The 117,193-nt window shown below is 44.7% G+C and overlaps 1 protein-coding gene across 1 annotated transcript; it reads right to left on the bottom strand.

Annotated features, from left to right (window-relative positions):
• Window positions 1–12,673: 12,673 nt before the first annotated feature.
• On the bottom strand, window positions 12,674–114,981 carry HTR4 (5-hydroxytryptamine receptor 4). The gene is made up of 6 exons (XM_009989204.2): window positions 114,812–114,981; window positions 82,049–82,174; window positions 81,138–81,338; window positions 68,094–68,247; window positions 65,650–66,218; window positions 12,674–12,761 (listed from the first exon to the last, which is right to left on the bottom strand). Exons 1-6 carry the CDS (start codon window positions 114,979–114,981, stop codon window positions 12,674–12,676), a joined length of 1,308 nt encoding a protein of 435 aa, XP_009987506.2.
• Between the last annotated feature and the right edge of the window lie 2,212 nt (window positions 114,982–117,193).

Here is a 117,193-nt window from a genome sequence, read left to right as displayed (position 1 = left end):
GTATTAAACTGGCTGGCTTGCGTGCTGCCAGTAACGCGCCCGGCGGGGTGGGGGTCTCTGACGGGCCGGTTTGCGGGGCTGTGCAGCAGTGTCTGCGTGCAAGCACAGCTGTGACTGCACAAGGGCACCTTTGTCGTGCCATACGAGCAGCTATGGCCTGATGCATCGTTCATGCAGAGTTACAGCCTAGCAAGTGACAGTTTACTGACTTACTGTGGCAAAAGCTGTAGAACAGATCAGTTTATACCGTTACACAATTTTACACATCTAATTCTTTGAACTTTGGTGTAAATGTGACTGATGGGGATTTCTATGACGTTAAGTGCTGTAGAATTGAAGAGGCAAAACTGTTCAACACAGCAAAGCCAGTGTTAGTTTTCTCTGCGTCTATCCCTCTGTGGAAATTCTTGAGGAAATGTGGAACTGGAAATACATTAGGTAAGAGGAAGAGATGGTGCCTACTGGAAGCAGCAAGAGATTTGGTACAGTAGCATTTTCTCACATGTGCTCTCTCTACCCTAACTGGAGGTGGAGTCCTAAATACCCGATAACGAGGTGAATGCTCTTAAATGTGCTTTCCTGCAGCATCAGAGTTAATGGTTTAGTCGTAACAAATATATTTAACCATAGATAATATATTGAGTGATATTCAGACAAAACGTTAATTGTGACCCTTCCTAGAAGTGTTTCAAGTAATCTGAGTCATCGATTCAGTCATGTTTACCGTTTTAAAACAGCACGTACAGGAAAATGGTACTGTGTTTCTAGAGTGGTGCACCAGATTTCCATCTGGTATCTCTAACTTGAGCCTTTTGAAGAAGTATTTATACAAATAATGTACTTATTTATATTCAATATTTCTTTCTGTAAGCAGTTGAACTTTGCAGTGGTTTTAACCTCTTAAACATTACACCCATTTTACACATAGTGGTAATGCAGTGACTAAATTAATTGTGTCCATTTCATGAGAGTTTTGGGTGATTGAGATTGTTTTGGCCACGGAACCTGCTCTCTTCACTAAGTTCAGTATGGGAAACTGAGGAAAGGAGCAAAGCAGATGAAAATAATTCTTTTCCTGCTCAACCTTCATTAGTTAAAAGAATAAATAAATAGAAAATCATTACTAATACGTGAATGGGTGTAGTTTATGTCAGCAGGAGCTGCTGTACCAACAATACTTGGCTCTCCAGTCTCTGGCTTCAGTGACGTTCTGCTAGTGGTGGGCATACGCACTCAGTACCCCGTCAGCTCCCAGGTGAAAAGCTGTCCCAGTTGTAAGGGCTGAAAATGTCTTGATTTGGTTTCCACCATGAAGAGAAAAAAGTTCCAGTTGTCATTTGGGTTCCTGATTTCTTCTTTTGTGGATTCTTGAGTCACTGCGCTAGAGGGGGGATGTGTGTTTACAGTGAAGATTGCTCTGCCAGCAGCCCAAATTTGCTGGCGAGGTGTGCAGTAGGCACGCCTGTGTTCTTCTGCAGGTTGTCTTTCGTTTTGTCAGCTGAAGAGGGTTGACTACATCAAACTATCTGCAAGAGCAAGGGACCTGACGCCTGGTAACGAGCACGAGCTTGATTCACAGACCCTCCGTTCACGTGCTAAGCCGTCTCTGAGGTTTTTGCGTTACACCGAATCTTTTCCCACGAGGTTACTTCTCCTCTGCAGGACTTGGAACGCGGCTGGTGTTTGTGTTTGAGCTCTAACGTGATTTCGTTAAGATCGTTTGCCCGTCTCATCCCATCCGACTGAAACGGTCCGCTTGGTTTCACGCTCCTCTGCGGCAGGGGCGCGCAGCCCCTCGCTTGGCTCGCTCCTTGGGTCGGGCCGTGCCCCGGGGCTCACGGCCGCCGGCGCGGGGGCGCGCGCCGGTCCGGGGCGGGCTGCGCGGGTCGCTGCGGGCGCCAGGGGGCGCTGCCCGCCGCGGCTGTGGGCGCCGGGCTCCGCGGGGCGGGCGGGTCCGTGCCGCGGCTCTGAGCCCGGCGTTATGTCGGCGGCGCGGGCCGTGCTGCGCGGTGCCGGAGCTGCCCACGGCACACGGACTTGTCTCTGCGTGACGAGCCCGGCTTCAGCCCCGTTTCTGGGAAAGCGGGTTCACGCGCCAAGGCCGTGTCGGCAGCACTGCCTCTTGCAAAGTTTCAGATACTTTATTTTTATGAAATTCTGGCATAAATTTGTTGACCACTTAGGGGAAGCGAAGGCTGAGAATGAAGTCATTTACAGTCAAGAACAATTCTTTTTTTTTTTTTTTTACTTTAAATGGAATTTGACTTTTTTCTTTCTTTCGGAAAGACTTTTCACTTCCTTGTGTGAGACGCAAGCCCTTTTCATGACATGGGTTCATAACCTCTTCTTGAGCTAAGATCAGCAAAGAGCAGCTGATATAAATAAGTAAATACCCTCCCATCAGACCTCTAGGTAAATTAAGTAGAAATCAATTGCTTCCTTTCCTTTTTTTGATGCTTACACAACCTGGTTTCAGGAGGTCAGAAAAGGTACAATAGAGTGTATTTAGACATTTTAAAATATTACGTATTGTACCATGTCCAACCTCCTGCACACCAAAAGTGTTTTAACAATATCTTTTAAGAGTTTGCTGTAGTATCTAGAAAAGGTGATACTTTATGTCCATTGCATTTTCTTAAGTCCTGTGTATATCTCCAAAAGACCCTATATACCATTTGGAAAACTGTCACCGCATTTGTAGAAGCAGATGTAGAGATAATAGGCTTGAGAAATTCTGGTTTGCAGCTTCCAGGTTGTAAAGGGATATGATCATTCACGTCCGAGCTGCCCTCTGTCTCTCCGTTTTGTTTCCTTTTTGGGCAGTCTGTTACTCAATTGCTGTGTGAAAGGCAAGAAAAGGTTTCCTTTCGTCTGCCGAGTTGTTAAACTTTCCTCAGGAAGCAGCCTAGGTGCCTTCTGTCTGTATGTGACAGGTCTCCCTCTTCACACTGAAGTCCGGTCTGACACCTCTCTTTTGGTCTCTGGCAGGAGGAGCAGGCTGCTGTCACTGCACATAACATGTCTGAGTGATCCTGCTCTGTTCATCTTTCTACAACAGAGAAAACTCCAGCTGGGGCTTTTAGCTTTGCTGTGCTCATGTGTGGCAGCTTTGGAATGAACTATGAAATCCATTTACAGCCCACTTAACAAACAGGGATATTTGCATCTGGATATCAAAGCAAGCTGTTTGCTGGAGTTCAAAGGCAGCTTTGCAAACATTAAATCTGATAGGTAAGGAAAACGACAAAGGAAATTCTGATATGATTGCATAATTTCTGTCCCCTGCTTCCTTCGTGTACTTTGCCTGCATGTGGCTTCGGGGCAAGAATTAAACAGGAAGGATTATCTTCCCCAGGTTAGCTCTGACTTAACGGTCCTTGCTGAACGAGACACTTCCTGGGTGGGTTGTACCTTTATTAGATGTATATGCCTGTAGTGCAGATGCACTAGTCAGAGGGGTCTCCTCTTGCAGTCAGTGAAGAGGAGTAAGCACTTCTAGGGGCTAATTCAGCTGGCCAAAAGCAGGTTATTTACTAGCTCTCCACTAGTTGGAAAGTGAGTCTGAGATGACTTGTGCCACTGCAGGCAAGTGCTTGAACTGCTTTGTGCCTCTTTTTCCCCAAAGCAAGTAGGGGTAACAGCTCTTTCTGAAAGAGGATGTGGTGATCGTGGTTGTGAGTTGCTCAAGTGCCTGAGAAATGTTGTCTAAATAGAGAATACATAAGGTAAATAGATAAAGCTGGAAGCATGCTTGGGATATGTGCACTGTAGAGAGAGGAGCACAAAACATGATGTCTCAGAGATGGGCAGTTTGCCAGTTCTTGCTTCTTTTCTGTGATTTAGGAGAAATACAAAATCAGTGTTTGGTTTTTGAAAAGAAAAGGATTTTGAAGGTATGTTTTTATTTGAGGAAAAGCTATAAAGAGTTGGTGGAGGTAGGAATTTTGCCTCTACCCTTGCTCTACTGTCTAAGCTCTTCAGTGTGTTAGAAGCAGCTGCAGACTCCTGCCCTTGCCCATGATTTCTGCTCCGAGTTACTAGTTCAAGCAAGTCAAGCCTAATCCCTTGTCAGGGGGAAGACAGGGCGTTTGTATGTACACGTCTACACTGCATATGATGATGGGGCACTAGTTCTGGCTGTGCTATTAACTGGAGAATTTCCATTTGCTCATTAACAGTCATTTGGTGTTGAAATGAGATAAGCTTTCTCCATTGCAGAATTTTTACAGAGCAAACCCACCGGCTTTGTGTTTGCCAGGAAGAACTTCTGCTTCCTATGGTATGATGTCTCCAAAGGAGTTATCTAAGCTGGAAACACACCATTCAGCGTGAGAGTGTAAGGATACAGATGAATGCATAGGTTTACATTGTTTGTGACAAGGTGTAAGGAGACATTTCAGTGTTGGGAACTATCCAGCTATGTCACACACTTTCAAAGAAAGGTGAGACAGGAAGATGAAACACGTTAGCAAAGCAGCACAAGAAGGGCTTAACTTTTCTGGAGGTATCACTCCAAAACCTGACTTCGTCCCAGAAGAAAATCTTCATCTGGGAGCTTTCAGTAGAATGATTCATTGTTTTGAAGTGCTTCATTTATGAAAACCCCCAGCTTTCAGGGACAGACCATTCTGAGGAAGAGCTACCTGGGAAATTGAAGTATTTCTGATAAGGAAGATGCTTGCAGGACAGTCATTGGCAAGAAAATATTCAGGATTGTGACAGGATGGGCTGTTAAAAAAATGTCCTTGCTTCCACAGGACAGATGGATCAAAAGTAGAAGCAGAGGATAGGCCAGCTTTCTCCTTCAGCAAATATTTCCCATGATGGTCCACAGTTTAAATGTGAGCCTTTACAAACAGAGCTATAAAGGACGTATGAAAAGCTGTACATTAGAGCTCTGGTACAGAAGAGGCAGGTGGCAGGGTTTATCTGCTGCATATAGTTATGCTCTGTGGACAAGCTACCAAATCTGTGGCTGAACTGAAGGTCTGCAGGTGAGAGTCTGAGGGTAACAGTGAGAGACCATAACGACAGTCCCGCTTTGGCTGCTGCTGTTTGTTTGTGGAGGCAGGACAGGGGTCCTCTTTTAGGGTTTATTAGATGAGCGCCATGCTTCCACCATAAAAACGAGCAGCAGCGTTTTCACTGTTTTCAAAACATGAGATCATGTTTCTCGGTGATCTATGCTGGCCAGATCTGTAACTGATGTGGATTTTTGCTTGAGAATATTTCCCAATATAGTTCAATCCTCTTATCTGTCTCTCAATCTCCTCTTCCTCTAGGAGTGGAGAGACAAAAATCACAGACTTTACATTAAAGTTGGACTCTGGCTTTGCAGCACTCCTCTTTTCAACTAGTTAGTTGGGCAAGGAAGGGAGCAGGCAAGCAGAGGTTGTTGGTTTAAGCATGCCTGGTCTAGCAAAGGACAGAAAATCTGGCAGTTTGAAATGGGAAATGAGTCGTGCTCTCGGGTGAGACTGTCCAGAGGGAGCCAGCGCTGGCGACGCAGAACTCGGTGTACGCTCTCAGGGGTAGAGAACTCCTCTCCTGTCTGCTCTAAGCTTATGCAAGAGGAACACAGATGTTCACAGTTTGAATTTATGTGTAAAGATGATTACCAGTAATGATCTTGGGACTGCCATTGTGGGCTGTAAGGGTGGTAGCAAATGGATTGACTCTTTCAAAGAGAGTAATGATCAAGCGTAATAGTGGGGCACAGTCATGGAAGCCAGTATGGAGTAAATGTATCTGTGTTAATCTATGTAGTCCTTAAAGTAACCCCTGAATTAATTGTTGTTCAGTCACTGGCAGTAGTTACTGCAATAATGCTCTAGACTCTCCTAGATGTTTACTGGTCTTTACAGACAGAGAGATGCCCTTGAATAGGGTTGGATTTAGAGATTGGTGATATGAAGATGACGGTTGATAGGGTTTGACAGCCCTTTCAGATGCTCATGATGTCAAGAGTCCTGTTTGGTGGGTGGGATTCAGCTGTCAGGAATATAAAAACAGATTCATTACTGAGGCTGCTAATCAGTTCTAAATCAGTGCTAATATCAGAACTAAAAGGACTTAGTTCTGATATTCTGTCTGGATCATTGCCTGACTGAAACACAGTCCATGGCAGCTGGAGGTCCTCATTCGGGACCTCCCTAATCTTCGCTTGGAAGAAAGTTTCAAGAAGGTCAAGAGTGCTACTACCTCAGCAAGGAAATAAATTTTCCTTTTGGCCCAGAGGACTAAGAAGTCCCCTCTCTTAGAGAGTAGAGACCTTGGCACTACAGCTGTTGTGCAAGGAACATCAGCTTCCATTGCATTCCTGTTCTGTTGTGGTCCAGGAAAGATATTTAGGGTTTCTCTGGGTTTTTTGATGATTGATTTCAAGAACTTCAGAAGATCAATGAAAATAATTTAAAAATGACATAATTCTGTAAACTGTCAAGTAATGTATGCTAAAATAATGTTAGGCTTTTCTGCCAAATCTTCGAAATCTTTTAAGTAATAAGCATCTATTTGACAGGAAATCTACTAGGTTTCTTAATAGCATAGGCAATTTCAGTCTAACAGGAAGTAGTAGAACTCAGATCCATTAAAATATTAATTGGGTAAATTCTAGTTAAATTATATCTGTTTTTTTTTTTAATTAAGTGAGAAAATTCCTATGATAAGGTAAGTCTTTATAAGATGTTGAGTGAATATGTGATTACTGTGGATTCAGAAAGATCTAAGCTATACAAAAATTGAAAGAACTAAAAGTTTCTGTATATTTTTATTGAGTTCATATTAGTAGAAAAAAAACGACAGACTTACTGCCTTTTGGCATAACAGTACTCAGAGATGGCTCAGGAAATCTAATGCAGAGAAAAAGATTGGATCCTAAACTACTGAAGGATTTACAGTTGACAGTTGCAGAATGAAAATGCTCTCCTTGGCTGTAGCATTTATGAAGATGGGCGAGGAAAACTCTTCAGAATGACTCAGAGTCTGCCGTATGTGGGCTGCCTGCTCCAAGAAACCATCGTTTTACTGGCATTGTTATGTATTTTTTATCTGCACTAGGAATTAAATGGACACGATTTGGACCCAATTGGTTAGTTCTGTTGCACACTATTAAGTCAGACTGATGCCAATAAATACCTTCAATAGCTTTTGATTCTTCATCTTTGCTGAGCAGAGCTGGTTTTGAGTGTATACCATTCTAAAAGCCACAATCCATCAGATGATCTTTGGGTTGAAGGTATTTGTTAGTAATACCTAAATTGAGAGGTATTTTGAGATATACAAAAGCATTTAAGTACAACTGATACACTATTACTGATTATTCACAGACCTCTTGATCCCATGTAGGGGACAGTAGGAGAAGGCAGGCTAAAATAAGATCCATTTTGAAGTGTGCTGAAGTCAAAGGCAAGGTGAGTATCATTTAACCCTTTCAGCTTTGACTCATATTCAAGTTTTCAGTGGTTGCCTAACATTTCCAATGTACTTTCTTCGTGAAGTGTCCTTTGTTTTAACGGAGACTCATGGAGGACCAGAGTTTCCAAAAAGAGACACTCTGGAGCTAGGGATTCACACTGCTTGAAATCAAGGTGACCCTAATAATAGTTTTCATTGCTCATGTGAGTCCATTTTGATTGCACTCATCCTGCAAGCTAGGCCAGCATCACAGTCACCCTCGAACCTGGGACTCCGTCAGGTAGATGCGTTAGGCCAAGGTGTGGGCTCCTGTGATTGCAAGTAAATCATAACCAGTGATGAATTAAGCTTGTTAATACGACAGTATCTCTGGAAGCAAACGGTGGCTGTATGTGCCTCGCTGTCTGCTTGTGACCAGAAATGTGCAGAAAACAGAGCATTGAGAAAGAGGTTTTCAGTGTGCCGAGTTTGTTTTTTCCACTCAAGTCCTCTGCACGTGCACACCACGAACACAGCCTCTCTTCGAGCATACGCTTCTATATTGAGATCGGGGCGGGGGTTCAGCCTTCGAACGAGCTGCATGTGGAAAATGCAGATTGGAGCCAGGCACTACGTGGGTGAGAGTGAGCAAGGGCTTCCCACGCATCTCTGCAAACACCCCTCAGCTCCAGCACTGTCAGTCCCTCCGTTTCCACTGTGAGCCCCTCTCGGCTCTGCTGATACGTGGCACTGGAGGGCAGGCACAAAGGCGACGTACTGCGGTGTAATGCAAATGGAAGCTATTGCCTTAATTTTTAAGCCACTGTGATAAAAGTTTTCATTTCTTATTGTGCTTAGACAGGCATTGGATCCTGCAACAGGAGCCAGTCGTATCAGATTTCTGAACTACACGTACACGCTTTTGAGAATTTATTGAAAGCATTTTTCTAATTGTTCTGCTGAGATACTCTTTCTCCTTTTTATTTTATTGCCCTCTTCAAGCCTAAAAACTGAAATTATATTCAGTGTTGAAAGAACTGTGAAGGATAAATGTGGAAGGGACATTTCCCCATAAGGATTCATCTGTCTGCATGGTGTTTGTGAGCATGACCTGCTAGTCCACTTGGGCTGCAGCCATATCTCCATACATCTCACTAAGCAACACAGCCGCTGACTGCTTCCAAGCACTGACATTTACAGAGTGTGTATCATCCGGTTGTTGCTTCACATCCCTCCAGACAGCCTTGATCATCCGCTAATTAAAGCGTACGGCCTCTTCGGCACTCTTCCTTGGAGCTTCTGTTTTGCGAACGCAGCTTCCCATTGGTGACGTGTTTGTTATGTCCCAATTTTACTTTGCAGCATGACTGTGACTTAGTTTCTGAGTAAACTGAGTACCAGAAACATGGAAAGCTGCTCAGGAGGAAGGATGGCTCACCTCATGTTGTGCACCCTGACACTGTCTAGGGCCCGCTTGAAGATGGTCCACAGTTTTACTGTTAAACTAGGTTTTCCATCTGCCTCTGGAAGCAGTCAGCCTGTTGCTCTGCTTCCCACTTTCAGCGCAAGCAACCTCAATGCATCTTTGGAGTGTCTTGTCTGGGCACATTCCTTGCTAACAAATGTCACGCAAGATCTTCAGAAATGCTTCTGGAACCTAGAAAAATATGGAAATACGGAAATACAACTGTGGTGACAGATCAGCCTCCTGAAGACAGTTGAGCAAAGGCCCAGCCGGCCAATTTCTTACTAGCTAGCTGTTCTGCTAGCACGTTATCTCTGACGAGGAAAAGCGTAAGCAGTTGTAATCCAAGAAAACAGCTACATCAGGCTTCATGCTTAACACTTCTGAGGCTTACGGCATTCAAAACAATGTAAAATGTTCCCAGACCATAAATGTGGTGGTGTGATGATTTGCTGATGAGTACTAGTATGTTTATGTGAAGAAATAAATACATGGTTATTAAAGTGAATCCATGAGAGATGGTGGGAAAAAGACGGAAAGGAAGAAAGGAACGTCCTTTTTCAATCAAATTCACTGGGAAACTCGGAGAAACGAAGCTGCACAAAATTGTATCTGACTACCCATTTGCAAGTGACTGTCTTGATAGCGATGCCCATAGCAGTGACATCTCTCAGCACAGGTAGTGAGAGGGGAGGTGGACAGAGCACAGGTAAGGCAGAAAGAGAGCTCAGTAACAATCTAAGCAAAAGTGTGGGGAGAAAAGAGAGCTGGTGCACAAGAACTTGGTGCAGGAGGCAGGATTGTTCTGATAACAGAACATTAGGAGCTTGTATTATAACCCAAGAGCTCATCAGTACTTTCAAAGCAATGGGACTACATTCTCCCTTGCTGTTATAGTTTGAGTATGTTGTGAGGCAGGTGGAAAGTATTACTTGGTAGCATCTTACATTTTGAGTGAAAACAGTACAAGAAATGAGCGTGAGGTGGAGTTTACTGCAATGTACATAGAGGATTTTTTATTTTTAGAAACAGCCCATGCATTACACCTTATTCAGCATAGGCAGAGACTCTGACACCACTAGCCAAAATGGTCAATGGGAAGATGAACTCAGAGGCTACAGGAGCAGCTACCTTTAGCAAAGGAAATCAAGTACGAGTTCTTTCCATGGGACAGCTTCTTTTCCATAGAAATTCTAACATTATTGATGATGGACAATGTGATTTGCTGGGTTCACAGAAGCATTGCTGAGATTATTGACTTATTGAGCAGGAGCTGCCAGGTGGTTCATGACAGGTCTACTGAGTCCAGTGAGCAAATAGCCAGAGATGACATAGAACATGGACATTTCATGTTTGGTATTTCATTCAAATACAGTGTTTGGAATTGGAGCCTTTTTTCCAGTCATTGGAGCTGTTGACCATTTTGGCTAGTGTGCTACTGATCCCACTGATAGAGCCTTCCGAACATTGTCCATGAGTAAAATTCAGGGTGGAGAAGTTAATTTTAAATTAAGAAAAGATATATTACTAAAGCACATAAAAATATAGGAGAAAACAACACTTCACGGACAACAGCAGAAACAAAGAACACCATCACTATTGCATCCCCATGCTGCTGGTTCCGTATCACTCCAACAATTTCACACCAATATTTTGATGCCTTTTAATGAAGACAGAGAAAAGCTTTTATAGGATTTCTTTAAGAAATTTGGTACTTGAGGTGAAACCACGACAACCTGTTCTGCAGTCTTGCATACCTAAATCCAGACAAAACCCCACACGAGCAGTTCCGCAGAGGTGTGGCCCACAGGACTGCAGTGGCCCTGGATGCATTTATTACAAAACTTTCAATAATGGCCTTTTTTTTTCACCCACTGCTCTGTTTTGGTATTAACAACAGAGTTGAACTGATAACGAGTTCTTCTGGAAATACAACCCTGTAAAAACAGGTCATTGCTGCCCTGTTCTTAATGATGAACCAGGAATTGGCTCAGACTGTCTCACCTTCTCTTTTCAAATAGCCCATTTTCTTCTCATCAGCACCTGTTGCCACAAACACCAGTAGTTTGTCTCTTTCTAACTGCTAGCAATTTTCTACATTGGTAAGTGTCTGGCTTCTTCTAATTCGGGGTGTTTCTGTACTGTGTCCTTTTGAATGCTAAAGGAAAATGATATGAAGCTTTATCAGTGACTGTTTTATGTGGAAGAAGTATTTAAAGAAGTCAGACCCCATGGCAAGGAAGCCAGTTGTTCTTATCATGCACTAATTTTTTTTCCTACTGAGCAACACTTTTGTTTGTTCAAAGCAGGATTTGTTTGTTTGTTTACAGTAAATACCTGTCACATAGCAACAGAAACATTACTAAATAATAATACATATAATGTTAAGCTCCTGGGTCTAGAAGCTTTTAATGAAAAAAACCCCACATGTTCCTGATAAAAAATAATAAATAATGTCACCATTTCTTTTTACATTAAAAATATCTGTACATGATTACACAATATAATGAAGTACGATTGTATTTTCTAGGCTCAGGGTGGCATCTCTGGGTTAGATCTTCATCTAGAAAGGCAGAGGCTCGTAGTCTTGATCCTGCATATTTCCCACTGCATGAAAATCACTTTTGCAAAGCTGTGAAGTCTACAGCCTTGCCTACCCTTTCCATGCAAAGGTGGAAGCAGCTCATAAGGAACAGAGCAACATCTACATGCAGGAAGCAGCTAAGGACTGAGATCTTTGCAAACAGAGATGTGCATATGGTGATATTTGAAAGTCTTGAAACTTCTTGCCTCAACTGGAAGAGAACAGAAACAAATAGAAAAATAAAGCTGGAAAACGTAAGTAGAAGTCTGTCTTCCTACTGTGGCTAGAAAAGTTTTTTAGATGGTATATTTTTCAAGATGGCACTTAGTGATCTATTACAGACTGACTCTGTCTCGTGATCAAACTTTCTTCTTGGTAAGGATGCCCAAAACCTGCTCAGATGAGGACAGTACTGGCAGCTGCCTGGGGTTTGAGGGCCACATCCCACCCATTGGCCTCTGGATGGCAGAGGATGGCCACTGTCTCTTAGCAATGGGGCTGGATTGAAGCAGCTGTGAACTGTCTCTGTAGGTCCCACTCCAGCTTGTCAGGCACTATATACACCCGATGGGTCTTCTACCAATGAACTTGGCCAGGAAACACAATAAAAGCATTTACAAAGACAGCTCTGCAGGGTACAGTGAATCAGCAGCTCATGCTGACCTTTCACCAGTGACTATAATCAAAAGGCAAATACTTCCTCTTATTTGGCTGAAGAAAATGCAGGGCTGTTTCTCTCCTGACAGCACCCGCTCACTGGCGGGCAGGATTTCGCACAGATAAAGCAGACGTTCACTCTCACACCATGTTAGGGCTGTAGCCAGAACTTGTGATCTTTAAGATCATGGTATCACAGGAGAGAGAGGTGGCTTGTACACAGATGACAGCTGGAAAGGAGTAACAGGAGTCCCTGGGTGGTTTGTACCTGTGTTGTTTCCTTGCATTGTCAGAAATCAGCCCACTCCTGCAGTAAGGCTCTGACACAGTCATATAGTCCAGCTGTCCTTGCAGATATAGGAAAATCTCCTCAGCCATTCTGCTCGTGTACCTTCCATGCCCCCATTGATCTGCACACGTGTGCAGCCAGACATTCATACGAAGTCAGCGCAGGAGGCACCATGACAATGCAGATGAATGAGTTTTCATGAACTCCTGCTGTCTGTCAGTCCTTTGGGTATCTTAAAAGGATCTGTTCCTTCAGCTGGGCCATTCTTCTTCTAGGACCATGACTAGAAACAGGACTCTTGGGATTCAGGGTCATTGTGGATGGGAAGCTTCTCATGTTCCTGATGATGCGCGTTATGTAAAACAGTGTACCTGGGAGTGGAAAAACATAAAGAAAGATTCGTTAGTGCTAGTTAAAAGGAGAGGCTTACATAAAATGAGTTCTTGAAAACACAGAAGTACATCTTAAGACAGTACATGTTCCAAATATCCAGATCTCACATTCAGCAAATGTGAATCCCTACTTTGCTCCATGTCAGGAAACCAGATCTTCAGTTTGATGCAGTCAAGGCAGCCCCTGGAAACTAAGAACCTGTGGGTTTTCACTTATCTAAGGTGCAGCTGGTAATGAGAGGAAACCAAACCAAAGAACTAAGAAACACTGATCATCCCTGGGTGGACTAAGCTGACAGCATTTCAGTTAATGTCCCAATGCAAGCATTTAAAGAACCATTTGAGACTAACTTGGGAAGTGAATGTTGTTTCAGATGAAACCAAGACCAGCATTTTGGGGCATTTCCACTTACAAAAGAAAGTAGTCTCTGTCTATTGCAAAGCTGGGTTTAGTGCTCATTCTAGTGTGTCTTATCAAACCAGCGTTGTTCAGGTTTTATGTCCTTGCAAGGTATTGTGTCCTGTATATACCCTTCTGATATTCTTCCAGACTTTGGGCTAGAAAAGCAGAATTCAGTTGTAAAGTATTCCACAGTATCTCTTACCTTATGCCTCATCTACCAGCCCATTTCCTGCTGCCCATCTCAACAGGGCTTTCTGAACAGGCTGTTGATTTAATTTGCAAATGACATGCAGCTCTTTACCCTGTGCTAAGTGGTGTGCAATGCTTAGTATGAATAAACAGATCTGGGGTAGTAGCAAAAATGCTGGCTGACTGGAGTAAAACTCCCTTAGCACATCTTTCTAGAATTTCACATCTGATCAATCTTCTTTACAAACCCCATGAAGGGTACAGAGCAAGCCAGGTATCTTCCCTTTGCAAGTCCATTTCATTTAAACTAAAACCGAACCAAACCATCCTTTGAGTAGGTCCAGAAGTAAGAAGTTGCAAAAGTGATGGTAAAAACATATTTCTCCCCAATCCAAATGCATATTGGAGAAATCAAGTCTCTGTTAAGACTTTCCTCTCCTGTGTGTTTAGAGATGTAGATATATTATTTCCCTTCATAACAAACTTCCAAGACATACCTGAAATACCTGCATCCCAATAAAGATTTAAAAAAAAGCCTAAGAAAATAGAAGGATATATCAGTTATCCTGCTGTTGGCAGAGGGAAAAGAAGTACTATCAGCCTTAGGATTTGTTTGAATAATCATTAGAAAAAAGGTCAGGAACTTCTCATTGTCTACATATTCAAAACCTGATTCTATGACATCAATTTACTTGGCATTATTAATCTGGATGCGTCTCTCTCCATTGAGTATACCTGGGACACAGGCTCCTAATTAAGGTGCTTACAATGCCACTGAAATGTCTGAAGTAGATGATCTGAATCTCCTGCAAATGATGTATCCGTTCATTCTAGTAGATCAGCCGTGGGCTCAAAATGAAAGCCAGGGCATAAACTGTACTGCCTGTCTGAACTTGCCCTGGTGAATACTCCTGGAGGAATTTACCCTCTAATGTACTAGATGCTGGTTTTTGACATGGTCAGGCTTGGTTGCCTTAATACAGGTCAGTGTATGTGCAGATATATCCATCGAACATACTCCGTTAGCACTCCATCACTTTAAATAATGATCGTAAATTTCAAAAAATGCGCTAGATCTACCAACAAGTTACAGACTTGATTAAGAAACAAAAAAAGACATTTTGCATCTAACACTGAACAGACACTTCAATTAGATGACCATGAAGCATACAAGTCATAATGTAATTTTAATTTTATATACCAAGTCAGACATGGCACATTGTGTGGGGCGATTCACCACAGACACCTCTAGCACGGCAAAGTCTCTGCTACAAATGGTGATACAGAGGATGAGAGCCAGGAGACCCCCCGGCTCCGTGAACAAGGCAGACATAGTTCAGAGCAACTCAGGACTTGCTCAGAAGCATAACAGACAGGCACTGAAAGCTGACTTCATACAGGATATCCAAAGAGCCAAACCTTTCTCCATCTTCTGCGGTAGTCAGAAAACAGTTGTGCAAGATCAGCAATTTAGCAGGTGATGCTGTTTGTAACAAAGATGCATTAAGTTAAAGAGAAGTCATTAAGGTGTCCCAGGATCTCTTGTGGCATAAAGTGTCTGTCTGAAGCCTCTGGCAGTGAGCTCAACACTTCCAGCTGTTTACCCTGTGGGGAAAGAGGACGAGTAGGAGAGGAGGAAAGAGCATTGGGGAGCAGGGTGTGAAAGCTGTGCTGCAGGGGTGATGCCTCGCTCCAGTACTGGCACATTGTTCCCAACAATCTTACCAACATCTCCAGGAAACCATTAAGGGAGTCCTCAGCTGGTGGGCTTTTGTGTTACCAGGATTGTTTTCACATACCATAGTTTTTTTCTCCAAACGAAAGTTCAAGGCTACCAAGTGGTTACAGGGCACCAATTCAGTGTTGGGTAGAAGACAGGATTATAACAGCCCTGCTGTTTTTCACACCACTATGTCTTAAATGATCTGCCCTCTGAAAATGCAATTAATTTTTCAGGCATCAGTGTCTTTGGGAAGCAAGTTTCAGAGAGAAAGCACAGCTACACCTGGCACTCATTTTTGCCTCACCTGGAGCTAACGTGCCTCAGCTCCTGCCCGGCTGAGACGCCAAGCGCCGCGGGACTTATCTTACTGACCGCAAGCAGAAAACAACACTTGAACCCTGTATGCGTGGGCTGAACGTTTCAAGACAAATTTATCAAGTAGGTTTGAGTAATGAATATATCTGAGGAAGCCATAATATGTGAGCAGGCAAAAAATTAAAAAGGTTTAAATGCATTAAATAAATTATCTGCAGCAAATTGGTTGCTCAGCTTTCCTGCCTATAATGAGTTCCTTCGATGGGATTTGTACATGCTGGCGCATTGGGCTACCAAACTCAATTACAAATAGCATCCCCGGCTGCCTCTGCATCCGACTCCTCCCAGAACTGGGAGCGAGTGTTACTGTTATTTCACCTGACAGCTTTACTCAGATCATAAATACCACCACCCAGCAATAAAGGCCAATAATGAAAAGGCATTACCACCTATAAAGGGACCCTGCTGCAGGCTATTCACGTACTCACCAAATGGTACTTTAATTGTGATGATGACCAATTTGGAGATAATTGCTTCTGCATCTCCTGCTGTTTCTGACAGTCCAATGGACTCTTTAATTAACTGGTTGGATTAGCTCTCAGCACAGCTGAGGGGAGGTGTGTGGTTTTACCCTCTGTAGACCCACCACCAGAACATGGAGCTCCAGCATTATTCTGGGAACTCAGCAAGACCCAGGGAAAAAACACCAAGGGGATGATGCAGTGGCTGTTTGTAATCTTCCCACTTTCATTCCTTGCAGAGCTATCCCCAACACCAACTTGTACAATTTATTAAGGAAGCAAAGCCAAAAACTTGCTGGTCTTTGGCTTCCCCAGCCATAATGACAGTCACCGTTTTCATGGAGTCTGAGGTCCCTGCTTAGTCCTTTCCTGATGAGCAAACCCCTGGCATCCAGATCTGTCCCCTGGGATCATTCCTGTCTTGCTGAAAAGCAGAAATCAGTGCAATTTTGGGGCCGGGCTCCTGGCTCTGAACACAAAAGCTAACTGCATCCATTTCTGCAGCAGAGCATGGCCCAGGAGGAGGGGAAGCAATGCCCGAATGGTGTGTGTCAGAGCTCACAGCCACAGGTCTGGTTTCCAGAAGGGTGCCTCTGTCCAGAGATGATGCCTGGGATCCTTTGGACAGCGGGGAATGGACGGGAATGAGAAGGTACCTGCTCTTTCCCAAAAACACCTCCTACCAACCCTTCATGCTTGCAGTACGTGTGTAAAGCTGCCTACACTGCTTACACACACACCCCCACAGCTCCTCTGCACCAGCAGAGGTGCCTGGGAAGCACGGCTTGCAGTTCTGCAGCTGTTTTACCTGTGAATTACTCCCCTGGTTTTTAACCGTAATCCTTGCGCTGCACACTCGTATCCATCCTTCTGCCCTGAGCTCCCAGCAAGCTCGAGCCGCTCAGCCTGCGGGCAGCTGATCCCGGTGGCTGCTGCGTGGGTACAGAAACCCTGCAGTTAGTAGGTACTGCTCATTAACAACAAACTGACAGAGAGCAAAGACAGCCTTTCCCAGCTACAGCTGAACTGGGCTACAGGACCTGTCTGGCAGCATCTCCTGCACTTTCTAAGGCGTCTGAACAAACACTGGGCTTAGTGTTGCCTCAGCAGCCTCTGTCCCCTTAACCCTGGCAGAAGAAATAATTTTACCCAGAGGGTCATAATGATAGCAGAGGAAATAAATGCATAAAAGAAATGCCCACAACTGTGCAAGCACGGCAACGCTTTGAGCTGGGCTGAAGGCAGATTAACTGGAGGAAGGCACAGCCATCCTAAACCTGCCGCAGGTGCGCAGCTGGCTTTGTTCTCCTTTTAGTAATCCTTTCCCAATACACCTGTTTACAGTATTAATTGCTTCCATTTTTGAACGGGCAGAAGGTGGTTCCTGTTGTCCCAATGTTCACTGGAGACTGAGGTGAGGTTTTGCAGCTGCCCCTGGACTGGGTTGGGAAGGGTTTGATTTTGTGCAGGGGGTACCGGGAGCTGTTAACTCTCTGCTCCCCAGGGCCTTTGCTACCTAAATCCACTCCCTCCTGCCTGGAAAATGAAGGACACATTGTCACTCTGTAGAGAAGAGATTTTGCACACACAGTCAGAGAGTGAGAGGTCAATGTTGCTGCAGAAGTAGGTAGATGGGTGCATTTATGGTAAATAATGTCTGTTACTGGTACTGCCAGGATAGCTTGAGTCTCAGCTGGATACACAAATGGTGGCGAAGTCTGGGGAAGTTTAGACAGGAGCTGTACAAAAAGTGGATGAGCACCAAGTTTCATTGTATTTGCAAATCTTTTTGACATCTTTATAAGTGCAGAATAGTTACTGCTGGAGTTTCTAAATACCCCCTGGTAATGCAAGAAAGGAAGATAAAAACCTCCTACCAAATTCTTTGAAATAAGGGCTGTTCTTAGCTGCTCATATGAAATTGTTTGAAGTCTGTAATACACTCTACCACTGGCTGCAGCAGTGACCGTACAGATGTGCCAGCCCATGAGAGTCTCCTACTGACAGCATGTTCACAGTCACACAACTCAAGAAAATTACCCCTAAATCAAACACAACTGCGGTCCCTGGACACCCCTATACTGGGATTTGGGGTTCGTTGGTGGTGCTTCTTTAGTGACTGGACTGATGGAGGGAGCTCTGGCATGGCAGGGTCAGGCAAGGAGCAAGTTTTAACTGTGACATTCTTGAAAAATTGAAATAGTAAGAAAAAGTCCTTTTAAAGACAATGCATGCCCTGCAATGATGTACAAGCTAATCTAGTTTACAACTAGGAGATTTGATAGGTTGGAGTGGATGTTTAAGAGAGGTCAGTGTATCTGAGAAATTTGCAGTTATAAAGACTTACTCGCTAGGTCAAAAATGAGTTTCAAGCTAAAATCAGAGTAGTGCAGAAAATGCTTTTCCTGTTGTCCAAAAGTTTTCTGTTTCAAATATTTTCCCTATTTCTCATCTGAAGCAAGTCTGCAACTTCTCATGATACAGAAAAAAAAGAGCAGACTCCAATTCATGTTCAAGGCCTTTTTCTGCCTTTTTTCAAGGTGACTGATCTGACCACCGTGTTACTGGGAATTTTGTCATTGTGACGAGTGAGCACTCGTCTGCCTGGCTCTTTCATTTTCTCCTTTTTCCTGCTATTGATTGTCAGTACTCCAAATGTAACATTCAAAATATGTTTCTTCCTTCATGTGCAACTCGAAACTCCCTCCAGGACCCCAGAAAACTTCTCAGTAACAGCTTTCGTATAGCCAATTTGCATCTTTGAAGGTTGTGACAATGGTTGCAGGGGCAACGCAGAAAACACAGATATTTCTGGTTATTCTTACTGAACACAATCAACTTTTCCACTGCTTTCCCATTGCTCCCACCCCTGGTTCTGCTCCCAGTGGGCTCAGACAGGCAGACAGGAATCCTGTGCTGTTGCATCTCATTCTCTACTATTTCCTCTTTGAGTTTTGCCTGCAAAATTCTGATGACCTCACAGTTGTGCCACAGCTGTGGGGTACAAGTGATGCCAATTGCTTTGGTGCAGAAAAGCAAAGCTTTCATCTATGGGAGAGCTATAAACTATGTTTCTGAACAGCTCACTATCAGCACAGCCCTCAGACTACCCATTAAGTGGAGAAGATCTGCAACTAGTGGCATCTTGGGGTAGCGTAGGTAAGACATACGCATAAGGAAATGTGAAGGCCAGGAATTAGAACCTGGATAATGGCCAGAACTGGAGGAATAGAGACTCCTTCAATCTCAACAAAGAAACCTTGACATTGCATCTCTGCTTTCATCTGTGTTCAGACCAGATCCTGAAGTCCTGATGTGAAAATAGTGGGGCAGATCTCAGAAACAAAATACTGCAAAGGAGTTGATGTGCAAAGAACTGTCTTCAGATCCATCACACACCTTGCAAGATGGTGAAACTGGTAAAGTGAAGCTAGTAAAATAAGATTTCCAAGAAGGAAGGCAAATAGGTGATCACTCCCAGTTACATCATGAAACCTCTTATTTGCAGAAGCAAAAGCAGAAGTAAACATTTGTTGGGACCAGGGGAACGCAAAATGTTATTGTGGAAGGTGTGCAGATTTACATTTCGCCTGAGCAGAGACTCCCATTTTTAATAATGGAAATTACCATCATTAAACCCAACTACCTAAGGCAATAGACTGTAGGAAGAGTCTGCACGTAAGTCGAAGCTGGCTGGAGCCACATTTTAAGTGGAATTGAGCTTCCAAATTGAATAAAGAACTGAAACTTGTCTTAGATTTGAAAATTGTATTGGTCCACAATTTATCTTTCCCTGCATTTTTCTTTCTGTCACAGCTGCACAACTCTTCAGTGTTTCCCCATCTGGAATATATGCAGCACCACTATTGTAGCTTCACACTCAATATAGTGTCCATTTCTCAAAGCTCCGTTTCTTTCAGATGGACTTACAGAGAAAGAATAAATATCTCTTTTCAATATCAAATTGGAATTACAGTTAACAATCACTTGGCAGATCAGAGTAGGCTATTTTAATGAATGCATCATTCTGAAATAAGCCTTCCACCATCTGTTCAGTCCCATAATTATAAATGCAAACAACATAATTCATAAATGCACTATAAAAGAGAGGGAAAGAGAGAACAGCCTAAGATGACTGTTTGTTAGTTATTCCAGGCAGTGATGCATCTGCTTACTTTATTCCTGTTTCACGAGTAGGTAGAAAACAGTCTTTTAATTCTGTATTTTATGGAGTCACTAACCCACAGTAAATGATTGCCTGTAGATGACAAAGACGTCAGTAAATGCAGTATGGTTTCTGGTTGGCATCATTATTTAGCCATGTCTATGATGGAAGCACCCAAGAATGATCACACAGACCATCCTGAATCCCAACGGACCAGGAATAAACTTTGAGCATGTTTTTCTGAGCAGCAGGGAAAAGCCTGTGGTGTTAGAGTGCCTTCCAGGGTTACAGGAGCGAAGGGTAAGGATGACAATGCTATTGTCTCCCTGAAAAGATGCTTTCAACATTTTTGAAAACTTGGGAAATCTTAGGAAACAGTCAGAAAGTTGAGAAGAGTGTAAACAAAAAATCCAAGAATCTCTGGAATTTGCTATTTTAATCTGTGACATTTTTCATTTTGAAAGAGGTAAAAATATTTTTTTAATCTGAAATACACAAAATGTCAAAATGAAATGTGAACAAAATATGTTGTTTCACTCCCATTTTCTCTTGAAAAAAATGAATACACATAATCTAAATTAAATGTATTTTCATGAAACATTTGATTTTAATACAGCTGCATATTTAATTTTCAAAAGGTCAGTGCAGAATTGTCCCTCTCTCACAATTACCAGGTTCACAGACTCCATAAAATTAAAAGCCTTCTAGTAACTCTTGCAATCTCTGGGCTGCATGACTCATACTTCCAGCCACTAAAGTGAACTTCCACATTTGGCCATCAGTAGAAAATCATTATAGCAGGATAAGAGGAATACCCTCTACCTACTCAACACGATTCCTGGGGCAAAACGGAGCCAGAAATTACAAGCTCGTTCTATCTTTTTGTCAATATGTATCAACATTGCAGAACAACGTAAATCGATTTCATATTCAATGCTGCAAAACTAGCAATGTATCATCTCATACTTCTAGGATTAATAGCTCTTGTTTCTCGGTGAGTTTCTAATTTCTTCCTGTTTCTGAGATGAACAAGATACCTGTTAGATTTCCTAGCAAGATGGTTTAAGCTTACTGTGTATCATCCTTTTGCTGCACCTGATTGCCCTGCAACCCAGAGCAGACGGGCGCGTTATCAAAGGTGAGCGTACTGAAGGTAGGTCTTTCTCTGCACCTGCACGTGGCTACCTGTGATCTGCTTTGGCCAACAGAAGCCAATTCAGAGAGTATTACTCCTTTAAATGTATGGAAAATCAAAGAATATAAAAAGAGTGCATGAACTCAGAAAACACAAGGAGAACTGCTCCAAGAGAACTCCCTCAAATATCAGATCAAATATCCTTTAACTCTGTAGAGTTAGACTTAGTGTTTGTTTCTCGTGCGCTTGCAAGTGCAGGGCTCCCACCCAAGTGGGCTGGAGGGAGCTGGATTTCAAACCAGCCAGGCGTGGGGCGGGTGAAGCCTTCATTACGGCTGGCTGCTGCTTCTGCCTGGGAGCTGCCTTGGGCTGGGCAGCAGACGGACGTCTCCATCCCCTCCTCCTATGACCATTTCTCTTCATTGCAAGCTGACAGCCTGCAGAGCCCACAGCGATTTGGTGTGATTATCTGAGTTAAGTGGCTGGGGCAGATGATTTGCTTTAGCAAATCGCCTGTTGGAGTTCTGGTGGAGAAACAGCTGACCAGGCATGGTTGGTATCTGTCTGTCCCTTTGCTGCCAGGAAAGCACAGTAACATGGCAAAGAAAATGAAATCCATCCTCTGCAACGAGCCTTACAACAGAGGCCTTCCTTTGCCTTCAGTGTCTCCTACTCCAGTCTTGGGAAGGGATCAGCATTTATCTGTGTGTAAAACTCATCCAGTCAGCGGACTTGGTGTTTCAAGCAGCATCAGCACCAAAGAGGAAATATTCCTAAATTCTTAAAATGTCCTAGCCAAATTTAAGTCTGTCCTAGTCTTACTATTTTTTCTTTTTTTTTTTTTTTTTTTAGTAAAGAGGAGCAAATGTAAGTCCTTTGAGAGAACAGGGGTAAAATCCACAGAAATAGTATCAAAAGTTTAATTTTCCCATTGCAGCTGAATGGTGAAAATCCAGATCTCAGGAAAACATTTGGATTGCTAAATTATTTATATGGATATGACAACAATGTTCATTTTAAAGTCTTTTGTAGTCAAATGTAAATACAAATATGCCTTTATCTCATGATGAGTGTTTATTTTTTTCCACTCTTGAGCAGTAATGCTGAATATCTTAATTATCTTTAAATGAAATAATGCTGTTCGGACCTTGTGAGCTGGAATTAAGCCCTCATCATTCTTTACTAAATTTCAGTTAGAGGTTTTAAAAACAGCTGTCTCCAGCCCACATAATCCAGCCTTCAGTACATTTTGTAAGACTTCTTTATGCCTCCTCAAATTTAAAATTAGCAGACAGTTCTCCAAGTAAGCAGAGCCCTCAAGTGAGAGAAACATATCGCTGGAAAAAAAATTTACTTTCTTTGTATTTGACAATTCACAGAAAACCAAGAAAGCATCTATCAATGCATTCATTTCTCTCTTTCTTTCTCCTTTGTTCCATCACTCCTGAAGGATGTTTTCCTCAGCTGAAGCTCACCTGTTCTCTCACTCTTACAAGCCAGCTCTGCCTGCCCCTGGCTCTAATGACCTGCAGCTCCAGGACATATTCCCAGACCATCTCAGCCAAATGTGGGCCAAGGCATTCCTGTACAGTACCAGGAAAGTCATTGTAGCTTTGCAGATGTCCACATCTCCAAAAGCAGAGGTGTGCAGACAATGGTGAGGGAATGTGTGACTGCACTGACACACAGGCGCTGCTGCTTTAGGCTAATGTACAATGGAAACGTTTCATGTTTTTCTCTGGCAAAATAAGACCAAAATCCCCACCAGTTCATTTATTTTTATTTTTACAGTAGAAGCATATCTTTTTTTAAGGAAGACTTTTTAACTCCTTTTAAAAGCGCAAACAATAAACTGAAATATTATTTTGAATTAAATGTCAAAACACTTCAGTATCTTGTTTCCTTTTCCTTTCTCTTGCTGAAAACATTTGCTGAATTTGACCTGATCAGTTTGTTTTCCTGGAACTGCAAGTGTTCATTACATCTTCCCTTTTTAATTCTTTTTCTTGCCAGGGTATATTAATGAATTTGGTCTAAGAAAATTATAGTCTGATGCTTTGCTCAGAAGACTCTCATTCCATGAATGGAGGAAAATCATACTGGTCTCTCTGGCAGAGCGCTGAACACAACCCTTCACTTGGCACAGGAAATAGATTGGATAGAGATTGATTAATGAAGGTAACTAATTAGGAGCCTGGCTTGAGTCAGCCAAGGCATTTCACATAGATCAGCAAAGAAGCAAAGAGTTGAATTCCATGAAAAATAGGGCTGAAGGAAAACTTTTTTGTATGTCATTATCTCTGGGTACTGGCTAAAACCTTTTGCATGATATTACAAAGTCTCATTGTTGCATTGCATAATAAATAACCTCTTAAGATGATAATTACATTTTTGATAGACATCAAAAGTTAAAAACAGGAACATGACTACAGATACTTTAATGCTAAGCAAATAGACAAATGCTAAACGTGCCAATAACAACAAAGCTCAGCCAAGTTCTTCAGTGAGCTATTTTAAGAAATTGTTGACAGAAGATTACCAGGGACTCCAGACACCTCAAGACTGCAGAGGTGACTTTTCCAACAATTCCTGTTTGATTGTGGGCAAACCATGCCATTTCTCTGAGCCTTCTTTCATTGTGGATAAAATAGAGGCAATAATACTTCCTTTGTATGCCTTGTCTTTAGAGTTTAGCCTCTTCGGAGCAAACACTGTGTCATTTCAGATACAAATAATGTCTTGTACAACTAAATTATAGTTTGGCTCAGGGCTGTGATGCTCCAGCAGCAGCAATTAATCACATAAAAATAGTTTGTTTCAATTTTAAAATGTCAGAAATGCTTTCCAGGACAGAACAACCTACAGCTGTAGGAAAGGTGTTTTATTTACTGAAGAACTGCTTTCCTCCACTAAATCCTTCACACCCCTAGGGGCTGGGAACATCCTGCCTCGGGGTCGCTGGCGGTAATGATGCTCTCAGACTGGTGAAATAGAGACAGGGAGATAGGACTAAGTTTGGTTTGGACCTCCTATTTCTCATTGCACAGTCACAATAATTAGATTCCACCTTTCCTCTGGCTCTTTTAGCCATGCTTACAGCAAGGCTGAAGCCTCTCGTTTGAAACTTCGGCATCTTGGTTTTACCCGACATAATTTCAGACAAGGGGAATGGCTGAGACTGGCCAAGCACTGGTCTTGCTGGCCCTGACCCACACCGAACAGGTTTATTTTCTGTTGCCTTCCGTGGAGATGGCTCTAAACGTCCATCTGAGGTTTGTCGCTGTTGGCCAGTTATTAATTGTAACATGGGTGTTGCTAAGATATGCTTGAGGTTTTTTATGACTTTTAAAGTAAAAAGAGCAAACAATCTCTGAGTGAGGCCTGGAAAAGGAGAGAAATACAGGACGTGATCCCTTGAGCGTGTAAGATCGTGACTGTGCTGGTATGGCTTGTGTATCTTCCTGCCTGCGTGTTTCCTAGCTCTTGTCTTATGAAAACAAACCTGCAGTGGAGCAAGCAGCTGAACAGGTTCACTTTTTCAGCATAAAGTGGTGTCACCATGGAGAAAGTTAATACTTTGAGAGATAGTTACCAGATCTCCTCCATGAGCTGAATCACTGAGCTGCTGATGGCTCAGTGGCTTTTCTGACACGAGCCAACAGGGCTCAACTGGACCTTATATAAACCAAATAGCTCCATAACCAAAGTGTGCTATCGCTGTTGCCAAAGTTGTTCTCTGCTGTCAGCTTGACCGCAGGAACAACACTCCACTGAGAATGAGGTCTGTGTTTCCCGGGGAGCTGATAAACCCTCATTGCTGTTGCCGCTGTGCTCCCATGGCCTCACTGCGTTTTCCCTCTCATGCACACGCCTGTGCCTTCCAGAGCTGTCAAACGTGGCAGCTTTCAAACCGTAAAACTAACTTTAAAAATAATCAGCCTCATTATACCATTAGCAGTTTTGATCCTGTCAGAACAATAGCTGCCGCCTTCCTCCGGCACATCCCAAGTGCAGCTCATGCTCCCCTTGCTAGGAAGACGAGCGGTTTGTATCTCACCTCTTCCTGGGTGTAAGGATGAGAACTGCAGGCACCCCTACGTGGAAGAACACCCGACTCGGGATGTGTGAGGGATGTCGCCTCTCTGCCCCCTCCCCCCTGTGCATGGTGACCTGCTGGGGTGCTGGCACTGGGGTGCTGGCACTGCCAGCTCCCCCTCCACAGCTCCCAGTGCTGAGAGTGCTGTGGACCTTAAACAGAAAGATGATGGTAGCTAACGCCCCTCCTGACCCTGCTGAGGGGGCTGAAGACCCCCCTCACCTTGACTGCTGAACTTGACTTGCAAAATCTGGTGCCGTAGTTTAAAAATAAGCCTGCTTGGCGTTTTGTTTAGAGCTGGTGAGAGAATGTCTAGAGAAGCAGCCTTGGATCTCATGTCAGAGTGAACCAGGGGATGATGAAGACATCACCAGGGAGGTCCCCAGGCACCTGGGCTGAAAGGCACTTTTTCCTTGTTCTAACAGGTCCGATGGAGGCATTAGAGATATGACAGAAATTATCAGCTACCCCATGCCACCTCTCTGCTGATACAGGGTGGTACCACTTGCCATTACTTTATCCAGCCTAATTTTGGTCATCCAAAGGGTGTTTCTACAGTGGTTCCCTCAAGAGATTACTTCATGTGCTAATAGATGTTATCACTGACCGGCTCTGCTGACAATCATTTTAATTATGCTTGTCCTGTCCCACAGCTTGGAGTTTTCTCTTTTCCCAGCCTCCTTATGTTTCTATCTGTCATCTGCTTGACGTGAATGATGTTTAGCAGTTTCCCTATTTTCCACTGCTGGACGTTCTGCTCAACTTTAGTAACAGGCTTTGGACTTTGGATATTATGAACATAAATCATGATGTTATGATGAATAAACCACCAATGACTGGTGATGAAAAACATGGGATCCACACAGCAACAAAGATGATGGAGTCAGTCAAGAGATGTTGAATTCTTGCATCACAGATTTGCAGCTTGTTAATGTTATAATAGTTGATGTTTCAATGAGAGAAACAGAAACTTGGGCACTGAAGGACAGAAGCTAAGCTAACTTTAAAATCAACACAGGAGCTATTTGTTTTCAGTGATCTAAATCTGTTTGCTAATTATAAACACCAGGGTAAACAAGGAAGCAAATGAGTGAGGCCATTCAATGGCATGCTGCAGAAGATGAGCACCTTCCCCTTTTTCTTACATTAACTCTGTATTTCCATTTCTTTCTCATTAATGTTAAGTTTGGCACTATATTGTATGCTCTAATTACTTGTAGATTTTGGCCTACAGTTCATTTTTGCACCATAATTAATGCAACATTCATAAAAGGCCCAAATCTGATAATTATGAGAGTACTTGGAAGCGCTCGCTTATGTCAGAAATGCACAGCATCACGTTAAGAGCGGTTTGTAACAACCCACAGAGGGACAGCTCATAATAGGCTTCTGCTTTTTAGGTAAGGTGTTTCAATTACTGAAGTACAAGCAGCATCAATTAAGAATATTCAAATGGAAGATAATTAATGCTTTTTTATAAATGAAGATCTCACAACTGGCATAATTAGATCTTTCATCTGCTAGGAAAAAACCACGAGCCATTTGTCAAAGCTGTGCAATGAAATAGTGGCAAAAACACTTGGAGCTGTTTCCTTGTGCAATGGAGACACCACAATTTCCAAACGTATTGCAGACCAGCAGCCATGAGCCCCAGGACTAACTCAGGGCTGGATTTGTTCCCTCAAACTTTAGGCAATGGAGCCTTTCTGCATGGCTGATGGAGAGATGAGCACCTTTGGGGCTAAGGAGTCAGTTGTTTTTCAGGCTTCAAAGATGTACCAGTGTTAGAACTGCAGCTGTCTGGGAAATGGGTGGCTTTTCTGTGGTGAAATATCCAGTAGAAAATGACAATTGCAGTGTCTTGAAATCTTCTGGCAAATAATTCTTCACCATTTCATGCATCTACTTTGTGTGTGCAATAGCAGAACTTTTTTGTGTCAAAACAAGACCTTCTGTAAAAACTGCGTGTTTTATAACAAAAGTCTAGCATATGTGCATTGATAATGTCAGTCCCGGGTTTAAGTTCCTTTCTGAATAGCAAACTATCACAAACTCCCGCATAGCATCTGGGGCTCATACATGTTCCCTCCTACTCTAAGCCTGCCTGTAACTCTTCTGGTCCCCAGGCGACCTGTCAGCCTTTCATACTGTTTGTAGGGCCAGTTCACACACGTGCCCATGCAACACCTACGGGTTTGTATCCTGGTAATTTCTGGATATCCTGAAAGTGGTGTTGTGAAGCTGGCCATATCTTAAGGCACCTGATGGTAAGATTCAAAAATTATATTTTCTGGTAATGGAACAAGGACACAAAAATTAAATAACAAAAACCAGTATTAAGACCAAAATTTCAAAGGTACAGTTTCTTTGGGGGCAGTAGCTGCTGCCTTTTCTCAGCTATCCATCCTGCTCAGAAGGAAGGACAGGTCAGACAGCAAACACCATGTTTCATCATGTTGTGTTGGATGGGAAGTCGCCACTCCTCTTGCTTTCTTCCTCAAGGTTTTTCAGTTAGTATTTCTGTGATATGCATTAACTAGCACATTCCTGACTTCGGACCACTTCTCTCTTACAGCCCACTGGGTACGAATTTGTAAAACTTTGTATGCCATATTATCAAAAACATTAACATGGCAAACTTTTGAGCTGTGCCCATAACTAGTCTTATTTTGTAAGCATTTTATTAGGATTAAATGTTATACCACAGATGGTGACATTGGAAGCGGGTACTTAATTTGAGTAAAATCTCCATATTCTCCTCCATGCAGCCTTGGTTTGATAAATGCACACTGTATTTTCCCCCTGTGCCCTAAGGGCAGCAGCAGACTCTCCGTGCTTGCCATGCTACTCTGTCCCTCCTGTGTACACCCCACTTACAAACATCAATTCCCTGCATCACTTTCATAGACAGCTGCTCCTCATTTTTAGCTTGGTTAAAACCGATACCAAAATAAGCCAAGAAGTACATATTGCTTGGTGGCTGTTTTCATTCCCCTGTTGTTCTTCAGGAAGGATGATGCTTCGTTTGCTCATCCACCTTCCCTGCCAAGAGCTATTTCACAGCTAGGTTAGATCGTCTTCAGGAGTGTGCTGGGGAGGACAGGAGATGCCTTTGATGGCTTCTTCATTTCAATATGATTCAGAGGTTGCTAAGTTCCCATTTTCTGTTAGCTGTATCCCCAAACATCCTGTGATGATAGCCTGTTATTTGACTTCAGCCTTTCCAGTCTCAAGAGGAGTAGTTCCTGGACATCTGCTAGTGAAGATCTCATATTGAGTGATGCCAGCTACTGCTCCCCTTCAGGCTCAGGGACCCTCTGAACTTCTGTGTGCAAGAAGAACCTAAGGAATTTTTTTTTCTCATCTGAGCACCATAGCAAGCAGAACCTAATGTCTTCTGAAAATGTCCAAAAGAAAAATGTCAAGCTCAGTCTGAACATTTGAATACACCATGTCCAAGTGTCAGGAGAGGTAAAAAGCTGAAGAGGAAAGAGTACAGCTGCAAACAATTTGTAAATTTTGGGAGGGTGGAGGGAATCCAAGAAAGTAAGGAAAATAATCAGAGAGAGAGATTTATTCTCCGGTGGGTTTCATAAAGTTAAAAAGAGCCCTAGGCAATCCCTTTTGAGATCCTCTGTTGCACAAATGCCTTGTGGACTGCAGCACAACACTTATGAGCTGTATTGATCAATGTATTGATATTGATCATGGGAGGAGGTAACTAGTGCAATCAGAATATCTGGCAATCAGCTGGTAGAAACATACAATAATTGCTGATAAAGTCATATTCCTTCCCCTGCTGACACAATTAAGTTTTCAGTTTCTTTGCAGAAATACAAGGTGGGGAAATTAAAATTCAGGTGAAACTAGTCATTTATTCTACTTGACGTAAAGTAAAATGCTGGCAGAAAACAATCCAAAAATATTTTATGAATATTGAGTCTTTGGATTGACTCAGCCAAGTTTGAGTCCTTTAAGCAGCATATGTGAAGCTCTGGAGTTTGCTGGAATGGGTCTGTGGAATATATATTTTCACTGGCATTCAAGTCAGATACATAGTTACACCTGCAAATGACAGAGAACAACCTATGGACCTGATGTCCAGAGCACTACAGTCCTATGCTGTACAGTAATTCAGGTGTATCATTGAACCCACCGTACTGCAGCTTCTCTGAGCCTTGGCATAAGCTGGTGGCACATCACCCTCTGTCTGTGTCTCTTCATATATGTACATATGCGTGTGTAAGTACCTGATTTGCATATACCTGCTGCTAACACTAGGCTACCTGATTTCTTTTAGTCTTTGTGCAGATGTGAGCATTCCTTCAGGGCTCACAAAACCAGCAGCCCCTACCTGTCCATTGCTTTATATATTGCCTTCAAATTTAAGGTGCAGAAGCAAACAAGTAAGTTCAAACTTGTGAAGGTTATGATATCCGCTTCCTTGGTTGCTTCTGGGCCTCTGTATTTTCTGCTTCAGAGGAGATGACATAGTCTATAAATCTCTGCCTTAGCCTCTGCTTTGGTAAATAAATGTTGCTCAGATTTATGTTTGTTCCCGCTCTTGAGGAAAAGCAAAGCAATGATACATGTAGCAAATGGAACAGGAAATTGCACCATAGCCAGCAGGTTTCAAATGCAACTGACTTAAGTTTTGGCTCAACTACAATAATCACCGGTCTGTCCTCTTAAGAAATAACTCCAATTTTGTACCTACAATTCTTTGTGTTGCACTGAGGCAATCTAAGATACGCTTTGCTCAATAATTTAGCAAAAGATCCACCCCTGCACACTTAGCTTGATACTTGCTACATGTATGAAACACAACAAGGTGCTGCCCCCTTCTTATGTGAACTCATCTCTGTTTCTGTAAAAATACAGAAGTGTATTAGCCCTTACAAGAGAAATATTAAGAGGTGTGCTGGACTTTGCAGACATTTGTTCTTTGTTATTTTATCAATGCTCATCCTAAGTCCTTTGCTGGCACTTGTGTTGCTTCTTAGAACGGCCTGACAGTACTAATTAGTTTTAAAAGAGAAATGGTTTATTCTAGAGCAGAGATCTCTGATTTGACCAAAATATGTGGTTTTCACACACTGCGCCTCTAAGCCTTTGCTTGTGCTTGTAATCACTTGTTATTTATAAGTGAGCAAACCCAAATATTTACCTTCCAGAACTGTGCTATCTTAAAACTAATACCTGAGAATAGTATTATCTGGGGAGGACGTTGTCACACCCCTGGCTAACGAGTGCATTTGAGAAACGTGATTTCAACTATACATAGCCACAAAATTAAAAGTTTCTAAACATCCTCTGTGATATTGAGAATATCAACACTGAGATCCTGGTTAAATGATTCTGTTTCAAAGCTAGATGTGACCCTGAGAGCTCTGAGTTTCCACTACCACTGCTCACACTAAAAGAATAGCACAGCATAGCATAGCATAGCATAGCATAGCATAGCATAGCATAGCATAGCATACTTTTGGTGGGAAGGGAAAATATTCTATTGTATTCTATTCTATTCTTTTAGTGTGAAAGGTGAAAGAGAGGCATGAGACTACAAGTGATGGGAGTGTGAGAGAGGGGGAAGGAAATATTTAGGTCAGATATGAACACAGGGAAAATAAAAACTAAGTATTACTCTGCAGAGCAAACAAATAATTGTTTTGGAGGCACTAACAAAATACAGAGCAGAGCATTATGCATGTTAATGCTGATCTGAAGGAGGAGATGCACCTAGCCTATCCCTCTCTATGTTTTAGTATTCTCTAAAAAAGTAAATAAATGCAATTAAACTGACAAGAGGGAAGGGACCTTGGGGCTTGGAAGGTGCTGAAATACACATGACAAGAGCTGAATATACCTGTCACAGAGTTCAGGACACCTTTTTTCATGGCATCCATCTCGTTGACTCAAGCTCACAGACAGGTGAGATGACTTAAAGCCTCTGGGCTGAGCACACCACGACAAAGTAAGGGTGAAACAACAAGTCGAAAAGCCTCAGGAGCTCAGCGCTGTCTCCCCTTAGAATTCACCAACACGGAAAGACACAAGAATGTGAAGGACTTGGGATGCTGAAGACACTGACCCAAGGTGGCAGATTCCCCTGCCAAAGCAGCCAACCTTGATTTTCTCATTTTCTTTGGAAGTCACGAAGCAACTAGCCTGCAGGACACCTCCGTAATTACCTGCATGGGCATGGGAAGGATTAGGAGGAGCCAGACGATCACAAAGCTCACAGTTTTCAGTGCACAATCAACCCAGTTATGTCAGGGAAACACAAGATTTTTAGGATCAGACACCCTAAAATGACAAGCAATTTTTTGGATGACAAAGGTCTTTCATTTAACAACCAGCTCACCTCCTTGCTTCACCCCCCAGGCCATCTGCTATTGCAGACCCACCGAATGGGTTTACACACCATGATCGCCACACGGAGCTGCCTGGCTACTTGCAGCCAAATCTCTCCGTGTTTTTCCTTTCAGTGTAGCAGAGGAGTCTAGGATGGTTTAAGAGAAGGCGATTATACTCTCCCTGCGTTCCTAATGCAGTTAGGAAATTACTTTCAAACAGGAACAAGATCTAGTAGCTCCAGATAGACTCAGCACCTCATGTACCATCCAAAATGCAACTCAGTTACCGACATGGAAGTAATTTCAGCTGACTATATTTGTGCAAAGGATGTTTTGTTTTTCTTGCTGAGCTTTACAGCTTTTGAGTGATTGAAAAGCACTAAGTAAGATCTCACAGTGATTAACAACAGTCTGAAAAACATGGTTTCGGCTACAGAACTTGGTACCATACTGCCACTTGACTTCTGTGGGAATTCCCAAAGTGGCTGTGAACATGCCATGAGGACACAACACCAGGACATTGTGGTACTGACATCTCAGCCCATTTAGGAGGATGCACGGCTTAAAGAAACGGCTATTTTTAAAAAATGAGGCCGTCATGGCTGAAAAATAAAATATGGAGAGAGGCTATCTATTGAGATCATCTGTTACATAGGCATTAGGTTTGCAAACCAGAAGCTAAGAAAAAAAAAATGTATTGGGAGACCCAAGAATAGCTGCAGATTTCTGCCTGGGATATGGGCATGGCCTAAACCCATGTACAGCAAGAGAACATCACAGCTGAGGTACAAAAGGTGTGACACTGTAACAGGCCAAATGGGGATTTCTGGGCAGGGATTCCCCAGTTCTTACCAAAAAAAGAGATATTCCCTAGCTTACTTTTACTTTTTTTTTTTTTCCCCTAGTTTGACCCAGAACAACTAAGCTTCTTGCTTTCTTTCTATGGGAGAGACAACTTAGGATTTCTCTCCTGAAGTAAGAACTGATGACACTGATTACTGGAATTATCCTTTCATTCCGAATAGGGTAAGACATGCTAATTTCTTCCAACTATTTCATACAGCTGGTGTGCCTGGAGTGTGATAATTCTGTTACACAGATAAACTATGTTACTATCAGAGCAAAAGATCAGAGAAATTAAGAACGCATCAATCTAGCTGCTGTCTCAGGGAGGGCTTGTAAAGGAAATCTTGTGTATATTTTGGCAGTGCTTTATCTGTGCCACCAAGCCTCCAGCTGCCAAGGTCTTAACTCCTAGCTGGTTAACAGGCGTGCCTGTGTTTGGCCAAAAAAACGGGTGTGTGCCAGGGGCTAAACACAACCTCATTAAAGAAACATGGTCAGTGAGGCTGCCAGAGCAGTGTCACTGAACTAAGCGCTCCCAGTATGTGCCTTCATGAGTTCAGCATGTCACAGCTGCTTCATCTAGCCAGTTTCGAATTGCACAGTTTCATCTTCTCCAGCTGTAAATCATGTTGCTTAATTAATCTTAATTAAGTGTTGTGGGCATCTCTTGAGCTCAGTTATCTCTTTATTTAATTACAGTAACATACCATATTATGTTCTCTGTTTGATGGGAGGGTTTGCACAACAGTTCAATCTAGAAATGGAAAGAATTAATTAGTTCTTAAAATATGTTTCTAAATGAGTGGCCAAGTAAACTGTATGTTGTCACAAATATGTGGACTCGTTAGTCATCATAATGTATTGCTGATATTATATATACAGAATCAGCAACGCATTGCCCAGTTCCATGGCTCTCCGACATCTGTGGGCTCTTCTGAAGTAGGAATCGGACTAATATTAAACATCTCTGGCATTTGTCAGCTGAAAGGCTTGGCCACAGCCCAGGGGAGTTCACAGCTTCACTCTTGTTCCATAAACATGTACTCCCCGAGAACGGTCCCCTCTGTGCGTCCCCAGCTGCGGTCTGTGGTCTGAGCCATCTCCCAAGGGACTGACTGCCCGGGAAAACGCGGCACATGGGGACGAACGCGTGCCAGAGCGGAACTAGCGCAGCGCAGGACCATCGCTCCTGGAGAAACACCTCAGCATTCATGATGGCTTCATGGCAAACAGGACATTTCCTTCCCTCCCACCTACCTGCATATCTTTACAGGGCCATACTAGTTTCTTTTCTCAACAAAGCCCAGAGCTGCTGGCCTCTCCCTTCTCTTTGCCAAAAAGAAGCTGGGTCAGCAAAAAATTGAACGTGACAGCAAAACTCGTGCAGCAAGGACAAAGCTGAGCGAAAGAGGGGGACCCCTCGAGCAGATAGCAGCCCCGGAGCTCCTGGGGCAGCGCAGCCCCGAGGCTCCGCACCACTGGGCTCTGCCCTGCTCCACACCCTGACTGGTGGCACCCTTCGCCATCACGCTCCTCCCACTGCGCTGCACATGGCAGTTATTCCTCCAGCAATACAAATGGAGGGGAGCACAACGTGAGCTGTGCTGGCAACCAGGTGTGGTATGCAACCCCTGAAGACTGACTGTTTAAGATGAGCACTTTCTCTCCACCCACCCACTCACACATATACACTCAGTCAAATACACTTCACTGTAAAAGTACAATACTTGCTAAAGAAAAAAAATGCAGAGCCTGACTGGTTTGCTATCAAATTTCCATGAACTTTCTGCTTCTTCTTGAACTGAGCAGAGAGGTTAAGATGCATCAGCAATCTCTCCATGTGCAGGACACTTGTTTTTTGCAGGTTAGGAGACTGATGAGAGCGTATGATCCTTAGAGATTCAAAGATAAGTTCTAGGGGGGAATTACTCCAAAGCAGCATGCAGCTTTCATTCATACTTCAGGAACCGGCTTCATCCAAATGGGGAGAAAATGCAGCTGGCCCAAAGCCCTTACAAGCTTAGATGCTGGTTTTCCAGTACATATGGCAGTACCATTCAAAGAGCTATGACAATGATACTGTTTATAGCTCTGAAAATGGCGCTGCCATCTGCACCATGGTGCAGTGGCTCTCATCCCCAGGACGTGGCTCTGCGGCAGGACCCATCCTGCGCCCTGCTCTTCTACGTGCTCACGTGTCCTGCTAAAACACAGCGCAATTCCCAGGTCGTGAGTCAAAATAAATGAGAACGGAGGCACAATTTCGGCTGAGAAATCCCTGCCACCTTAAAGAAAAGCACCCTTGAAGTTCCCGTTGTGGTTGTCTGGAGGAAAAGACAAGGAGGTGCTGGCTGCAGTGTCTTCTGCTGTTGTTGTCACAGCTGGCAGCTGGAAGTACCAGCCCCCTGCACGCTATTCCCTGTAGATGCTAAGGAGGCAGTTGCCGTCTGCAAGTGGAATATGGTAACACAAGCACATGTGCGCACACACACACACACGGGCCACTTTCCTCTTCTACCCTCCGGTTTAACTGGAAAAAAAGGGAAAGCCTTCCTCTCTTTCTAGATTCCCCCCATAAACTGGCACATTTTCTTTCTTCGCTTTTGATTAAAGTCAGGATGCCGCAGTGGAAGTGCACTGCACTCCCCTCCCGCACTAGTTAGGAAACGCTGTACAACATTGGACGTTTGTCTCTCCTGGCGAACAAGCACGTGGCATTCACAGGGCATGATTCACATGCTGCCCCTACCGAGCAAATTGCCAGATACCCACTTTCCAATTAATCCCAGCGTGCTGCTCCCAATGAAGTATTGACCGTTATTATTGCCCTTTCCAGCTGGAAGCCAGTTCTAGACTGGTTATTTCCAGTTGCTCTTTGAGAGCAGCCTTCAAAATTGAAAGATTTATGCTTTGGAAAATTGTACAGCCCCTCATTTGTGTTGCTAAAACATCTTTCCAAGACAACTGTTGTATGACTACAGCCACGACTCCCACCAGAGATTATCCGTATCACACTAATGCATTGTTAAAGTAGGAAGAAAGACAAAAAGGACCTTCTCCTTCTCCGTGGCAGTGGCGTCCTACCTGCAGTCTCCAAGGATGATTGTGGGAAAAGGTTTGTATTTCAAGTTGAAAATACTTTTTCTGATGTCTGAAGCATTTGAATCAGCTGTGTTCCTACGACAGGCAGTGACAGCTTTCCTTTCAATGCTTTTAAGCCTCAAAAAACCCACAGCAGGTTCTCAAATAACTTTTCTGCAGCCTCACTGAGTATCTCATGAATAACAACTGTGACAAAATCAACTGGGGGACATAAACAAGGACAAATAGAAGCAGGAGAACAAGAAGTAGTTTTATCATCTCAGTTCCATCTCTAACCCATTTTAAATTGGCTCAGATCTGATAACCTGGGGGGGTCACAGTGGCTCATGGAGTGACCAGAAGACTACTGCCACGGTCCAGCAGAGCTGCCTGTGCCATGGCCATGAGAAGGAAAGCAAAGGTGCTTGCTGGTTGGGACAGCCTTCCGGGTATTGACTGTGGCTTTCAGGCCAGCTTGGATGGACACATCTCCAGCACAGCTCTGAGGCACGTCCTACATCAGCCATGGGAGTTGCCTGGAGGACCCCACTGTCTCTCTGCAGTTCATTAGCAGTGGCTGCTTCCCCTCCCTAAGCTCTGCATCCCTCCTACACAGAGCATCCCTACCATGTACGTTTTTACCTTCAGTTTAACAATTCAGGATGATATCACCAGTAACTCAGGTTTTTTGAGTGAGGTTAATGCAAGGGCTAAAAGAGTATTTAGAGAGTCCATTTATCTTACAGAAATATAAACAACTTCATTTTCTATTTGCAGTATAATATAAAGGGCTCTAAAGGACAACACTATCTCAGAGAAAACATCTGCATAGGTTTGAGCACAGATTTTCTAAGTGGCAATTTGATTTTAAAGGCTTGGCAATACTTTGAATTTAACTGGCCCGGGAAGGGAATATAGTTAAACAATGTGCTGCATTATTTTATGAAATCATTGTTCAGAAGCATAGTCAATCCTTCTTTTTGATTATATTTTTTGGGGGACTATGGATCTGCTTTGTTTAGTATTTCAGGCAATGTATGCTGTCAAACCTTTGTAAAGAATTGTTTAAGGGACCAGGAGTGTAGGAGTGTTTTGTGTTGCTCTGGCTCTGTAGATGATCATCAAAGCTCAGCAACAGCTTAATCAATCTTTGGGAAAACTTTTCCCTTTGACCATCCCTGGCACCCCAGAAAGTGTAGCTTCCTGGCCAAAGGAGGTAGCAAGTTTTTTTAACAGCAATTACTTGTACCAAAATATTGTAGTGCAGGTTCATTCTGCCCTGATGCTCCAGCTCTCTGCTCTGATTCACAATGTGAACCTCTCATCTTTCACCAGTGACAACAAGGGCAGAGTCACCCACCTCCTTAACAAAAGCAATGGAGCAACCCACATTAAACAGGGAGGCAGCCCCAAACTGAAGTACTGTTCTTAGCTAGCTCCATCATTGCATCCTGACAGGGCTTCTCTTTTCATCACAATTCCACCTCTTGGAAGAGATAAATTCACTTCTGAATGAGCTGGGCAGTTCAGAGGCTGCCTCTGCAGCCTGCATGAGTTTTTTTTTTTGCAGACCCTTGTCAAAGCAGCGGTGACTTTGAAGACTGGGATAAATGAGGACTGGTTTTATTGACGTCAAATTGTGAAACACAGCTCTGCACATCTCACAACCAGGACAGCAGGAGTCCATCCTCTGAAGGAGCCTGCCAAGCCGAGGGGTCGGATCCCCAACTGGTGCTAGTTATAGAGCGGTGTAAGAGGCAACGGACTGTGCTCCTTCACAGGAGCATGAACTGGCTTGTGCCAGTGGCGTTTTGCTTTCTCTGTCCCTGCTCCTCGTTGCTTTCTGAAACTGAGCTACTTTCGCTGCTGTCCTGATATCAAGGGAGGTATTCTTCACTTTGACCAGGAAAGTGTAAAATCCCACCAGACCAGATCGGTAAGGTTTTGTGACTATTTAACACAGTACTGACTGTACAATGGAAAAATCAAAATTTCCCCTCTGTGACTAGCAGAGCGATTGGAGAGGTTTTATGTCCCAGTGTTAGTGGGTCACAGGATTTGGCAGCACCTCAGTTAGCCTGGACTGTTCCAGGCAGAGGTAATTATTTCACCGTAAAGTAGAGATAGCAGCACACAGAGCTGGAGCTTGTAGATCACCTTTTGCTTGCTTTCTTCAGTCAAGCTTTTTGGAAGAACTGCAACCAAAAAAGATTACATTTACATGATGGACAGGCCGAGCGATGTTTGTTAAGGGATGAGGGCATGTGGCCAAATGATGGGAAATGACAGTGGAGAAATTGCCAGGGGGAGGAAAGCAGACACAAAAACTCACATAAGGACATTTCACAAACACCTGACAAAAGAATGGAAGGAATAAGAGACACGTTAAACATCGATGTCCAAAATTTAGACCTTTAAACTCTGTGCTCACCCCAATAAAGTCCCTTAGGCACCTAACTGTGAAGAAGCCAGAGGAGCTCTGAACTTGCCTCATGCAAAAATTGCATGAGCCTCCTAACCTCGGCCTGAGTGAGGCTCAGCTTTCCAGCCCCATCCTGTCGGCTCAGACAGGCTGGAATTTGTGACAGCAGCTTAGTGAGCAGAAAGGGGTTTGGAGATCAGCCTTCAGGTCTCCTTTTTGCCAGAGAAAGTTGCACTTGTTTCTCCCCCATCCTAAAGTGATCCATCACCTCCAGACTACGAACTGCTTTCAGGTACAGATTCCTGGTCATGATTTTCCATTCTGCACAAGTATTTAAATACACACACAGTGCAGGATGACTTTTTAAATTCTGTAGCTAATGTTCCTCCTTAAGAAAAGGAAGATGAGGTGAGTGCCATCTCCCAAGCCAATGACTGCTTAAATACGGCAATATCAATTAGCACATCAGACACAGAGAAGAACTAGGACGACACTCCCTCTGCATCTCATTCCAAAAAAAAATCTCAAAGGAGTCCGACCAGCAGAACAAGGTGCTGCTTTTGCCCCACCGCACTCCTGTTGCTCTGTGGGCCAGCACAGCTCATGTCCCACCCATGAAGGAGCCCAGGGGCCTTCCAGAAGGTGACAGGACACAGTGAAAGGGTCTGATGGCCTGAGCCTGTACTTGCACTCTGCGCATGCTTATCGACAGACATGTGAAAATGAGTTGAAGACGACAGCCGGCCGGCCCTAGGCTGCGGCTCAGGTAAAGGAGTAAATTGCAAAATTACAATCCTCAGTGAGAGCTTATAGGCAATGGGGCTCTCCCTGAACTAAGATACCGTCTGTTTACAGTGTCCTTCAAAGCTGTAGAATAGGGTCTCTGTCACAGCTGAAACGTGGCTGCAGGGTGCTCGTGTATGGCACCTGGCCAGGAAAGAGTTACCGGGGGCAGCTGCCCCTGCAGAGCTGGGAGGTGGGCAAGGCAGCAGGGAGCCTAACGAGCCTCATCAGCACCCAGTGCCTGGGTGGGGAGGAGGAAATAAAAGAGCAAGAGTGGGAGAGCAGCACTTCTGGGAGCTGGAGTGAGTGTGGTGATTAAAGGAGCTCTGTTAGTGCTGGTTTATCCTGGAGAGCATTGAAAAGGTGAGGGAAAGGTATTATGGAAGATAGCTATGAGAGGGAGTGATAGCTGTGCTAATCCTGTTCTCACTGACAATTATTTCAGCTGAGGAAATCTTTGTGGGTTTGGAGTTATGCGGTTTGCACCTGGGCTCTTCCAAGTGCTTCCCTTTGTCTTTCCTCTCTCCCAAGTGAGATGTGCAGCTCCTTCTCCCCTCTGCCTGTCCAGATATAAATGGCTGTGGTGGCTGCAGGGAAAGGACTTGAGCATTGCTGAAAACCAGAGCTGCTTGTCATAGCCTCTGGGGTGCAGGAACCCAGTCCATTGGGGATGAAATGGTGCGGGACAAGGCTGGCAGTCATTGTTGGGAGACTGCTCTCCCTGCCTTGGACACAGTGAAGGGCAGGGAGATCTCTCCTTTGAGGAGCTCTGCTTCATGCGTGCTTTTGTACCTGTGAGTGTATCCAGGGCATAGTCCAACCAGCTCTGAAACACCTCAGAGTCTCCTCCTAATCATTCAAGTTTCGGTGATGGCCAGGAACTGGGGGATGCTGGAAGTTACTGAGGTTTTTCTTCTCGTTTAGTAATGTGCTGAGAAGTGCTCAGTGTGCCCTTCCTGTGCATCCAGCAATGTGCTCTCTGTGCCTGAGGTTCCTCCTTCGTGTTACTCTACTTTAAATTAGCAGTGTAGACAGCTTCCACTGGCTGCTTTGAAAAAGGCATTTTGGCAACCCCTTGTTGCTGAGGAATGCCTTTTATTTCTTACAGCCTTTGCAGGGATGGTGCCAGTTCTCCGTCAGCGATTGGGAGTTCTGCAGTACAAAACTTCAAAAGCAGGTTGAGCGCCGGTACAGGTTGCAGATTGCAGCTTGATCACAGCTCTGACGCCGCGTATGCTGCGTCCTATCCAGGGAACCTGGCTACAGAAAGTTACAGATGGCAGAAACAGAAACTGTGTTCTCCACGTTGAACTCTGCTGTCTTAAAGCAACTGTGGAAATCTGCTGCCTCCCTTCAATATGTGAGTGTCCTAACAAGGAATAAACAAAAGTATCGAAGCGAAAAAGGAGAGAAATCCCCTGCCTGCCACAAATCTGTTGGGATAACTGGAGGTTTTGTGGGTTCTGAGAGGTACAATCTCCCCAGGGTCTGCGGTTTCATCAGCTGGATGCAGAGGGCATGGTCCGGAGAGCAGGTGGAGGGGTCAGTAACACTGAGATGCTGGAGCAGTTGTGGGTGTGTGACACTGAAGGGCCAGATGTGCTCTGTGTGTCTCTTGATGGAAGATGCAAAAGTCTGGTCAAGTATCAGTTCTTGTGACTTGCCATCCCAGTTTCAAGGTAGGAAGACTGTCATCGTGACCACCAGGGTTTTCTTTGTCCTGAAATGAGCTCTGTTCCTTTTCTCTACCCTCTTTCCAGCAACATCTTGAGCAGGATACCAATTTCATACTTCCCTTTTTCTTTCTAATGTCAAGCTAATTGGAGCTGCATGTGTGGATGTGCCTGGCCCCTGGAGCACTCCCAGCAGTCTGTCTCACTGTGGCAGGAACCCAGCTGGAACTCTACGCACCTTCTGAGGGAAGAGAAAGCCTCAGAGCTGTCAGAAGGTTTAACTGACTTAAGACAGGTACTGGAGTTACTGGAGTTTCCTACATCCCTATGAGAACCTCTTATGGCTGTATCTAAACTCTAGGAAGTATTATAAGTCCCATATGCTTTATGGATGGTCAAGCTTGGTCCAGCCAAGGGCCACAGAGCTCTTCTGTCCTGGCCATGGTCTGTGATATGCAGTGTTGTGCAGCTCTGATGTTAAACTAATCCCAGCTTGTTGCTGTCCTCTGTATCTTGTCCTACCCCTTTGTGTGGTACCTACTGGTGAGACACTGCACTACAGTGACACAGTACTTTTGGTGAGAACAAATGTCACCAAAAGGCAGTGTTCCTGCTGTGTGCTGACCCAGCATCCTGCAGCCAGGAGCCCACCCTCAACATCCTGGGGTGAAACATCCCCATTCAGCTGGGGTTTCTGCCTCTACCCCATGCATCTTAAGCTATACATCAAATGCGGCTCTAAATTGTGTGACAATAAACACCGAACAGACACACGCATGGAGCTGCAGTAATAAAAGAAAGGACTTACAGAGCGTGTTCATGGTTAGACAGGAGCAGATCTACTGCAGAAGAGCAGGAGGAGCTTGGAGACAGAGGAACAGCCACTTTTAGTGCAGAAGGGAGGAAAGACAGACACAGTAAGGCAGTAAGGGGACAAAGGAAACACAGAGATAGTTAATAGGAAAATGCTTTCCAGCTAGCCTCGCATTAAACACCAAGAAGTTATATTTCAATAGTGCCAAAGTTAGAGCTACATCCCCGAACCTCCCACTAAATGGGAAACCTGACTTTTACACTAGTGGTGGTAACTCATTTAAAGCTCTGAGCCATCAGCTGGGGTCTTTTTTTTTTCACAAACCATTTTTTGAATCCTTCAGCTTTTCAAGAATGTCCTTTTCCTGTCTCACTGAGATGATTTTAGGCAGGAATGCTTTGCTGAGCCCGTTTTCCAAAAGCTCTTTAGTATTGCTCTAGGAGAGGATATGGTAGCTACACATTGTCTTCCTCCTGCTGACTTCATCAGTACCACCAGCTCATTTGGTCTGAGCGAGGATCCTCTTTTGAGGAAGCCATCTATATCTCTTAAAAGTCTAGGGAGTAGTAACTAGGTCACTTAATTTCTACCCATGATAACTGACATGGTCACTGCTAAGACATTTGATTTACGGAGGCGATGCAGACCTACCATTGATCCTCGGCTGGTGATTCCTGAGTCTTGTGACAGCTCTGCTATGCTGGAAATGTCAGTCTGCTCTTTTAAGCACAGACGGGGGAGTAATAGTTGAGCTCTGTGATTTTTGTCACACTGCAGTGCAGGAATACAGCAGTTACTATTTAATTTTTAGTAAAGTTATAACTATACCTGGCTGCTAGCCAGCCCCCAGTACTAACTTCAAAAATATACTGCTGCTGGCTGTGAACAAGGTAATACTGGTCTCTCAGCAATCCTCTGAAGTGTAACAGAGAATTACCAGTGACTCTTAACGCTGTAACTCCATGACTAATCTTGCATTTTCCTCCTGACCAGATGACAAGAGCCTGATAAAGTGCAAATGGAGAAGAAAAACTTCCTATATAAACTGCAGCAGCTCTGATGTGGAGAAGTTGAGAGCAGCTTAGACCTTTTCATAAATGGGGATTTCATTGGATTTGATGGACTTGTTTGTTTTTTTCCTCACTGGCAAGGTGCCTGGAGATTTACAGGCAGACCTTGGTCCTTGTTGAAGATTTTGATGTCACTGTTCTCTTCACTTGGGCTGCCCTGGGGACAGAAAACACCCTATTGCCTGTGTATAGCACAGAACTTTGCTAAATGTTTCAACCTGTTCTATCCTTGGGGAGAATCTTTAATTTCTTAAGATATAAGTAAAAGAAAAGCCATGCTTGCAGTCGATAGTTTTCCCTACTGAGTAACTACCCTCACTGTTAGAATTTTGTGCCTTATTTTCAGCACAAATGTTCTAGCTTCAGCTTTCAGTGACAGGATCCTCTTCTCACTGCCTTTTGTACTAAAGATTGTCTTTGATTGTCTTCTGGAAGCTTTGATTAAAGACCAGCTTCCTCTTTAGGCACCAAATAGATAATCTGTGAATTTCTCACTGTAAGGCAGGCTTTCAAATATTTCAGTTACTTTGTGCTTCATTCTCTCTGAATTTTCTGATTTTTTTTTTTTTTTCCGCATTCTTGATATGGGCACACCAGAACAGGCTACAGCATAGCCTGTGACCACACCATGTCAAAGAGGTCACTTATTTTTTTTTCTACTTGATATTCCTTTTATTTCTTCATTCGTGGACAGGAGAGAACCTTTTGCCCTCCCAACCCACAGGTGTGCTGAGCTGCCAGATTTGTGTTCAGCTGCCTGACCTCTGTTACTCACAAGCCTCATCCTCTGCAGACCTGTCCCTTCCTCTTATAGACCCCCACTTACAAACAACTCATGGGGACCAGAAAAGAAGACTCTGATCCTCCAACATCTGCCCAAAAAGGGGGTTTTGGGGAATTAAAGAGAAGCAGGTAGCTGAAATCTAGCTGTAATGAAATGAAGACTACTTAGGTTTGCCTTTCCAGCTTTGAGGGGATTATCTCCACCCATATATTCAGGTCGTTATTGATGCACTTCCAAGAACCTGAGCAGAAAGTCATGAGATGAGATGTTTGGGTTTTTTTTAATCCCATACTTATTGAAAAATGTGAGCATCAGCTGTAGCCCATATTTCTCTGAGGTGTGGAAGATCTAGACTTTATTCTGCCACAATTATCAAAAATAGAAATGTAACAGACTTGGCTTATTTTCTGCATGTCCTTGCTTTTTATTGACATCTCTAGTTTAATAACACCCTTTTCCTTTCAGCCTAACAATACCCTTGTACTTCTGCACCTGTCTGTCAAGTATTTTGAGAGCATCATACTGGGAGCATTGGATGATGTTTAGATCAGGGTTTTAGTTTCTTTCTGCTGATTTAAAATGGGGGTTGGACGGAAGAGTTTGCACTACATCTGTGTGATATGCTTGATTGCAGAGGTGGAGTATCCACAGAGCCCAGCTTTGGGCATTTCGCTACCCTGAATTGCCTTCTAGAGGAGCTTGTCTTCAGTGATGTCTCTGGAGCAAGAGGGATGTCCCAGCTCTGGTGCCTCACCAGGGCATTGGGACTACGTGCCCCAGGCAATGCAGGCTCACGGCTATCTCAGACCTCTGCCTGGCTCTACAGAAGTGACATGTTTCTGACAGCCAAACACTTGGATATTGCTTGAGCTGCCTGTTTTTCCTTCCCTAAAGCCACTGAATCGGCTCAAGAGGCTGCGATCGTGGTGTAAGCAGCATCAGTGGCAGCAACAACATAATTAACAGCTGAAAGTTATCCCGTTTGGGCATGAAAGCTTTGTGAGGCTAATTTATCCACAAAGGGTGCCTCTCTGAGCTTGTGTTATCTGTGTCACAGTTTGACAAAACCTGTGGCAACAACAGCTGAGAATTTGAATTGATGAAGAAACCAAATTTCAGGTGTCTAAAAATTTATCTGAACTAGACAAGTCTCTTTATGTCAAGTCAGTATAATTTAGAGTTGTCCCTTAACGTATGTCTGATGTTTCTGAGCAATATTCCAAAGACCTGTCTCTGTCCAACTGCCTCTCTGCTGCTTCCCAATGTACGTATTTTTTTACTTAAAGGCATGTATGGACTGCGCAGATCACTGAGGATCTGATTGCCTGCAAAACACTCAGCACCCAGGAAGCCAAGGGGAGAAGTACTGCTGAAAATCAAAGCCTTTTGGTTTCGTCTGGGTTGCTCTGAAACATTTGCTTGTAAAACTCTGTGTGTGTCCCTCCTGACTTCAAACGAGATGCACAGGCGAGGCAGGACAGCTTGAGGAGCATGACAGCCCGTACTGCTCAACCATTAAGCTGACAGTAAGAAGCCCAAGGTAGGCATACACAATTTTACAGCCAAATCTTCCCAGGCAAACCCATGTGAACCTGTGCACAGGGAAAAGAAATTTTTAAGGAAATTAGCCTACAGCTTATTTTAAAGGATTTTTATGGACTTGTTTTAAAATTAATTAAGAACAAAGATTCTTTCAAAAACGGAAAAATACATTAGTGGGTAACTGAAGTGCATCATTCCCCTAAGTTCTCTGAGCTGTTTTTTTTTTAATGGGGTCCTCTCTCCCATCCTGTTTTCTTCACTCCTGTATGGTCACAGATGCTGAACAGGGCTGTGCCTAACGAGGGAGCTCCAGGGTTGCCGAGGTGTTGCAGAAAGTGCGTCTCCTTGCTGGGGAGGTGGATGTGACACTCCTGGCGGAGTGGAGCTGAACAAATGTTCCCATCTTCTCCGCTGACAGCACTGTGCCATTGCTGGGTGCTGTGCTGTCGATGGTATGAAACTGAGCTCTTTGAAGACCTCTTGGTAGCACTTCTTGAAGTGTCATTTGTAACTGCTTTCCTGCCTATGAAGTAGTTGCTTTGTGCGGTTCTTGTCTCAAATATTGCATCAAAGTGTTAGAAAGTGCTTTCATTGCTAATAAATACTAACTACAGTGCTATAAAAACTTGTCAAGAAAGCACCATAGGGCATGAATCTCACTGAATAAATTATATGCACCTTTAATACATTCATGTAAACTGTCACTGTTTCTGTGCACTACTAAGCAGCTTACAGATCAATCAACGATAAAATTATTCATACATAACATTAAGATAAGATACTACCGCTGTCTTGATTTTTCTTTTCTTTGGTACTTGAGTTTGACCGTTTGGCTATGCTCCATTTCATGTAGCAATGCTGCATTCTTCTGTTTCTTCCATATTGTGTTTCCTTCACTTCTTAAAAAAAATTGCATATTACTGTGTTTTTTGCTTAAACAGCTGTTACGTGTCTTTCCAGAAGTGGCTTCGCTTCAGTGGTGGGACAAGCACTGCCAAGACTCAGACCTTTGGAGACTCTGAGGTTAAAGGAATTTCTATACTTCATTTTGAGAGAGGTAAGGATTTCATAGCAGTATAATGCTCCTATGAGGATGTCACATTATATGATGTATGACATCATACCAAGGCAAAACACAAAAATGGAGAAAAAAATATGATGGGGACATAAGAGGATGTGAACTACCTGTTTTTTTTTCCCTTCATACAAGTGGATGTGCATGAAGATAAGCTAATTCAGTCTAATATTCACATATTTGTACTAGATTGTTTGGAAAGTGGTCCAGAAAGGGTGGTTGTTTACAGTGGCGTTTCCCAAGCTATTTTGGCCTGCCACCTTCTTCCAGGAGGGTGCAAAATGCAGGCTGATGCCACAGGCCATGTAAGTACCCGCCTGTCTTCAGGTATCAGCAAGCTAATGACCATGTTAGTGACCAACCAGTCAGTGGTCCTCTGCAACGCTGAATCTTCCTGGGATGGAATGAACTCACTGGCAAAACTCTTATTAGCTTCAAGAGAATCAACAACTCACCTGGCAGAGCATCTTTCTGAACTAGAACAAAGTTAATGAACTTGAAAGCAAAGTTAATGATCTTGAAAGCAAATGCATCCGTCTGCACTTGGATCCATAGTAGAGGTAGCATCATCTGCAGGTGGTCCAACTGTCTGTGTGAGTCTCGGAGTGTATTCCCACTGCGTGGATGCATTCAATGTTGTTATTTAAGGAGGCTGCTGCAGGCAGCGATGGCTGCAGCAACAACATCTAACAAATACTGGCTTATACTTGGCATTCCTCCTAGGTAAGAAATGGCACTTTATAGAAGGAGCTAAATGCTCTTTAGTACCATGTGCCTCTTTAGTTACTGAAGTGCTGTGCTGTGTTTGATGGGCCTATGGAATAACACAGATCAAGAGCCTAATTAACATCCTTTCTGTTAAGTCTGCAAGAACATCTCGTCAAAGACTGTTAGTGACAGTGACACTTAGCGAGTGTCAGACAGAATCAAGACGCTTCCTTGGGAGACATGATTGACTTTGAAACTGCCGGCTTAGTCGCTGCCAAGAAAGGTTTAACAAACTGAGATGGTTATTTTGACTTCTGTGAGGGAAAGCAGCATCAGAGAAAAGGAAGAATGCAGGATGGACCACAGCAATGTTCCTCCTTTCCAGCAAAGTATTGTTCAAACAGGAAAAGTAACAGTTTAACTGTATGCTAAGGATTGCTCTGTTGTGCCAAACTCATTTCAAAACCTGTGCCTGTAACGTGTCTGTGTTTTCTGGAATTAAATTTAAAGACAGTCCAGCTGAAGGCTTTGCAGTAGGAGTCCCTGACTGCCGTATGTGAAAGCACGCGAAGCTGAACTGAGCTTCTGCTAGAGCTAACATGTCTTCCTTCCCTGATGAAAGAAAAAGGAAAAGTATCAGTGAGTCTATCTGCTAGTTAGCTCCTCGCTTTATTAATAGGATAAACTTTAATTCCCCAGGAAAAAGAGAAAACTGTTGGAGCTGTCCTCTCAGAAGGCCCCACTTTTGAAAGTATGAGACTGAGGCAATTTCAGCCAGCTCTGCGTCTGACAGTGCCTACGCCATTTCTCCTCCAGGGTCAGAATGCCTCTGTGCTTGAGAGTTAATTTATAAACATTTTACATAGAAAATACTGAAGCTCACTTCGATCCAAGTAGATGACATCCATGGCGGAAGGAGCTTGCCTCTTCATCACCAGATGTTTACATGTTATCAATCCTTCAGAATGATCTTTCAGAAAAAAAAACCCAAACATGCTGAGTCCCACCGTGGATTTATCAGCTACCATTGACATCAGCGATACCAGCAGAGACCCTTTAAGCTTCCAGAAGATGTTATTTCTCCTAACACAAACAAATCGGTCCACCCTCAAACTTCTTTGCTGGTGGTCTGGAGCCCTGCAGCAGCCTCCTGCCTGGGCACAGTCACAGCCTCCCAGCACTGCTCAGGAAAGCTCCGAGCTTTTAATGAAGATCAGCACCTCATAACACCCATCAAATACCCTTCATGTGTGGATCTGTTATGCTGTTCCTGCTCACCTGTTGCCTCTGATCCATAAGAAGTTAAATTCACATAAAATAGCAGATATTACCAGAAAAGTCCACTCTAGCTGTACAGAGATTACAGCCAATCTTTCCTCCTTTTGGCACCTCACAGTACAATTAATTATACTTGATGTGGAGTGGGCTAGTAACATTTTTCTATGCTTCAGTGACTTCTTAGGAACTTCATAGGTTATGGATCTGAAGTAGAGTTTATAGGTTAAAGTCAAATATAAATTTGTAAAATAGAAGGTGGTTAACTTGCTTTGTACTACCTATGTAGACTTTGGGTATAAGATGTCATGGATACGAACACCAAGACAGGAACTTTCAGTAAATTTAGTAAACTGGATGTAATGGGGGAAATTAAAGACAGACATATCTTTAAAGAAGAAACAGAACTTGAAAAACACCTAATAGCAAAAGCTATTAGAAATCATGGAAATGTTCCCTACAGAGGGTGAGGAATCTCCTTTGTCTCTGGAAATTTGAGACTCTGACCTGTGTCAGTCACAGGTTCCCCCAGCCAGGAGTTACTAAAATTGCATGTTAAGATACGACTACTCTTCTGATTACAACACCTGCAAAATACAAAGGCTCATAGTGAAGCCAGTCTTCAGATTATAGAATTGCGGATGCTTTGACATCAGTAGTACAAGAATACATCCAGGTTTATCCCTGCAATGTAAGAAAAAGACTTCAGATATTAAGGAGCTTGTACATCTCAAAGAGGAGGACTGTACTTTGTCATTAGTAAGAGAAAGGCAATGTGTGGGTCCATGAGCTCTTTAAGCAAGAAAAATCACATAATATAATCAGGATTAAATGAAGATGTAAGGTCAAAGGGAGAATCCAGAAAAATTCCCCATTGATGAGGTTGTGATCAATGAAGGCATCATATGCCAGATGTGAATCTCATTGATAAAGATGCAACCATAAAGCACAACATAGCAACAAGAACAAAGATGAATTCCAAAACTGCCTCCTACATGTGGCTACCTGAATTTTAAGAATGCTGTCTTCCATGATGGATAACAGTAATGCTGAAGTAGCCTGTAACAGCCAAAGAATAGAAAGAGTAATGCAGAAGCAAGGACTGGAAATAATCAGCTAATGCAGGAATAGCTTTACTCAGCTGTATGTAATGGTTGATGTGGTATTTGCAAGACATTATGTACTCCCACATCTATGTCAAACCATGACAGCGTACATAAAGAAATATTGTATCTTTACTGGTGGCAAAACCAAAACAAACCCACATCTGTATCAATTCACAGGGCAGGTCATCTATTCAAGATGCAAATGCACACTGAGCAGCAGATGTTAGCAACTGTAATCTTTGCTATGCCAAATACACAAACACCTCAAAATGGCCAATTTACTGCTTTGAAATGTGCAGTTTCAGATGGAAAGATGCTTACAGCTGACTAAGAACTGAAATCACAGGTGGATGAGCACTGCAGCCAGGCTCACAGCAGCCTCAGCAGGTACCTGAAGCACGTAAACCAGGCAGGCTGGCACTAGCAGCCCCCCACCAATGGGAAATACAGGCAACAGTTAAGGATCCAAAAAGTGGCAAAATGGTGAAAGGCAATCAAATCGCAGCAGATATACTGAAAGTCCTTGACACCTTCCTGGAGATACCAAAGAGGTGGCCAAAACGTCTGGAGAATAACAGGGCTCTTCTCTCCCACAGACACGCCAAAAGCCGTAGAAGCAATTTTAACTACAGCACCGGAGAAGCTTTTCCACAGTGCGAGTTTACAGAGAAAGAAGCGGTGCATGTACTGCTTAAATTCTTCTACAGCAATTGGAAAGGAAGAGGGTTATTGAAAAATGAAAAAGAAAAAAGAAGTTAACCTAAAATTAAAATGCACTTAAACAATTAGCCCTGAGTTTGAGAGATGTCTGCTGCCACAGGGAATAACAGAATATAACAATAATTGCTTAGATTTATGTAGCCTTTCTAGCCCTAAGCCATGTGGAGCTCTTCACAAATGCTGATATACATTGCCTAAAAACACTTTGACTGATAAAACATATTAATCTCTGGAGAGGAGGGAAACAGCCCAACACATTCATCATAGCTGTGCAAAGGTCTTGGTTGGGAGCTACGCAGTTGAAACAGAAGGGAAGTAGGTGGATAGTGAACTGCTATCCATAATAGAATTTATTCAGGTACCAAAATTAGTTTTAAATCCTGTTTGGGTCCTCTGGAATGAATGGATAAGAGTCCCAAAGGACTTGGAATCAGATTCAGTATGGCGGTATGTATTATGAGGGATGCATGTATTCACCTAAATGTAATCATTTAGGTTGCATTCAATTATTTAAGTGATAGATTTTCCATAGGTCTGGGCTTTGCCATGTGACAGGAGGCGATGTCCAGCAGCCCAGCCGTGGGGAGCACAGTGCCATGGCCAGCAGTGCTCCTCGCTGGTCAACAAGTCCCAGCTCCCAATACAATAGGCCATGGACTCCTAATTACGGCTGGAAGGCAAATAATTTACGCACATCATTGTCCATCTCATCGCACCATTCCCAGCACCAGCTATTCTGCCCATTCATTCCCAACACAGGACACATTGCTGTTGAAAAGCTCAGCTAAATATCATTACATGGGAGAGAATTCGTTTTTCAGCAGAAGCTTTCCGCTTTAGGTGTATAAACCTGAATGAATATCTAGCATCATATCATTGATTCCGGAAGCAGAGCTGGGATTAAATTAGGCAGTCCAATAATAGTTCTTTGTATCGGTAAGGACTCAAGTGAAATCAGATTAGAGCTTTACCCAACAGATAATGTCCTGCTTTTTTATCAAGGCCTCCAAACCAATTAAAATTACCATTCAAATCACTTTGTGCAGAACAGGACCTGCTTGCTTTTACTGTCAGGAGACCAAGAAGGATGAAAAAGTAAATGTGTGGAAATCTAGCCCGTCTTTACTGAGTGAGTCCCATCACGCAGATGACTTTCCTATTTTTGTTGTGCATTCCCTTGCTGTTTCCTTGTGCTATCTTTTGCAGGAGAGAGGAAAGAAAACTTTGAGAAAAGCTGCAGATGCTGGACAGGAGGGAAGCAGACGGGCGAACGGCTGGGGGTGCCGAGGCTTTGCAGCGAGGGAGGCGTTTCTGGAGCCCTTGGGGAGCCGTCAGAGCTCGCCAGGGCTCCCTGCGGAAATCGTGTTCCTGTTCCAGGCCAGCAAAGGCAAAATGCTGGGGACACGCTGTTCATCATGCAAACTGGCTGCGCAAAGCAGAGAGAAATAAGAAACAGTCATGCATGTCACAGACCAGAGAGGTTTAATTGGAAAAGACAACAATTAACGTAAGTTACTTAAAGTTTTCATTTGAATAAGAGAGACAGTGAAGTGAAACCCAACAATAACTGCACTGAGAAGAAATGTTGACCTGTGACAGGACTAGCCATCCCTGTGACTTCTTCCCCTCTTCTGCTTTTCCTACTGGCACCCACCCTTCCTTCCCACACCGTCCTCCGACAGCACTGGCGGGGCTACTGCCAGCTGGATCGCCGCAAACTTCTGTAGAGCAGACTGCTTTCTGTTTCTCATAAACAATAAACAGGTTAAGAGAGGCTTTGCGGAGAGTAACGGGGCTGAGCCAGGGGTTTGGTTACGCAGGTTTTGTTGGTGATATATACAAAGACAGAGTGGGACGCAGGATGGTGTGGGAGGCAGGCGGCTCCTGGAACTACTGGGCTGAGCCCAGCTTCCCCAGATGGCCCACAGAGTACAAAATCCCCGCTGTTTCCTGCAGAAAGGGCTCTCCCAGAAACCTCCAAATTATATGGGTCATACTGCAAATGGGGAAGGTACCGAACCAGGGGTGAGGCATTCCCTAGGGAGACATAAACCAGGGCAATGAACAGCAAATCCCAGATGAGAAGGAAAGTCTTAACTGGGATCCTGCCCCACCAGTGCCTTCGTTACCCAAAGCACAAGTCATGCAATTAAAAATAGACAAAAATAAGTTGATATTTCAGTCACTTCCAAGCTCAAGGTGCCTTTCAGTGCCTTGGTTTCCCTATCAGAAACAAACTGCTGCAGAAGAGAAGTTCTGATCTTGAATCTTGTATTAGCCAAATAACAAAAAGGAGTTTATCACAGCCCTTATCTCTTTCTCCAATACGCAGACATATTGAAAGAGATTATCTTACTAAAATTGAAAGAAACTGTGGTATTTTAAAACCCTAATCCCTTCTTTCCTCTGTAGGAAACAAGATAAATATCTTCATTTCACTCGGTACAATTACAAGAAGCTTTTCTCTTACCAAAAGTTCTCGGTTTCCTCTGGTGTGGCGTTTCTTGAGCTGTGTACGAGGCTTCAGCAGTGTCCCGAATACGGGCAAGACAAGTGGATTTTGAGAAGGAAGGTACCAGCCTCCCCCAACACAGGGTGCAGCACAGACGCCAGCACCAGCTTACACGAGGGCAGGAGGCCCTGCAGGAGCTGGTCTGCACTGGGAGAGCCAGTTTGCCTGGCTGGCAGGTGGGATCGGTGTGCCGTGAGCGAGGAGCAGGGATGGGGCGATGCGCACATGCGCTGCCCGCACAGCCTAGCAGGATGTTCAGCGTCCCAAGGAGCTGGTGCGATGCCGAGCAGGGAAAAAGATCCACAGTCACCTTACACCCTTTCCCTAGACTTCAATGTTTTTGCAGAAGAATTTTAAAGTGTCAAAAGAAGAAAAAAATCTTAAACCTGTTTAACTTTTAATTTAGCACAGATCCCTAGGAAAGAAAAAGCAGAGAAAGGGTGGGAGAAGGAACCTTACCCCAGACTTCACAGATGGCAGCTGAGAAAAAAGAAACTAGTGTCTCGACATCCTACCCTGGGGACAACCCAATCTCAATAAAAAGTCTATTGCATTTACAAATACAAAGAAAGCCTTCAGCAATAACTTTAGATAACACCTACAATAAAAAATAAGTCCGCCCCCAGGCAAGCTGGCGGTACACCACAAGCTGTAATGCTGGGACTTGCTTCAGGAAGCACAGGCATCCTTCGCCTTCCCAAAACCATGACGGGGCAGAGCAGGGGCTGTATCTTAGACACCAAGCACAGTTTCGGAGAAGCTCCCCACTACTGTTTCTCCCACCCCCACACAGCTTTTCTGGCTTCAATTACTGGTGCAATTCCTGCTCTTTATTTTCCAGATTGTGCTGGAGCCTCCCTTCCTCATTTGCACCTCTTGGCCTTTGGGATTCTTTTTTCTGATGTCTGGAGTTTAAATTACTTTGGACGTGGCTGGTACCCGCGACAGCGGTGCTGCCTGCCCGGGGTGGGGTGTGCAGTGGGACCCCAAAGGCAACGCTGTGCCAAACAGCCTGGCAGCTCCCGCTTGCTTCCCCTCGGGGTGATGTTACAGTACAACAGAAAAAGCCTGGTGATGCCTCTGTGTCACGGCTAAATAAAAGAGGACAAAACCGCCGTTGGCACCCGCTCCCATTGACGCACAGCTGCAAGTGCGGGCACATTTTTCACTAGCTGCAGCAACCAGCCGGGCTGTAACACCGGCTTTGGCCCTCCACCCTTCCTCCTCAGTTTTCCTTTTTAACCTTTGCACTTTTACAGAGAGAAGAAAGCTGTTGGAGGAGAGCTGAGATGACCGCATGGTCAGGGACTTGGCGATGGGAGCATCAGTGGAAGTGGGAAGGGCGGGCACCTCTGCGTAGAAGTCAGGACACACAGAAACACACACATCTTTCTTCAGATGAGGGAAAGGGGAAAGGAAAGACAAGACAGTTGTGCAGATGATGATGGTCCATCTTTTAGTTTGTAGGTTGTTTGACGCTGCACAGAGGAACACACAGCCGAGCCTGTTGCCATGTGTGCAACTCTATTTTTATGGTGGTAACTTCTGCTGCTGCAGAACATCTGAACTCCCAGACCCGAGGGCTTCTCTGCTCTTGCATCCTGCATAGCAGGTTGTATAATCTCACTCTGCACTTCCTGACTCAGCCCGTATCTCCTGTTTGAGCTCTCATGTACCTCCTGATATTTATAGCTCTCCGTGCCATGCTCATGATCCTTCACAACTCTCAGTCACAGTATTTGTCAATGTTATACTAGAAGGCTGTTACTGTGGAGAAGACTGATGCCAAGTTGTAAAATCATGCCAAGGAAGTTGGAACATAAGTTTGATTGTAAATATTGGCAAAGCTTCATAAAAAATTACAAGAAAGTTCCTCCAAGAAATGACAAAACTCTTTTTTTAGTTGCTATTGAGTCTAATGATCTCCTATATTTTTATAGAATACCTTTTTGGGTGTGAAGCTAATGGAATTTAAGTGAAAACCAAACTCTCTCTTGACTAAGATTAATAACATCAGCAAAAAGGAAGACCTAATAAGTGCTATACTCTAATTCCCCAGTTTGACCCTTTTCCCTGCTACAAGATTGTCCCCCTGTATTATTTTTAACTACTTTGTCCAGTCTAGCTTTAAGCAGCAGGATGAAATGAGACGTCTGCACATACTGTACATACCATCACACACCCACTCTGAAGAAGAAACTGGGAAAACAGAGCAAAGGCACAAAATAAATGTATTTAGAGAAGTAACGGAGGTTACATCAAGGCCACTGAGAGCCCTTATGCTGAACCAAACGCAAACCAACACGCTTGTGTTCCCTCTGCCAATACCTCAGGGACAGAGGTGGAAGCTGTTTTCTCCTTTCTTGCACTCATCACCCTGCACCCGGCTGCAGTAAAACACTCTGGCTGCTTAGAAAGGCACATAGTGGTGAGAGCTGACGGGCTCAGGCCATGGTGCATCCCGCCAGGTCAGTGCCCCGCAGTGTCCCCCTGCTCCCCAGCTGCCACCACCTGTCCCTCGCTTGTCCTAGGCACGGCCGTCGGTGGTGCGGGCTGCCTTTCCCCTCTGAAATTGTGCAGCACTCAGCGAAACGGTGAATCTGCTCCCGGCTGGGTGCCCTCAGCACTAGTACAATGAAGCAAAGGATTGAAAGCCAAAGGGCTGAGGCCATCCCCGTTCTGGAGATCAGGTCACTCAACCAACAGAGACCCTTGTCACCCTCCGGTATGTCCTGAACAAATCAGGCTGTGGGTCTTCCCTGAACTCACTTCTGTGTTCAACACCTGTTCTCGAACTAAAGAGGTCATTACAAAGAAAGCCAATCTGAAATATTACATTTCTCGTGGCAGAAAGCTGCGTATGATAATCAGTTGTCGTGGCTTAAGATTTTCACTTTTAAAAATTAACAGTGTGTCTAATGCAAGTTTTGGCATTTCAACCTTCCAGGTCTTTCCCTTGCTACACATCTGTGCATTAGACTTCTGTACCCCACACAGACACTGGTCTCTACCTTTTTTAGTAGCAAAATAAATAGTTCATGTGCCAGGACTATTTTGCTATGGCCTCTTTGACACCTTTAATCACATTTCATTTTCTCCAGCCTCACTCCGGAGCGTGGTATCCCACTGCCAGCCCTGCCTGCGCTGGGTACGTGGGCAGCGTTGGCTCCGTGCCCGCGGGAACGGCCACCTTCCCCTGCAGGAACAGTGGCAAGTGGGAGCTGATGTTCAGCATCGAAGTCTGTTTCACGCTGACTGTTTTTTAGATGAGCCTGTGGTCCGAGACCGTGTTCAGCGAGCCAACAGGCACAGCCATAAAGACCATGTTTCTGTAACTCTGTGGAAACATTTTCCTTGTGCTTGGTTAACTAAGAAATTCAGAGCGCAGAGTAGCTGTGCTGCTCCTTCCTCATTACTGTTAGTCCTCTAATCTTGTGCTATCTGCGTATGTTATCAACAGTTATTTGTTTTTCTCCAGAGTGGAGATTGAAAGTAAACAGCTTATGGCCAAGACCTGTTCCTTAAGAATCTTGACTAGAAATACATCTGCTAGAAGCCAGTAATTTTATAACTATTTACAAATTATGGAGGTGATCTAGTTAGTACATGCCATGCTGACGTAGGCAGCAAGTCAAATGTGTCACACTTCTTGTAAATTGCAACTTCATAAAATAAAATTAGTTTAGAGAACCGAGATCTACTTTTCATAATCTCACATTTACCCGTGGTACAGATGTTACTCTGTCTTTTCAGATATTTTTAAAACAGTTTGAACATCATCATTAAGGACCGTGTCCTTCCTTCCTATTTATCTTTGGGTGCGATTTTGTGCTAAACCGGAATGCTGGGAATGCGATAGAGGCAACCTCAAGATATCAAGCTGCTGATCCACAGGGTTATGATCTGCAAAATCCCGCTTGCCCGCCGGCAGGTGACACCACCCAGAGGGGACCAGGGAGGTAGGAAGCACAGGAACCCAGCCCGTGAGGTCTTTTGGGAAATGGGGACAATTTCTGTTTCTCTTGATGTTCCCTGATGGATGCAAAATCAGCAGGAAGGGGGAGAAATGTGCACTTTACATAGGCAGTGTGGTCACATATTGATAAGTCCAGAAGATCAGCTCTATTTCTCCTTTCCACAGGGGTCAGAATTAAGGCAAAGTCCTGAGGAGTTTCCTGATATCGCAATCACACCATATAATGAGATGATTTTTTGTAAGCCCATCAAGCTTCCGCTTGTTAAAAATTAGACGTTTCACTCCACTAGTCTTACTAAGAGGTTGTTTCAAACCATCACTGCCATGATGGATGGAAACTTTCATTCAGTTCCATGCTTAAATTTATTCCTGGCCACTTTATATCCACTTGTTCTTGTGACAGCATTACTCCTTGGTTTAAACAACTTCTCCCTTCCCAGTCTTTACCCCCGACTGTATTTACAGACAGCGATCCGATCCCCTCTCAGCCTCCACTTTGCCAGGTAAAACAAGCTGTGCTCAGGCTGCGGTACAGAGCCGCGCGGTGCCATTCCTGCCGACACGGGGAACTGATTCTTGAACCGGAACTGTCAGAGTGGAAAACACATCTTGAGCAACCTCTGGTCATGCTGCCCAGAGGGCTCAGCCCTGGGGCTGTGCCAAAATGAAGGAAATACTCTGTCACCTCTGAAGTCACCATTTTTAAATGCTTTGGTTGATATAATATTTCACGCCTTGGGATGGAGAGCTCTCATGAGGTTTCCCTCCTTGGCATGGCTCTGTACTGGGTGGAAAGGGCAGCCTCCGGAGAGACCCATTGAGATCCACTCGATACCCTCCCAGCAGTGCTCGTGCTGTACGAGGTACGCTTTTGCCCACATCTAACGCTGCGCTTGCAGACTCGTAACGGGGAAAGAGTACAAGACTGGAGAAAAGGGCTGTGGACTGCACCAAGGATGTCAGCACGGCTTATCCAGGCACCTGCAGCTGATGAAAAACGACACTACTCCAAATGAAGTGAAGTCCACCCAGATTCATGTCTATTAAATAAAAAAGTTCATTAGCTTCTCCTGTGCCTTTTGCTAAGGACTGGCGGGTCCCTAAGGACAGAGTGAGCCCTCCCAGCGCAGAAGAGGACGTTCCTCCAGCTCCTCCAGCCAGTACAGAGCGATGTGGTAACGCACCTGCAGGGTACAGTCAGCTGAAGGCAGCTGCCCACAGGCCAGCTAATCAGAGTAATTTAATCACAGGAGCATGATGGTTTGCATGCAAACATACTGTTTGCATCTACTCACTAAGATGAAGCAAAATAAATCCCTACCATGGAGGACAAAACCCAAAATCCCAGCCCAAACATATGCAAAGATATTAGCTGCACCTAGCAGGGTTTCATTTGTGTCTCTCAAGAGGGAGTTTCCGTTAAACTCCTGTCAAAAAGAGAAGAAAAGCAAAATTTGCAGGGGCTGGAGATGTCAGGGGGATGTCATCATTTGTTGTGTTTCTCAATCTTTTGCTCAGAAACTTCCTAAAAAGAGCTTAGTGGGAATGTGCTTTATCATCACATTCACAAAGGGCTGAAGTTCTTGCCTATTGGACCCATTAATAAAGCGACTGCTGGGAAAATTACAACACACGTCCTAAAGCTTAGCAGCCTGTAATTGCTCCAAGTCTCACAAGCACAGCAAAATAGTCATTGCTTACATTGTGCCTCCAAAATGACCTATGGAAATCCAGTGTGAAACAGCAAGCAATGAGGCAATGAAGGAAAGAGCATCCCAAGTCCAAATGCTCCGTCTTGGGGCTAATGACCTTGTAGTGAAGAAGATGATAACATATGTCAAAGCCCTGACCCATCTTGCAGGATCATTAAAATTCCCAGGCAGTTTCTACCCATCAGAAATTTTAACTCTAATGGCTTGATTTTGCTCTAAATAACTGTTCAGCTTTGGGCAGTAGTACTCTGCCACTGCAATTCTTTTCCAAATGATACTTTAGCAATAAGAAAAGATCACAGAACGTCTACAGAAAAATCTGTTCAGTTTGTGTAAAAGGGAAAAAAAAACTTTTAGAAAGGATATTCATGTTGTAGTTAGTGCTAAAATAAATAAATAAATAACAATCAAAGACCTGCATCCTTTTTGTTTAAAAACTGAGTCACAGTGAAGATTCACTTCCACATCAATTTCAAATTTGGACAAACTGACCTGAAACAGCATTTGTTATTGATGTTGTTTGTTCTCTAGCTGGGTCTGTTGTGAGTTTTGTGCACCCAGGTGCCTACCTGCTGCTTGCCTATTTCTCCTTAAGAGCAAAAGCAAAAACAAACCTTTCAGAAACTCGGGAAGAACCAATAAATATTGGATTTTGCCCTTTCAACTAATTTGGTGGAACCCTGGGGCAGTCTAGCAGAGAGACAGAGGAATGCAAACAGATGGCTTTAAGGAAAGGGCAGCCAGGAGACCTTGAGTTTGAACCCAAACCTTAATCTTCAACCTCTGCACCAGCTGAAGATCAGAGTCTTTTACCAGTTTGTCCAAGCAAAGTCGTGCAGGTACTGAAATAGCTCATTTTCCTTTCATTTGTTTGTTTTTTTTTTAAGCAGCACTGAAGCCCTTCCTTGCCCAGCCCAGCCGGTTGCTGCTGCAGCCTGGGCCTGATTTCCAGGTTCTTGCTGCAGCCCTCGCGCACCACACGTACTCGTTCCAACATCACAAACCAAGCAGGGTGTAACACTCCCCGACAACACAGCCTGGAAACATCTCCTTTCCAGAAATAATTTCCCTCTGATTTATACAATTAGTCATTTCTATGAATCCGTGCATGTGGACGAGAGAGAAAGAAAACAGAGAGGAGACAAATACTTAGCATCACGTAGCAGCAGCAGACCTGCACTCAGATTCCTCTCTGCTGCTTCTGAAATGGTTTTTAGGGACTTCAGCAGGGAGGGCTGCAACATCATTCTGGCCATGCCTGACCTGTTCCCCTGTGCTCGCTGCCGCGGTCCCTCTGTTCTCCAAAACGCCTCTGCCAAGTGTCTGCGGGCACCGCTCTGTCCCACGGCAAAACGCAACAACGAAGGCGCGTGTCCTCCCCGTCCGAGCTCGAGGCACTGTCGCCGACCAAGCGCCTGTGCTGGGAGAGCTTTTGGCCAAACGCCAAGGGACGGCTCTGCCCCGGAGACCTGGAGAAGAGGCATGCGACCAGAGGACAGGGAGGCTGTGCTGGCCAGGCTGTCGGCTGGAGGCTCAGATGGGCTGGGCTGGGCTGGGCCACCTCACTGCTGGTGCCAGCCCACGGCTGCCGGTGCTGCGGAGGAGCGGCAGGACCTGCCAGGATTTTCCAACTCCCGGCAGCAAGTGTGTGATTCTGCCTCGGGAAGCTCTGCAGTCTCTGTGGCTGTCTTAATGCCTAAGGAAGGATAAGAGATAAGAGGAACAGGAGGAGGCAGAACAGGAGGAGATTTTTAACTTGTAAACCCAGATCCTTGAGAGAGACCTGCCAGGTTCATCAGAAAGCAGCTTTGAGTAACTAACCTCCGTGTTTTCTGAGTCAAGCCACAGCTGCCACCCACAAAATCCCACCACCGCAGGCGGGACGGGACTGCCGCTCCATCCGTGCCCATGAATGCAAGGGAAACGACCCACGCCAGGCACTGGACTCACTGAGTGACTCAGCCCATACCCACGCCTGGGTGCACAGGGGAAGCAGAGCACACTCTGACCCATCTAGTGAAGCCACATCTGAGCCCAGGAGCTCAGAAATAGCCGGAGGATTTGTAACGCCACAGCCACCAAATGTGCCCATTCCTCTGAAGGCGACTCTGCAGGAGAAGGGGACAGTGTGTGGTGGCACAGGGACACCTGCCCAGCCAGGATCTGACCTCTGAGGAGGTGACTGAGCACTGATGGAGTTAATGATCTTGTGAAATCAAAGCTGTCGAAAAAGCATGGTCATTCAAAATCATCTTTGAAAAGACGCAAATTGGTTTGCTTCCACAGCAACAGGAATCTGGGCACTGGGCACCCAGGCTGTTGTTGCTCAGGCAAGGAGGGTCCTCCACATCGGGATGCTGGGGAGATCCCAGGAGCAAGGGGAAACGGGGCTCTGAGCTGGCAGCCTTGCAAAGCCAGGAGGGTTTCAGGATGGCTGCTCGTCTTTATGAGAAAAGCTACTTCATAAACAGAGGGGGAAAGCCTCTTTAACTTATTCACGGTTTTAAAATGGCATAAAGTAACGCCATGCCATCAGCCCATCCATCTCACCCGTACATAGCGGCCTATAGCCCAAAGGCTCCTCTGATCCTGGCCAGGAAAAGGCGAGGAGAAAGGAAGAGCTCTTACCTTTGTCTTTATGGACTGGAAGTGGGAACACAAAGCTAAACCCAGGAGAAAATTCACCCTCAAGCCCCAACCCTCCTGCCAATCCCACATGTCAAACCAACAGGAGGGTCTGGCTGGGCCGAGCAGGGGCAGTGGGTGCACAGGGCACCCGTGGAGCTCCCCTCGCTGTGCAGACCCCTCCGGAGCCACGACAGGTCTCCCCTCAAATTACTGCAGACACTTCACAGTATCCACAGGCCAGGAGGGCTTCCAGATCGACACGGGCAGCTCTGCGTTGAGTGTGTAAGAGATTGAGCCGTGGGGCAGGACCACCCCTGTGCGTCACCAGTGGGGCATCGTTGATGGGCACACGTCGCTTCTTCCTTCGCTCCACAGCAGCTCTGACCTTCTCTTCCCTACAACCAGGGTGGATTTATTTTTATTCCAACAGATCTGTAAGCCGTGGAGTTGCTGAACTTCTAAAAAACAGAGACTCGAGTTGCTGCGTTGACTGTTCCAACAGCAGCAAGGAGGCACCGGGGCTCGTGGCCGTTCAGCAGCTTTACTGGCACAATTACTCACGTTCCCTACAGGGAAGTCCCTGCAAGACTCCCCAGCAGCTCTGGCCTCGAGCGCCAGCTGCATGCAATGATTTACTGCACACTTCTCCCGGCGTTTTGGGCACCTTCAGAGTGCTGACAGGAGTGTGGGCTGGTTGGTTTATTCATTTAATTTTGTATTTATGGAGACAATGAACTTCCAGCCTCTGAGGTGCTTCTTTTTTTCACTTTGTTTCTCTTGGCTCTTCTAAAAGGAAAATCAGGATGGTTTTACTGTGGAGAAACAAAACTGGCATCACCTGTCTGAGAAAACGGGTAAATAAACCACTCTCTACAGCCTTCTCTTAAGAGACTAATACATTGTACTGTGCTGAACAATGCACTTTGGAGAGGAAATGGGGAACATGCCAAAGTCACCTCCTTGGCCCAAACGTTCCAGAGTTTGTCTACTCTGATGATTGCTCAAATATATTTTACCCAAAGTCATCTTCTTCACTGTGGCAAAATTTCAGAACTTGTTTCATCCAAGAATTCAAGCAATGCTGATCTGAGTTCCCATCCACTTGTGCAGTATGAGAGTTTAATGATTCATGAAGGCATGTTCGTTGTTTTGTGTTGAATAAATATCTAAGCGTGACAAAAGATTTGCAAGCAATATGTCTGAAGGGCAAGATGGCATTTTTCAGATGATAATGGCACTTTGCTTTCAGTCTCATAGTGCACAGAACTCCTGAACACATGCTACAGCCATCCAGAAACCCGTTATCTATTGCAGTTAATTATTGTACTAATTTTTGCCACACGTTAGTTGAGAGCTCATTGTAAAGTCTCCTATCCACTCATCATTCAGAATGATTCCCAAATCCTTTCAATGAATGATATTCCAAACCATAGGTTATTAGAACTATGAACTGCAAATATTTATAAGGAATTACACAATTTGTGCTGCAGCTAGAGAAACAAACCTTTGTATATGACACGTGAGTTGCAATCTCAGCCATTGAAAAATGAATAGGGCATGAATTCTGGAAAAAAGGAATAGGGTGTGAATTCTGGATTGTAGCCACACCTGCAGATTTCAATTCACCATTTGCATGTGTCCTGCCTGAGTTTTGCAGTTGATGGTACACATCAGAATTGAAATAGGTGAATAGCCAGGGGTGAAAAAAAGGGGTTCTGGCAATTACTACACTTGCAGAGAGCAAACATGGAAAACAGGCAAATGAAAATTTTATTTCAAAGCTGAATGTTTAATTCTAATACTCTTTCTCATCGTACACGCAGATCCAGCTCTAACCAAATCCCATCTCCTGGCTGCTCGTGACATCTCCAAAACATGTTTTGCGCCAAGTCTTACCCCACCCAAGCAATGGGTGTCTCTCACACCACCTGATGGAGAGTTCAAGAACGAAATGTGTGACAGGAAATCCTTTCCCCATCTTCTGGTTCATAATTTAGGGATGAAGTGGAGTGGTTGACAGGGGATTAACAAAGCTGAGGTCACCCTCATATCACGGTGGAGCCATTGTGCAGCCTGCTGCCTAGCCCCATTGTCACTGTGGTTGCATCCGGCCCCAGGTGTGCTGTAAAAAGCCTCTCCCTGCCTGGTTCATCCAGAGCACCACAATCTTCATAGATCACTCGAAAAATATTTTTTTTAAAAAAAGAAAGAATGAGAACTGTCTCCCAAGAAGTGTTTCAGTCTGTGAGTGGTGAGGGCCTCTACTCACTGCCGTGTTTTATTGCACTCTGCTCCTCCTCCTTTTTTTCCCCCATTCCTAATATAACTGAAAAATCCCCAAATGGGAACGTCAGAACCTATTGACACTAAAGTTATCAGAAGAGAAAAAGAAGAAATGCCTTTCCTCCCTGGAAGGCACTCTCACAGGTCAGACGCATCCGGAGCAAGAGCCTGAATTTTAATAGTGACAAACATATTCTTGCATTTGCAACTGCACCAGTGAGATGATTGTGAACAAGGACAGAACGACTGGGACAGGTAGAGCTGAAGGAAAGTTCAGATCTTCTCAAGACTGGAAGTGGAGAGAAGTTAGAAACCCCAGACCTACCGTCAACCACTCCTGACTCCCTTTGAGGCTAAATGACTCATGTCAGCTCAATACAGAATTGCAAATCTCGGTGGTTTTGGGGTGAGGAAGTCTGCCCTAGATTGAGCATGAGGTCTGAACAGCAGCTGTAAAATCCCACTTGCACAACTTCCCTATTTGCAGAAGCTCTTGGTAGGGAAGAAACAACTTTGAGGTTGGAAAAGAAGTGTGTGAGCCAGGTCCAGCCTCTACACAGCTTCTCAGTTGGGTTGGTATGAAGTCAACCCATACAGGAAGGTTTCAGTATTTCAGCTGCTGGGCACAAACCCCTTGCATTTCCAAGCTAGTAAGGAAACGAACGTAACATCTTAAGGGAATCTGCCTCACTGCATTTCTCTTCCATGTGTGCTGGGTCCAATCTTTTCTGCATTTAAAAGAGAAGCACTGAAGAAATAAAAATTCCTCAAGTGAAATTAACTATCCAAAGACTACAATTAGTTGGGTTTGCTTTAATCCCCCCACCTCTATCATCATCATCAGTGCATAATCTGCACTAGGGAAAGAAGTCATGCTTTTCTTGTCAGTTACAAAGCTAAGGAAAACAGAAAATAATTGCTCTCTGAAGTGCTGATGTGCAGAGTGGATCCCTCCGGCATGCAGAGGAAGGAAGAGATGCAGCAGTGGGAAGCAAGTGCCTTCTGCAGAGCTGGAGACATATGGAAAGGCAGGAGATAACCTGACTTGGGCGTGAAGTATGTTGAAGAGGTGACATACTCTTATCCATAAACGTACCCATAAAAGCTAAAAGTGGGCAAGATGCCCCGTGCAGGTTTGGTTCTTACAGGGCCTTTTGCAACCATTGCCACACCTAGATTGACAGAACTGTTATTCATTTCCACGGATAACTTCTATGTGGGAGCAGAGTGGTATAAGTGGGAGGGAGAAGCTGGAAATGAGGAAAGCCTATCTCAGCTCCATGGTGGGATCCACCATTTCCTGCAGCCCACCAGAGCCTCTCCAGCTGGCCAAGGCGGCTGAGACCACAGCCACCCCAGCTTTGGAGAAGAGGTGACTCTTCCCATCTGCTTTGGCCACCACAGGCACATCAATATGTTTAAAAAGAGTCTCAAAATGAGGAGTTTGCTAGCTCAGGGACACTCAGCAGAGAATGAAGGAAACCACCATTAGCTCAGCCCTCCTGGAGGTGTGCAGAGCCTCCTCGGCTGCTCGCTTGGGAGCCATCTCCACTGCCCAGAGCGCCCAGGGCACCGCTGGCCTGAGCCTGCCGGTCCCAGTCCTGCAGGGCATGGGCAGGGCGATCAGGTGTCACAGAGAGATGGCAGTGTGAAAGCAGCGAGATAGCTCGGAGACATGTAGAGTCACCAGCATTGCCACCTGCAACACTTGGAGGCCAAACGTCCACACAGACTGAAACAATTCACCTTCTGGGTTGAGGTGCTCCCTGCCCTTGACGTCTCCAGCCCACTCCTACGAGAAGCTCCGTCACCTCTCTGCATTGTATACTTAACAAACACCATCTTGTTGCTGTGCTCACTACCCAAAACAGACACCACTCTCTCTTTTTCTGTGTTTAGGCCACCGGGCTGGCCCCTGCACCCACCGAGAGCCGTCGTGAGGGCACAGAGCCACTCCAGCTAACCAGGGACGGGAGCCAGCCTTCCCTCCCGGCGCACGGATGCATTTCCAGCGCTCGCCCCTGCAGCTCCCAGCCAGAGGTACGGGTTCGCTGTGGGATGGACAGCTGCATCCAACACGGGCTGCTCTCTCAGTCCTCCTAACCACAGCACAGGAGCATCTGGCTTGTCCCTGGGAGCGTGGCTCCAACCAAAATACAGGCTGAGCATGGCACAGTGCCACACATTCATCACAGACAGAGGGCTCTGGGACCATGGCCCCCGAACAGCTTTTAATCAGCAGAAGATAAATGAACCCCAGGTGTGGGGTTCAAATTCACTGAGACCCCAAGCTGCCAACCAGCAGAACCATGTCCCCCAGCCCGTGCGAGGCACGCGCAGCTCCCCGGGCTGCTGCAGCCTGACGCAGGGACGGGCTGTGACTGGGTCACAGTGAAAGGCAGACACCCCGGTGTTTTCTGAGCTGCTGACACAAAACGGCAAGCACCTCTCCTCCCAGACAGCCACCAAAGTGCCCCCACAGGGTTAGGGTGTTTGGGGAAGTTCATCCTTTGCCTTTAGCTCAGAAGATGCAGCAGTGGCTGGTGGGCCTACAAAGGCAGAACCTGAGAAGGGCCGACAGGGGTTGTCATGATCCCTTTACTAGAGAGGATGGAGTAGGCAGCCTGCCCCAAGGTGCTCCCTGTGGGGTCAAGTTGTTCCACTCAGACCAAGCATCAGGGCTTGCCAAAACGCATGCACAACTTCTGCATCCTCGCAACTCTTTCCTGGACACACCTCTGGAGAAACTGAGCATGCCAACACGTGTCTGTTATGTACAAACCCAGGCCTGAGCACCCTAGGGACTCCTGGGTGCTTCTCTTGCCCCCTCCCTTTTAAACATTTAATCAATCGGCTATTTCAAATGCAAAGCAAACCAAATCCTTTACGAAAACTCTAGAGAAGGACTCTTTCTAGTGACTCCAAGCATTTTGCAGCATTCGAGAAACACTCACCTTAGTACATGAGTCGATCCGTTTATTGTGGTGGTGGAACAGGGGACTGTCTGCCCCAAGATGGAAGGCCTTCGGTATCGCTCATCACCACAGCACAGGATGATGAGGAAGGCACGTCTGAAAGACTTGTTCAGGAAGGCGTAGAGGAAAGGGTTCAACCCTGAATTGATGTAGCCCAGCCAGAGGAAAGCCGTCCACAGCTTCCCCGGCACTGTGTAGTTTATGAAAGGGTCCACTATGTTCGTGATAAAGAAGGGGGCCCAGCACAGGCAGAAGCACCCCATGATGATGCACAGAGTCTTGGCAGCTTTGGTCTCGGTCTTCATGCGATGTGTGCTGTGCTGGTCCGGGTGGTGCTGCCGGCCGTCGGCGGGGGCCCCCGCGCGCTGCAGCACCCGGATCTGGCGGGCGTGCTCCCGGGCTGTGACGTAGATGCGGTAGTAGGCCAGCACCATCAGGAGGAATGGGATGTAGAAGGCCACCACGGAGCAGGTAATGGCGTATGGCTTGTTGACCATGAATATGCAGTAGGTAGAGTTGGAAGCCTTGTTGAACTGCCTCTGCTGAATCTGGGGCAGGGAGGAGGAAGAACAAGGAGAAAGAAGAAGGAACAAAGTTCAACACTTCTCCTCCGATACCAGCAGTCTGTCTGCCAGGACACCTCACCACTACTTTCTGATTCTCTCTCCCATCCGTGGTACCTGCCTTACCCACTGCTGCCTGTTCCGCCTGTGGTCACATCATGGGCTCTCCAGCCCTGCTGGTCCCCAGGTCTGCTGGACCAGCCCACTTTGCAGCTCTGGCACCCCAGAGCAGCATGCCTCAACCTGGCCAGTGAAAATCAGCTTAACTCCCCAGTTCAGACACAGCGAAGGGGAGTAACTTCTCTTTATGCCATGCCTTTTAGCAGTGCTCACTGCTCTGTTCATCAGTGTTCACACCAAGATGCACAAGTTTCACCCAGCCGAGTCCCACAGGGGTATTAGGGAAGGACCAGATGGAGAGGGAAGGGATTGGGCTGTGGCAGCTGGGGGGCAGCTCCAGGCTGACACTGAGCTTCCCAGGCACAGGGGCCGTGGGCAGAACCCCGGGCAGGAGAAGTCTGCAGGTTGAGTCCGTAGGCTGAGATCTGGTCAACGACTCATGACAGAAACAGAGGCAGCAGATGAAGAAAGGCATTTTGCATGTGAGTTTGGGAATCAGGGGGTGTAACTAGGACAGACGGGATTTCTCTGAGGCTATTCTTGCTACTCACTGCAGGTCCATCAGGCCCGTCATTTCTGCTGTTTATTCCAACAAGAGAATAACCTCGTGTCCTATTTAAAACTATAATATCAAAATCATTTAATTGGGCATATAAGGAAGTTAGCTCCAAAGTAAACTACGAGCATTTTGAGTAGGTGGTGTTTGAACCCTGCACCTCCCAGATGCAGCTGCTGAAACCTGCATGGTGAACACAGCAAGTCACAAGGAAGGGCAGGGCTTGCACTGGTGTTTGAGAAAAGCTGGTGCAGACAGCTGGGTGTCAAGTCTTTTCTGAAAAGGTGGGGTCAAGAAATCAGTGGAAGAACTCAGATACCTGACATGGTTTGTTAAATAAACAAAATGAACCTCTCTTTTCTCCCAGCTGCATGTTCTAAAGGTGCTTGTCCAGAAGCAATTTTGGCTTTATCGCCTTGTCTAGAGACTTGGCAGCTTGCTCCTGTTATTCTCCATAAGTCAAAAAGTATTCCTAGCTCCTTGACTGAGACTTGGCATAGAAGATGCCACATCTCTTTAAACCAGCTCTTCTAAATAAGATGTTCCCACAGTTTGCCATTTTTAAGTCCTGCATCTCTACACTGGAAGGAGAGCAGATCTGCAGCTCTTAACTCCCTGGCCTGCAAGTGAAGGCAGACTGCGGTGGGGAAAATTGACTCCTGCTGAAACAACTTGCACAGGGGAACTTCACCTTCTCCCTCATTCCAAGGCTCACACCAAGACAGGGGATATTGATGGTCCAAAGCACCATCTCTTCTGGGGAAGTCTGGGTTTCCTGGCTCTCCAAACATCGCTGGCATGGCAAGGAGGGACCCTCGGGCTGAGCGGCGGTGGCCAGCACATCTCTGAGAGCTGCAGAGGCCAAGGGGAACCAAGGTGCCAGTCAGGAGCCAACTGGGGCTTGGTGCGTCTTCAAAGGACTACTCACTGAACTGATTAGTAGACACAGATAAAATCCTCTCCCAGAGCCACCACTGCCTTTGTGACAGTCCTGCCATGACAGAGTCATTTCAAATCCCCTTAAAGACATCCTCCAGAAAATCAGCAGCCCCTCTGTATCGGGAACAAGAATTTTCTCCTTCAGCCTCTCTTGCCTTCTTTACTCTGAATATTGCTTTTTAAAGAAGAACATACAGCACCAAAGATATTCGCTACCAGTTTGGTGTACCTCCTCAGCTACTCACCAGATCAATGATGCCAATGCTGTTCCAGCCTTGCATGATAGGGAGGAAAGAAATAAATGTCGGGATTACCCAGCAGCCTCCAAGCATTACAGCAATGCGCAATGGAGTCATCTTGTTCCTGTAAACCAGAGGCTGGCAGCAGATAGCATAGTACCTGCGAGGAGAAAAGCAAGAGAATGACCATCATCAAAGGAGACTTTCAAGTTTTCTAAAAATAAAACTGTAAAGCATTTTCTCCAGATGGTTTCTCCTGCCTTTCAAAATAGAGAAAAAAATGACTCTATAGCCTATTTCCACTGACTGCCTCTCAGGCGAGGAGCTCAGGATATTTTCACAGCATGAGTAAAGAAGGTTTCATAGTGCCTTGCAGGGGAAAGCCAGTATTTTTCTGTTTTCCAGCTGGGGAAAATGAGGCACAGATTAATGCTGTGGTTTGTCTGAGGTCTTAGAGCAAGAGAGTGACTTCATATTCAGCCCTCCTCTCCCTCTGCACTTAGGCACAAAGCTGTCTGCACCCTCCTTACCGCAGTGAATGAGCACACCTTCCTTCCGTTTAGCCATAACTGAGTAAATGTTGGGGTTTTCCTAACCACGATGGACATTTATTTTGACAAGACTGCAAAAGCTGTTATTGCAAATTAACAAAGTGTTTCAAAGCTGTGAAAATGTCAGTAAAATGAAGCATGTTTTTCCATAACCAAACTCCCTTTCTACCTCCCAGGAATCAGCCTCTTGTCTGGCTGGGCTTTAACCTTCTGCCACAAGGACATGACAAAGGTTTACATGGGGCTCATAGTTTTTTCAGGGTCAAGGGGACGTGCCCTGAACTATCCTTTCTTCTCCTGATCCATCCAACACATTCATAGTACAACAAGTCCCTGTTCTTCAAATAACAACTAGCTATGAATCAAAAATGTCTTCTCAAAGAGACAAGAAGTCAATCTTCTGTTTGTTTGGTCCCTGTGCTACCCACCTGCTAGCAGATTTCTACATCGGGAAGGTGTATCAAACCTAAAACTGGAAATCTCATTGCTCTGAAATTCATATATGCCCATAAGCATAGCAGACCAGCAACCGTATCATCCTATTGCTGATTTTTGGTGGTCCTGACCTGACAGTCTGTCTCAGGTTCCCAATTAAATATTTTTGATCTTTAGATTTTTGGATTTTGGCACACTTTGTAGAAACAGGCCAGTACTGATGTCCTCACAGCTGCGACTCCCAGGAACTGAGGTCCAGAGACACAAGAGGTGCCCATAAATTCTCAGGTCTTCAAATAACTAAATATATTGTTCAGCTATGTGCCTGATGAATACAGTTTCTTAGTGAATGAATAACGATCATCTGGCAGATGTAGTTTCCCGATTTGGTAAGAACAGAAATTACGCAATATGGTGCCCCATAGGATACGAGCACTGCCTTGAAGAAGTGGCCACAGTTTCAATAACTATTTATAAAGGGAACAAATGAGCCTCAACATCAAGGTTTAAGGTACAGGTAGAGAGACCCTCACTGCTGAATGCTTATAAAAGTTGATTTTATGAGGTCAGCAGAATCATGAATTAAAGACATTAAATTAGCAAACACACACTAAAGCTGGATCACTAACCTGAGGAGACGCCTGTCAAAATTTCTAAGTGCCAGCAGCACATGAAAACAAGACATATGTGAATCACATATACACACAGTTTATGTGGGAGGGGAGGGAGATGACCTTGAGGTGCACTATTTATTTCAAGATTTGAGTGGCAACCAAAAGTTCTATGCTAAACAGGCATAAAAATCTAAAAATTTCCCAAATTCTTTAAGACTTTTTTTTTCAGTCATGTGGAGTCAACTGAATTGCTTTATTTTGATAAAAATCAGGTGATATATTCCACACAAAGGGCTGAAATAATATCAAAGTGTCAAAAGAAAACATTTTTTGAAAGTCTCTTTGAAGCAAGATTCAAAATGTCACAGGGGAAAAATGTTGAAACAAGCATTCACCTATTTCAATTTGATCATTTCTACATTCTCTTCTGGTTTCATGCGCGCATGAAAATCAGCCTGTTCCTCTGAAAAGTTTCACTTTCAAAGAAATGGTATATTTGACAGTAACTGTTCTTTTAGAGCACTGGGTGAAATGTTCCTCTTGTGGAGCTCATGCTAACAGCCACGGCAGTCAGGGGTCTGATTCCTGTCCCCCCTAACATGTCCCTCACATCCCTCCCACGAGGCAGAAACTGAAGTTGAATAGTTTACAGGAACAGGATTTACTTAGTTTTGGAGCTTGCCTTCGTTGGATCACGAGTGGAACAGGATTGGGTACCCAGCCTCGAAGGCACACAACACTCAACCGGGTAAGGCCCTGAGTGACCTGATTAAAGGAAGATACATTTAAATTTGAGTTTGGCCCTGTTTTGAGAGGAGGGTTGGATCGGAGACCTCCAGAGGTCCTTTCCAACCTACAATTTTCTGAGTCTATCAGACAATGAGGACCATCACGGTCAGATTTCAGTATCTTAATGATTTCAGAGGACAGAATAAATATTTCCATTGTTGCTAGGATAACTATCCTCCTCATGACAGCCACAATGTGTTTGCGTAAACTTGTCCTGTGTTGCTAGAGCTAATTGCATTTGGTTTTCTCCCTGCTCTCCAGATTTCCTTCCCTCCCGAAATAAAGTGACCTTTGAATTCAAACAGGTATTTTCAGTACTGTTTTTGACTGCTTATTAGGACAGATGGTACTTCTCCTGGCATTACGTGCTCTTCTGACTCCAAACACAAAGGAGATATATCTGGCATATCTAACTGTTTACTACCTGAGAGACACTTACTGCAAAGTGCTACCCAGTGCTGGACATCAAAGGATTTCTGCGACATGCCTGATGGCAAGTTACTGCAAGTCACAAGTGACTACGTTTATTTGCAGAAAGAACAAAAGAAAAAATTCAATAAATAAACGGGAAAGAACAGCCAAGACACCAGCTACCATTTCACAAGTCAAATAAGCAAACAGAAAAGAAAAACCACGATACGTTGCTAATTAACTACAGTAGGAGAACAATTCTTTCAGCAGTTTGAGTTATTGCATTTTTGTACTTCTACCTCTGCTGTAGCTGACAGCATTACACCGACTTGTACATGCTATTAAAGGCCATTAGAGTAAAAATTATGCCTGTAAAATGACATCTTGAGCTCTCATATTTCTTTCCTCCCAGTGATTCAGCAGCAATTTTCCTCCACTTACATGTCAAAAGATTATATATATATTTTTTTTGCTAACTGCTGCTACTGTGACTTCCCTTGTGTTCAGAAAGTCGAGCTGGGTTCCTCCTGCCCTACACCGTTATCAGTAACAGGGTTCCACAATCGGAGTGTTGGTGACAGTTTTGCTGGTGGTGAGGGAGGCAGAGGAACACAGTGTCCGCTTCTCCATAATTTCCATTCAATGGCCCTGAGAGTCAGATGACAGAAATGCTAACAGAAGTCACTGAAGTCACAGCAATTTTTGCAGTAGCTGGTGATTTGATGTATGTGATGGTTTGGGCATTTAAGCAGCTATTTATTCACTGAGAGAAAAGTAATTATATCTCTAAGATTATCAATAGTTTTAGTCAAAAGCTGAAATAAAAACATTTTCTTATTCTACATTTCTGCTTCCTTTCAAGCTAAAGCTGTTTTCTTGTGCTCACAAAGAATATCTATTTTGTACTGGTGTGACAGTGTGATGGATGAACACAAAATGTAATACATACACATGATTAATACGATGTCCAAGTTTAATTAAACATTAATTCTTAGTATTATCAGTCAAGACCCATATTTCTGCAGTTCCTTGAAAATGTTACTTCCCTGTTACCTACAGCAGAGCCGATGATGTGAAACACATCCTCTCCTCTGCTATGACATTCTTCGCTGAAGGGGAAATACAAGAATCCCTTCCTGGAGCTGTAGATCTTCCAAGCAGCTCCATAAAGCAAAGGTTATTATAATACTTTTCCTTTCCCACATCAGAGATTTGCCACATGAATGAATCAAGCGCTAACATTTTACAGACGGCTCAAAAGAAGAAATCCATAGCTCTTATGGCCTTACTTATGGCTTTTATGGCCACTGCAAATATGTCCAGCTACTGAGGATTTGTGACCTGCCCAGTGTCAATTGGTGGCTCTGTGAAACAGCGCAGTGGCCAGACTCTGTCTCAAGGAACATGAATGTGATGCTCCCTGGTCTTCCAGTGATACGGATGGGGGAGGAAACACCAGTTAGTGTCAAGTGGATCAATTCCCAAAAGCAGACCTCACGTGTTACAAACGCTCTCTCAGCATCTCCGAGGGGATGCAGGTGCACCTCTACAATGTTCATGAAAGCTATAGAAAACGCTCAATGTTCAGTGACTCAGTGCCCCAGTCTGCGAGACAATATTCACCGTATTCCTACATGCATCACTTGCAGGAGCCACCAGTCACTCATATACACAGCGTCCACGAGCTGTAAGAGCAAAACATTTTATCCTCTCCCAAGAGGGCCGGTGCTTTGCCTGCCAGCCAGCTCCCCTTTACAGTCAGTGCTACACGTAAAACCACAAAGTAGATATAAATGCCCGATGAACTGTATATCAGCAACACATTTGTACCTAACAGCCATCAGCATTTTGGGTAGAGAAGACATAATATCACATTCCTCAGCAGCAGGATCATGGACAGCTTGCCTAATGTTAAACTTATGTGTATGTGAAGACAGGAGATGGCAGCTAAGAGAGAAGCTGTGAAGCCAAAGAGAAAATAGACAGAAAATGAACCTCAGTTATATTCTTGCCTTGTACAGCTGAATGCTGAATCTGCTATGTTGGCCCAAGGCTTTCGTGGAAATATGTGTGTTGTAAATCATGGGTGTTTGTTGTTGCCATTTTGCCTGTATGAAAAATCCTACGCACACATGCACACACGTGTACAAACACTCCTTGTATCATACCCTGCCTTTCCTCCAGGAAAAAAGAAATAGAAAAGAAAGATTCTTGAAAGGCACATCAATTTTTAAGTGATGACACCTGTAGTTATTACAAGTTTATAGCTTCTACGTTCTTGTAGACAAGAAAGGAAAGACTGAGACTGAGAAACAGCATTGCATTTCAACGCACCGGTGACTCAGGTCTGACAGCAGCCTAATTTAGCTGTGGTCCATGGCAAGGACGGCTATTTGCGGTAGTGACTGTCTCCATACTCATCAAGCACCAACACAATGAGGCTCCATTTGTGACCGGGATCTGTGGTCAAGACTGAAATCAAAGGTCCCAGAATCTAAATAACCATCTGGGCCAATAACACTGACATACACCGGTTTCTGTGGTTAAAGAGAAGCAGGTAATACAGCAGCCAGCACATCCGAGCACCTCCTCAAGTCTGTGGCAGTGGATAGCTGCCCTGGCACATCTCCAGAGAGCAGTCCTGCAGTCCTCAGCTCCTGCCTCAGAATCAGGGATGCTCTTTCCATGCTTTCTGGGCATTAGAGAAATAGAATTACTTAGCTGCATTAGATAATTCCTTGCCCTTGGAGAAAAATTAAAACATCTCCCTGGTTTGCAATACAATTTTGTTTGAGCTACGGGTATGTAGATGCTACCCTGCAAGAAGCTCCTTAGATATCACAGACAGACAAATAGACACACATCTTTACTAAACAGACTGGTTCTGTGGGTGGCCCACATTTAAAACCATTTGGTGTCATGTGCATGCATAAAATTATATACATACCATATGCTTTATCATTACTGGGGCTAATATGAGCCAAGGAAAATTTACTGAATGCTCAGACTGAATAGTTTTTAAACTCCCTTAAATAATCTTGAAAAAAGACAAGAGAGTGGGACAACTGTGGGTGCTATTAGCTCCCTCCCAAATTTAGGATGCACCAAACGTGCCCATGCGGGCTCTGTGCCTGTACGCATCTGGTGAACCCTGATTTGTGACTTCCTAAGGAAAGAGAGGCCAAAGAAGCGCAAGAGGATCCTCCATGGGGTACTCTGCTCCTAACCCGGCACCCGGGAGGAGGCTGAGCCGGGCTGGGGGGTCCGGGAGGGCTGCATCCCCCAGCAGCCAGCTCAGGTGCTGAACACACTGAACCACACTGATGGAAAACTCTTGTGGGTGACAGGGACGTTTATTTCAGAAGAGAGATGCTGCTTCTCCTCACGGGACACAAGCTACAGATAAGGATTTGGCTAATCTGGAAAATCCCCTCCTTTGTCTTTTTGGAGCTCTACTCTGGTGCGCCCCACAAAACTCCGATCTGAGCGTGGATTTGCACACTCCTCCTCTGCCTCAGTTAACCCAGAGTCTTCAGCTGAGCCCTGACCAAGCGACAAAGTCTAAGGAGCTTGGATCTCAATTTATTTGTGCCTGTGTGAAATTAAAACAGCACTACTGGCTTTGCTGATATTTCAGTGAATCAGATTCTGGCCTCTACATAATGAGATTTTTACTTTTTTTTTGAGAAAACAGCTCTTTCTCTTTTGCTTTTTCCCACTGAGCAAATAAACTATGGTCTCTGACTGTGCCAAACAAAATCGAGCTGTGCATTGCCGGTCCAGAAAAAAAAAATGTCCTAAAATGATTATATCTAACGAAATTAAATTCTTATTAGAAAAACAACGGCCTGCTGGTGTTAAGATAATTACACTCAGAAAAATGCTAAAGAGAACAGTTAATTGGAACCAGATAAATTTAGCTAGTAATACAAACAAACGTATGTTGCCAGAGATAGAGGAGGCCTTCATGGTCCCGGTGCGGGTCGGGGTGTGTGGAGGGTTATCGGCAGCAATAGTGGCAAAATAAATTATCATGTTTCTAGAAGGTTTGTAAAGATTCAGAAAGGACAATGCATTCCTCATTCTCAGGCTGTGCCCCAGCCATCTGCTCTGCTATTTTTCTTAATGCTCTTGGACCTGCATTCTGCAAATCCCATGTTAGTTTTCTTGCCGAGCCAAGTGCCGACTGGGATAACTCCGTGGTTACGTGTCGTGTCTCGCAGCCCCCATGGACAGTCTCCATTTGCCCTTGCTCAGCCGCTTCTTCATGCTGGCTCGCTGTTCCTCTACCTAAGTGACCGGGAGCTGTAGAAGATCAGATGGCTTTCCAGCTGAAAAGGGCACAGGGGATTTATGGCTTGGTTCAAAACTATAACTGGAATTCGTGTCATATAATCAGATTGCCAACTGCCTCATCATTACTTACTGATAGCTATTTAAAACCTAATAAATCTCCCCACTAATAACCTCCCCTCGCCCCTAGCCAGCTGGCAGATGTTTCAGAGCACAGCTGGGTACAGCTGCTTTCTCCCTGTCCTTGAGATGGACATCACACTCCCGACCTCGAGCCCCACCATGGCCCAAGCATCCCTTGGTGAGTCAGTCAACCCCCCTGCACCTCGGCTGCGTTGGCTGTAATACCCTGCAAAAGAGATGGGCAAGGAGGGCAAGGTGATGCAGCGCTGGAAGCAGGAGGCAGCAGGCAGGGGTTCTTCTGCAGGAGGACTGCACAGCACCACGGTTTTGGGCGTTCAGGAATGTCTAAAGCATAATTTCTCTCAAGGGATTGTGTTAATTTGATGTCTGAACAGTACATTAATGTTAATTAATGTTTGTAAATGGTGCAACAGGCATCTGTCACTCTGGTGCTCCACACGCTTTGGATACATCTGCTTTGCTTTAGCCTTTATTTAGTAGGGATTATGTAGCATGTTTGAATTCTAGCGTTGAATATACAAACAGAGTTAGGTCTGGTTTGTTGCACATTACATAGCAAATCTGCAAATGTTTCGAACGCGCCAGGCAAACAGTGTACCTAGTGCCCAGCAGAGACAGAGACTAGGAGGAAAGCTTCACGGGCTGGGACACAGCCAGGAGAGCCAGGGGAAGTGGAGAGAGGGGGCAGGATGCTTTGGTTGCATGAAGAGCAGAGGTGCCAGATGTGCATCTAAGCCCAAGAATAGAGACATTTAGGACCTGTTTGTTTCTCTTTTTTTTTGCCCCAAGACTTTGAGAAGTAATTGTATTGCAAATTGTACTGCAAATATTGGAGAAGAAAATTGCCTTTCCTGACAGGTTAACTGGATTTGGAGACTATTGAAGCTGCTTGGTCTATTTATATGCAGTGCAATTATCTTTATTGCATAGGCAGAAAGAATGGATAGATATGCATAAAACATGCAATAAATAAATAATTCAAGGCTAGATCTTTCTGTTATGTTAGAATACCAAAGAGATGATGAAAAAACTTAACCCAGCGACAGTAAAATTTGGATTCGGTGAGCCCTGAGATACCTCTGATACCTTCAAAAAACATGTTTTCAGATGAGACTGAGAGTGTCTCTAAGACTCTGCAGTAATTTGCTCCCTGTGTCTGACCAGATAGATCAGTTTATCCTGTGGTGACTTCTCCAAATTTTCTCAAATGCCTTTGAGAATTAAAGCTTGAATGCTTTTTTTTTCCCCTCTTTTTCAGAGGCACTAATGGAAATAGATACAAGATATTATCACATAAAAGTCTTTTCAAGCAACACTTTCAGAAAACGTTGAAGAGAATGACTTTCCAAACTGAGTCCTGAGGATTAGATTAACCATTCAGTTTTCTTAAAACACAACACAGTTCTACGCCCTGAAATGAAACAGAAGGCAGGAAATACATGAATCACAGAAAAAATATCAGCTAGAAGCAGCATACTCCCATAAAGTCTGAATGAACACAAAGGCAACAGCTAGCAAAAATTAAATAAACCACTGTGAGGGAAGCAGTGCTATCAGTGCTCCTCCAGCCCACTGCCAGGACGGGTGAAGCAGTGGTGATGGAGGACAGGAGGGTGGGCTGAGTCATCCTTTCCTGCACAGAAACTCAGCCATTCATCTACCTGCTCTGATCTTCTCAGGGCCATCCACCACTATCTCCTCATCTATTCTGTCCTCTTAACACTGTTTGGGAGTCAGTTCTCACTGTGAGGAAAAAAACAACCCCAAAACAATCAAAAAATCATCACACAAATTCACGTTTCTGCCAGTAACCTTTAAAGCCTGAGGTTTCAAGGTCTGAGGCTCTGCAGACAAGAGAGGAAAAGTAAGACATGTTGCTCTTACTCTTATCAGAGTGAGTATTTTGAGCTGACCTGAAAGTTGTTTGGAGATGACTGCAGAATACCACAAAAATTGTCCAGGTGGATCTGGAAGTTAAACAACTTCAACGATGGCTACAGTACCCTACTGGTGTCCTACTGAGTTGTATTTTGAAATCACATTAATCAGCCAGTCAATCAATCAGAGGAAGAAATACAGCTTTAAGAGAGGAAGATGACAAGAGACTGACCCATCTCCATAATATTTTCATTTACAGCAGTGCAGGAGAGCTGGTCCAGTGCTACAGGAGGCACCTTGGTCTGTCTAGAGCACTGAGGTGGGTAGTTTGAACTTGACATTTGGTCATGGGAGAACCCAGAAGCTCGTAGCCTTTGAACTGGATCAGATTCATACTGAGGTGCCTGATCAAACAGAAAGTGATGAAAGCCACACAGTTGACTTGGGATTCTCCTCTTCACATGAGACAGACAGATCTTGGGCTTTCTCTCTCAGCTGACACTCACTGTCAGCAAACACAGACATAACTGTGCCTTCCTTTACTGGAAGAAGAAATGCACCTTTTGAAATGTCTAAGATGAAATCCTGGCTTTTTGACATCAGTGGCAAAGCTCCAAATGATTACCCATGGAGTCAAAATAGCATCCAAGATGAACTTCTACAGCAAGACTGAATGGCTAGGAGGGCTATATATGCCCTGCAGAGACTAGATGATAGAGAAAAGTTTCTAAGGCAAATTCAAGTGCCTTTGGAGAGGAGCAGCCTGTCTGGGGGTCGTTGCTGTCAGTGTTTTGCTAATGGGTTGAGGTGGTCATTGCTCTAATGAGCACTCAGTAAAGCCATTTTGAGAAGAGAAACAAGAAAAACACAGTACCGGAGAATTACCTAAAACACAGATCAGCTCTGCAGCTAGTCTGCAGAGGCATCGTCCTTCCGCGTGAAAGCACCAAGCAAACGATAAAGGCTGCGGTAATTACCCGGGTCAGGCTGCATCCAGCCACCAGCTTGGAGAACCTTATCTCTTTCTCTGCCTGAGAAGCAAAGGACAGCACATGTACAGTAAACAGATGTGAAAGAGCATTTGTGCGTCCCGAAAGAATTCCCTGACACCCAGCAATTTCAGGTTTGTCAGCTGTCGAAAATTGCTGCTGTGTTTCTGTATCCCAGACGATGCAGCTCTGCTCCCTCACCCCCGAACTTGCAGAGGTTTTCAGCAGACCCGTCACTCGTTAATGAATTCACCCTCGGCTCCTTTTCATGCAGTTTGACTGTTGTTTAGTCTAACATGGCCAATACTGGGGGGATGGCAAATATTGGGGGATTTCTCTCTGTCAGTGCATTCATGAGGAAAAAGTTTACAGGCATTTTCTGAAAGACTTTTTTTTGCTGTGGCATTTAAGATGATCTCCAGCTCTTGAGACCCTCAAATTCAAAGCTCTAAACACTTTTTTCAACTACTTTGGCACCAACATCAGTGGATGTGGGTTTTTTTTACCCAGTGTGTGTGTCAATTTTTCATTCTACTTTAAAGAATCCTTTTAATCCTGAAGAAAGAGGAAGAATGTACCAGCAGCAGGTTCAAATACACACTCGGTAAGCAGAAATCTTTAAAAGCAGGATAATTACATCACAGAAGGCTGAGCTGCTGAAATGGAGCGATGCTGATACAAGACTCAATCAAGCGCAGTGCCCGTCACCCTCAGACACCAGTGCAGTGGGTGCTGCACCCTCCCAAAACCTTCCCAGAACACACTGGGAACAAGCTTAGAGAATTCGATTCCTCCAAGCCAAGGTTACAGCTCCTGTTTTCTGTCAGGACAGTCGTTTCCCTCTTCTGCGATTAAAGCATTGGGCTTGGGACGAGGGGATGGAGTGGGGGTCCCCAGACTCAGGTCCCCATTTCCCTCTGTCCAAAGAAGGGGAAACGATGCTCACCCATTGCTGTGGCAGCTCTGCATCTGGCAGAGAGAATTCAAGACTCCCTGGGCAGAGAAGAAAAGAGCATAGCGCTCTCCAGGTATTCACACTCCGCTCCGAAAGTTTAATTTAGTACAGAATAATCTCATCCATCTCATTTTAGGGTTTTTTTTGGTTGGTTTTTCATTTCCAGTTCCTTGTACTGAGCTGGGTGTTGGCAAACTCTGCCTCGGGTCTGTTTAGAGAGAGAAAATCTCCCTGTATAAAACTGTGGTCTCTGTTCTGTATCTCGAAACCATTAACTCTGAGCCATGCACTTCGACACCCACAGAGCCAAGGCTGCCCCCAGCCCCTCACCAGCCCAGCCCAGGCTGTCCTGGCAGTGCGGGGACCGACGCTCACAACGTGGCAAAGGGTGGCACAGGCAGAAGAAGGGGGGAGCTTCCCTTCCGCGCACCCACACGGGGGGTCCCTGTCCCCTGCGGCTGCCAGAGACTGGGGAGGAAGGGGAGAGGGGAAAAACGGTATCTTCCCTTCCTGTCCCCTTCTCTGCATGACACCCTGTGTTTAATTAAGAGCTGGACAATCAAACCCCAACACTTCATACAACAAGGCCACATCCAGAGCGCAGGGCCTAACATCTGCTTTACTGGTAATTGGCTCAAAGTGGTAATTTGTCAACGTTTTTAAGATAATGAGCTTCCTATTGGTGTTCCAGCCATCTCATCATCAGACAAGGAAACGCACTGTAGCTATTGCACATCAGCTTCTCTCTGGATACAACACTGCCTGTGCCGGTGCTCCTCTCCCACAACAAAGGAGTGCTGCCCATCGATGGGGAAGTTAATCAAGTACCTTTTGAAGTCTGGCTGGGTACAGACTATTTGGATGAAAGATGTTATTTAAATACCAGCTGTCAGGATGATGAGAATGATTATGGTCATTTTGGCCACATTACTAATATTAAGTAATAGTATTTTTAAAGGTATTGAAATCTCTGCACAGAACTCAAATGAAAGCTCTAAATATTAGAATAGCCAGTCAAAATGTTTTCTTCTAAGTATTTATCCTGTGAAAAATTCTTGCTACTCTGTATGGAAGGTTCTGCCGTTTATCCCAAAAAAACAGCAGACAACAGTAAAACAGAATTTTTTGTCATAAACTGTTTAGGATTTTGGCTTCATTTTAATTTTGCAAGAAAAGTTTAAAAGAAAACAAAGTTTTTAGGATTTCCTACAAAGCCTATACAGCCTTTTCACCAGCTTTATTTACTTCCTTGTCAGTCTTCACTAGTGGAGATGTGCAAAGGGATGCCTTAGAAAAACAGCCCATAAAACGGGAGGGGGAAAGGTTGCTTTTTATACTTTTCTCTCTATAACATAGTAACATATGCCACAATGCATCATGTAGTAATACTGTTTTTATCTGCCTGTACAGCTGCTAGCAGCAGGAAGAACAGTTCTGATAGCACTTGAAAGGTATGTCAAATATTTTATGACAAAAGAGAGAAAGCCAGATAATTTTGTGTTCCAGTCTCTGGGAAGACAGGGCTCAGCACGAGATAGAAAGCCTTGCAGATGCCAGGGCTTCCCTGCTCCTGGCAGTGAGCAGCACCTGACACTAATGGGGAGCAGCATCCCTGCTAAAACAACGTCCCGTGTGTGATGGATGCACCTTCCTCTGTGACAGCTGCAGGTCTGTCCTTTGGACACATCTTTAATGTGCCTTTTCTTTACTTTAAAGAAGAAACTGGGCCACGTCTGATCAGTAATGCACACAGAGCTGTGCCACAAAGTGGCTGAGAACCTGGCTTGCTCTATCAATATAAATCTCATTGCTTTCAAAGTTTTTCTACACTGATGAGGATTCAGAGAGCTCTTGCCAAAATTAGCTACTGAGAGAGATTTATTGCTCTACCCAGCAGGTTCATATTTGCCCTTTGGCTCCTGCTGATGAACACCAACATTGGAGAAACTTAAAAGCAACTATAATTATTCTCTATGCTCTTCTGCTCGTACCTGTCCAGCGAGATACAGCACAGGTGCAGGATGGACGCTGTGGTGAGCAGGACATCGAGGGACGTTCGGACGAGGCAGAACATCTCTCCATAGATCCAGTTGTCCTGAACCAACTCAATGGCTCCAAATGGCATCACCAGCACTGACACCAGAAGGTCCGCAAAAGCAAGGGAAACAATGAAATAATTGGTCTTGATTTTCCTGCAAGACAGATGACAAAATTAGGGGGGAATAGTTTCAGCGCAGCATCCTCTACATGCAGACAGAGATTTCAGCCTGTGTGTGGGTCTGATTTGCTCCATCACACTACACCTCACTTTACATGGTCACCTACAGCTTGTTCCTGGTTTTTACAGCTAAATATCCACCACGTCCCCTGCATAAATGCATCCTCCTGCTCACACAGAAGAAGCAAATAGATGTTCACAGGCCTCTGCATGTGGCCCAGCCTCACAGCTTGTATTGGAGAGTTTGGGGTGGAGGAGAGAGATTTCATTTTAACTTGTAAATTGAGAAAATCCTTCCAGAAAATACCAAGAAGAATCTAGACTGAAGCTGTAATTTTAACTTGAAGAGTACTTTTTAAATCATAACAATAAAATAGAATTAAATCCATTAAAAATCCCACGCAGAATATGAATAGAGGCTGTTGAGTATCTCACTCTGCTCCTGAGGCTGGTTTGACAGCTCCCAGGGGTAGCAGCAAGCCTCGAGACAGGAGTTTTGCCTGTCACCCCCCTTAAATCACTGGCAGCATTTGCCAAGCTGCAGCAGGGCAGCCAGCTGCAACGGGACCTTGATCTGCGGGGTCTTCTGATGGGCTTCTTAAGAAATTTGAGATGGAAAAGGGGTAGAGGCCAACCTGCTTCTCCCTGCGCAAGGGCATGCGGTGCCAGGCTGGGTGGGCTCACCTGAGCTGCCTGTCCCGGCACACGGCCACCATCACCAGCAGATTCCCCAGGATGGCCATCACTATGACAGCGGAGATGAAGGTGAGCAGCACGATCTTCTCTGCTACGCCAAAGCCCTCACTCGAACTGGGGAAACACACAAAAAGAGAGAAAAGAAACGAAACTGCAGCGACGTCAGGAGGGGATCGCCCAGGCAGCGCTGAGGTGCCAGGCACAGGCACTTGTTTTGTCGAGCGTGAGAGCAGCATCCCCACGCCTGTCGCAGTGAGGCAGCCTTCCTGCCAAGGCTGTTAGCAAAGAGCATTCCGTATTCCTGGGAAACGCTGCGAGGCTTCTCTTCAGCCGCAGAAAGACCACAGGCGGAGGATGCCTGTGATGCCAGCGGCCGCCTTGGTCTCCCAGGGATGGACGAGCCAACAGGTACGGCGGAGGAGCCCGTTTCGGAGAGCTAGCGTGTGTTCTGCCCCATTTCTGAAAGTCCCTTCCAACTCACTTTTCACCTCAATAAATACTTATTTTGGAAGTTATAAATAGTTATGTGGAAGTATTTTGGTTTTCTTTCCTTTCTTTTTTCCATTTTTTCCCAAGGTTTTCCTCAAGATGGGCATTTTACACCTCAAAGTTTGAAATCTTCTACATAATCTTTTCCATTGTTCTCTCTTCCTTTCACTCTGCCACAGAACAAGAGGCAGTCTGGCTTTCTTTTTATTTTTTCTTTCTCATTTGGTAACTTTTCCAGAATTAGAAAAAAGAAAATAAAAAGTTTTTAAAAGGAAGAGCCCAATCTCCACCTACCCTGACATCAATAATTTATTTCAGTTAACGAAGAGAAAGAAATAGGAAGGATAACACGAAAACACAATGTTAGACATATTTTAAGTCTACATTTCTACAAATATGTTGTTAAATGTTTCAAAAAAAGTTGTCGGCCTTTTTTTTTGGAGCCTGCAAAGCAGGAAGGTAATACACAGTATGTAATAAACAGTGTTCAATTCCCCATAAAATTGGTTTTCTTACAAAATTTTGAGCCATTTTTGCTTTTAGACTATTTCTAATTATGCATCCAGAACAAAATGCATCCTAAACCTTCACCTGCTTGTGTAACTTTCCCTATTATATTCCACGGGTGAGAACAGGTGTTTGTTCATGTTATCAAGTGTGGCCAGAAATAAACTGGCATTAAGAGCAGCACTTGACACTAATTCAGCAGGGAAATTTCTTCACAGTATACAGAGCTGCTATTCAGCATCCAGGATTAATGTTGTGAATTTATTCAGGTAATTGAAAAACTGAACTGTTATTCTGTTTTACTTTGACTTTCTCTGGGGTCATTTTTTATTTACTAAACGCATTCCAGACTTTTATACTTTATCTCACTGAATTCTCCTGATTTTGACAAAGCTAAAAGCCATTAGAGACGGCCGAGCTCCTGTCTTCACTACCTTGTGCCATTTTAATAACCTTCTAGTGACTGACTTCACCCTGAGCCTCTACTGCAGACCATCCATTTAATCACAATCTCCATTTTTGTCCCTAAAAGCGATACCACTTTGAGTATGACATTTTTGCCTGCTGCCAGTTGCACCAGTGGGTCAGATCACAGCCTGCTGAGGTTGGGCACTTCATATTGAGTATGAATGACGTCTTAGGAATTCCTTGATTTCTGATGTTTTGCAGGGAGCAACACATCCCTTGTGCTGAGGGCTGCCCTCCGCTGCTCCCTCCCACGTGCCGCGCAGCGGGGGGAGATGACGTGGCGGGGGCAAGGCAGATACCCCCGCCGCTGCCCTAGCCATGGGCGCAGGACGTTCTGCAGGATGGGAGGGAGCAGGGAGATGGGGGGATGCTGAAGAAAAGGGTTCTGGAGGTGGAGGGAAATGCTGATTTTTACCAGGCAGCTCGGACAGAAATGGCTGCAGACACCTCTATGCTCTTCAGCAGCAGCTGGGTTTTCTGCTCCTGTCTCTCAGGGGCCGCTCTGAGAGAACTCCTACAGCTGAGAGGAAGCAATGGCTCAGAAGTTATAACCAGTCATGTTTGGTGCTTTAGGAGGGGACACTGACTCTGAATTTCAGCTGGGTTTTGCTAAGCACTGACTCCCAGAGCACAGGGATGCAGGTTTGGGTGGAAGGGAGATTTGTCCTCACAAGGCAGGTATTAAACCATCTGCTTTTGTAAGAAACCCAGATGTCTTCCTCTCATTTTGGCTCATGAGGAAGGACAGGGGCCATAATAGCAGGGTGAGGACTTAGATCTGCTCTGTGGTCCCAGACATCTTCCTAAGTGAAGAAGCCTATTGCCCAGGGCAGAGACCTCCACCCGCTCCAGCCTCACCAGCTGCAGAGAGCTGTGCAGGAGAACAGGCACAGAATAGAATTTCCCACCACCAGTCAGCTTTGGCGCACACAGATTTTGAGTTTTACTCATCAAAACAGTCTCTGGAAATGCCAAAGGAGGCCAGCACTGAGCCACATTTCCCCAGATGTTGCCCTGCTTGAAGACCAAGGGATGCTTCAGCCTCACCCAGGGAAGCAGGACGATGTTTTAAGCCGGCGTTTCCCACCTGGCGCGCCCAGGCAGCCCTGCCCCAGTGGCGCTGGCATCCTGCTCCGCACCATCTGCGCTTGGCTGGCCTCAGCCCAGGGCTCTGGACAGAGACTGGCAGGTCAGAAACACAATGGAACACTTGTCTATGGAGCGTTTGCTGGAATAATAGTTTCTGAAGTGTTTAGGAGATCTCTCCAAAGAGTATTTCTCTCATGCCGTGTTGTATCGCTTCCCTGGGGAACATTAAACAGGGATGTGCATCGCTGAGGGTGCGGGAAGGATGTTCATCTGGGCTATGTTTCTATACATCTGCCTTTTGAATAATCTATCATCGAGTAGGAGTATTTGTTAATTATTCAGTCTCAGTAATTCAAAGCTGTTAATAATTGAAGAAGTGGGTATTGCTGTAAATTAAAATCAATGGTTTGCGTAACATCTTTGATCAAATCTGAGTGCTCTGGCTTCCAAGCGTGCTTCCCTGTTTAATAAAGCAGAGATTGATGGGTTTGCTATTATGAGGAAATGAGATTGAGACAAAATGATTGTTGGTTAGTGGGAATATAGAAATCACTTAAGGAAAAAGGTGAAATACTGATGTGAAATGAATGCTTAAAACCCATATACGGACACATTTAAAAGGCCCTTCTGTACAGTCATTAATGTGAAGGAAAAAAAGGTAATTATTTTTTTCAAGCTCAATTTCTACTTTCCTGTAAACACCCCAACTTTTCTAAATTACCTCAAGTGCTTTTGCATATTTTATGCAGCAATTAAACTGCATAGATCAGTCATGTTGGCAAGACCATGCACACTGCTCCTCTGGTTTCCATTACACATGTCACACCCTGACCTCCCTGCCACTGCAGTGGGAAAAAATCACTAATAAATAGCTCAGAGCTGAGAGCACCTTGGGCACTGCACAAACACTGCTGCGGGACTGAGAGAGATGAAAAAGAGAGCAAGGGTTGCATAAATAAGACTTTGCTTTTGCAGACAGAGGAGCACAGCTGATAAAAAGGAGCTGGATGGCCCATTTCCACACTGGAGAGGAACACCTGCCTGCAGAGGTAACCTGGAGCATCTCTGGGAGGCAGCCAGGGACTGTAGTGAGCCTTTTGTAACAAGAGGTGTGTGTAATTCTCACTGGAGAAGATGCTTAGAGCACTGGTAGCCTAGGAAAGAGCTTTCTTCTTGATTTAACAGTGGCCTCAATGTATAGGGAACACACAGAAGAGTCAGTCTGCTTTGTTTTCAACCAAGCTACAGCTTTTCCCTCTGTAACTCCAGCTGACATGATATTTCACATGGGTCTTTAACTACAAATAAACTGTCACTTGCCTTTCCTCCTTTCTACTCCCCTAATTATTCCTAGGCATAAAATCAGAGGCTGAGTGTTAAACACTGAAAAATCAAGATATGTTATTTTATGAGCAAACCTAATAGCACGTGTCTCGGTATAGAAACATGACAATAGGGAAGATATTTGATCTATGCTTTCCAGCTGTTACCATATTCTTTTCTACTGCCATCTAAAAATATTAATCAGAAGTCAGCATTAATCCAGAAGCACATAATTTATTTTAATGGCTTCGAATACTACATTGCCTCTGCCGCTTCTCTTCAGACTGTGCAGATGGCAGGACAACTTCTAACAGAATCAAATCAATGATGTACTTCACTTCTGTTTTATAAACAGATTGATATTAATTAAAGAATTGACAAGTCAGAAATAGACAGCATTCCACGTATCAAAATAACTCAGTCATATGATTAGTTTGAGTGCCTTTTTTTTTTTTTTTTAACCTAATAAGTTGCGGCAGTGGGGCAAGCTGGAAGGCATGAGGTTTTCTCCTTTTATGCTGGTTTGAACCTCAGAAACGCTCTGCAAACTGACTTGCCTCCACTGGCGGTGCAGGGCTGAAAACACACCATGCTACCACAGACAGCAGCAGCCCAAGCAGGATCATGAATGATTAAAAGGAGGACGTCACACCACCTCCTTCCGGCCAAAACTACTGATAACATCGCTGACCCCACACCTCCGCTCCACACATCTCCTGGAGGCTGAATGCTAGAGTGCTTCAGAGAATTAAGTGTTTTAAGCAGCTGATAATAGTCGTTAAAATCAATTGTCAAGATGAAGCAAAGAAGACAGGCTATTTAAATGTTTTTAGAATTGCCACATGTGGGCTGCACAGTCAATCAGGACGTGCCAGGAGTATGCTCCCGTTCGGGATCGGGTGCGTGCTGGGGCTGCCCAATGCTGGGGCCGGAGCAATGGCTCCAGTTCCATGTGCACCTCAGGCTTTGAGAGTGCCCAGATCCAGGCTGACAGGCAACGCACGAGGAGCTACAAGCAATAAACCCAGAAAAAAACCAGAGCTTTCTGCTAGTCCATCCAATTTCCTTAGCTTACATCAGCCAAAGTTCTTGCCTTTTCAGGATGGAAATTGGATCTGGGTCTGAAAACTGATCCTGAACAACGTGGTGCTTTATCATGATCTTCATACAGATACAGATGAAGGTGTGAGACCTCAAGAGAGAGACAGCAGTTTGCACAGTTGTATGGGAAACGTGCGACAGAGGTAGGAGACAAGCCCAGCCCCAGTGAGTCTCTGGGCACTGCTGAAACTGAGGACCTCTGCCCTTGCAGAGAAGGTAGAGGGCAGTCCAGCAGGCACGTCTGTCTCTAACATTCGTAACAGGAAGGATGAAACCCCAGCTCTGCTCCTTCCCAAGCAGCAGAGCAAGTATTACACAATTTACACCCACATATGAAAGGATATTGCTGCAAGGCTGATGCATGTAAGTACGATCCTTAAAAACCATTAGACTGTCACCTAAAATATAGGCTAAAATTAACGTATGAAATTAGCATCTGATTAAGATCATGGTGTTTATAGGGAAGGAAGAGCAGCTGCTGCAATTACCATGTTTGGGTTCCACCAACAACTACCACAGGAGAGCTCTTGTGCAAAGCCCTGTGCAATCGCAAATCGCAATCTTACACATCGACCTGGAGTTTGCAGGACCTTGGCGCTCTGTTTTGTTCCTTCCAATATACTTTCAAGATTTTAAATTTTACTCCAAAGGCTCCCTTCACATGCTGAATAGTCCCCTTTTATTTTCACATAAACGTAACAATACTTTTCGGACATGCAGATCTACTTATTTTAAGGAGGTTACTAAATACTCTAGAACTATGAAAAAAAAAAATTCTAATCTCTGCCTTAGGCACAGGTAGGAATTTAGGCACACTACAAAGGGCAGCAGAAATGATGTAACAATCATTTCTCCTTTGTAAATGCTGAATAAAACCAAAGATCAAACATGCCTTTAATCAGAAATGTCTTGATCAGTTCCTAATCAGAAATGCTCCTCAGAAGTAAGTCCACTGCATCTACCAAACTACATGTCACTTCAATGAAGAACAGAAGATGATGAAAGAAGCACAAAAATAAACCTGACTTTTGGTGTATATTCCATCTTAATTATGTGATTATCCTCTATTTTTCAGATAAGCGGCTCTTGCCTACCTTATGTCCCACGGAAGTCATAAACAGAGCAGGCTGAATGTTCAAATGACAAATACAACATAGCTATGATCAGGAGATCTGGTTTAACGAAGCACCTTATTTCCCAGCAGCATTCCCATTAATTGTCATTCATTTCACTCCCATATTTGATAAATGTTGAAGACGGAGTCTATAGGTACTTTCAAACATGAATATTGTAATACAGTTACTGTAGAAAATATTACTTTAGAGAGACACAGAAAATATCACCATTACACACAACTATTTCAAGTTTATCTCAGTAGTTTAGAAACAGGGAGTAACTTGATGCAGATGTGTGACACAACCTTCTCTGCATGGGAGTGAGCTGGAAAATTCAAGATTTAGACTTGGGCCAAACATACTCTGAGTACCCAGATTTCTCACAGAAATCGGTGTGATGCCTCCTGCAATAACCAGGTGCAAAACTGGGATGCACCGAGACTGATCGTGCACAGCTGGCTCCTCCTCAAGAGTGAGCTGGTGCTCCTGGGCTGAAAGCATTTGTTCCCGTGTCTTATTACAACTTTTCCCATAAAAACGAAAAAATAAGTCCTGCACTATCCACACACATTTGTTTCCCCAAAATAATTCTTCATCAAAACACCATAATGGCAGGTCTTAGTCTTTTCTGGTATTCCAGTACTGAGTTCTCGTTCTCAAACCAGGGAAAACCTTTGTTCCCAGCTTTGCCGAAGGCCTAGAGGTTGCAAGACTTTCAAATCGAGAAGCACAAAGGTGCTGCTCTGCTCTTGTGAGAAATGTTTGCAGTCAGGGAAATATTGTTAAATGAGAGGCACTCAGTCAAGACCGGTGGAAGAGTCCTGGCATCAGGCTGTATACTAAAACACCCAGGCTGTGTACTTTTCCCATTGCTTGTTTACACCTTGGACAATAAAAGACAAGTACAAGCTATTGGCTGTCTACTAATATTTCCTGGATAGTTTCCCAGTTTCAATAATCTGGAGGAATGAAAGAGTTTCTTGTTGTTACCTCTGCTAATGGAAGACTTGGCACAGACATGATGGCACATTGATTTCTGAAATATATTTTATTTGAGACACCTCCAGACACCCCGTGCAGCTCTGAGCCACCCAAAACCACTTCCCAGCTCATTCATTACAAGACAACAGTGGGAGGTACTCTCACGTCTTTTTTGAAGGCAACATAAGGCCTGTACATCCCAATGAGTTTTTTTAAGGCACAGCATGGTGCGGTTCATCTGTTCAGCTCCAAAGGCATGTGCCCCTTGAAGTATTTGAGCAACTGCCTGTGTCCTCAGGGAACGGTGTGTCTCCTTAGTCCCTTCCCCAGTGCCACAACTTCTGAACTGCCCAACCAGTTCTCTGTACCCTGACACAAAACACATCAGTCAAGCAGGATAAAAGTCATCTTTGAGATGTCACGCATTTCCAGCTCCACTACCTCAATTTGAGGTTTACAGTAAAGACGAGAGTTTGGTAAAGCTAATTCCAGAGGTCATAGCCAGAAACTTTCACCCCCAGAGTACATGTTCATCGGCTCATTTTGTATGAACCTCGCTCTTCTATTCAGGCTCCAGAGAGGTGTCCTTTCTAAGCGAGGAAATGGAAGGTCTTTGATTCAAGAACAGAACACTTGAATTTCTGGTTTTATTTAAACCTCCTTCTATGTTCCCAGCTAAGTGTATGTTCTGAATACTCTCCACAAAAGCCTCATCACATTTCTCACTTCAAATAAACACGAGAGGATGTCAACCTGGGCAAGCAGCAGGACAGAGAAAAAGCAAACAGTAGAGACTGCTTTGTAGATGGTATGTGCAGACACTCAGCTCAGATGCAATCCAGATCTCACCCAGGAGACACTACCAGCACATTTCTCCAAGGCCCGCCTCAGAAGCTCTGGAAGTGTCTGTTCAGTAGTGATTTCCTTTGGCTGACAAGTGCAAGAGCTTCCAGGAGGAACGTCTTGCTGTGCTTGTCTGCAAAGCCCTTGTCAAGGATTCCTAGAAACAGCTGTTCCGGCAGATGAGAGCAATGCAAAGGGAGAGACCTTTGTCCCCAAGAGGGAGTGAAATGACCCAGAGGTTTCTTGGTGGCATCAGGTTCGGACACTCCACTCATGGGTTCTAAGACTTTAAAGTTTGACCCATAACCGGGAGCTAGCTGCCGCCTCTCCCAGTTATCTCACTCTAGGCTGAGTTTTAAAATCTATTTCAGTTTGATAACCAACCACTTGCAAATAAATTACACCCTGACATGCTGAGTACCACAAGTCTACAGTTTTCCCTGCCACTGACTGAGGAAACTGGTCCAAGAACTGTGAGAGTAAAAAAGAAAAAAAAAGAAAAGCTCAAGGGGAAACCAGAGAGATAAAGCCAGTGGCACCATAATGATATGGCTTATGGTGTCCTGGTTCAAGGGTCAGCACCATCAGATAAGTTCCTTAGACTAGAAAATAAGCCATGAAGCTGCATATCAAAATGGATTAAATTAAGAGCCCTATTGGAAATGAAACCTACTGCCCAGACATACCTGGAAACAAACAAAGACCTGGAGAGCTGAAACTTGATAAAATAGAGCAGAAATACAGGATCAGTTTGAGGGTTTAGAAGCCTATGGAGGAATAAAGGCTGGCTATGTCAGCTGTATCCTGTCGCCCTATTTGCAAAGTTCTGAGATAGGCAAAGAAGAAAAAGGGAAAGTGCCTGCACCCAGCATCTTAGATACACCTACAAAACGACACTGCAAACGCAACCCTCTTTTCAAGTGTCAGAGAAGGGATCGACCAAGCACAGAGGCACAAGGCTCAGAAAAAAGACAACAGATTACAACAACCATTTGCTTTTGCGGGTAATTTGTTCCACGTCAGAGCAGGGAAACTGGCTGCCAACCCGGGACTGGCAGATCCCTGGCAGTGTTGAGCGGCCAGGCTGCTTGTTGGGGGTAGCCAGGGAAGCGTGTTCCCATCGGCCTCAAGCTCTCTGCTGAGGGGTCTGCAAAGCTGTTGGAACCGCAATGGCACCTGCCAGTCACAAAGCACTGAAAACCTTAAATAGTGACATTTCTGGAAAGCTGGTGCACTGCATCGTAACTGAGAACGAGTAAAGAAAGTTAATTTGGTTTGTGATTAATTTTCTGGCCATTTAAACTTTGTTACTGACTTCAACGGGTATTTCAGGTGAGGGACACTGTTAGTGGAATCAGTTTACAGCTTTGAGCTCCAGTGAAAGCCTCTGTTTTACAGTGTGCCACCAAGAGTAACTCTAAACAGATCCTCATCTTGCTGCAAGGAGACAGCATGAACAGGGGCTTTGAGCGTGGCTTACAGGGAAAAGTACAATCCATACAAAAACACTAGGTGCCTGCATTGGACTAGACCCAGATCTGCTGGGCTCAGGAAAGCATACTGAACAGTAGCTGAACTGCAAGAAATAAAACCCCCATGTTTCATTGTAGCTGCCAGCTCTGCCTGAGAATCACATCCCTATTACGGCCCATAAAAATGGAAATTGCAAATAATGGCAGTAATGGGACCAAATCTATTCCAGCTGCTTGGGAATGGAGGAAAAAATATTCACTCTTCCACTCTAGCATGGCCCAAAATACTACAAAAGCAGTTTAATCCCCAAAGAAGTAAAGCAGTCTATTAATTTTCTAGGGATGTCTGCCAGCCAAGAGGAAGTCCGTATCTTGATGCACAATCCCCAAAGAAGCTTCTCTGGCAGAGGCTGAAAAGGGAACGGCCCATACCTCCTACCATCTCCCTTCACAGAGCAACTCAAAACCCGTCCAGACTCCTGTGACAGCCCCCTACTTGCCCCAGTCTTCCAAATACTTGAGCCCCTGGTTGAGTGTGCTCAGAAATATGTCACAGCTCATGGACAGCTTCCTCACCACTCGGCTCTCAGTCCTGAGAAATTCTTGACTAAATTAACATGAACCAGGTCCTTCCTGCCTATCTTCTTTTGTTGGATTTATTTATTCTCCTATTACACTCTCTGTCGAGTAGACAACAGCCTGTTCTCAGATAAATCCTCAGAGGTCCTAGGAAGCTGATGAGAAGAGCAAGTCTTGAACAGGTCTCTAGACTAGTCTACTTACAGTGAGCAATGAGCTGGCCCATCACCACAGCCCTGTGGTCTCAGTGTGGAAAGGCTTTGGAAAACAAGTAGACTTTGTATTTTCAGGTCCTAGCCTTTAATGCGAAGTTGAACAGAACTTAAATGCCAATAGATAGGACTCTGGAGATATGGAGACGGGGAAAAAAAAAAAAAAAATCATCTGAGCTCTAGGAGCCAACTGGGAGCTCAGGTGATTTTCCAGATTGGGCTAAGGAACTGGGAACTAAGTGAAGTAAACTGTTCACACACATTTGACATTTGGAACTGGCTTTTTTAAAAAAAACTCAGAGTCATCAGGACATGCTCTCACCCAGCAGTAGAACCACTGGAGTCTGCTTCTAACTGCCAGGTTCCCCGCAGGAGCCGTGACCCAGTATTCCCACAGGGAAGATGCTTGGGCTGGAAAAGTCACACAGTGAATGAGCAAGCAGATACTGGGTGCATTAAAGCTTTGGGGGCATTGGAAAAGGAACAAAAATGTCTGTGCCTACTGTTAGGTAGAAATACTCTGTGCCTGTACACAGAGCCACAGTTAGAGATGAGCTATGAGGTAAGTGCCCAAGCCAGGGAGGGGTGACAGAAGACAGATATGACCCCAAAACAGCCATGACACATTTCCTCTGCTCTCCTGCAGGCATGAGCTCATGTCCCCAGGAAGGCAAAGGCCCTGCTCGATTCACTCTCTCTCCTCCACTTTGACCCATCCACAGATGGATAACCAGATACTTAACAGCACCCTGCTCACCCCATCCCATCCCTCACTAGCAGCAAGCAGAGCCCTTTTCTTTCTCCTTCACTCCTCTCTGAGCTTACGGCAATGCCAACGTGCAGTCGAAAGGTCGGCTGTTGGTCCATCTATCACAGGTATACCAGCTCAGAGCCAGAAACCCAGCTTCTGTTCTCAGCAGCCCTCTCCAATGTTGATATTCTGTTTCCAATGCTTTATTCTGCAAGGATGTTTTTTTCTTTTTTTTTTTTTTTAAACTTCCAGATTTACTCTCCCTCAAATGTGAGAACTAGAAGGGCATCTGGCAAGTGAGAGATCAAATTCTCCCTGCAGTTCAGGCACCATATCATGGAAAGGACCTGAGTTGCAAAAGGCTTTCAACAATTCAATAGAGAGCAGAAGCTCCATCCACTTCAAAAAGTCACCTGCAACAGGCAGACCCTTCACCTCTCCATCTCCTACGCCATGTGCTTAAAGGTAGAGTAGCTTGGCTGTCAGATGGTTTATATTGAGAGATACAAGCACAAGAGCTGAAATTGCCACTTTGCAAGTCCCTTTGCCAAAGCGAGCCCAGCAGTTCACAGCACTAGCGGCACTTTGTCTCCCCATGGGATGAGGAGGAATCCATTGCTTCGCTTCATTTTTCAGCGCGCTTCAAGTTGGGGTTTTTCTTTTTGTGTGGTGTTTTTTTTTTGTTTCTTTTTTTTTTGGTCTTTTTTTTTTTTTTTAATAACTTGCCCTACAATGGATTCACCTCCAAACGGCCAAAGACTCTCTAAAAGTTTCATCTCCACAGGATTCTGGTCCAGCAGACTGCAAAGCTTGTGTTGAGACTACAGTCACTTTTACTTAATGTTCTGACCTTGAGCAGGCAGAGGCTGCTGCTCAGGGGACATGTGATGGCAAGTCCTCTGTTAACAGATGGGGCACGACAGTAAGTTCAGGCAGCGACTGAGGTTCAGACCTCTGACTGTTCACCAGACGAGGAAGTCACATCATTGATGATTCACTGCCACATCACAGTAAGGGCAGAATATAGGGGAAAGGCTGAACGAGGTAAGAAGAGGAGCGCACTTCTTATCTGCTCCAGGGTAATAGTCTATCAACAGTCATTCATACCAGCTGATAGCAGGTCCTAGCAAATAGCACAAGTGTTTTGCTGCGGTATCTTTCATATCTGAGATAGCAGAAATGCTTTTTCCCAAGCAGTGACCGGCTCGTTCTGCAGCTGCACACACTATTGCAGCAGCATCTGGAGCGGATAACAGCTCAATGCAGCTCTCAGCATCGCAGCCCTGTTCCCAAGACAGCATTCCCAGCACAGATGTCTACCCAGGACCTGGGGACTGTCTTTCTGCATTTCTCCAAAAGCAACTCAGGGAATTTTAACTCCCTAAGAGGAAAGCAGAAGCCATTAGATTTCTACCTACAGTCAGTACCCTTTGGGTTTCAGACACAACATCTTGCCTGTTCTATAGGGAAACAGCTCTGTCAATCTGACTCAGGGTGCCCCATTAATCCTCACACAACTAATCCAGTTCAATGTCTCCCACACAGCTCCAGTTTTGCAGCAATCCTGTCTCCAAAGACACCCAAATACCCTCTCCCGGTTTCCTCACTCCCGATCTCTGAGCACAGCTGGCTCAAGAAGTCCCAAACAAGGAGACAATTTGAATTTTGCCAGTGTAATGCTGAGGGTCAGCCCTTGAAGAGTCCAGAAGGGTGTCCTGGAAAGCCCCTGGCACCGCAGCTGCCAGCCTTGCCCTTCCACACAGCCGGTGGGGGCAAAAGCTGACAACAAGATCCAGCGCGTTGTCCTGCTCTGGGCAATCTGCTGCTTTCTAGGGCAGCTGCCCATTTTTGCCAAGCCCTAGAGCCGGGTCTGCCCCAGGATAACCCTGGCTTTGAGACTGTTCTAACAGCCATCCACAGCCTCTTCCAGATCTTCACTAGCTGCCACTCTGTGCAGGGACACTGAAGCTAAAGAAAGGCTGGGCTGAAAGACACAAAAAGTGAATTTTTACAGCCTAGCTCTTTGTCAAGGGCATTCTCATCCATGTGGATTCCTCAGGGCACACTAATAAAAGCAGAGTGAAACATCACAGAAGTGCCTGATGGCTTTACCTCCCCGGGGGGGCTCAGCACACACAGACAAATGGTGGATCTGCCCCTCTACCTCTGCACCCTCTAACGTATTTCAGAGAGTTTGTGCGTCTCACTTGCACCACAGCTGCCATAAAGGAACACGCTATTAATTTGCAGAAGTTGGAGCCAGGCTTAAAAATTCCATTAATTAAGTGTTGGCGGAGGTGTTTGGAAAGACGTTCCAATAAATATAGTGCTAGAAAGTGTTTCCCTAGAAACTGAGAAAAAAGTTGAACAATATGAAAAGTACCCAGGCTGATAACAGTTATCGCTCCTGCTGAGCTGTATGCAGGATCTGGCAGAGAGAACTTTTTTGGCAGGGCTTTTTTGGCTACCCAGGATTTTTGGTTGGTAGCACAAGAATATGAAAGTGAACCTGGCTGCCATGCATCACTTCCCTGTGCCCTCCTGTTCAGTCCCTCATCTTGCACCCAGTGTCGGTAGATGGGAAACATTCTGCAAAGTCTATGGCTGCAAATTCAGAAATTTCACATCCATTTCAGTGCTCCCATCTTCCTAGGTGTCCCCGCTGTGTCCAACCACCCCAGAACCCCTGGGAAGCAGCCAGGCACACAACGGTTAAACCCTACAAAGCCAGTAAACGGCCTTCTTTCAAAGGGCTACTCATAAAATGGTTCATTTTGTTAAATGGCACAGTTTATATATGGTCATATCTACAGCTGATGTAAATCAACACTATTCAAGTTTTGCCCCTTAAGGGATCCACAGGATTTTGCTTCACTCTTTTCTGGCACTGAGTGTTCTGCCTGCCATTATCCTCAGGAGAAAGTGCACTCATCCACATCAGCTCAGCAAGTGGAACGGGACATTATATCACTTGTATATCAAGGGATGAAAACATTCAGCTCTCATCTACGTGCTCCTCTGATCGCTGCACCATCCTGGCTGGGGGATGTAGGCGGAGAAGACAGGGCTCTGTAGAAAATCTCCTCAATCAGTATGTCTGTCTCCACAGAAATGCACGAGCAAATACCTTTCTGGATGGACGCTGCAAGTATTACAGGAGGATTAGAGTTGATCTTCCCTCAAAAACGGGACTAGGAAAAGAAGAGTGCTCTAGGCTGATTCTGGCCAGTTCAATGATATTTTAACCTGGTATTTTTCACCCAAACAGAAATGTGATCAAAGAAGTTGAGACAAACAATGATTTAATGACTGAAAGTGTAGAAGCTGAAGAGGTTTTGAAAAGAGCTTGTGTATATATATAAGAATAAACACTTATATTGGAACCTGCCAGAAGAATCTTAAGCTGTTTGCTTTCCACAAATCCCCACTGGCAGGGCACTCAGAGCACACAAACTCCTTCCTAAAACCCTTCTGTTTTCTACACTTTGGGTCATTAAATCAGACATTTCTTTTGTTCCAGCCACTCAGCGCAGCCTCCTCCTTGCCCAAACAGCTATCTCTGCTTTCAGTCCAGCTTTTTGCCCATCCTGCCTCACAGCTTGGTTCTTGGCCCCCTCAGCCCTTGCTGTTGGCTGCCAGTGTCCTAAGCAAGGGGGACAAGGGCACCTCTCCTAGGACATCCCTTAGTTCCTTCTGAGGGTTCCGAGATGGAGCTTTTCAGGTCCCCCTCTCTCCCATTACCAACTATTGCTCCTGCTTCCCTGTAGATTTGGATGGGGAGGGGAAACCCAAGACCTTCTCTGCCTCTTTCTGCAGTCAGCCATCCTGCCAGTGTACCAGCTTTAAATAACAAACCTATCTTAGAGCCAGCTATGGACAGTACGACTTCTCGTGGTCCATGGAGAAAGGAATCTCTTGGGCCAACAAAGCAAGGCTCCAGAATTGGGACTCACTCAAACATACAACTTGACTCAAGAGGGCTTATCACTGAGAAAGTCTGTTGTCAGAAATAATGTTCACTGTGCCTCTGTATAAGGACTTTGGGAATGGCAGTTGGGTTAAATAATGGAATATTTTCTTTGCTTCCAAACAAACACAATTAATTCAACCGATTTGATTCTCTGTTCCCTCACCTTGCTTCTCATTTCTCAAAGTCAAGACAAGATTAATGAACTCCACACAGTACTGCTGGAGGGCTCTGCGTTTTTCAGAGTACTTCAAGCCACAAAAATACCTTCAGCAATAAACTGAGAAAACTAAAGCCAAGTTTGGAAGCAATTAACATCCATCTAAAATTCAGTTGTTTGGGGGGCTCAGCTTAAAAATAAAAAGCAATTACTGTTGTGACAAACTCAAATAATACATTGTTTCTCCATAGTTGATTTAGCAAAAGGAGCCTGCCCTCACCAACAGCTATAATAAAAAGGCTTACAGAAAAGCTATTTACTTGCACCGAACGCTCTCGTGATTTTTTTTTTTTTCAAAAGCTTATTTCTCAAGAGTGTAACAGCCTCTCCCCAGCACCTGAGGAATCAAGAAACCTTTATACAGTGTCAAGTACACAGAACAGCTCTGACTGTGCTCAGAAACACCCATCCAAAAAGCAGAGGTTTCCCCTTGTTGCCCAAGAGGGTGAGAAGAGCTCTGCCCAGCAGAACCACAGCTCTGCTCACCCAGTCCTGCTTGTGCGTGCCAGGCAGCTGCTCTTCCGCAGCTCCCCTCCCAGCTATGGAACTGAAGAACAAGGGCTGTTATTTCTAGAGCTTCTATGGGACTCTGGTTGTCACAATGGGGAGAATCAGTCAGTCTTGAAGATTTGCCCCAGGTCCTACAAAGAGTTTGGTATGAGAACTGGAAAACAAGCTAGTTCTCAAAGCCCAAAGCGCAGCCGCTTGGGTTAAAACGCTAACAGAAATATTTAAAAAGCTGCCTGAAACACAACTGTGCAGTCAGTATTTAGCATGCAACAGTAGGTGCTTGCTCAATAGAAACATCAGTCAGCGCATGAAAATCAGTCTGCAGCTTTTAAGAAGTTCAGATCGCCTCTCGTTAGTAACGGCAACTCCCCCACCTGTTCCACTGTTGTAAACCACGATAGAGCCTAATTCTGGCAAAAGCTCTTTCAAAAACCTTGAGCCAATGGTTTTCAAACTGTGCCAGCAGAGCATCTCCAAGTAGCTCATGAATAAAGCATTTGAGCACCCTGCAGCTCTAGGGTGGTGGGACACTTGCAGAGCTGCATCACGAAGAGTCCTTTATGGTGCCTGGTCAGCTAAAACGGAGGTGACCCAGGAGCTCGAAATGCTGAGCTTGCCGTGCCGCACCCTTAGCAATGGGATGAACAACTGAACAATGAGCTCAAAGAAGGGAAAATGCACAAGAATGGCCAACCATATTGTTCAGAACTGACGTAGGTTTGTGTCGTCTGTGCTCCCAGCAATGCAGAGGAATCAGATTTAGCTGCTACGAGATGAGGATGGACTGGCATGCTGACGGGAAGCTGTACTTCATTCCTGGCTACGGGGAATGCTCTGTAGCGAGATGATAAAAGTCTTACCAAAGGTCTAGGAGGGCTTTAAATAGTCTTTAATAAGGCCACTGCTCACACCCTGTGCACAGCATGTTTGCAACCTGTCCTGGTAAGTGCCCAAGAGACGCAGAGTCCTCCCATTGCTCTGGATTGCTCAGCAAGGTCTGCAGGTGCCATTCTGGGTACACAGAAGGTCTTTTCACAATTTTCATAGGCAGGGTTATTAAGTACCTACCCTTACGCTGTAAGAGCCAACTGCCTGGTTTGCACACAGGAAAACAGAAGTCCGTGGACTGCCAGGTAACTTCTGTACACACCAATTATGTCTATTTTAGCTGGTAATTTGGCACAATGGGAGCAGATTAAAGCAGTTGCTACTGAGGCCCCTACATCTCCACTCTACGCAGGACATGGGGGGATATTTTGGATTAGATTTGGCCTAATCTCCCTGCCTCAATATGGAAGCTGCACAGTTGGGACCCATGCTTCAATCCTTTAGTTCTCATAAAGGACTGCTGTGTGCACGGTGCAGAGCTGCTGGTGGAGTATCTTCCAACAGGAACGTCGTTCACAAGTCCCCTTGCTAAGTGCTACGTGATCTGAACTGATACACCACGGGGACGACCAGGGATTCTCCTTACTGCTGCTCTGCACTGAAACACGAGCGTGGGCACAGCAAAACAGACTGCACCAAATCCATCTCTACACATATCTTCCTTACGTGTTCAAAGAGATTCAGCCTTTCTCCGCTTTCTCTGAGGCTGTCAAAATCATTGTGTTTGTATGAAAGTGAAAGTGTCTAATGCATCAAAAAACAGAAAAAGTGAAAAAGAGAAGTGCAAACTTATTTTGAAGGTTTGCACAAATCTATGAGAACTACAAGCAAATTTCTTGTCAGGAGCAGGCAGGGCAGCGGGCTGCTTGTGAAAACCCTAGCTCCAGGTCTGGCTCCAACCAGAAGATTCAAAGTGGTTCATCACAACTTTCAGAAGGAGGAAGAGGTTTGTGCCACGGAGGGTAGCAGTGAAGGCATCTGCAGGAGCTCCTGCCCCTTGGCCAGAGGACATAAGCAGCAAATAGCCTACAGTCCCCTACGTGCCAGCTGTGCTAGAGCTGGTCAGTAGGAAGGACCACTGTACTCTCGTTTGTAGTGTACCCAACTAATATTTTTATAAAGTTGTTTGAAATGAAGAGAGTAAAGAGAACAGGGTTGCTGTTTTTCCATACTCTAATCCAATCAAGGGTTCAAGTTTTCATTCCAAACCATTTGACAGTATCTCATTAACCTACTGCCTATAATAAATGTGTCCAATAACAATCACAAAGTCACATGAAATTAAAAAATTCCATAAAATATAAAACAGAAATACTTGCAAGGTCATTTATTTTTCAACTCTAGAAATAGAGAAAAAAATGAGGTGTGCCCCCTCTCTCAGCTGTGACAAATACAAGTCCCAAAGCAGACTGTCTAAAATTTCCAGGAATGTCTCTCTAACCTCACACTGCAGCCTTTGTAAAATTCATAACCAAATTTTTCCCCAGAAATAAAACATCTGTGCAGTCGAATCCACCTGCAATGCTTTGGGCAGCTGCAGAGACATAATGCTGCCCATTGCCTGGCATTGCCTGAGGAACCTCATCAGGAGGTGTGGAGGGCAGGAGCCCAGCACCCACGGCCCTCCCAGCTGGCCAGAGCTGGACAACTGTGGCACTCGTTGCCCTGAACCGCAGAGTGACCTGCTGTTTCCACAAGGCTCTGCTCTAGAAGTCAACCTGTCCCTCTCTCCACCCATTCTGCCGTTGTCCTTATGTTGTTAGAGCACCTCCCGTTTCCCCAAGCTTTCATGGTTCAGAAAAGCATGGAGTCAAAATAAAATCATGCGCCTACCGCAGAGTCTGTGTTTGCAACCAGTCACACAAAGCAAAGGACTGCATTAGCCCGGTTCAGAAAGAGCCCCTGGGAACACAGGAATAAAATCATTCCTGAAGCATAACGACGCGAGACCTGACCACAGTGTTTGACTAGAACAGCTGGGGAACGGTGAATCAATATTGATTCAGCAGAGCTTTCAAATTCCCATGGATTTTCATTCATCAGATCTCCAGGAATATCTTGTGTTGCCTTTTCACATCTAAATTGGGAAGTTGGATGAAATAATTCCCCAAACAAGACATTTTGCCTCAGAGATCCTTCCACTGCCCTGCCCAGGTCAGATCACACCAGCTGGTCGCACTAACCAGTCTCCAGGAGAAAGCAGTCCCTTGAGGGATTCTTTCAAAAAGACCTTTTCCTAGGCCTGTGCAATGGGCATTTCCAGCAGCAAGCTGCCCAAAGGAGACCTCCCACCTCTGCCCACGCTCCAGCATCCCCTGAGCACCCAGACCCCCTTCCATTCCAAGCACTTCTCATTGCATTCAGGCTACATCACACATTGGAAAGTATCACAAGTAGGAAGAGAAAGCCTAATTCTGATAGGAATCAGTTTTATTTGGGTTTGGTTTTTGGGAGGTTGCAGGAAGGGTGAGGTTTTGGCTGGGGTTTTTTGATTTTGTTGGTTTTTTATTTTTGAGGAGGATTAGGGCGGTTTGGAATTATAGTAAAACTCAAAAATAGGAAGAAACAGATAACAGTCTGTTGGTTCCCACGAACAGCAAATTACAAAACTCCAACAGATCACTTCAAAACATCCATGCTGGGTCAGACCTACTCAGCATCTGTCTCCACTAGTGGCAAAAAGCATGCTACTGAAAAAAAAAAAATATATAGGTAAGGTAAATATAACGTCACACTTTCCTCCCAATACAGCCTCCTGATGCCCAGGCACTTGCAGTTCAGGCACTTGCAGAGACAGTTTCTCTTTGCCCCTTGGTGCTTATGAACTGGCAGATTTTCCTTCAATGAATGATGAAATGTATAGTGGGGATTTTTTTTTCACCATAGTGAGAAACAGGAGATTTTTTTCCTAGTGTCTGTAGAGGAAGGAAAAGATTGTAGGGAAAATTGCCTGGTGTCAGCACCGTAATTCCCTTTACAGAGAAACAGCAGTAGCCTACGCATTCAACTACACTCTGGTATTTAAAAGGCAAGACACATTTCATTAAGAAAAACACATTACCTCTCAGCATTGATTACTGGGTTATAAATGTGACCTGCTAAGTGTGCATTAAAGCAGCAACCTGGAGTTGCTGGTGACTTTCCCAACACTCGAGTACATGAATGAAGACCAGAGATGTTCTCTCTGATAGTACAACACTTTGAGAAGGCTCATTAAGAACAAAAAATGTCTTTGAAAAGGTATTATCTTGCTCTGTGCATGCAACTAGAGAGAGTAGGTTGTGGCTTGCTGGTCACACTAACCAGTCTCCAGGCGAAAGCAGTCCCTTAAGGGTTTCTTTCCAAAAAATTGCCTCCTGTGTCTGGGCAGCAGCATGGGTTTGGTCACAAGTCTGATGTCCTTGCATGAAGTGGGTTTGGTGGGTCTCCATTCAGCTCCCCACGCACTTCAGCATCACCAGCAGCCTGGCCATTCAAACGGCCAAGAAACAAAAGGGACAAACCCTAGTCCTACAGAAAGACTCTGCAGATCACACCTGAGAGAGAATGGCAGAGCTGATGCCAGCATTGTGCCCCAGGAACAGCTGCAAACAGGACCTCTAGCCTTTTGGAACAATTTCTGTTGGCATCACACTTCCAGGATCAAAACCGTCCATACTGAAACTTGTCTCTCACTGATACTAGTAGTGTGCCAAGGGGTTTGAAATTACTTCAGAGATGTCTTTTTTTTTTTGCTTGCCCTAGTATAAGCCAGCAGAAATGCAGTTGTAAGTTTTTAGACCATGCCACCAAAAAGAGAAAAACCTAGGATCAGACTTTCAGCAGGCACGGTTGGACTTATGCCTGGTCCTTGATGAAGCCTTACCCATTCTACAGCAAGGAAGCCCTTGTCTTGGCTACACCACATCTGACACTGACACAAATAGCAGGACGACACTACATCCTCACAGAAGCTCCAGGCAACCCCAGACCAGGTATTGCTGCATGAGCAGAGACCTTCAGCTGCAGGCCAACAGAAAATACCATCCTGCAGCTTTGCAAACACACCGTACAGCCACTGCCCCCCCTCTGCCTCCCCAGCCAGATGACATGCGGTACAGGAGGAGCCATGTAGTTTACCCTACCTCACATTAACATCAAGTTCTTCCATCACAGGCAACAGGCATAGGTAGCTGGGAGTTCAATGTCCATAGAAGAGACCTCGTCCTGCAGTGGAGAGTTAGAAAGGACAATTACAAATCAAAGGATCTCTCACAGATGCACATTTACCCCAGTGAAGACACTCATGCACTGCATTCTGCGGCCCCGGCCCAGCTTCTCTTAACAGAAGTAATGTAGACATGTCAAAATGAAGTCACACCATTGCACAGAGGTGCCATAACACAACTTTCTGTTATCTGCCCTGACACATTTGTATCTCATAACACAAAGTGCATTCCTGGAGGCATGAAATCAAACTGCAGTGACAGACAGCCCTCTGTGGTTGTGTATACACCATCCATTCATGCATTCAGGGCTAACAGAGTGCTTTAAGGTCCCAGGAGAACACTGGCTCTACTGAAAATAACAAAAAAAAAAAAAGTCCTCTTTTATGAGTGAAGTCAGGTCTTCACCTGAAAGCAAAGATCAACTTTTAATCCACTCCATGATCATTACTTCTCCGGGGGACTTCTTGGACTTAGATTCCCAGAGGATCGTTTCCACTGCAGCAAGGCAGTAAAATACTGTAAGGAATGCTACACTGGCACGGAGAAAAGGCCCTTCTGGCCAAATATTCAGTTTCCATAGAGGTAAGGAGAAGCTGCAAAGGCAGAAGTCATAAGAAACAATGCATAAGATGCCAATCACATCTAAGACGGTATCAGTCACAGTACTCTGCAGACCTCTTTTGCCATTTGTTGAAAAACCCCATTCTGTGCAGTTCCTCCTCAAATGGTAACAGCTTCTTCCCTCTAATTACCACAGCGAGTTAGTAGGGAAATAACTTCAAAAGACACGATCCCAAAGCATCATAGTAGTATGCACAGCATACCATGCTGCAGCCAGTGAGCTCTGGGTGCTGGTGTGGAAATTGGCACACACAAAAATACCAGTGGTCAATCTGCCCTGTCCTGCTGCAAAAGAAACCCCCAATGACCTCAGAAAAATCCATCTATATATTTTGTCAAAGCCTCTCACAGCTGAAATGGTCTTATTTCTAGAAATAAATGCAAGCAACATAAATTACAAACACAGGTACCATTATCAAGACTTGTTCTCCAAGAACAACTTTTTCTGAAGATTACAAAAATATGTTACGCTGCAATTCTGGTCACAGCAAGGAGCTGAACACTGTGGTATAAGTGATCTCTTCCAGTCTATGCTTACGTTCAAAATTACACGTGACAGCATGCACCCATGTAAGCTGCACTGGACCTAAGGCTTTTCGTGGTAACTTCCAAAGCTACAAAAAAGTAGTTCCAATACAATCAACTGAAGGCGCCTGGTTGGAAAAATACAAGCAAGACTCCTTGGTAAATTAGTTTCTGTTTTTACACAAAATTAAAACATTGACTTACCACTAAATTAAAATAGGTTTCCTGTGTCACTATATTGTACAGCCTTATGAATACTTAATAGCAGTACTGTAATTACAAAGAACTAAATGATTTGCAGCTCAAGTTAAAATCAATGTTACTTACTCCCAGTAACACTAAGTGATATAAATATTAATGGGATTTTTGATTCTATCAAAATTCCATCATAACTCCAAAGAGACAAACGCATCATCTTAATAAAGAGTGTGTATATTTGCTGCTGTTAATCCAGCGGAAAAAATAAGGTAAGTTTCTGAGCACCTCAGACTGTTAATTGCCTCTTGTGTCGTGTCTCTACAGAGTCGAGGATAATGCCACCACCTTGGGGCTACTAATAATAACTCAAATGCAAATAACACCATTGCGGTTACTTGGCTTCAAAGAAAAGATTGTAATACGACTGACTCAGACTTCCCAGCGACCACGCCAGGTTCGCAGTGCAAACGAACACCCACTATCCAGGCCTGGTTCAGCGTTCACCAGAATTAGTACTTCAGTAGGTATAGACTACACATAGTTTTGCAAGCAAAACTTACTCGAGTCGAAAAGGTGTTTTTACCTGAAGGCCTTATTATTTATTCAATCTGAGCCTTCAACTGGTGTTTTGAAGGGTACTCTGGAATCTGGTGACTTAAAGACTACTGCTGTATTTTGCAAATACAAGGGTGAGAGGTCTAGAGTTTCTGATCAAGTCACCTCTGTATCCCTAAAATCTGACCCTCAACTTTAACTTTGGGAAAAAAAAAAAAACACCTCTCCTGTGCTCCTGCTCTGGAGTTCTTCCATAGAACAAAATACCTCACAAGCTGCTGGGACAGCTGCCTGGTACAGATGCAGGAAGACTATCCTGGAAGACGGTCTTGGGGATGTAAAAATGCAACCAATAGTCTCTGAGCTCAAACAGACAAAAAGAAACCTATTTAATCTCATAATTATTTTATCTCCACAGAGGTCGAAGTAACCACTTATTTCAAATTATTCATTTTTCACATATAGGTGAAATTAATTTCAGTTAATTCAGACACGAATACATCAGAATAGGTCTGATATGGTGCTTTGTTTCAACAGGGACAGGAACCTATTCTTCCCTGTCCTGTCATTTCAAAAAGGATAAACATGAATCAAAGAGCACGCTCTAAATTGCGGTCAAAACACATGAGATCTTGACCCATCTCCTCTGCCTGCCAGTACACTTTGTGAGCACCGGTTAATTCCGCCTTTTGGTGCCCTTCAAAAGCAAGTTGTCATCTCGGTTCACCGTGGAGGCACAAAGAGGTTGACTGAACCCCACCCAGAGGATTCAGAGCAGGGCAGAGGCAGCCCCTGGCCATGAGACAGAGATACTAAACTGATCTTAGTGTTGAGATAGCACAGATAATGCTCCAAGGAAAATCTGGTCAAATTTTGTAAAACATCACCCACCCATCTGCACTATCCCAGTATCCCATGCTCCCTTCAAAATGAGGGTTTAAGAGGTACCTAGGGAAACTTTCTAAAAGAAGCCAAACTCACAATTTCAGTACAATCAGAATTGGTCTTACCTATTCAAAACACACTTTTCTATGTAGGCACCAGCATTACTGTTCCTTCAGCCACAGCAAGTGCGACACGCTTAAGAACACAGGAAAACATTTTTTTGTTTCCATTAATATTTTCTTCATTTGTTTTGTGTTTGTTTATACAGTCAAAATAACATTGTTGGTACAAAATAGGAAAAAAATGAAGCCTTAAGGATTTTGATAAAACTAGGAATTTTGTATAAAAACACCCAGCTACAGCTGTTAGGTGTGTTTCTGGCAGCCATCCCATACACCGTGTGACAGCCAGCGACCACATTTCTTATATTGTACCTCACATACAATTTTTTTTTTTCCTTAAAATTCTTTACATATTCTCAAGTTCTGCAGCCCTGAGAACACTTTTTTTCCCCATAAACATGTTCTCTTTTTTCCCCACAAATACAGAAATAAGCAACATTTGGGTCTGAACAGGCAACACCTTTGAAAGTATCACACTCCACAGCTCTCCGCGATGGGAAACCTCCCACCACCGCACAGGAGACCTGCGGTGTTTTAAGGGCTGTTAGTACTTTCATCTTTCCTCATATGATGAGGCATATAATGAACATATAATGAAAGTACTCAAACCAATGACATTATTTAGCCTTTGTCAGCTTTTCTGTAACGGATTTTAAAATTGGATCTTCCCTCCCTTCGCCTCTCCCCACGACACTGCAGTGGTCAGACTTGTAGTCACTGGCATCTCAACAAAGAAAGAAAAATGACGTCAATACCACGCGATAAAAAAAACCCGCCACGCGTTACTCTAAATATATTTGGCTCATGCAGAGGGCCTGCTGCTATTCTTTGCTATTAAAGCAATTACTCATGATCAATTAGGAAGCTGTTCTCTGCCTCAGAAAGATAACACTGACCTCCTAACTCCACTCTTATACCATCCAGCCCATCATATATTTTCCCTTCAGCACAAAACAGCTTCTCTGCTGTTGTGCATGACAGTGATGACAGGCACACAGAGCATGTACATCACTGCAGCCAGGTCGTTTTCCTGAACGTGAACACACAGTTTCCAAGAGGTCATGAGCAGCTCTACAGGTCCCTGCTCTACAGCATGGGCTGAGGGCAACAGTCCTGCAAACCCGCGGTCTTCCTATCCTGGGCTCCCGAGTCTTTCCATCCTGGCTGACTGAGAGCAGTCACACTGCGCTGTTTTTTGCCGGAATAGAGTTAATTTTCTTCATAGTACCTAGTATGGAGCTACGTTTGGGATTTTTTTCTGAAAACAGTGTTGATGATACAAAGATGTTCGCATTATTGCTGAGCAGTGCTTACACAGCACCAAGCCCTCCTCTGCTTCTCACCCCACCCTAGCAGCAAGCAGGCTGGGGGTGCACAAGGAACTGGGAGGGGACACAGCTGGGACAGCTGACCCCAACTGACCAAAGGGATATTCCACACCATATGATGTCATGCTCAGCATATAAAAGCTGGGGGAAGAAGGAAGGGTGGGGGGACATTCAGAGTGGTGGCATTTGTCTTCCCAAGTCACTGTTACATGTGATGGAGCCCTGCTTTCCTGGGGATGGCTGAACACCTGCCTGCCCCTGGGAAGGAGTGAATGAATTCCTTGTTTTGCTTTGCTTGCACGTGCAGTTTTGCTTTACCTATTAAATTGTATTTATCTCAACTCACGAGTTCTCACTCTTACTCTTCTGATCCTCTTCCCTCATCCCACTGGTGGGGAGCAAGCGGCTGCCTGGGGCTCAGGTGCCGGCTGGGGTTAAACCACGATACTCACTCACAACCTGCTGGGAAACCCAAGTGGGGCTCCAGCTCTGCCTTCTCGTATAAATCTGGTAAGCTCAGACACGGGTCCGCTCCGCTGGCCAGACAGGAGAGTCAGGCTGAGCCTCCACACTCAAGCTACATCTCAAAATTACTCTTCTCATATATCTTCTCTTCAGATTTGGTACCAGGGACTGCAATGAAAAGCTCACCACAGTAACCTACCTAAGGACTTCAGTTACTATGAGGGGCTAAATTCAGGCAGTGAAGAGAAGTGAAATGATTTCACTCTTTCAGGTATCAGCGCAAAATTAATTTTGATAACTCCTGCAAAATGGAAGAAAAACTTTTCAGCGATTTTCTATGTTAAAATTCCAGTCTGAGTCAATTTTTTTTTGCTTTATTTTTCTGCAAAATTTCATATTTTAATGCGCAGTGACGTTACACAATATCTGTACCATCATGCTATCATGGAGACTTCTACATTAACTGAAACCTGAAACTTTCTGTATTAGAATAGAAAACCAACCAACCATAGAACTCTTCAACAAAAAAAACCAAACCAACCAACCAAAAAAGACCTTCGCAAAAAACTCTTCACCCAGAGAAACTTAACTGAAGTCAGTACCCTTGGCAGCATTTTCACTTCAGCAAAGCTCAACATTTTTTAATGGGAAAAAAAATACAGGCATAGATAGCATCTCCAGCAGGCTTGACATGACAGCTCCAGAGACTTCCCTTGTGAGGCAAGAACTCTTCATCTTATTTCATTCTCCACTAATCACTGCCACCAAACAGAGCAAGACAGATATACCATATGTGTATGACTAGTCCTAGTCATCACTGCACAGGAGACTGGCTCTGACTTGGGAAGGGCAATCAGTAACAAGCCTCGGCAGGGCTGCACCAATGGCATTCAGGGAAATCGGAAACCATCTGTCTGTCACGATGAGATCAGCTGCATGCTTGTGCCTCATTCCTTCACCTGACTCACAAAGCCACCTTAGCAGGTGCTTCCCTACCTCTGCCTCTTTGCCTCCTCATCTCCACAGTGGTAGGGGGGTAGGAAAGGGAAAATCTAACGAGGAGATGGATAAACCGACGTACCTTCCCAACCAAGCTGTAGGGACTCTTGGGGAAACTTTACTCAGTGGCTTTAAGGTATTAACAAAGAATTCACTTCTCAGAGACCATAAGGAGTCAGCTGGTGGCCCAGAGCTAACCCTGTCTCTTATGTGACCACAAACTCATCTGCTCTACATGGTGGCCTTAGTTTGCCCAGTAGAAATGAAAACATCCCACCAGATGACAGCAATAGCCACGCCAGTCTTGCAAGACATTTTCCTTGCAAGGCACTGGTTGACTGAGACACTGACACCTTCTTCATCCAATTTATTTCCATCCCACTCAAGCCCCATCTAGTTCCACTTTCGGCCGCTGCTGAGCTGCTGTCAACAGAAGAGTTGAGTCATTCTCCTGAACCCCAGCCCCTCCCCCATTTCCTGCAGTGCTGGATTGTGCTGCTTCATCATTTACCTTGACCCTTTTTATAAATGTAAAGTAAGAAATGTCCTTTTCCCCCATTCTTTGCCAGCTTGGTCTTTTTAGAGCAGAACGTGGCGTGCAGTGACAGTGACTTGATGCAGCCTCTGACTTCAGCATAGATGTCCTGCAGACACCTATTGTTATTGAGTAACACAGAGCAGCGGACTTGATGCCACAGATGTTTGGAAAGCCTGTTTAGCCTTCCCATAGGAATTGCTGTCCTCCACATCTCAGAGTGTAAGTCAGTCCTTGGAAGTACAGACAGTCATTTAGCTTTCATCCAGTATTTTTGATTCCTGGTTGAGGCCAGAGGAATCGCTCTAACATAAACAAAGACTACTGTTGCTATCTGAATCTGTGATGTTAAGAGCCTCCTCACTTTCTGTAGTGAACATCTGTCAAATTAAAGCTGTGATTGAATAAAAAAGCTATTGCTCAATTCCCACCACATTTCATGTTTGGGGTTGTGATTTTTATGGTAGCTCCATCTTCATCATTAGCAGAGAAAGAGAAGCTGTTAGCAGAGGCCAACTGGACAAGATCTTCCCAGGCAACATTACACTGGATTGACAGTCACCTCAATCCAAAGATAAATTTCTTGCTCATCACTGCAGAGCAGACCAAAAAAGTGTTGCAAGAAAATATCCTGCCCATGACTTTACTTGAGAAGTAGAAAATACCAGAGTGATCCAACTTGTTCACTCCCAGATAAACCAGATCCATTTCCACCACCCATTTGTGATAAAGGCACTGCCCCCTCCCACAGCACTTCTTGCCTTCTCTGTCACTTCTGTCTCTTTCCTCCCGACGAAGGATAAAGCTGATAAGAAGTCCCTCAGTTGCCAGCACAGACAGACTGATGGACTGATTTTAATCAAATGTATCTCCAGCAGGTTAAAATGCAGCACTTTGCTTAAAAGGGAAAAATAAATAGACATGACATGTCACCCAAAAAAGAAAATGGAGATCAGCTTTAAATAGAAAAAGGGAGAAGAAATGTCTTTTCCCTGACGGGTTATTTTACAAAACAGCTCTTTAAACTCAGAGAGAGCCTCTGGCTTGACAATCCAAACCACAGGCACTGAGTTTAATGGGCTCGTGTTCCCAAGGGACATGGGAGTCGCAGGTGGCACACAGGTCACAGCAGAAGCCAGCACCTTGTGCTCATCTGTTTGCAGACAGACAGGCTTTTCTTCATCGTTGACCTGGTCTTCAACAGCCTCTCAGCTGTCACCCTGTGCCTTTTCAACCAAGCAAGGTATTCCGCACTTTCAAAATTCAAAGTTTAAATTCCACGTCTGAGTGCCAAAAAGACACCAAAATATCAGAGCTGTTCCCTTGAAAGGGCACGTGGAAGCAATTCTGCCTACGTGTTCTCTTGGACTAAATATTTACAGCAGTAAAACTTCTATGGGCTGTTCAAGGGTGACTTTGTTCCAATGCAGAGTCACTCGTATGAGATCCTTGTGTATACCATGCAACGTTTGTGTAAGAGGTCTGAGAAGAGAAAGCAGCTATAAAACCTGCGGGGTTATTCACTGTGACAGTAGTATTATGAAATTTCACAACTCAGTGCTCTCACCTTTAGCAATTACCATCAGTTGGTAACAAAAACACTCCAAGTCCTTTACTGCAATATCAAGCTCTCAGCGTAGGAAGCCAAGAGAAACATCCAGCGTGAGGTTGTGGGTCTTGTAAAAGGGCCAAGATACAGCAAGAGATATCAATCAACAAACGGAGGCAAGAAGAGTGGTGGAGCTCAGTAAGTACATCAGAGGCATGGGCAGAAACACAGACAGGCATGATTTCCATGACACCATCACAACCATGTTTGTGTTTATACCGACAAGTTGCATGACCATAAAGGACAAAAAACCATACGCCTGTTTGATGTGGATTCATACAGGGCTATGACGTTTCCTTCTTGCTCACTTGTCATAAAACTTCCCTATAATTCACTGTAAATTTTCCCTCCCTAGAAAACACACTTTCCAGCTGCTCTTGTTCTCACACCAGCACAGACCAAGGGTATGGAAGCCGCAGCACCACCTGTGCTTTCTGTGCCTGCAGTCAACCTAAACTTACTTTATCTCACATTGAGGAGGAGAACGAGCAGCAGAGAAACGCACACTATAAATGTTAGGAAACATGGAAATCCTTCAGCTTTGATATGGTATGATGGTACTGAAGGTAACTCACAGCTCGACGGGTGAGCCCAGCACCATGACTAGCTCCGCACTGCCTCTACAAATGGCTGCACGCACACCAGGGCACAGTACCCAACACAGCTCAGAGCAGCTCTACACTTTACCTGAGATCTCCCTACTTGAGGGTAGATTTCAATTAGATCTAAGGAAGAAATTTTTTACAACAAGGGTGGTGAGGCACTGGAACAGGTTGCCCAGAGAAGTTGTGGCTGCCCCATCCCTGGAAGTGTTGAAGGCCAGGTTGGATGAGGCTTGGAGCAACCTGATCTAGGGGAAAATGTCCCTGCCCAGGGCAGGGGGGTTGGAACTAGATGATCTTTAAGGTCCCTTCCAACCCAAACCATTCTATGATCCTTGCTTTTACCAATTCTCTAATAAATTACTAGCCCGTAGAGTGCCCTCCTACCGAAAACACACTTTAGAGACAAGTGTTGGTGCTCTCGTGGCAGAGGTAGCTTATACCCTGAGAAGAACATCACAGTCAGCAATGGGCAGTGACTGTGTCACTCAGTGGCAGTTCTTTGGTTTACAGCAGCCCGAGGCTCGAGTCTCTCATTTAAAAAGCTACCTTGCTCCAAAGCAAGCAGAAAACGACCCGTGGAAAATGGACATTACTGTGGGCATTTATCTTGTCAGAGATACACCGCTGCACTGTCCTGAGCTCTGCTAAAGAGCAGGCAACGGCAGTTGCCACTGAGACAGCCGAGAAAGAGCAGCCAAAGGAACCATCTCCCTCCTGCCCCCCAGCGCTGGAGTGTCACCGGGAGTGCCTGGAGTCGCTCCCAGCTACCACGTTCCAGTACGCGATATTACTCTCCGCTTTGCCAGCTGTGCAGACGAGCCTTTTTCACCTGTAAACACAGGTCCCTCGTTAGGATTCCCATCCTGCCTGCAGACTCCCTTGGGCAGCACCGCGTCACTGCGGCCACGGACGGAACCGTGACTCAAAGCGAAAGAGCAAGCCAGGAAAGATTCCTCATGGTGCTCTGCAGAGAGGAGCCCTCTGAGGCTGCCAGCGCACTGCGGGCACCGCGAGTCATCCGCAGCACAACGAGAGGGACTCGAGTGTAACTCACCTTTTGCACTACCTTCAACTCCTGCCCCGTTTCCTACACGGGTCACTGTTGGTGGACACGTTCCACTCCCCATCTGGAGGTCACTTATGTAACTTTAATGTGTTGGAATAAAATTCCTCTGCCTTTTTCTTTTATGGCTGTCATAAGATGGTTTTGTAGCCTGTGAAACATGAGCAGGAAATAACCTTCTGCTTTGAAGCCCCGTGCTGAGACACACCAGTCACTGTTTATGATTCTGCAACCCCTGGACTTCAGCAGAAACAGGAGTATTTCCTGGCCCAGGCATCTCTCTCTGTTGTAATTACTCCTATGTAACCATGACTAAAAAATCAGTAAGGTTGTGCTGAATTCTGTGAATTTCAGCTGTGCAAAGGGTTTAGGAGAAGCTTTAGATCTCATGTGTTAAAGATTCTCCACCACTTCTGTCTGACCAAACTGACTATCGATGGGAAGTTTTGGGGTGCATCTGTCCAAATACCTTTGCAGCAGAGGACATCTCACAGAGGCTTAGCTGGAAATTTATAACCTATGGCATGAAAGCCTATAAGCACAGACCTTACCCGCTCCTGCCCAAGGGGGCCAACAGACCTGCTCTGACATGAGCACTGTCCTTGCTAGAAAAAAGAAAAAAAACCACAACAAACAAAACCCCCCAAAACTCTCTACACATGAGGAGTTAAGACTAATAAACTAACACAAGTGTGAAGCTGCTGCCAACAGACACGTGTCTCTGAGTGAGGGTGCTGATCCCACACAGTTTAACTCATTGCATCACATTCACACTTTATCATCAACTTTCTTGGTAGCCACAGGCAGATCAGGTTTCTGCTGGGGGGGAAACACCATGACCCCAGGGACATTTTAGAAAACGAAGCAGAGACAAAATCCCCAGAGCTGTGAGCTGCAGATATAGATAACCAACCCGACTGACTCATGCCTCTACTGCCATTTCTTCACACTCTGTTAAAGGATGACAGCTTCTGCACAGAAAACTGGCTGAGTATGTTCATCTCAAACCTGATCTGCCTCTGGCTCACTTCAAAAAATTAGTCAGTTGAGCAGCAAGCTAAAATGATCACAGTCCCAAGAGACCATGTGATTCTCCAGATCTGTACAAAACACATAAAGTGCACAAACATCATCTTTTCTGGTTAAGAAGCTGATACCATCAAGGAAAGTCAAAAGGGTAATTAGTTAATTACTTTTCTAAAAGATGGAGAGGATGCAAGAGGGAACGTGCTATAATGCATTCTCAGCACACAGGCTCTGATGTTACCTACAGAAGAGCTCACTCCAAATGTTGCATAGCAGTAACAGAACTACTTTGAGATTATTGTAGGTACTTACATACTGCAGCAATAAAGCAGTGACCTTCTCTGGTGGTGGTCAGAAGGGAATAATCTCAGTACGCAACTTTTCTTGAGAGAAAGCAGTTAAAACAATCACTGCAGGTTCAGCATCTAACAGATTTGCACCAGCAGCCATGCTACTGCCCTTGTGCTGCTAGCAGCCATCTAGGGCAAGGGCACTCAAAGAGCTTGTGCACCAGCTGCAGGCACTGCCAGCTCATCACCCCAGGTGGAAGCAATGAGTGATCCCATCACAGAGCAGGTATTTGTAAGTCAGGCTGATGCCTGCTGGGCTATAAAGGGCAGCCTAGGGCCAGGAGCTGTGTTGGTTTGGTGCTCCCCTGTTTAGGAAGTGTGGAGGAGGTGTCTTTCCCTGACAAACTGTGCTGAGTTCAGCACCTTCCAAGATGCTGCTGATGTTTTCAACTTCTTTTGTATTAAATTACCAAATTACTCAATTATTTTCTGGTCATTAAAAGTAAAGAAACCGAAATAAACTTGGAGCTATAAGACCTTGAGTGTGGACCCTAAAGGTTGTTCTTTGGTGGGCTAAAGCTGTGAGCCTCACGGCCCTCCTGATGGGAATGGGGAGAGGATAAACAAGCTCGAAGGGTGAGCTGCTTTCAAATGGTTATTTCTAAAGTAGGAATGACAGGGCATGCTTTAGGTGGGCTGTGAGTTCTCATCAGCCAGACTTTCCAGGTAAAACAAGCTGTCCAGATGCTAATTGCGTCTGGCACCAGACACCTGGCAGCTATGAGCTGTCACGCGGCTCATTTTCAGCAGTTTCACAGAGAACAGTTATTTCTACCAGTGCACATACTTTGAACAAGTGCATTTTTCAAATTCTGCTTATTTCAGGCTGCTACTCCATGAATAACATCCTCAGGCTGCTTTCTATCAGGCTCTCTGTGACGTACCCCATTCCACTGCTTCCTTCGCAGGGGAAGCGCGGTGACGGCACCCTGCTTTGTGCTGCTAGTGAAGCGCAGACTTCCCAGTGCCCCTGCTTGCTCTGGCCCTGCAGGGAACCAGCAGACCCCCAAAGGAAGGAGGAACTGGAAATTTGCCAGGACTCAAATGCAGAAGGCTTCACCTCTTGTTTCTAGCGATACTGGAGGGACTCCCAGATATCCATCCCACTGAGGATGAGCTGTGCTGAAGCAGCAGACAGTTACCCTGGACCAGGCATCAGCTCCACAGAGCTGGTTCTGTTGGTTCCTTCCTCATCCTGCTGCACCACGTAGGAGAAAGGATGAGTGTGAGCACGTTTCACCAAGGCTTCTACATAGGACGTCCTGGTGCTACAGTAAGAGGAAATGTTCACTGGAGTAAGAAAGGTGATCATGGCAACTCTTTACATTCCTGAGAAGCAAACAGAAAAAAAGCCAAAGCAGGAATATATGAAGAGACAGATGTGTGGGTTAAAGAGTTTAGACAATATCTGATGTTTTTAACACAGCTGAAAACAGTGAGCTAAGACAGAAGGAAGGATGTAAACAGAAGAGAGCAATAACCACCAGGTCACAGTCCTGAAGCACAGAGAAGCCTCCATGCCAGCTATCCCGTAGGGAGGCACGGGTTGGATGTCACAGATATGTAGTATTTTCAAACAATACTGTAATGAGAAGAAAGGTGAAGCTGGTAGCTGTGGATATATAGCAAAAGCTTGAGAAGGGTCAGAAAGCAGTAACAGTTGTAGTCAAATTTGTAGGCTGCAGAAGAGGTTGATTTTGACCATATTGGCAAGAAAAAAAATATTAAAAGTTAGGCTGATCAGCTGGAAAATGGTAGAGTTGTTGACCACGATTCAGGAAAAGCAGACACTGCCAATAAATATTTCTATTCTATTTTAGGGAGCCATATTATGTGGTGATGAACTTTTCCATCTCTCAGATATTAAACAACATGTTAAACATCAGTTACTAATGCTAGACACTTCAAAATTAGCAAGTCCAGATAATGGCATCTTTTTCTTTAAAAAGACTTTCTAGAGAGCTGGGTAAGGAACTTTACACATGGTTGATCTTGATTTCCAGTAAACTTGGACAATCAGAGTTAACAAAAAAATGCACTAATATTTTGAAACAATAGAGTGGATAATCTAGGTAATTATAAACTTATGGATCCAAGATTGCTCTCCAGCGCAATAAGATGGCTCATAAAGAACACAACTCATCAAGAATCAAAGATGGCGAATAGAATTGGCAAATCAGTGTGGATTAGAGAAAGATAAATTTGCCATCTTGATATTTTCAGTGATAACAACAATAATGCTGTAATAAGTTGTTGTATTCTCTGATTTCAGAAAAGCATTTGATTTGGTATTACATGATGTTTTGATAAAGAAGGAACTTTATCTTCTTAATCTTTGATAAATAATCAACTCAGTACAGGACTCTTAAGCAGAGTCAAACTCAGTATAGCCGAAGCTCTCAAATGTAGATGCAAACACTGGAATATTGCCTTACAATTCTGGTTTTAGCATGGTCCCTTAGTAATCTGTTACAGGGGTTTCTGCTACTCAATTTTTCACCTATGTCAAGGAAAAATCCCTTGAAATCATCCCTTAGAGTTTGCTGGTGACCAAGATTGGAGGGACTGATAAACTTAACAGGACAGCATACTGATATAGAGCGATCTGGATTGCCTGGATACAATGGCCAAGGTGAGGCAAAATATTTGGAAGCCAAAATAAAGGTAGTATTTACAGGACTCGGAAAGAGATTATTCTGGAAAGGACAGGAGGTTCCTTCTCATTGTCAACTTAACACAAGCGCCTAGTGCCATTTGTTGTGGTTAATATAATTCTCAGGAGGATCTTGAAATGAGAAAATAGGTAGGAGGCTGCTATAGTACCTTACTCTGTGCTGATGTTGACATATAAGAAAGATGTTGGATAGCTGGAAATGCATAGGTGAAAAGCGATCAGCCTTGTGAAAGAACTGGGAGATGTTTTCATCATAGGATGCTTCTGGAGAGTAATTATTTAGTTTATCCCAGGAGAGGCTGAAGAAGGACTTGAGTGTGTCCTGCACGTACATACTCAGGAAACAAGACACTGGTGACGGGACAATCCTGGTGGCAGAAGACGTTCTAGGGGCTGAAGTTTGAAAGCAGGCAAATTCAGATGAGCAAGAAGACGCACGTATTGGACTTGTACTGGTTCTGACTGTCGCAGCCAGGCAGCGCAACACGACCAAACACGCTCCAATCGGGAGGCAAATCTCTGCACGCAACGGCAAGGCAAAGCCTGTGAGCCGATCTGACCAACGGAGAGCAGAAATGGGAGCTGCTCCGGACAGCATGGCTAACGGAGGGGACAGCTATGACTGAAAAGATGAAATTGCCATGCAAAGGCATTGCAGGAGCATCCAAAGGTGTGAAGATTGAGTAACATATCCAGACTGATGTGCGTGACATTTACCTAGTAGTTATTTACCATCCCTAGTCACTGATTCCAGTCCTTCATTCTTTCAACACAGCAAATCATTCAGTGGAAGGAAGATTCAGCAAAACCCCAGGAACACAGTTCACTGATGGAGGTGTTTTCCTTCCTT

This window comes from Tauraco erythrolophus, chromosome 16, assembly GCF_009769465.1.
Source record: "Tauraco erythrolophus isolate bTauEry1 chromosome 16, bTauEry1.pri, whole genome shotgun sequence".
NCBI classification, from domain to species: Eukaryota; Metazoa; Chordata; class Aves; order Musophagiformes; family Musophagidae; genus Tauraco; species Tauraco erythrolophus.
This window is presented reverse-complemented; position numbering and strand designations above follow the sequence as displayed.

Coding starts and splice junctions, on each gene's coding strand:
- HTR4 (XM_009989204.2), bottom strand. CDS start 114,981: ATGATCACCTTTCTTACTCCAGTGAACATTTCCTCTTACTGTAGCACC. Junction 82,175..114,811: donor GAGCTGATGCCTGGTCCAGG/GTAACTGTCTGC, acceptor GTGTTTCCCCAG/TTCGAGTGAGGGCTTTGGCG. Junction 68,248..81,137: donor TGCTGTATCTCGCTGGACAG/GTACGAGCAGAA, acceptor TTCTCCTCGCAG/GTACTATGCTATCTGCTGCC.